This window comes from Lutjanus erythropterus, chromosome 17 (assembly GCF_056507025.1).
Source record: "Lutjanus erythropterus isolate fLutEry1 chromosome 17, fLutEry1.hap2, whole genome shotgun sequence".
Taxonomy (NCBI): Eukaryota; Metazoa; Chordata; class Actinopteri; order Lutjaniformes; family Lutjanidae; genus Lutjanus; species Lutjanus erythropterus.
This window is the reverse complement of record NC_139333.1, coordinates 8,091,990-8,236,168: the sequence shown is the minus strand read 5'-3', so window position 1 is coordinate 8,236,168 and position 144,179 is coordinate 8,091,990. Positions and strand designations below refer to the sequence as shown.

The window sequence follows — 144,179 nt, the reverse complement described above, 5'->3', positions numbered from 1 at the left end:
TGGACATTCTCACTCCTTATATTACGTCAAACTAAGTCCTTGAAACCTAACAACAAAGTTAAATTTAATCAAGAACACAATAACACCAAATCAATTTGGTTGCATCCGGAGTAGTCATAATCAAAGTACGGTCTGCAGCCTTGGAATAAAGAGTACAGCCTTAGGTGGAATGCACTGCATTGTGCGAAGGTCTGGCTTTATTGGGAAAATGCGTCAGAGTTGTGAGGAAGTCCCAGCAGAGAAGCAAAACTGGGACAGAACAAAAATTTCCCTTTAAGATGAATAACGTGGCCCTATGGGAGTACGCACATATTGAAGATATTAAGGAAACACTCTGTACAGCACAGTTGGAGCAGTGGACATATAATGTACAAGATGTCCTCTCTGGGACAGAGGGAGCTTATGTCAGCGGTTATGGTAAGAATCAACGTAATGTTTAGATTAGATTTAAGGTTCACGGTTAACCGCACGCTGCTGATGTCGAAGGTTAATAATTAGGGACTGGCATATCTCATGGGAGCTTTCATGGGACATACCGGGGTGTTTTTGTGTGTGCCAATGATTTATTTCTACAGGAGGTACATTACATGAAGTAGAACAGTACAAACGCATGACCGGACAAAAAATAGACATATGGAAAGTACGATGAGTGAACAGGTCAGGTGGAGCTCTTCCTGTTTGCCAAGTTGTTGTTTGTTCCTTCAGACGCAGGATAACAGAGTGTGATGTAGTCGAGGGACTCTCTGTTTGGATTGCTCTCCTTCCGTTTTTCTGATTGCTTTACAGCAGAGGAGGAAAGAGACATGATTGGAGAGTGTTGCCAAACCTGTTCCAGACAGGAGCATCTGCACATCACAACAATATTAAAAGTCTGGTTTTACAACCTGCTGGGTGTTTTTTTTTTTTTTTAGGGGACTTCATGTACATGTACTAGTTCCCTCTTGATAATTTACACTCCTGTTAACTAAATGAGTTATGGTATTAGTACTAGTACAAGAAGTCCTCATGTTACAATTTGAACATTTTGTAGGTAATATCTTATCATGGCATAACTCTCCTCACCTCTTTAAAGTGGCCATGTAGTTTTGTTATGTACTACTCTACACATGATGGTACACTAATAAGATATAAGCTGTACTTTGCATCAAACTGCACATAAACTAGAAATAATGTTCTTTATTAGAGACTGTTAGACCCTAATTAGACTTTAATGGGGGTAATTAGGGACACGTTACAACAAAACTGTACTGTAAACTAAAATGTGCTATTTCCCACTGTTCAACCCTTATTAGACTTTATTAGAAGATAATTAGGGACACATTACAACAGAACTGAACTGTAAACTATAGTGAAGTCACATACCTGCTACTTGCCCATTTAAAGAAAAAAAATATATTGTACAGTTTGCTATGTTTTATTATCATACTGTAAAATAAAGGGCGACCGATCATTATTTTGACCTGAAAATGGTTGCTATACATGCTCGCCTCTCTGTGTTGTATGTGTGCACGTGCACATGGGTCCACTTGTGTTTCTGCATGAGAAATATCCCAGATGCATGCTGGTATGTGATATTTGAGTCAGTAGTTTGCATGTTTTTGCCAGTGTAAGTGCGTGAGTGATTCATCCGCAGGCAGCAGGTTGTCAGTCTGTTGGTCTGGCTTATTGTCGTGTGTCTTTCTGTGTCTGTCTGTGCATCAGTCATCGAGCCATCCATCTGTGTGCCTGAAGGAACAGGACGCTGCGATTTGCTGAGCTGGTGTTATGGGTGGAAGTCAAACACAGAAAAAAAACACACACCTACCCTCGATTACAGCACAGTACAGCACTGATAAGCTTATTTTATGGTATCTGGTGTTGTTTCCCTTATGTCTCTCCATCAGTCCATTGTATTTACTGAATATACAGTTATTTTAATGGTTTCAAAGGCATTTTTCAATTCTCATTTTTCACCCATGTTTGAAACTAAAACCAACCTAAAATGGGCCATGTCAAGTGTATGATAAGCTCTGACCGAGGTTGAACCAGCTCTGCAGGATCACTGTCGAGCACGTGGAGGGTAAGATCTGAGGGATGAATGTTGAAACTGTCATCAGGAAGACAGCTGAATGTCTCGGTATATGGGTATATAAACATAGGTATATGGGTATATAAGCATGTCACTTTCATGTAGCCTGCAGAAACACACATGGTAACTCTTTTTTGCTCTTAGAGTTCAGAAAGGTTACTTAATGTTGCTAACTGCCCACATATTTTACTGCAGTGCACAAATTAAACCCTTGAGCATTACGTTGAATCACTTAATAGAAGTGTGTGGCGGTGCCTGCCCTTGGCCTGTATTTTCTTATTTTCACATTCTTCTGCTGCGTTCAGGATGCTTGACCAACCAGCGTAGAGGTTGCTGTTGTTGTTCTTTAGCTGCTGAATTCCCCACTATGATCTCCAGCTAATCACAAACTATGTCTCTGCAAAATACACATTTGCAAACACGTCACAAAGATAGTTAATTGCTGAGGATGTCAAACACCAATGTTTTGGGTTGGGAAAGCGTCCTTACCTGACACATCAGATGGTTTGTTACACAGAACCATCTGGGAAGGCATCAGTAGAAAATGTTTGGAAAAGGGCAGGCACTTTGAAAAAATACTTGGCAGATGATTGGGTGAACCATCTGTCTGTCACTTCTAGCATGAGCTAACTTCAACCAGTCAGATCGACATTTCCATCCACTTCTTGCTGTCGTCACACTTACAGCCACACCCACTGCTCCCAGTGGTCCCTCCTAGTACACTGGTTGGCTGCACCACTTCTGGTACTAACAAAAACGGACAGCTTGAAGCGAGGCAAGATGGAGTCCACGCAAGATAAAAAGCATCCCAAGCACATAAAAATAATGAGAAATACAGTCAAAGGACAGGATCTCTGCAGATACAGCCACCACCACACACTTCCTGTGTGTCATAAGTGATTGTTATTTTTAGGAAAATATTGCATATTATGCCTTTAATCTCTATGATAACTGCTATTTTTCATCAGTGTTCAGCAGTCATAGAGGGTCTCTGCACTGACAGCAGCCTTAGTAGAATTTAGAGTAGCTGCAAGTCATTTTGTGTTGTGATGTATGATTTGCTCTGTTTCCATGGGAAATCACTTCTTCTGATCTCTCAGTGTTTACACCTGTTGACCCGGGCCTGATAGGGCATTCTGAGAAATGTTAGCAGCCATGTAGTAAATTAGATATAGATGTGGCAGATTAAAGGGAAGTGGGTCAAGCAAGAAGAGGAAGTTCAGTCCTTGAATGCAGATGGACCTAACAATATAGAGGTGGATTTTATTTAGAAATAAATATAACGGTTCAATAAAAATATAGCCAATTTCTCATCGTCTGTCTCACTCTGCAGCTGCTTCATAAGGAAGGCAAAGAGTTTGCTTTATTTCTGTGAAAATCTGCTGTTAAAAAACATTAACACATGTCAGGCTTACAAGGGGTAGGACGTCATTTTCTTTTCACAGGAAGACAATGAAATTGGCATTAATCTCTGTGTGGAATAAGCCATTAATTAAGTACAGATCTGAAGTTTTTTTTCTTTCCCTTCTGAAGAACAGAACACATAATCACTAATTGAGGATTCTGTTCAGCTGATGGTCCCTGCAAATGTATTTTACTTCCAAGTAAGGCTTGATGGTTTCTGCAGAAAGGAGAAAAACGAAGAGCACAGGGAAAAAAGATTATGTGAGCGAGGGATTGAGTTGAATCCTGTGGTAACAGAATATTTTAAACAATGTTCATTTGTAATTTTACTTAACACACACTGACAATTAAAAAAGAGAGAAAAAAAACATGTTGTCTGTAGCTATATCAGTCGGGCGTAAAATAGACCGTGATTAATTTCCTATGTGTTTGGTCAGTATGGCAAGAACAGCACGGCTTCTGTGTGTGTGTTGGTTTATGCCTGCCTTCATGTGTGTGTGTGTGCATGTTGGAAGTGGAAAAGAAAGACCAGTAAATTTCCACCAGACCACTACATCACTTTGCCATCTATTTTCACAGAGGACCAGATATGTCTGTTGATGTGTTGATGGCTGTAGAGGTAACATCTCTTTATAGAGCTGCTTCATTTCCAGGCACAGGACTGAGCTGGAAAATTTTCACATTAGGCTGCTCACGTCACACACACACACACACACACACACACACAGGAGGCTTGTGTTCATTTCATCCCACCCTATTGTTAATTAGGTTTCGGTATCTGAAGGTCCTCTGTGTGGTAACATGCTAACCTTATTAGATCTGACACATAATCACCAAGTGCATACACACACTTAGTGCTGAGTACTGTCCCTATGTGTTGCTCAAAATAAAGACCATGTTTTCCTTGAAACCCTCAACTTTTCCCGTCACCCACCGAACCGCAGCAGTGTTCCTCCGTGGTGTCTCTTTCAAACGCAGAGGAAACATACAAGCTTTTAAAAATAGCACACAGGCTGCTGACTGGAAAAAAAAAAAAACATTGGGCAGCCTCCTCCTGGTAATGGTGAGCAGAAAATGGGAGAACATTAGTGTTAAAGCTGCAATATGTAAGATTTCTGCATGAAAATGTCTAAAAATGATACAACCCCAATTCCAACACTCATTATATACAAAGTATACACTCATTCTGAATAGGTGATAGCATCATGATTGGGTATGAAAGGAGCATCCTCGAAGTCTGCATCTACAAATCCAAAGCCATTTATTAATATCCAATAATTCTGCAGAGTTCTCTAGGCCTGAGCTCATCTGAGATGGACTGATGCAAAGAGGAAGCATGTGCTTAAGTCTGATGAGTTGACATTTCAGATTGGTTTTGGAAATCATGGACATGTTGTCCTCCGGTCTAAAGAGGAAAAGGACCAATCCAGATTGCTACCAGCGCAAAGTTCAACAGCCAGCATCTGTGATGGTCTGGGGGTGTGTTAGTGCCCATGACATCATGGGTAACTTGCACATATGGGAAAGCCCAGCTGATGCTGAAAGGCCCATAAAGGTTTTGGAACAACATATGCTGCCATCAAGAAAATGCAGAAACACACACGTCTTTTTCAGAGATCCCCTACTTATATTGTTGTCTGACAACAGCGTGGCTTTGTATTTTGATAATGACAGGGAATTACGTGTGTGTATTTCTTGTGAACTATGTGTAAGTAAATCATGTAAGGGTTCTTGTTTTGTATCATACAAACAGTATTACTGCTGTGAGTTATCTTGTTTGGAAAGCTTTAAACTACTGTCACAGATTCACCCTAACATAATGATTTCTTTCAACCACTTTGTGATCCTCATATTGGGCCCAAAGTTAGATTCAAATTTGTTCGAGTGTGCTGCTATAAATATTTCACTTTTCTGGACACACGATTTGATTATTGAGCTGTCAGGTTGAAGCATTCCTATCCTAAGTTGCACGTTGTGTGACTCAACGGGGCGTGAATTTTTAATATCAGTGTTGTTTTCCGAGAGCGAGGTTCGAGGTGGAAAAGTTTTCCATCCAGTACAAGAAGATAAATAATGCAGCGGGCTTGGAGGGCAAGGAGGCTCAGACTGTATCGGCGCAGAGGATGACGCATACGAAACAGTGCGTGTTTGTATCTTTGTGTGCATATGTGTGGCCTGACAAGAGAATGGGAAAAGAAAGATGGCTGTATGCCGGCGCACTGCACAGACTTGACTCACAAAGTGCCTCTCCAGTGTGTGCCGAGTCTAGTTTGTGTGCGTGAAAGCAAGCGAGGGAGGGAGAGCTCCCACCACAAATCTTGAGTCATCCGCCTCTGAAGTGAGAAAAAAGTCCTAAAATTAGAAAGAAATCACAAATTTTAAAAAAACCATAATGTTACAAAAATATCTAGAAGGATGAATCATGTCTGGTGTCAGCATCTCATCCAAGCGGGTGCTGAAGAGGTAGATTTCATAGGGATGTCCTGTGGATTTTAAATCTCAGGAGGGGGTGAAGTGAGACCAAAATAACAGCTTGTTCTAACAGTTGGCTCTGAAGGTTTGTGCAGCTTCAGTCTGATAGTTGCGTCTCATTATCGTCTGCTGCTCTAGAGGTCCAATATCCACTGTGGACTCATTAAAAGTGGTGAATATCACAATTTTTTTTTTTTATTTTAGTTAGCTTTAGTGTTATGTGACACTATTTTTGCCAGTTATGATGGCTATAACTGCTGACCCATTTTAACCCTCCTGTGTATCTGTATTTCTTTGTTTTTTTCAAGTCTTTATTAAGAGAACAGTTGAGAACATCTCACTTATTGTACAGAAATACTCTTGCAGTAACAGTCACTTTAACATTTCAAACAACTATTTAAAATTCTGAAAGGAGGTGTGCATAATAACAAATATGTGCATCAGCATGTCGCGAGGTTGGGAGACAGTCTAGTAAGTAAGGACCAGTGTGTCTATCTAGTGGTGAGCTTGCAGATTGCAAACACCTCAGTCTCACCCTCCCCTTCCTAGTATGAAGGACAGAGGTGTTCAAAGTGGGAGGCTCTGTGAATGGAAAGAAGTTTTTTACAGTAATAAACATATTACATTAGTCACAATAGTATTCCTGTTTTATCTTATTTATTTTTAATCTTCCTTTTTTCCTGCATTTTCCCTTGCACTGCTGCTTTTTCTAATGCCTTTGTGACGGCAAAAGCGCCTCAATGGAGTTTCTTCAAATTTGGAACAAATGTCCACTTGGAGCCATGGGTGAACTGAATAGATTTTGAGTGAGCTCACAAAACATATTTTTATCCATAAATCAGAAATTCAGACGCTAATTATGCCAGCATTTCACACAAATGTCAAATATGTTAAAATAGTGAAGTAATCACATCTGAAGGGAGTCCCACAGTCTCAGACTGTGGAGGACTCGCACCCTCTGAAGATATAAATGGCTCATTCTGGCTTCTCTAAGGTAGCAAAACCACAATGGTTCTCATTTTCAGGTGATTAAACACTAGTGAAAACATAGTTATTAATATTGTGTTCCATTTCTGTCATATTCTGACAATAGATCCCTGTAAATCTTACATAGTGGACCTTTAAAACAAAAAAAAAAGGCTAGCGGTTAGATATCCTTTTCCTTAGATAGTAGAGAAAAGAGAGGAGAAGTAACACAAAAGAGGCTGCGACAAAGGATCTATTAGTTTGTCAACTGCATAAAATTTTGCTGTGACTGTCGCACAAAGAAAACTGAAAACCCTAGCTGTTTGTGTATATTTCTGTATGTTTATTGTGAGTGTGCGCATGAGAGAGAGAGAGCGATGAGCATCCTCGGTTCTGACTATATTTATGGTGCCAGGAAACTTCACACATTGACGTCTTTGCTCAACAGATTGAGGCTGCTCCACAGAGAACGGCTCACAGTGTGACGCCGCACATTGATGCCAAGTTGTCACTCACAAATGCGTGAAACATGCGCGCGTATGTGTGTGCATGTGTGTGTGCATGCCACTCCTCAGAGTCAGTATGTTAATCCTTACATGGCATTCCCTCCATTCCCCTGGTACTTTGTTGTTTTTAGACATTGACGCTGTGTGTCGTCATCAGGCAGTGGGAAACCTGCTTTTTTCCTCGAGCCACAGCAAACACTACAGTATGTGTATGTAAGGATTACGAATGTAGTTTATGAATAAATGCCAACTATTTAAAACACCCATCCCCTAATGTAATATTATTTAATCTGATCAACTCCCAGACTAACTTATTACATTTGCTTCACATGTAGAAGCCAGTTTGAGCCAGTTGCTCCACAATGAAATCATCTTTCATGAGGTGTTTGCATTTATCTTATTAATCTTATGCGTGGTGTTAGCGTGACATGACAGCAAACATGACAAACATGCGTGTCTCATTCCACATCTCCGTCACGTCTCCCTTGCAGACTAAATGTCCACTCCTGTTCTTCAGAATCAGCAGCTACAATACTGTTAAGTTATTTTGTGTTTTACAAGCTTATTGACCACACAGTTACAGCTTATTTATGATCAAGGTGGTAGCAGATGCTTTGTGGGTGTACTTACCATGTTTTAATGACTGCACTGCAGTGCTTTCTTATTTTCTGTGTAGAGTACAAGTGCTGATCCAGCGATTTAGCCTTGCACGTGCATTAGGTTGGTAGATTTACAATATACATGACAAAAGATTGAAGCAGCACAGACTGAGATATCTTAATATTTAGTCCCTAGAATGGATCAGGCTCCTGGATCCGTTTCCCATAATGCAAACGATATCTCTTTTATCAGGCCCTCCCTGCCTTGTAAATAGCCACAGCTTTCCAATCCCACATCTCAGTTTCTGTTATAAATTTGAAATCTCAAGCCTAATATAAGATTTAAAAATTATTAATTAATATTAATTCCATGTAATTTTCAGTAAAGGCATCATTACCGGCAGCCGCATCCAAGTCTGAACCAATGCATTCAAATCCAGCATCTTGGTCTGATCCAGTCTTGTTCCCAATTGATTTGTCACCGCCTCTCAGTGACTCATACAGACATGCATGGTACCCATTAGCCGCTGCATCAGACTGTTCAAGTGACTTCAATGTAAACAAATACACAGTGTACAGTGTAAGACACATCTGACCGTTTGTTTTTAAACCTAACTGAACTAAACTGCAACCATTTCACAGCACTGAAAATGCGTTTCTCACAGCGTCTGCCGAAGTGATAAATCGTCACAATGCGGTGAGTTGGGATGTGAAGGTGTTGCTTGGTCAGTGGCCCTGTAAGCTTAGGTTAGTCTACATTACATACGTACATGTAATGTTACATAACTCACGTACATAAGTTATATAATGTCTGAAAAACAAGTCGATTTCAACTTTTGGTTTCACACAAACATCAGTCTCCCTGGTGAAAGTCTCTTGTCATGGACTTTCTCAGACTTTATACTACCGTACGTCACCTGACTTAGACGACACATGAAGACATAACGCCAGACTGGTGTCTCCAGAGGTGATGCTACAGGGACACCTATAGCGTCATAGTCTGAAGCGGACACTGTCCAAGCTGCCATATTTGACAAATTGAGAGTGAGGATGGGCTGGTCGGAGCAGAATTCAGGAGTTAGCATTAGAATCTTTCTTGCAAAATGAGACATTCTCTGCAAGGAAAAAGGACATCATTGGTCTTTTGTTCAAATGCCTAAAACAATCTATTTGTTAATGTTTATCTGACAAGGACCTCTGATGACACTGTAAATTAATCATGTCAAAAGATGCAAGTAAGAGAGCCAACAGTCAATACTAGTCTCATTTCGCTATAGCAGTGATGCCTGAAAATGCTGATATAAATGTTTGAAATATTTTTTGAACGCACTGACCAACTGCTCATTTTCTCATTTAGGCGTGATGAATACGTTTTTGAATTCAGCGTGTAGCACTTACGTAAAGGGTTGTCCAGAAACAAAGACAACAGAGAGGCCATTAAGTGGTCCACGTGGCTTGTGGGCTAAAACCAATCATACACTCATACACGCTTGCATCTCTCGAATGTCAACCCACGTGTGCGCTGAGGTTGGGCGGGTCAGTCCATTTACTCCTACCTAATGACGATAGAGACACGTGCACGCACACATGCACTCAAATCCCTGGTCAAAACATTCCATTCATTCTTTGTGTTGCTAATGCAGGTACATACTGTGCTATAGAGACTGTTTCATATTCCTGTAAACACTGCCTCGGCTTGGTGCTTTTCTGGGCTTATATGGAACATTATAGTGGAGTTACATTTATGGGTATTCATTATCATAACTGGCTCTTTTTCAAGGGTTACAGCAGCTGTTAAAGGATTCTTCCAAATTACATTCCCAGTACATTTTTTTTTTCACTTACCACTTGCAGCAGAAACCGTTGGTTTCATGTGCTCAGATTTTGATATATATGTCTATTTGTACTTACGCAGTTATGTTTATGAGCTCACAGCATTGAAAATTATAGAGATTCTTTCCATAAATAATGCCTCTGTTTCTCTGGATACTTTTTATTAGCTCTATAAGCCCGGCGGGGATCATGCATTTGCTTGCGTGTGTGATCGTGTGCATGAGTCACCAATGGACCTGGGGCTTGTCTGCACCTAATCTCACCGCCGGACTGATCACCCTAATTTGTTTCGTGCACATTCATGACAGTATGCTGAAGGACTTCTGTGAGTCACAATTTTTGAAAATCCTTGAAAAAAACTTTTTTTATGCCTCCACACCGGAGACAGCCGTGGTCACAGGCATCATGTTTTTTGGAATATCCCATTCTTGTTGAACATGATATCTCAAAAATACATTGTTGAAATATCTTCAAACCTGACACAAATGACCTGCTTGGTGATATGCCAGTAATGTTTGGAGGGAATTTCTTTAAATTTGTTCCAAACGTCCATTTGGGCTCAAGGATGAACTGCTCGGATTTTGGTGATGTCACTGTGACCTCAAACACGTTGTTGGCCCTTACTCTTGGCCCTATTCTTTTTGTGCTGCTCGGAGGAGGCCTGCGCTCTACTGAGTGCACTCTTCTCTTAAATTTCAACTGATTTATTTGTAAGTTGGGTGAACTGATCCATTAAAGCTCCATTAATTGATATTTTTTTATATCAACAATGGATCAAAGGACTATGTATTATGTGAAAACGGGTGCTAATATAGAAAAACCTGCATAGAATTATCACTCCTCTGTGTTCTTCCCCTCAGCTGTATGGAACTTTATAGCGTCTTTTAGCCCAGTGTTTTTATTTTACTGCTGACATTTGATGTCTTCCCCTCTCTTAACCTATAGGTGCTTTATATGTAGCAATGTCATCATGTAGAAACCTCTGTCTGGTCACAAGGGAAAACATTTTTAGAAGCTACTATTTTGACAGTTAAACATACATACATTGACCAAAGTTTGAATGTTCAGATTTAGATACATAAAACACTAAACACACAAATCACTACACTACACAGAATGATATTAACCTAAAAAAAAGCAAAAACACAAAATAATGGATCTGTATATGGGTTGTTACGCTGCCACCAAGTGGCCAAAAACAGCAACTGATGCAGCTTTAATTGTGCTTGTTAAACTCTAATGAGGAAGAAACAAGACAAAATAGAGAAAAAGATATAATAAATGTTTTTTGTATATTTGTAGTTGACTGAAATAATATCACCAACATTTAAAAATAACTTTTTACACAGCACTTACCAAAACCAGCATTCTAAATTGCTTTACAAAAAAGTAAAGAGAAAGGGTGATCTGCAAAACATTAAAGAATATACTAGAATAAGGCCAAAAAGAGGAAATCAAGTCACAAAAACAAAATCAGATGAGCAAAAGTATCTCAATACCAGGAATACCCGATACAAATACAGAAAAGATTATATAAAACCTAAGTAAACAAAGCATGACAATCTCATCTTGCCAACTGGGTTGAACTAAGGACGACATCAAGAGATTCTGTTTTTGAAAGAACAAGCAGACAAAAATCAGGAGTCTGTTTGCCTCTGATAAACAGTGAGCCAACATCATGTGAAAGATCATCATCCAAATAGTAAAATGAAAAGAAATTTATTTTGACTGAAATTTGATTCCATCCTAAATACATAAACAAAATGCATGTGATTTTTCATTTTGTTTAATCCGTGTTTATCAGACATGTATTATGGCCTAGTAGTTTGTGAACAGGTCCTTCATTGTCTGATACTTCAGCAGCAGACACATTATAAAACCAATGTTTGTCTTATCCGGGGTGCTTCGGCCATGATGTCATCATGATGTGCGATTTTGTCGTCCCGTGTTGCCGTCTGTGCTGACGTAAAGTCGCTCCTCTCAAGCGAAACAGAGTCAACAGGAGCTGCAGTGAAGTGGATGGCTCAGTCGAGGAAACTGTAGCGTCATTCAGTCTGACATTTCAGTCACTCACCTCGACACTCAGCTAACAGCAATTTTCTCAAGTGTCATTAAGTTATTGTAGACGACTGGCTGTTTTTTCCATCTCTTGTGGGGGACAACTTAATATAAAGTAATGTGAAGTGTTTTAAACCCCTTTTGTGTGGCAGATGTATCAGTTTTATTAGACGTGGTGCACTTAAAACTAGAATTACTGCCTTGAGATCATATGCCTCCACATGTCATTCAAGCTGTTGCTTACATCCATGTCTGTCCAGACTCATACATACTTGTTAGGAAGATTTTTTGCAGAATTGAAGTTATCACTATGCTGACATTCAAGTGAATCACTTCCAGAGGAAACCATGTCATCCTCACATACAGAGGACGTATGGACAGACGTATGGACAGACGGACAGATGATAGCCAAAAATATTTAAGCTTTCAAAGAGTAGCTTGACAACTTTAGATGCCCCATTTTGTGGAGTTAGATGGGAAGCTTGTGAACACTCTTTGCACAGGACATATGGTTAAAACATGGGTTTTTTAAATAAAGAAAGTGAATGAACAAAAGCTTATGAAAAATCAGTCAGGTCAAAACCAGGATCCAGAAAAACAGAAGAATCCACAAAAGGCAAAAAGAAAACGAGGATGACACACAAGGGACAACAAAGAAGTGACAAAGAAACAGAGAACACACAGGGACTAAATAGACAAAGAACCAATCAGACACAGGTGGACAGGCAGGTGAAACCAATGGCAATCAAAAAGAGCGGGAAAAGGACAAAGACAGGAAGTAAAGACAAGACACATGAGGAAGAACCAGGACTACAAAATAAGACAGGAAATAACCAACAAAAATCCCAAACCATGACACTACCTAAAATGTATAATGTGAAACTAAAAAGACGTAGTAACCAACATTTACATTCCTGTTTCCATTTTTCTCCTCTGCTCTCTGTCTGTGAGAGCTACAGAGAGCGATGCACACACATACATCCCACTGACACATATTAGAAATGGACGACATAAGAGCTCCCTTAAAGTGAAGCCAAAGCATCTGGAGTGCCCCCTGGTGGCTGGCTGCAGTATAGGTCATAATTCCTGCCTAGGATAGGGCGAGAACCAAACTAAAACATTATTTTAGGCAGTTTTAATGTGTTTACTAACATTCAACAACAAACAAGAACAAATCCATTACAGACGCTGCAAAAACTGTAAATAAATCCGAATGCAACATAGTTTAAGATCATTCATTGGAATTCTGTGGTCAGAAAAGAAATTAGTTAGTAGGATCAAAAGAAGATGTTGGGACACTATCCTTGTAATAGACTAATTTCATGCAAGACCATTGCAAATTAACTGCTAGAATGAATTGATCACATGTGGAGCGAATTTCCACCAAAATGTCACATGAGCTGATCAAACGCATTCTAGGAATTCACGCTGTATGGCAGCTGCTGGGGAATGTTTAATATCAGTGCATTTCCATCATTTTCCCTCCTGCCCTGCTTTGGATGAGGAACACACACCTGTCGTTCACACATACATGAATGAAGATTTGAGCCTGGAGACAATAATTATAGTGGCTGTCAGGGCCATAAAACGGCAAAGGTCACTGCAATAATACATCTGTCTGTATGGAAGCATCAGTATGTGTTGCTGCAAGTAATTTCACCGCAGTTAATCAATGTCCTATGCATGATAAAACTTAATAGAATAAAGCAAAGATAAGTTAATCTGTAAGAGAAGCATTGATTTCTAAGAAAATCAGTTTGGCACAGTGCAGTTCAGGGAACCAGTTTCTCTTTTCCTGTAAACCTGTACCGCTCAGGGGTTTTAATTTTCATTTTTATTCTCTATCTCTATTTTTCTCTATAAAAAGTGGAATATATTTGAAAAAATAGATCTTTCAAAGCATGAGATTAATATTTGGAGAGATTGTTAGAGGTCCCAAGCAAAGACAGCAAAAGAGCAGCCATGATGCATTCAGTGACAAAACATTACTGTGGAACCACAATCAGAATCAACGTGTGCTGTACGGCAGGACAGAACATCAGAGAACATGAGAGAGAGCGGGGAAAATTGATTTAACGCACAATACAGTGACATCACATACAGATCACACACAGCCTGTGTGATAACTGTTTTTTTTTTTGTATTTTATATTGTCTTATGTTTTGTTTCGTCATTTACATCTTGTTATGTCTTTTTTGATTGTTGCATCTTTTATGCTTTTTTCATTCTGTTAAGTAATTTTCATCTTGTTACATCTTCTATGTTTTTATCTTGAGACGTCTGAAAACATTGCAGTAAAACTAGTAACAGATAAGATTGGAGCCAAATGTAAATATATTTATATTAAAATGTGGGGAATAAAAGTAAAATGTTGCCTGAAAAAAACAATCTACCTAAGTAAAGTTACAAAGTGTTTGTCTTTACTTACTTCCCACCTCTGATACATGGTGTGTATAATTATCACGCCTATATAATAACGACAGAAACAACCAGGGTAATTATTACTGAACATATAGCTGCTATTCACATATCAAACAGAAATATCATGCACAGCAGACATCACATTACACTGCTACCCAGTATTCTCATCCCTCACGTGTACTGATAACACCTATGTGGGCAAACATCATCATCATATAGTTATCATGTATATGTCATGATGTAAGTAACACGTCCAGCAAATATACTGCCGTTACCTATCCCACTTCTGTCACTCACAATAAAAAAGAAGAAACATCATCTGTCCTGCTTACCACCAGCATCAGACATTTGTCACAGTGATAACAACATGATTTACACTGCAGGCCATCTGTCACGAGGCTTGACTATAAAATATAGCCATTCGATATATCATTTTAAAATACCTCCTTTCTGTTGTTCAGTTTAAAAAATGTTCATAATTGGCTATTTTAGTTATTTCCCCCAACCAAAATGAAATGGGATGATGTTTCTTGTTTTCCTGTGCCTGAGAACAATCCTGCAGCCTGCTAGTTTCAGACTGCTTAAAATACTAAAATGATTTCCATAAAGAAATATAGTGCCTATTAACTAAATCATGCCTGGACTGGTGCTGCCAGTTGATTCAGTTGAGATCATCTGTTTGTAATCAAGGTGTGGCGAGTGGACTGCAGCTCTGTCTCCTGGATATTACATTTATATATGACTAACTTGCAACAGCAAATACATGTTGAGACAAATGTCTTCTTGCAATACCCTTTCCAGTTTAAGTGTCTAACTGATGACATGTTTCACAAGATTAATTTGTTTTGTATTGGGTCACATGCACTATATGTGACAGGCTTGTGACAGTACTTTTTATGCAGCACTCCTCCCAAATCCGAACACAAGGGGTGCTTTTCATTACGCTGAATTGCGCCTCCTTGTCTCCTCTCTTCTCCATCAACCTGAAAGTTGTTTTCCCTCTGCCATAATGAAGGATCCTCCAGTCGCCTAAATGCACCTGGAGAAGAGGAGTGAGTGAGGGCTGAGGAGAGAGGAGGCTTCTGGAGGAGCTCAGAGCAAGGACACAACGGTGTAGCCTACGCTGAAGTCTTCTTTCAAGAGGAGTGATGTTGATTGGACAGTTTTGGCAATTATCATCCTGCATCATCAGGGAACACGTAGGGAAATCAAAGTCCAGTGACTGACAGACGTTTCTGCAGCACTTAAATCATTCTGATGTGAATGCTGTTTATGGTGTCTGCCTACAGTGAAGGTCATTATCAACTGTCCTTGTTGTACTGTGAGCTGCACTTGGGTTTGAACCATACAAGACCATTTACATGCACAGGCTCTCTGCATCTCTGACTGTCTGGCTAACAGCGCAGCTCTCGGTGTGATAATGTTTGGGCTGTCGGTCGATCACTGAAGTCAGACTGATAAGTATCTCAGCAGCTGCTGGATGAATTGCCACACTTGGTACAGATATCCGTGGCGCTCAGAAGTTGCCAGGGGTTTTCTCTGCCGTCATGAGCGGGTCACTGATACGACAACAACTTTGCCAACTTCATCAAATGTGCCAGCCCACTGTATGGCAAAGAGAAGAGTTTCCTGTTCAATAAATTTTATATATTGAGTATAAATAAGGTCATAAAAAAAACTGATGGAAAGAAATGGGTGCATTTGCAATTGTTATTCATGTACACATTAAAAAAAATCTGATTTAACTTTAAATTTTTCAGTTGACTGAATTTGAAAGATCAAGTTGATGTAATTTTGTAATGATTCAAAACAAATGACCCTTTCAAATCTAATGAAATATAACAATATTAATTTACTTGTGCTTGAAAAAACATGTTCTGTAATATCAGCATATTAAGTTGAACCAACAACTTGTTCACACTGGGAAACACTACAAACAAATTTGATTTTCTTTTACATTTTCTCAGTTGAAACATTGTCTTCAAACTATAAAAATCAAGGGTCGTAGGAAGAGTTTTATCCCTGAAGCAGTGCATGCTGGGAAGTCTGCTTATGTGCCAATCATGTCTCTTAAGAAAACTGAATTCAATGAGTTGATTGAACTCTGCACAGTACATTCATTCAATTCATCAGTTCAAGTCAAAACACTTCAAGTTAAGTGAACTTGTGTTCATAGGTTCTATAAAATAAATACTAGAAAATTTAAGTTTAATCAACTTGAACAAATAAAACATGAAGTTAATGAGAAAAGATTAGTTGATTTCACTAAATTATTTTTTTACAGTCCAGTATAATGCCATAATATGTTACATACAGGTCTATTTCTAGTGAAGACCTAATTCTTCAGGACAGAAATACTCTAACCACAGAAATGGAAATGTTATTGAGACAGGTGTAAATCTGGTGTCTCACTGCTCCAGTTTACCAAAAAGAATGAGGGGGAAATCCAAGTGTTCTGATGCACAATGCAGATAAAAAAAATAATAAATCCACACAGACTCAAGGCGATAATTGCTGCCTAAGTTAAATGGCCTACTGACATGAAGAGGTTGACGCAAATGCAATGAATTATCTTAAGCCTTTATTTGTAGATCTACTAAATTTAGATGTATAGATTTCAAGAAATGTGTGATCTCTTTGACATTAAATAGTCTCTTGTGTTTATCAGCTAAAACCATGTGATTCCGGGCTGTAAACGTGTCCAAAGGGGATGAAAATGTTTTACAGGCACCATAGATCAGCTTGATAACAACTTTCCTGTCTCTGCTGTCTATGGTCTTGCTACAAGTCTGCTGCAGCCTCTTCCCGCCAACTTGCTGACATTTAAGGGAACTCTCATATGTAATGTATTATCGATGTCTCACTGGCACGCAGCCTTGAATCAGCTCTGTCAGACTGCGGAGTCAGTTCTGGCTCAGAAACAAAAACAAATGAATTATGGTCCTCATAGTTTTCAGCTATAGAGAGAGCATATAAAGCAGAGGGAAAATGATGCACACTGTAAAATGTAGTGGTCAGTTCAGTACACTCAGGGGTTTTGCTGCAGCCTTACTTGGTATCACCAATAGCTACGGTGGCTAATGTTAGCAAACAGTAGCTAACAGTCGTCAACATAATGGTAGCTAATATTAACAAATATAAGGCAACATAGCTATCAACTGCAACCACAATATTAGCTAACATTGCACAGATAAACATTTCAGTGGTCATCTTGAAAAATACAGGAAAATTCAGTTGTATGGTTTCTGTTTGGGACAAAAGGTTGGTCTCATTTCATCTTGTGAGGGGCTCATTTCATGGGTAAAAATCTAGTCTCAATGAAAAATCCAAAACGCAAGTCACCTTGAAAAACAACCGTTGCTCCTGCTGACAGCGACCCTGATGAAAACCGGAGTAGCTTGGAATGAGCTGATCATTTTATGTTGCCTTGTAAAATAAAGGCATTTTATTTTTGCACAAACCCTACACTGTGCCTTGGATTCTTTTTGAAGGAGAATTGTATATTGTTTTTTTAATTGAGACTAGGAGTCCTTCGCATGATGGAATGAGCAAAGTACACACGAAGTATCAATAGAGTACCAGAACATGAGCACCAAATAGACCCTGCACCACTTCCACGCCATTGTCAAATTACACTACATAGCCTCTTTTGAAAGTGTGAGTAACAGAAAAAGAGAATGACAAAAGTATAGTAGCTGTTTTTTAACAATCTCTCCAATAATTGGCAACCAAATATTAAGTTAACTTTTAAAATGTTGCAAAAATGAACATGGGAATTGGGCACTTTTCCAGTCACTGGTTTGGAGCTAGTAGTAGAAGAAGAAGAAACAAAATCAGAGTGAAATGGAAACAACCTCAAGTGAGTGTAAAATATATATACCAAAATTCAGGCACATTTTTCAATACTTTTTTGTTAAAAAAAGGTTTGGTAATAGGATTTTGTTGGATACCTATGGGTAAGTATCGGTGTGTTGTACCTCAGCATGGAAATGGAGGTGGATTTTTGGAGGTTGTGTGTTTTTTGTTCAGTTCAGCCTCTCTCTGAACTGTGCACTCAGTCTCTTCCTTTTTCCCCCTCTCCTCTCTGTACATCTATACGTTCACAGAGTAAAGTATATCAGATCAGAGCACAATCCGGTGTGACTTGCGGTGTTTATTCCTCGAAGAAACTCTCTCTCTCAGCTGTTTGTAGGCGAGCAGTGACTGCTGTTTTCTTCCAACTGTTCTCCTCTTTTGGTCTTACACACAAACACACACACACACACACACACACACATAGGTCTCACATATATCCAATCACTCTCCTTGTGGGCACGATTATGATGCTGCAAACTAATCTTTCTACGCCAACATACGCTCTCACAAAGGACTCCAGGCTGTACAATAACACCTGTCACGTTTGCTTTTGTTGCCGCCTCTGCACCCACTCACCTGCTGCACAGAGAGATGCAACTGTTCATGCTGCAGAGTATGAAAGAACATCCAAAGCTGCAAATGCAATTGCATGACTGGTTCATTTGGTGTCTGCATGCAGCTTTCATTTTTTTAAATAAAACCAGAAATAAATGACATGTTGTCTATATATGCAGCTGCGAAAGGTTTATGAACTGGGAGGGTAAAAGATGAATCATTACCCCTCATCTCGCTTCATGTTTACATAGTGTCTGTGAATACAAATACTCTGTGTGTGTTTAATATGATGTGAGTGGTAATATAATTGATTATTGCCGCATGGTATACATAGAAAAAAGCATGCAGCTGTGAGTGAGAGAGTGAGTAGTGCAGCTGTGAGGAGCTGAACACTGTGGGAAGGTCACAGCAGAGACGGAGGATGTTGGGAGGGAGCATTCTGTGCTGAATGTGCTGGGATACACAGATAAAGACTGTGACCTTTAATCATCAATGTAAAGCCATCCATACACACACACACACACACACACACACACACACACACACACACACACACACACACACACACACACACGCATATAGGTACAAATGCACACACAGTTCTGACTTCAGGGCCAGCAGCTCTTCACTTCACCATGCATCAAAACACTTAAATCACAAATGTTTGATTTATTTAAGATATCGGGACTTTTCATTAAGGTATTTATATAAAATCATGCACATGAACACATGAAACAGAGACTATATGAAATTAATTGTGGTGGGAATGACGGCTGAAACAAATGTTTGACTTTTTATCTTCTCGGGGGTATTAATGTTTACTTTGGACTGTCCCCTCGACTTAGAAAAATTTGCAACATCCTCCACACTAATATCCCAACTCAACCCTGATTTCAGGCTTAATACGTTGATGAAAAAAAAAAAAAAAAAGAAACCTCAGATTGAACCCCAGGAAGATTAGCTGGCGTCATGTGCACTAGCTAATGGGGATCCTTTTTAAATATTTAAATAAATAAATAAATTGCACATTAGCAATTGAATTAGCTATTGCTAAAATTGTGGAAAACATAACAAATGGTGCATTAATGATGATAATAATGGTGCATTATGTTTACCAAGCATAAAGCTACTAAATGAGCAGCTAATACCACTGACATTGCAACTTTTTATCATATGTTTAACCCGCTGCACCTCATAAGTGCTGCCAAGTGTCATCAATAGGTGCAATAATGCTGATATAATATAATATTAGGCTCCAAATTACACATAAGCCTCATTTTACCTGAGACATAGTGGGTGGGTGGGGGGGGGCGGGGGGGGGGGGGGGGGTCTCTAAAGTCGACTTTGGCCGTTTGCCAGCATGTACCATCAAATTGATGTTGATAAAACATGATAAATGCCTTCCAGAGGGGCCCAAAGTACAAGTCAGCATGATAAAATGCCCTCTATGTTGCCCTTCCAGTGGATAAAATGTCATAAAGTGCCAGGGCCTGGCCCAGTATCCAGAGTGTGCAACACAGAGAGCTATACTACAGTTTGAGTGTAGATGAACAGATAGGTGACAGGCATCAGTTGAGGAAGGTTTAGTCTCCACGTTTTTTTAAATGACCATCACACACATGGCAGTCATTTGAGGCCACATTTTCATTTACAAAATTAGTGAGAAAAGTTCAAAGAAAACTGTGAAATGAATCTTTTTCCTCTCATCTTGAGCATAGCAGAAGAAATGAGGCGCTGGCTTTTGTTGCAGAATGACGCAGTGACACAATTTTCAGGCTGATTAGTACTACTCTTCAAAGAAAGTCATGTGAATATCTCCCATAACCTCACAATAGTAACAACAGCAGATATCAAGCACAGTGAAGCTAATAGTTAAGATGAACTCTTGTTTATTTGAACCAGTTACCGCGGGACATGACAGAGCCATCGTGCATCAGAGTGTGAAAGCTCTTGGATTATGCTGATGATTTACATGGGTTAAAACTGCCAGCGCGGTGTGAAATATGCCGCTCCATGTGTGATGGCTCTGTATCTGACAGGCGTTAAGCGGCGCTGACAACGGGACAGGTGTGACTGAAGCAGCCAGTCTGCCCTTCTGTCAGCCAACTGTTCACCAGTTCAACATAGAAACACAAAATTCATAAGAAATGTGCTCTTCTGCACTTTTAACATGTCTTTAAATGTCTTTATTATAACCAGCTCTCACTAGAAACGGTGTCAAAGTGCAGTCCCTCCAGGATTTTTTGGGATTGTTGTGGCCTAAATTGCCTAATGTCATGGCAGCTGTTCTAAAAAACAGTGATGCATGTGCAAGTGAAAATGTATTCATTAATTTATTGTATAATTCATTAATAATCAAAGACAACTTGTTACAAGGAGAAAAACACACACTGTTTTGAGTGTTATAATACAATGCAGTAATTCTTACAAAATATGCTTTATTTGAAAAAGAAGAAGTTGCACCAGGATGTTCTACATTGTAGCAAAGTCTTTTGGTTCTCAAAACTCCAAACACAAAATTATTAATTATTAGGAAACTACGATGATTGGAGAGAATTGCAACTTAAATACACTTGTGTTTTCTATATATACTCCAACAACACTAGCCAATATATCATATCAACTAATTAACCACAAAACTCTCAAATATCTATATGGGCAGAGGCCCCTAAAATCCAGTATCATTCGGCCTGAAAGGGAAAATTTGGTACTTTAAATGCGGATGTCAGTGTTGATGGTAAATGTAGGCAATCAAAGCAGTAAATTCCTGCATCCAGTGATGCAGTTGGTGTTGAAGAACTACATTTCCACATTGATTTCTAGCCTCTGCCTCTGGGTAGCCAGGTCATGCTATGTGACTTTTTTGGTCAACTTATGCTAAGAAAGTAATAGCTATAGGCTGGGATATGGGTGTCACAAGCTTACCCACAATGCATCCTGGTACATGAAACCATTGCTGCACGGCTCTGTGAGCTGGAAAACTCAGTTTTCCTGATCAATATAGCACGCACTGAGGAAATTATTGACATTACATTCATCATAGGCACTGATTGGACATCTACATACAAAGAGCAGAATTAGAATCAGGTATTACAGCTTCATACAGTGTATAAAGTGATGCCTTTTCTTTGTCCATGATCCACTGTGCATATTGCTTCCTGATGATGAACAGGCATTTTGTAATGTATGATCAGAGTGGAAAGGAAGAATGGTTTGTTTCTGCTGACGTCAGTCTGTTTTGATCATAACATGGTGAATGTCATCACATGCGCGTCTGTCCTGCTGATCGATGAGTAAAACTGAATGAACTGAAGTAACCTGGTAACTGTCAGCTTTCTGTCATAGCTCGCTTTCTTAAATGTCACACAAACAAAACATTTGGTTTCCCTGAGACTGTGTGCAAAACAAACCCAAAGTGTCATTTAGAGTGAAACTGAAATGTGTGAGTGTAAATAAGGTATTTTCCACGGCTGATCATTGGATTGACTTTAAGCTGAAACACTCAGTAAGACAACAGCTGTGTGTCCTCGCCTCAGAGTGTGTCCTTTAGCTGTACTCAGTGGACACCAGCCGGGAACTGTGTGACTTTGATGCAGGTTCATGAAAGCTTTCCACAGAATTTATGATCAACTCTTTGAGCTTTTGGTACAAAGGACAAATATGACAGCAGACCAGAAAGGTTCAGCTCAGGGCTGATCCTGCAGCGATTCATACAAACCCACAACAAAAACCCTCTTTAGGATGCAGAACCTAAAGTTGAAGATCTTGCTTTCCAGTTGAATAACTAAAGGAGGAGTTCTTAAAGAGTACAGGCCTCTTGTAGTGGACTGGTTTCACCCTCAACGTGATTTACAGATGTTTCTTAATGAGTAGTTCCAAAGAAATTCTTTGAACTGTACACACAACAATGGTGGATGGCGTCATAGTGTATGAAGCGTTTGATTAAATCATCCACCACATGCCACATGTTGGTCATGTTAATACTAAACCAATAAACGATGAGCACTTCTGTCAACCTAAGCTATCTAAGGTCAAACACAAACACACCCAAAATGCACAAACTTGTGCCCACATCATCACATACCCACTCATCTATTCAAACACACATGATGTACAGCTGTTACACAACAGCAGTGATGTCTCTGAGGAGTTTCACTCCAAACCGAGGGGGTAAAACTCACCCAAATCACCACACAATTCTGGTTAGTCTACTGGACAAAAAGTGCCCACTCTCAGAGACAGTCGTCCCACAACACAGTTTATCAGTCAAAACAACCACGTCATCACCACACAGATAACCAAACCACCAAACAAGGTCGAATGAATGCCAAAGAAAAGGGTCAATCAGTACAAAAAAATCAAGACCAAGTTGGCTTTACCATCTTTGATGCTGCTTATCCTTGTCTCCTAGATATTAAATTTGTATATCACTAAATTGTCTTCATCATTATGTTATGATGAGATGTAATTCCCACATAATTTATGCTCAAGCGAGCACGAAGTGTTTTGCACATTTTGGTGGACAACAATATTGTAATGTTATTATTTTCTCATTATTAGAAGTCAGCATTAAGTTTCCCTCAAATCGCATTTGCTGTTGCAAGTTAGTTGTATAAGCTTAATTTCTAAGACACATGGCTGAGCTGCTGTAGTTTACAACAAGCTCATACAGTCGAGGCTATATGACAAAATATAACAGGAGACAGTATAGTTTATCAAGCCATATACGTAGCTGCCATACGGGCTCACCATAGGTGTACAGATGTATTGTCTTATGTACAGTTGATTTTCTGGTGTTGCTGGTTTCACTTGAACAGGCACGACACCTGTGTCCTTTTTAGGTTTTATTGAAAAATGTGTTGCTTCTTTCTTCAAAATCTCCGGTTGTTAAAGGACAGTTATTGTGTGATTGTTAACATACATTCCCTAGAATTTTGTTATGACCAACAATAATCAGCAGACACAAAAAAAGTTGAAGTTTATGTTAGAATCAGCATGAATATTATTATACAGTACAGTTAATAGAGGGAACCCCACTATTTGCTGAACAACAATCTCTTCTTTTGGATGAGACTGTTAAGAATAATATTGCATATCTGACATTGTCATCATAAATATTAAGTACATAAATCATTTTGAGAGATACTTTCAGTCCTCATAAAGTTTATCTGACAAAATACTTTATGAATAATATTATGTCTTTTAAAAATATGGTAGAATATTATTTTTTATTTATTTGTATCATTCACCTAAGCTCCTGACTGTGAGTTATTTTACTGGTATCGGGTTGCTACTGCTACTGGTATCGTGGTTATTCATTAAGAAAATGATACAAAGCAAACAAAGCATCTAAGCTTGATCATACATGTCAAGTGAGCTTTAATAAACCTCCACACCCTTCAGCAAGTGTGAGTACTGGGACACACCTGAAGAAAGAAAAACATGAGAGTGTACACAGGCTGAGCTTACGATGAAGTAAAACTCTCTGTTTTGACAAGCTGTTCAATCATCATTGATGTTGTTTGAGGACATTAAAGGTACCACGTACCATCCACACGCGCGTGCAGGAGCTCACAGGTGACAGAAACAGTCCCGCCACCTGTTCTTGCTTTTCCACAGATTGACACTTAGTGACTTCAAAGTGGAAGGAAGCATAGCAATGAGGAAGAGGACTGCAAGCTAGCACATATAGATGTAAACAATTTAGAGTTAATATAGAAAATTTTGTTTCGTAAATGTTTCATGACAGAGGAAATACATTCAACGCATTTGTTTGACCTCAAGGATGAATATAATGTGTTTTAGTGAGAAATTCTAAATGTAAACATAAGTAGTTTGTTTACATAAAAATTTCACAGGGTACCTTTAATATTCCCCTGATACCAGAATTGACAAGAGAACCCAAGATCCCATAAACCAAGTGAAATCTCACTGTGCATTGTTTTTATTGGGACTAATACTTTCAAAAATGACTTTTCTTTACTCAGTGCCAAATCTACACTTTTACAAAACTTCATGTTTTGCATCTTTGTATCTCACATTATATTTAATCTAATCTGTGCATCCTGTTTCCTCTCAAAATAAAGAGGATGAGACACAACTATAGTAACAAACAGGACATTTCATGAAATATAGAGAATGTATTGCCCTTGGCCATGCAGTGGGAAAGTAATAAAACAGCATGTTGATGTTAATAAAAATCGATTTACTCAGAACAGCAACGTTATTTTCTGCCTTTTTACTGCATATGTGAGAATCCAGGGTGCGTATGTTTCCCTGCAGCCCGTCTCATTCAAAAGGTCACCACACAGGAGCTCCTCATCTCTGCTGACGCAGAGTCTCTTGATCCACGTCGAACGATTAGACGCTTACTACTGATATTTCTTTGTTCTGCCCTTGAGAACAGAGGGAGACTTGCTTGTAAAACAGAGCAGTGCTGTGACGGAATGATTTACACAGATATGTTTGCATCAGACGCTGTCACATGCCGTGCTCTTTTCTCTCTCACACACTCTCAACTGCGTAGAAACATGTTTCAAGTTGCAGCACACACACACTTGCTAAATGACGGCACTTGAAGCCACCACTTGAACTACTTTCAGTTCATAAAGGCTGAAACCTTGATGACAATTCTGTGTTGTCCTTGTGCATGTAGTATTGGAAATATTAGTGTAGCGGTTTCATTTTCACAACAAGAAATAACGTACTTTCTCTTCTCTGCTTTATCTTATATGAAACAAACAGGACTGAACTCTGGAGGAAATGTCAAAGGATGTTACAGTATTTCAGCCACCGTTTCAGTCTGGCTTATTTAATTTTTATTGGAAAAGAAGCGGTTATTTGTATGTTATTTTAGATAGCAATATTTGGTATGAAACACAGACTCTAATAAAATGAAACTGCCTGCCAGGGACAAAAATATTCATGTGACTACAACTATGTGTCCTAGCTCAATACACAATTAAAAAAGGGCAAAACAGGAGTTAGCTTAAAATTTTAATTTTATGTTGATTCTTGCAGTGCCTGTGGACAAAAGTGGTATTTGCACTGTCTCGTGTTGTGAAGATCTTGATCTGACATACACTTCCATTTATTCTGGAAGTTAGATTTATTTTCAATAGTACTTTTTTCACAGCTGTTTGCAGGATGCATAGAAATGAGGTGATGTATGTATTTGTCACTATGTTAGATTAATGACTGTAATATGACGATGATGAAAAAAGTAAAGTTAGTAGTGTTCATAAGCCTAGGTTACATTTTCCTGACGGTTTCAGATGCTTGGTAAAAGCAATTTTGTTGCGAGTTATCAATGTTTTCTAGTAATGTTACAATATATTTTACAAGAAATGACAGAACCTACTGAAAGAATATCCAAAGATGTTCCAGTATGTCTGTAGCATTTTTAGGAAAAATAAGCAGTTCGTTAGCAACAGCATGAGGTGCACTTGTTAGCAATGTTGTATATGTTGTGTTAGCTAGTTACCTAACAAGGACAAATAGTAAAACAGAACATCCATGTGAATAAATCTACCCACTCCAGCTCACTATACAGATGAAAGAAAGGTCCAAAATAGGGGCTTAAAACTGTCATTTTAAATAACGAAATAAAGTAAACTTTGTTTCAGTAGCCTACTGTTCATACACCTAGGTTACATGTAAGCCTAGAACCAACAATCACTTGCTCGATTATTGTAATTTTGGTGAGAAAGCTAAAGTTAACAACATTTCCTGGTAATGTTCTGTCTTCTTTGACAAATGACAAAACCTGCTTTTGGTAGAATACCCAAGATGTTCCAATAATCTCAGTCAATGCTTTAGCTCGGCTGGGCATAAGAAAAGTGACCAGTTCATTAGCCAGAGCACAAAGTACACTTGTTAGCGATACCTTCTGTCTTGCATTGGCTAGTTGTATTCAGTTTGGAACATAAGCTCAATATAAGCACTTAACAGTGACAAATAGTAAACTAACATCCATGTGAATAAAACTACCCGCTTCAGCTCACTACACAAATAGGCTTAGCTTACTCTAAATTTTTAGCTAGCAGGATTTAGCTTTCCAGCAACTTTATTAGTGCCAGCACACCTAAATCTTTATACTAACAGGTGAAGACATAAACTGTGACACTCAGGGAAAAATGTACACAATATATAGTCAGAAATAATAAGATGGTTTTGTGTATTTATATGAACAAGAACACAAGGTGGACTTGTCAGCGCTGGCTTCTGCATTGATTTTGCTAGTAATACTCGGTATGGAACATAAAGTCATGTAAGATAAAACTAACTAGCCGGAACAAATAGTTAAAAGGAACATCCATATTAATAAAACTAATTGCTCCAGCTCAGAAAAAAGGCTGGCATTAACTTAGTTTACCGTAACTTTAGGCTAGCAGCATTGACACATTGACAAATTGTAACATCAGGGGGAACAAAATGAACACAATAAACAGTCAGAAATAATAAGTTGGTTTTGTGATAATTATATGAAGAACAGATAACTGTAAATATGACAGGTTTACACTGAACCAAGCTACTGGTGGATTATTAGGAAATAAAAACACAGGCGTCAAATGCAGCATGGTCTCAATGGCTTAAATTGCCTCGGGAGAAATTTGAAATTTCCAAAACAGCTCCATGTTTTTTCCAGTTGGAAATTCAGAATCAAAGACTGATGACAACCTGAAGAGAAAGGGTTTATATTGGTGTCTGAATGTAATAGAGAAGTGTCAATCATCTATTGTATTTGCTGAAATGATACCTGCCCCAAGCAAATTCCTGTTGAGCCTTACTCAGTACAACGGCAACTGTTGTCTGGCATTGACAAGATATAAAGATATAAAGATAACTGTTAAAACACTTCCAATACAACTTTTACTTATATAAGGGATATGGTGTCTGTTATCTGGTTGCCCGTAGCAGCCACAGCAACAATAAGTAGAGGAGTTTATAGCATATTTGACGTTGTCCTCTAATTCGAGGAGAGTGGCATTTAATCGTAATGACAGTCAAGAGTTGCTGTCGCTGTCAGCCGCCAAGGAGCGGATGCTGAAGAGGCGGCGTGTCAATATGAAGAAACACAAAGGTGTGACAGATGGAGGGAGGAATGAGAAGGAGAAACTCTCAGATGAAGCTGTGTAGGTGTCAGCTTGACCTACAGCAAACTCTTAGAGCTGCTTGCAATAACTTTACTTTCACTGTTTATGGATGTCTCTATTAAATAGATAAAAGCTAATTGGAGTCAAGCAACGGGTACATACTGTACAAATACCTTGATTTATACACAAATGTGCAATGCTAGAACAATTCATGGTCTGTACCTTCATTTTTTTTGCAGATGGAAACATAACATCAGTTGTAGGATATCCTGTCACTGCCTGTAAAAGTACCCACGTGTAGATGTTTACTGAGGGAGGAATACCAAACTAAGAGTTACTGATTAATCACACATGATCATTTAGTTATTGACAACTACACTGGAATATTACAGAAGAAATGGATAACAAACAGAGTTATACAAACAGTGTGCATAGGCTGTGGCTCTGTATATTTTATTTCAATGTTTAAAAAGTTGGATTTAAACTATGTAATATATGATATATCATTTCATTTAAGATCTCATTTTGCTTCAACTCACCTTGACTCTGAAGAAAGATGAAAGAAAGATACTTAAAAAAGTAAAGACTTTATAAATGGTAAAAGTAATGTATTTAAAATTTTACAAAAACAAAAGTACAAAAGAACTATCAGCAAAGTGTAGTTAAAGAACTTAAAGTAGTGTGGAACTTGTCTCACAGGCACCAAATTTAAAAAATATGGCAGAAAATAGAGATATTTAACTGGTGGAGACAGGCTTAAAAATATAATATGTAACATGTAAGCATTAACATGACTAAAAATACTAGTTACTATATGTTGTGTACTTTCATTATGTTTCCAAAAATGTTCAAATGCAGAGAAATGCATAATTTAATCAAGGTAACAGTGCATTTTCTGCTAGCCACTGCTAGCTAGCTGCTCTAACCTTCTGAAAAACACAGGAAATTATACATTTCTGCATTTATACATATATATATATATATGCAGAATAGTTATTTCAGATTACCTTTCTTTTTTTCTCCTGAAATTTTTGGAGTGGAGATATAAAGTGGTCTAAAGTGGCATAAAATTTTACACACAATTCTAAAAGTACCTGAAAATCAAAAGAATTAATGTAACAAGTTACTTTTCACTACTGGCTACAGATGAACAGTGGACAGTATGCATTTTCTTTTCTTGCAAGCATGTTTGATTTGCGTGGCTAAGTAACCCTTTTCATTTGTCTTCATTAACAGAGGTGTCATTGTGGACCCCTTTAGTAACGCTGTCTACTCAAAAACCTCGAAGTCTTTCATTTTGTTCATGCCAATAAGATTTGTTCAGTAGTAACTGCTTTGACCTTTCATCACTGAGTCATATGAAGTGAAGGCTAATTTTCATGCTGCATGGAATCACGTGCTGCACTAGCTTGAGCACAACTGACAATTACTACTCTGACACACACACACACACACACACACACACACACACACACACACACACACACACACACACACACACACACACACACACACACAGACAGACTTCCCTATGAAACCTGTCTGATTATAAACTTTGGACCTTCTTGTAAATTTGACGAGTGGTAAACATCAAGTTATTTCTATCTTTGTGGAAAAAACAACATCAACATTAAGAAAACATAATTGGCATAATCTGCATTAAATGCAGCACATGAAGTTGTTTCTTTTGTTGTAAAAACATTGTGATGCTGAAAGGAGGCTTGTGCGCTGGGATGCACACCTCTACTCTCTCTCCATTTGACCCTCTGACTTTGTCATTAATGTCTGCCTTCACCATCGTAGGTGAAAACATGAGATTTAAATACTCAGAAAAAGAAAAAGTGGGCATCGTCCTGACCATGATTTACTTATAAAATCGCAGGGCACCACAGAGTTTAGAGTGGTGCTGACCTAAAAAAACAGGAACAAATAAACCGCCAAATGGATAGTTACAGACATTCAGCTGACAAAACAGCCCTAGATCCGGAGACTGTAATGCCAGGAGTGAACTCATATACTCTCAGATGTCCACTTGTGATTGAATCACCAAGGTGATTCAAGGCTTAATTAATATCAGGTCTGAGCAGGGCCTCAGTGCTTTGGACTCATCTGAACTTTGGAAATCCCATGAATGTAATTAATTGAGTACCAGTATTCAGGGAGGACATGGTGTGCATCCGAAAAGTTGCATAAGGGCATCGTATTAAGAGTCAATAAAATAGCAGATAAATACACAGCAGATCCTTGTTTCGTCGTTGCCTGCTTTTTTTTCCAGCTTGGACAAACACCAAACGCAGTAACCTCAGAGATTAATTCAATGCTAATATCCTGTTTTCACCAAATGAACAAAGAGTTGCAAAATGCAATATTCTAACTACTTACCACTCTCAAGAAATACATGTATTTGGCGAGGTTGTTGAGCAGTTACCTCCTGTTAAGCCTGGAGGTCCATTGTACAGATGTCTTTCCATTCAAGGTGTAAAACAGCCCATGATTAGATGTTCTGAACTCATCAGTATGACTCTGTGTTCAAAGGAACATGGTGAAAAAATGTTGTGATTAGTGTTAAGTGATGGATGTGCACCAAAATCATCTACAGGAGAACATCAGCTCTGGTTTATCATACATACACTTTGGCGTATTGTACTAAATGAACTGTATTTAATAGTATATAATTTAGAGAATAATGTGCAGCAATTAAGTACAAGCTTCCTTTTGCATTTCTATGGGAAGCTGATGGGTAATGGCAGACTGTGCAGCTGAACCATTGTGCAGCAGAACGTGATGAAGACTTGCAAGAATCATACACTAATACAAAAAAGTGCTCACAAGATATTGTTGAAAAAATAAAAACCCTATGAACCTCATTTTCTGAAATAAACTGCAACAATGCACCATATTCACACGGCAGCTGGTGGGGTGTTGTACACCTACTGCTGTGTTCAAGGCGCTGTATCAGATAAACACAGGGAATATGACAAGTCTTTATAAATTCACTACGTGCTGATTCATCAACTGAAAAGACAGTGGATAGTAAATATCTGGAGGGACATTTGGCCATATTTCAAGATGAGACAACATATTTTATATCCTACTAGCTACCATTTAACAACAGCTAATGTTAGCATTCAACCACTTCCTAGCTACATTACCATTTGACAGTGCTACAAAATGCAAAAGGAGTTAGAATCAACCAGTTAGTGTTAGATGAGGCCGTGTTCGGTCCGGCTCTGATCGTATTGACTGGGAGACTGCTGAGCTCTGTTCTGTTGACCGCTAACAGCAGCTAAGTTAGCAGAAACTCTGATGCACAGTTGAAGCTGAGCAGCCAGAAAACATCGGGGCAAAACCAGAAAACATTTTCTCCATTAGATATGACCCAGGTTCCTCAAAATCAGTGAACAGAGTCATTATGTTGTGTTTTTGTACAGTATAGGAACCAGCCCATTGTATGCTCCATGTGGCTAATGTTAGGTAGCCGCTGAAGCAGTCCACTGTAAAATGCCTTATGCATAATCTGCTATCATAGATACCACTTTACCCAAAGTGAATGAATTCTAACCAACCAGACTGTAAGCACAGTATTTTGGGGAAACATAACAAGATTTGAGGTGGTGAGTATCTTGGAAGACACAACACGAGGTATTATACTGCTGCTAGTAAGCTAACTAATGAATCTGCTTTGGTGCTGAAAGTTGAAGACTGAGTGACAGGTGGATGTCATAATCTTATTGGCTGAAATTGGTTGGTTCTAGCTAATATAAGCACAAGTCATATTTTGTTTTACAGGAAGAAAAAAGGTTCCATTTTGATAGAAAATCACAAAGCATTTGGATTTTCTGTATTATTTCCACATATAATGTTAAATAGGTGCACATCATGATTGGGGATTTGATCTAAAAGGGTTAAAAAGGCATTTTTCATTTCATCTCCACTTTAATTGCTACTTGAGTCCATTCCCCATCCCTGTGTTATACCACACTCTCAGTGCAGATTAAACATAACAGAGGAGCAGCCAGGAATGGCATGTGTGCTTCACTTCTTCGCCAGGAAAAAAAAAAGCGGCCCAGATTGAAAAACATACAGTCAAAGAGTTCATTTTTAAATGTTTTCTCAAAAAAACATGTTCCAGTCTGTGACAGCGCACTCATTCTGTTAAGCAAGGCCTACATGGATTTATTTTCCATTCACACAAGCTGTTTATATGTCGTCACTTTCATCATTTTGTCAAAGCAGCACTCTTTGAGATTGTGGAATAAAGCTCCAATGTCGACCTGGAGATCTACAAAAGCAGCCAGCTTTGACACAGTGATGAACCACAGCGGCGTGTGGGACAGTCGGCGCATGAACCACAACAGAACAAGCCAATTAAGTCCTTCAGACCCTTGAGTCATCTCCCACTCACGGTGCATCGAATCCATCACCAGACTGAATCCTGATGGTCGGTTTACATGGTCATAAGAAGCCTGCTATATTGTTTCTGTTTGAGTGATGTGCGTCAGTGGATCAGATCAGCCTCCACACACACACATACACTCCCAAACTCACATCAGAGGGACCTTTGATGAAAGCACACTATGTCACCGGTAATTGAATCTTCACTCCTGTGTCTTGTCTGCTCGGATCTAAAGCCTTTGGAGGAGCAGATTATCGTCACACGCAAGACACACAAATCATTTGCTCCTCATAAAAAGCTCCTTGTCACACAAGTCCCTGCACCTCTGCACCTCTGCTGCTCCGAGAACAAAGTGACATGGAAATCCTGCAGGAGCAGCAATGAGTGGAGAGCTTCTGCAGGAACAAGTGTAATTCTGGAAACAGAAGACGTTCTAAAAACAAAAAGACAAAGGTGCCTTGAAACCAGTCTTTTTCTACAGCAGCTATATTGATATGAAATACTAGGGTAAACACAGGTGCCCCATTCCATTTAGTAGAGCAGAGCCTTTCCAATGAGCCAACATGCACAATAGCAACAACCTGACTCTGTTTGACCTGAATGGAATGGAACCTTAAAGTTCCCCTGAAGTCAAAATCCATATTTAAGTGTTTTTCTAACATATATTGATCTATACATCACCTATAAGCCAGTATCTTTCCACTGATGTCCTCCAGAAATTCAGCTTAAACTCTATACAATCATGGAGTTTCCTCATGGACAGATAACAACAGTTTTAGCAGCTTGTTGATATGATAATAAATTATCTTTATCCTTGATCATTAGCTAGCTAGCTACACCTAGCAGCTCGTGTTAACAAAATGCTAGCAAGCATAGCAAGGGTCAATTAATTACTTTTAATTCATGTGAATGAATTAATGATAAGTTACAGTAGCAGTGGCAGCTAACCCTGCAGTTTAGAACTCAGTGTTAGCAGCATGCTAGCATCTGTGTCTTGGCAAATGTTGAGTTCATTCTATCATATTAAAATTGTTAGATATTTTTAAAAGATCACAATTATTTTTTTTTTTTTTTCATTATCTCGAAAGAACAAAACTGGTTTGTTGTAATACCAGGTAGATTTTTCTTGTGATCTCACAAAAGAAAAAGGCAAATTTCTCGAGACAACAAGGGAATTTCAAGAGAAAATGTCTTGTTTTCTTTAGATCTTGAGAACTACTATGGAGAACAATGGTCTGGGTCATTTGATAACACCTGTTTTCAGTCCATAGGATCATTGGCATGGCTGTCAGGGAGGATTCAGGACTGAGCAGTTAGTCAAGACATAAATTTCTAGTTTTACTTGCTGCACTTACGTCACCCAGCGTCATCACAGCATTGCATTCTGGCATGCCACTCCTGATCCCTGATAAACAGTATAACTAATAAGGGGAAACGACTTCCTGTTTTCTTGTGATAACAAAATGATTATCACATGATCTCAGGGTAAAACCCCCTTTTTTTTGTTTGGTCAAGATAATGAAATAATTACCTAGTCTCGAGATAAAGGACTTAAAAGTGGAATGGAAGCATGGCCTTTCTGTTCTTGTCTTCTTAATACTCATTTTTCAAACAGCTGTGATGCTATATTGGATGTTGTTTCAGCGGCTGCTTGCTAACTGCTATCAGGCATCTGTGTGAAGTGTAGTCCAAGGTAGTGCAAGCAACAGTCAAAGTTATTCTAAAGACACACTTGGCTTCACTGTAGTTTTGCTCTGATTTGGTTTGGATTCAAAACTTTGTGTTGTGTGTGTGTTTTTGTGTATGTGTGTTTTGACATCCATTAATGTCCTCCTCCACTTTAGCTTAGATCTCCTTCACTGTGATGTGCGAGCTTCACTACGCAGTATGCAGAATGATGTATGTGCAAAATTTGACACTAGATGGCGGTTTTCACATTCATCTGCTGAAGGGGGGGAGTTACTGAGTTCAACACGTGTGCATATGTACATGATTTTGTGACATCACAACTAGTTTGGACAGCCAATCATTGTCCAACATGCAACTTTAGTGAGTGTTAGCCTTCGGTGCATGTACACACAGTATAGACTTAGTAGTGAGGCACATGACATGTGGCGCCCAGCAGCACTTTTGAAAGGGAAGATATTTACAGATTCATAGATTCTGGATTTTTCTATGAGGGAGAAGAAGAAGCTAGATTCAATTTAATAAATTATAACTAGATAGTTGAACTTTTTTGAGAAGAAACCATATTAGAAACAGTTTGTACTCATATGTTAAAACCTTTCAGACTTCATTAAATTACTTATTGCATGTCAGGCATCTATAGCATACAGATGTCTAGAAACAGCAGTCACGTCAGTTAATGTCATTAGATGTGACTTATGCTGTGAGAAGACCCTTTGTGTGACCACGTGAGGATGTTAAATGACCTAACAGCGAACATGGTGTCCTTAAATTACACTGAATGGCATTTTGATTCTCTACTCTGATCGCACTGCAACCAAAGTGGCATCTACGTGTCAGCAGCAGCAAAATCTTAAATTTAGGTGACAGACATTGTCTTGAGCCTGGACTGAGAGAGACAAATAGGCTGGAGTCATCAGTGTCACACAGACAGAGGATGGACAGACAGCACGTCTGCACCAAAATTAGATTTATGAGCAATTTTCATGTGCGTGTGCATATATGTTGGTGTGTGTGTGCTTTTGTACCACTGTGTGTCTTCCTGTGTTAAGCTTTCTCTCTGTGTGAGTGGGGGGAGACAAAACAATGGAAAAACTCAGTATGTACTTCTGCTTTTCCATTGTGCATGTCCAAACATTTTGCAGTGCATGTTGTACATATTAAGATTTTTACTTTACTTTTAACACTTCACTGTCTCAGAGATACAAACTTTGCAGTTTATGTGGTGAGTGTATTTAGGACCCAAATGCAGCACTCTGGAAATCTGTGACGGTTTGTAATGATCTTTATTAAAAAACAGGCAAAATGGAACTTGGCCAGTTCGTTCTACGGGCTCAGAGCCCAAACACAGTCTCTGGGTTTAAGGCTCGGGGAATGGGTTGAGCCAAACCTGGAAGCGGGACCGAGGGTGAAGACGTGAACCATCGGACCCGAACAGTTCATTTGCTGGCAGAAATGACTGAAGGCTAGGTCGATGAGGCAAGGAGACCAGAACCAGAAGAGCAGGCCGATGATGCAGCAGAGCAGACTAGGGATGAGCAGCAGGGAAGTCAGGACCAGGTGAGCAGACAGAAACCAGAGACACTGAGGCAGAAGTCGTGGTCAGGGACAGCAGGCTGGTGAGTTAACCAGAAGACAGGTGATGCAAGCAGGTCAGAGGCAAGCAGGGTCGGCAACAGGAGACCAGGCAGGTAAGGAGTGGTGGAAAGTCTCGCACATGTGCTGAAGAACAATCTGGCATGGAGTGAACGTCCTGGAGAGCCTTATATACTGGGCTGACTGGGGATGAGCTGCAGCTGAGCTTGCAGGTGAGTGGAGTTGGGCTGATGAGGTGGCAGGTAGAGTGGAAAATCACTGAGGCTGAAGGAAAGGAGGGAAACTGGGAGAATGGAGCTGTGACAGTTTATCTAGCTTTCCTGCAGTCTCTGCTAAACTAGCAGTCTGTCTTTCGGGTTGTATGCGCCTCCGCCAACCAATCAAATTGCTGCTTACAACCATTTCGGTCCAGATTTATATAATATACAGAGTGAAGAATTTGAAGGAATTTAATAAAAAGTATGAAGTATATTTTTGGCAAAATGTAAGCTTCCAGTTCTTTTGCAGAATGTTATGATGTCACAGTGTAGTTGACCTCTGACCTTTTGGTCATAAAATGTCATCATTTTAGTGATGGCCACAAACATGTTTTGTGAGGTCACAGTGACCTTGACATTTGAAATTGTAATCAGTTCATTCTTGAGTCCAAGTGGACATTTGAAGAAATTCCACGGAGGCATTCCTGTTCACAAGAATGGGATAGTTATACAGACGAGCTGAAAGGCATAAAAAATATGTCCAAAATAAAACTGTATGGAAGCTTAAAACAGCTATAATTTTATTTTATCCCTGTAGCTCAAGTTCACGATTGAATTATTTCATGATCGACTAATGTTTTGAGATATGCAGCAGGACAGTTATCTAGGAAATAATTAAGAAGTTTGCTCTGTCTTTGGAGAGCACATGATATTTGTTCCATTATCTGGAGATAAGAGGATACCTCTCATGTCCATGAATTGTGTAATACATATAGACCAAAATATGTGCACACTTTGATGTTAATTTTTAACTGTAGGAGACTTCCTGTGGCTCAGTTACATCCTAACCAATATGTCAACTTGATCATGTGGTTCTGTGTCCGGAGGAGGATGTGGGTGGCTGGTGCTGAAAGGCAACCAACCAATCAGTGACCAAGTTTGGTGAACACAAACAAACGCACACATACATCCACGATACAGGCTCACGTGCATTAAAGTGTAGGTTAAACCTAGTTAGGATGTAACTGGATGCATACACATACATAATCTGATTGCATGCATTCACTTGTGTGCACATGACACAACAGGGTTGCACCGACTCCTGCAAGACACTCTTCTTGTTTGTAATGTAACCAGTGAGTTAATATTTGATAGTGACAAAATCACTGCTTTGGACGTGCAGTCTGGAGCATCTCTGACATGCTGAGCATCACAAGTTTGATGCAAAGTCATAAAACTCATTAAACAGACAAAAGCGTGGCTAGATCTGGGCATTTATAATCCCACGCTTATGGATAAGAATTTTCTGAAAATTAATAGAATCTCAACATACCCCTTTAATGCAATGCAATTAAATATTTGAAACTCTTCTCAGTAGAATACATTATGACTGAACAGCACCACAAGATGCTGTTGCAACACTGCCAGACAAGAACAGAGATGTTGAACTGGGAGTGGATTCATTTACGTCACATACATTTCAAACTTCCATCACATTGATAATGTAAAAAATGTTATTTAGGTTACATACAAATCTTAGTACCATTAACATAGGCTGATTTATTTTAACCATGCTTAACATACTTAATTACATCTTTCCAAAACCTAAAGAAGTATTTTTGGTGCCTAAACTTAACCACATAAACATGTTTTACGTGTTTATACTATTGACGATGAAGGTCACCTGACTATTGTTACCGTGACGACAAAGGTCACGGATTTTGTCCTTTCCTGTGTATCCAAAAACTCATAAAATGCGCTCAACTAAACAGCATTACAAATACACAAAAAACTTAAAATGCATAGACACGACACGTGAATTTCCTCAAAAGTGTCACGTTGTACACACCCACCCATCACCCTCACCTCTACATCCGTAACTTTTGCTTCACTATAGCGGGCACATTCTTTCTGCATGGCTACTGAACGATGGCATAATTTTTCATTACGGATGCAATTCCAATGAAACTGCAAAATGACCATAAAGTTGAATCAGCTACAGTAGATGGAGCTAATAAACTGATAGCTGAGTGTAGCAACAGTATTCTGTTATGTCACTGTGTGTCTGTCCTATCAGTTTGATGTCAGCATGTTTGAGTCTGCTGTAACATAAATACATTACGGATTAGATATAGAGACTGAGCCACTCATCATCCCTGTATCAGTAAGAAGTGACAGTTTACTGCAGCAACAATCCATCCACTTAGCTCTGATTTATGTAATAAAGATAAAATAAAGGCGTCTCTTTCACCTGCTACAAAATTTTCAAATGTCTGAAGAACAGTGTTTCCATTTTTTACTGAGATGCCGATGCCAACTCAGTCTCTTGCGTAGTTCATTCATAGCTAGTTGTTACGTAAGCTCATATCACAGAGAGCTCAAAGGTTAGCTGACATTCTGGATTCATTTTTATTTAATTATAACTCAGTGACAAATTGAGGTTGTATAGTTTTCCAATTGACCAGTCTGTCATTAGATGATTTAATTTGAGGGGGTTGCAAATGATAACAAGGAAGATGAGTTCTCATCTGAGAGGAAAATGTTGGATAGTGAGGTCAGTATCCATACAGCAGCAGTGTTTATGTAATCTGAGCGGTAATATCACACCCTGCAAGCCTAGAATATCAAATAACAGTGTCAGATAAAAGTAAAGGTGAAATCAGACTGGGATTGAGTGTCTAGCAGTTTCTTAGAGATTGAGAGACGTGAAATTTTCATAATTAAATGAAGGCTCCTTAGAAAATAAAGTTAATTAAGGTTTAAGGTTTTTAACTGTTTTATTCTATTGGATTATCCACAGCAGTGAGATCTTTATCCAGTGCTGAGAAACATTTCCAGGAATCATCACTAAAACAAATCTTTTTCTTTGACAAGGAGCTGGTGTTTTAATTTCTTGGTAAAGTTTTCTCATTACTGTTTCTAATTGGCCAAATGTGATGCCTTGTCCAGGTAATTAGGGCCGTCCAAATGGAGTTTGACAGCAGGAAAAGCTTCAAGGATAGAAAACGTCAGGTAAGGGAAATGCCAGAAATACAAAAAAGCATAGTGCAATAAGTTTTTATGGTAAATGAAAAAGTTGCAATACCCAAAAATAATAATGCAATGTCTTTCTTTAATGTAGAAAGGCAACACAAATCGCATCATGCTTATAGCTTACTTGTACTTATTTATCTTATCACGTCCTCTTAGATATATTTGCATAAAAACAGTTTATTTTAAGGAGCAATACGTAACAATTGTGCATCTTAAGTCCAAAAAGGGAGTTGGAGCCACAGACTGTATATTAACTAGGTTAAAATCCTCTTTAATGTACAGTCTATGGTTGAAGTGAATTGTTTCCCTGTGCCCCCTCCTACCCAGACTCCAGGAAGCTCAGGCAGGCTGCAGGAACCCTGAAGGAGTGCAAGACGCATGCAGCATTGTAATTTGGCGAGCCCTTCGCTCAGTTGATCAGCTGTTTCTAACTGTCAGTGTAAAGCTAAGCCTGTTATCCTGAAAATGAAAGTCCACTGCTCTGAAAATACACACTGTGGAGTTTGAGTTCAGTGACTGACTGCCAGACTCTATTAAGATACTGCTCAATTTAATGTTAGAAACATCTACGTCTTTCAGAGGATTATTAATGATTTCTTACAACTCCTAAACAGAGACTTACTCATTTGGTGAACTTTCTGCATTACTTTAGAAATTGCGTAGAAATTACTTTGGAAATTACATATCATCAATAACAAACATATCATGATCATTTTATGGTTTATTACAGTAAATATATGGCGTAGTTTTTGAAACTGTTCCGCGTCTGTAAAGCATTTAGTGTCTTTTAGCTTAGTGTTTTGGTTTTACGGTCCACAACTTTACTGTTGTGGTTCAGTTTCCAGCTGCAGCTGGCAGTTCTTCAGTTTACAAAGTTCTGATAAACCAACTGTACACAACCTGCGCAGAACCAAAAAGCACGGACACAGTTAGCAACTAGCTGGTGAACCCAGTGTAGCAAGCAGCTGCTAAAGGAGCCAGATATTTTTCTCAGTAGTTGGTTAAGATGAAGAATGGAGCTGAGAGATCAGAGAATATTTGACTTACATTCACCAGGTAGCTGGAAACACGACTCTAAATGAACGCTAATGTATCCCTTGATAGTCTAATGTAGGTTTCAATAGTAATGACAAAATAACAGAGCGTTGTGCAGATTGCTGATAGCTGTCAGATATTGCTCTCCACAGACTTCCGGGCCGCGGTGCGGTGTCTCGCCTCTGCTTCTCCTAAGAATAACTGTGACAACACCACTGCGTACATGAGACCCCGTCAGCTCTCAGACTAACTTCCTGGTGCTCCCTAACACTCCTTAAGGTCAGTTACGACATTGCATTGCATAAGCCAGCTCCTACAGACGTCCACTGTGTTATTAGTCACCAATACAGCAATTACATCTCCGTCCTCTCGCTCTGTGCATCTTGAATGATGTGTGTCAGGATGATCATTGTCAGCTGATTAAAGGGTAACTAGATTGGAATATTTTTCAAAGAAGCGGCGGTGGCCTTAGTTTGAGCAGTGAAAATCCTTTCATTTCCTGGTGTACACACACAGCTTGTATGTGGGCCTTTTTTTCCCCTTTATTTTATTTTTTTTTAACAGAAGTGTGTGTTTGTGTAAAGGATGCCACTGTAATCTTGTTTTCAACATACAGAGCAACGAAAGCAAACACTTCAAGAATAAACCCGATGACTCATGCTTGCAAGATTGACCTTTTATTCCCATGCTTCCCTTTTCCCGGTGCAGGATTTCTTGGATCACTTTTGTTTTTCTATACATAATCTTTTGCGAAAGCATTGCTTGATTTTTTTTTCTGTTATGAAATTTCATCTAAAAAAAAATTGTTCCTTTCCTTTCATGTCCTTGTCCTCTACTTGCAAATGTCCTCAAGTGCTCCAAAAAAAAAAAAAAAAAAAAAAACCTACAACCATGTTTCTCCTCTGTCCTTATTTCTTAATAATCCCCTTTGTTGCTTGACCTTTCTTGGATTACATAATTTGTTTTGCATTAGTCACAATAAATTATTTTTCCACTGCATATTTTTAGTTTGTTGAAGTGAAAGTGGTCAACAAATTTGAGCTCAAACAGAAGAATCAGAGATAATCGTCTTTCTTTATTTCCCGCAATCTTCTCTGTCAGAACTCACTACCTACATTACCCACAATACAACACCTACAGTTTGATCCATTGACACGTGAAGATTGACAAAATTATAGCTCCCGCATTCACGGATGAGCTCCTCTCGTGACTGAATGAAACGGCCATATGCACGGGGACTCGATATCGCCTTATTATTGTGAAGACTCTGTCTCCAAATGACGTCACCAGTGCAAGATGTGAGTTCACGGTTATGAGTTTACTTTACTTTGTAATGCATGCAGCTGAGAGTTTGTCAGGGCGTCTGTCATCAACGTTGAACATATTTCAATTGAAATATTTTCAGATAATGAAAAAATCCTGCACTGAAGCTCATCCTCTCCTCGTTCCGCTGCTGTGCTGCTTGGTACACTCTGTTTTACCATATGAGATGTCGATGTTGATAATGAAAAGCGCCACACGCTCTGACTGGTTCACAAACACTGGCTGTGTGTTAACCTGCTACATCATGATCCTATTAAATATATTTCTGTATTTTATTTGAGTATCAGGCTAAAAGTGCTGTTGTTGTTCCTCAGATATGAGATCAACATGCAAGTTTCATAATGAGGAAAACAAATGTTGCCTTTCAGCTAATTCATATGGAGGAGTGAAACTGCCAAAATCTAAAATAAAATACTTGAAAAATAATTGACTCGGCACTGTAAAAAAAAAAAGAAATTAATCATAGGAATTTAGTGGAATCGACTTAGAAATTCTAGTATTTATTTACAGAACACTTCAGAATTATATATATTAATAATAATGATCATATAGACACAACTTGAAGTCTGATGAGTTGAATGAATGCACTGTACAGAGTTCAATCAACTCATTAAATTATGTTTCCAAAGAAACACGATCAGCATATTTGTAGACTTCCCATTGTTTGAGTTGAAAGTTTCCTGACCAATTTTTTGTATTTTGAAGAGAACATATATAATGTAAACTTCCTGTGTATCTCTAATGCACTATAAGATAAGTCACGGTTGCTTGTTTTCACAATAATGAAAACACTGCAAACAATGATGAAGGTTAGTATTGAATTCAGTCAAAATGACTTAACTTGTCTTTTCAAATTCAGTCAACTTAAAATTTCAAGGTAAACTAGACACTAACTTTTTAAAGTTAAAACTACTGAATTAAACTAAACTAAATGAATTAATATGCTATTATATACACCAAAGATATATATACAAAAAAAAATGTATTTCAAAAATTGTTGACTAAACTCGTTGAAATAAAAGTGACATTTTCAAGCACCTAAAGAATTACTGTGAAAAAATTTTAAGGAACACTTTTTTGGGGTTTCTAAAACACAGATTCTAGATTAACCAAAGAAGAAAAGTAAATTCTCAACAAAAGATTTAAAAAAATTTGCCTTGAAATTACTGAGTTTACTCAACTTCAAACAAAAAAAAAAAAAACTGACTGAAAAAAATTTAGATAAATTGTTAAAATAAAATACAGAAATAAATAAGTTTGGGCAAACAGTTTGGGGGGGGGGGGGATGCATAGGGAAAATAGTACACAAATAAATACGTTTAAAAATAAATAAGGAAAGAAAAGAAATGTGGGAATTAACACAAAGGTAAATAAATACAGAAGCAAATTAAAACTCAAACATCAATTTATCACACATTTAGAAATGAATTAATGCCCACATTTATTTAAAGATTCATTTATTTATTGAGTATTCTTTTATTTACTTTTGGTTTTGGCAGTTTTGGTTCTAAACAGAGACAATGACGCATATTAATAAACATCATTGTGTCTTTTTGATTATGCAACAGGGAGTAAAGCATATGGTGTTGCTGATTAGTAGGAGGGCAGTGTCACACTACACAGCTGTACGTCCCTGAGTGAAAGACACACACACACACACACACACACACAAGCAGGATGTTCTTTCTGTGTGTGTGTGTGTGTGTGTGTGTCGCAGGATACAGTACGTAAGATTATTGCTGATAGCGAGGACCCGGCACGTCACACAGAGAGAGACAGAAGGAAAGAGTACTGGACACTGTGTTTCTGGTTCAGTCTCAGGGGATAAAAAAAAAGCCGGTGCAAACAACGTAGAATTAAAACAATGTTTGCAACAAACTGTTGGCTTTGTTTGGAGCTGCAGGGTGTAATAATTCTCCAGTGTACTGAGTGGGTTTTTTGGTTGGGGGGCTGTACAGCCTGTAATTAAAATGCATGAGTGGATTCAAGGAAGATGATTATAGGCTAATTTTGGTGTTAAATTGGTATAATCTGCCAATTCATGCTACAAACATCCAACTGGGTGATGTAACAGCTCATCACATGCTTTTATTAAAAATGTTAAATGTGGGCATGTGTATGAATATTCAAACACATCCCCAATTTGTGGTTAAGTTTTATGCTCAAGGGCACGTCACTGTGATGGAAAGGTCCCCTTTGTTCATTAACGCTCAGGACTTGGGTAATTTCACTAAATGTGGAGTCACAGATCTGATTTTTAACTTAACTCATCTCATGATGGTTTCATATCTGATTTCCTTTCCAGTGTAAGCAACCATGAAAACCCTGCTTCCTCAGATAAATGAAGCCGTTTTTTGCTATTTGATGAACGTCATCTCTGTTTGGATCCAGGAGACACAAACAGATCTGCACTTGTGAATTCTGCAGCCTGAATGTTCCCTCTTTCCTTTCTTTAACCATGATATTCTGCAGTAGGGGAGACTGGGGAGTATTGTAACACTGCATTAGTTGTAACAGTGTCAATTTTACCCATTAAAAAAGTGCTGCAGTGATGTCATCAATATTGTATACTCTCTTTAACTTGCTCACAGGAGAAGTGAAGTGTCACTTTGAGCAACGTTGTAGATTTTATGACCAAAAAACTGATTTTCAGGTATGAACAATTATTTTTTGCCAATTGTGTTCATTGCGTTGTGTATACAGGGATTTGACTTACTTAACCTTTAATTTGATGCTTTACATTCATGCTACATTCTAGCCCACATGCTAAAACGGTTAGCTATGCAGTAGCTCATTTAAAAGTTCATTAAAATGATGAGAATTTCTGCATTGAGCACTTTGCAAACTTGAGGTCAAAAGAAGCGTGGGTCAGGTGTGTATATTGTCAGTTCTGGACCCACAAAGCCCACAGCCCGGGGAAGGCCATCGCTTTCCGCACACACACAATTTAAATCGCTTTATTCAAAATTCTTCTATTTATTCTTCTCTAAAGTTCTTTCATAAATTGGACAGTGTGGATCGTAATTCTGAAAATTACCTCTCACTGTTACATCTATCCCCAGCTAGTGTTACATCTGACCATAGTAGCGGGGTAGGTTGTAACAAGAGAAGTCTTTCTATTTGACATGAACTCACATAATCTGTGATGGTGCAGTGGGCGTCCAGGTGAGTTTTATCTGGGCTCTGTGTAGCAAAGTCTGAGAGATTTACACAAACAGCCTGATGCTCAAACAAAAAGTGTTGCTACCATCCCCAGTCTCCCCTATAGCTGCACAATAGAGTTAATTGCTTCAGTTTTGCAGCATCAAATAAGTTTGTGGACAGAATAAAGACATTTATGAAAGCTGGTAAATGTTTATTATTTTGCAGCAGCCACCATTATTCCCATTTTCATGAGAATAATCATTCAAAATGATTATGTATGATTATGAAATGATATGATTATGATAATGGTTCTTATGAAATGTTTGGATCTATCAGGTGATGAAGAGAAGGAATAAGTTCAACCTGATGAAACCAGAAATATGGTTCATCTTTAAGACATTATTTGAACATGCTTCTATTTACATTGAAAAATATTATGGTGAACTTAACTTGCGCAAAATAAATTGAACTAGATCAAGATATATTTTTTAAGTTGAGTGCACTTATATTTCTTTGAGTCATGACTTAATTTTTTTCAGTGTGTTTATCACTTCAGCTCAGTTATTTTTGAGTAGAATTTACTCTTTAATTTATGTTCAGTATACTAAAATGAATTATGTACATTCAGATCAGTTTAATTTTAGCTATTATTAGTGCCTTAATTTTCAACAAATGTGTTATTAAGACAACTAAAGCAAACCAAATATTCATCCATGGTCCAAGGCCAGATGTCTGCAGATTTTAAGTACAGTAAAACTGACTTGTTTTAAACAGGGGCAGTACATTTTAAAATTAATTTTGGAAAGATAAGTAGGATTTAATAACACAATATAATCTATGAAATATAACGTGACAGTTATGAGGAGTTAGAATCATTGTGTCAGTGTAAAAGATGCTTTAAATGTGAGAAGTTGTTCTTTGTGATGTTTGTTCAGCTGTGCTTCAGTGTGTGCTTTGGTTGAGGAGGCAAACAACGGTCTGCTTATTGTTGTTTACATATGTACACGTGTATGTATGAGAAGATATTCAATAAACATGTTTTCAAAAGAGAAGAAACGAGAAATATGCAAAATAAGTTTGTTTGTTCTTTTTTATTACATTTTTAGATTTTGACTTCTTTGCAAAAATGACAGTGACAATAAATATACATTCACAATAAAAAAGAATACTTCAGATCGCAACAAAACATTCAAGTGTACTGAGCCGTTATAAAATCTGAGAATATGTAAACAACATTTTTTTTCCCTCTTGAGAGTCTCTTTTCTCTCCCTCTCCTCTCCTGTAAAAGGCATGACGTCAACAAAACACATTTTTACGCGTCGATGCGCGAGTCACGTCACACAGCGGACTCGTTGACTGACAGAACAAGCGAACATTCTCTCATGTCTGGTGGGTGAGTGTTTTTTTTGGCAGTTTTAGCGGACTCGTGTGTCCGGTCAGTGTCCTTGGAGACGGCACTTGCGCCAAAGCGCGCGGGGGCTGCGGCCCCGGCGTCTCCACGCCTCCTCGTGTCAGTCTGAGCGCAGTCAGCCGGCCGCACGGGTCGCCTCAAGCTGACGCACCAGGATCGTCTCCTTTTTTTAAAAAAAAAGATTTGTCTTGAGCGTGTGAGCCTCACAGTCCGTTTAACTGATCACACATCTCTCTTTGTCCTTTCCCTGCCCGCCTCCTATCGCCTTCTCCTTGATGTACATGAGGTCGCTGTGCACGCTGGGTCTCCGTGCGCACGGAGTCACCACGCCGTACGCCTCCCCAATGTCTTTCATCTTCTTGTTCTTCAGAGACTTCCTGTGCAGCATGTCGCAGTACTGCACGGACACTTTGCGGTGCAGGTCGGGACTCATCTCGTGAGGTAGTTTGGCCAGAGTGAACAGAGTCTGAAACATCTTATCCACGTTCTCGTTGCGCTTGGCGGAGATCTCGAAGTAGGCGCACTTCTCGTCCCCAGCCACAAGCTGCTCGATCTCCTCCTGCTGCACCTCCCGGTAGAACTCCCGGTCGCCCTTGTTCCCGCAGATCACCAGAGGAACGTCGATGTTCTCCTTGATCTTGTTCTTCAGGCACGACTTGGTCTCGAAGATTTGGCGCTTGAGCCGCTGCACCTCGTGGAAGGAGTCCCGGTTGTCCAAACTGAAGACGAGGATGAACACGTCACCTGGAGAAGGAAAGAAAGAGAGGATGGTTTAGTTAACTTGGTTTTCTTTCAGTGCATGCAAAATGTAAAATATGCAACATGTATTTTCCCCCTAATTTAAACGTGCGCTTTTGCACCCTGCAGCCATGCATCAGAGCGCACGGTGCGCACAGAAATCTCGTATTTGCAGCACACAAAATGCACTTTCACAGGATTCTAATTCTCTATATCTCTTAATAAAAAGATAAAAACACATGTGGATATTTACCTGTCAGTATGGACAGTCTCCTCATGGCGGGGAATGGGTGGTTCCCTGATGTATCCAGTATGTCCAGCTGGTAAACGTCTCCCTTGATGCTGTACAGTTTCCTGTGAAAGTCCTCGATGGTCGGTGTGTACTGCTCGTCAAATCTCCCGTTCAGGAAACGCGACACGATGGCCGTTTTCCCAACTTTGGTGGATCCCAAAATCACCATCCTGTAGCAGTTCTTGGCAGGGATGTCAAAATCGCTCTCGGATGGCGACATTTTCTTAATCATGGTTATAACGCCGGTTTAAAGTGTGTGCGTAAAATGCGGTTGAGCAGCCTGTTGTTAGTAAAGGCTGTGAAAAGGCTGTGATTTGCTCAGCTGTGCGATTCTGTCTGAACTCCGGGGCTTGAGTCGCGTATTTAAGCGCGCGGCGGACCCCTCCTCCCCCCGACGTCACAGCTCAGTGAGCAGGACCTGCGAGCTCCATTGAGGACAGGGAAGAAGGGAGAAGCGGAGCAGACTCTCAGTGGTGCGTCAGTCTGTCATTTCTGATCGGAGACGGTGACAAAACAGACGCTCAGAAAAATAGTACACGACATAACATCATTTAGGAGATGGGACAGGGGGAATGGCGCCGTGCGTAACAGCAAAATCACAACTTTGGCAGAGCAAGTTAATGACTGACACTCCATCCGGTATTTAACCCGGTTTGTGCACTGTGATGAAAATCAAGATGAACTCTGGACCTATTCTCAAAATGTGAAACCTGTGCAGCGGATGTGACTTCTTGTACACCGAGCAAATATGTGACCAGACTGTTTCACTCCTCATCCTGAGTCATTTAGAGGCCTGCAAACTGTGCTAATTTTTATTTTAACTCACAACAACCAGCACTGAACTCTGATTTCAGTTTATTCTCGTGCTTGCAAAAAGAAAAAAATAAGCAAAATAATATTAAATGCATATTTATATAAAACAGAGGTGGATAAATAAATGTTGCTTGATACTGAAGTGCAAAGGTGCATTCATTAATGTATTCATTCATATCTTTAGTTGCTGCCACTGCTGCTTATTCACCAGGCGGAGGATTGACATGCTGCAGTTACCAAATTGACCAAAAGGGGGCACTCAGGGTACAGTTTGACCCTGATGACAGGCATCACTTACCTGTGACAACTCATAGCGGATAAGCTGTGTGTTTGTGTGTGTGAGCATACAAAGCAGTCTCCATCTGTTTCTTTTGTCAGCTACCTTCAAGAGATTTTTTTTAAAATCATGGCTGCCAAATGCAAAAACTTTAGTCATTAAGTCATTCAGTGATGAACAACAAAAAGCCTTTCCTTAATTTTTCCCCCCAATAATACGTCATATAATTGAATGGAGCTTCTGTAAACTGCTGCTGGGTTGAACTGGAGGCACCAGGACACTAAATTCAAAGTTGTTTATTCAAAAAATGACTTTTTATGCTTTAATGTGGTTCATTCAGTCAGTCATGAAATACTGAAAACGTGAGAACTCTGATGCAGTCTGGTAAGTTACGATGTAACCTAAAGCAATGCATATGATATGATTCTATTACATTCATCCAACTTGTGCATCCCTCTTAAGAAATAGTTTACCCCTAAATCAAAAATACATATTTTTCGTCCTACCTATAGAGCTGTTTATCCATCGAGATTGTTTTGGTTTGAGTTACAAAATTTTGGAGACATCAGCTGTTTGCCTTGTCTCCAATATTCTGGAACTAGATGGAACTCAGTTTGTGGTGCTACTCATGGATGATAAGCGCAGGCTTGTGACAGTGCAGGATGTAAACATCAATGGTGTCCTCAGCTGAGCTGTAACTGCCGGCTCAGGGGCCATCCACCCCCCACCCCACAACATGTGGTGCAGTGGTTAGCACTGTCCAATCACAGCAAGAAGGTTCTGAGTTGAATCCTCCAGCTGGCTGGGGGGCTGGGGAGTGAGTAGCTGGGGTCTGCCCCATGGCCTTTCTGTGCAGTTTATATGTATCTCTCCCACAGTCCAAAGACATGCAGCATAATAGGTTAATTGATAACTCTAAATTGCCTGGAGGTGTGAATGTGAGCTTGAGTGGTTGTTTTTGTGTCAAGTGTCAGCCCTGAGATGAACTGGCAGCTTGTTCTGGGTGTACCCCGCCTCTCGCCCAGTGTCAGCTGGGATAGCACGGGTAACTAATGTATATAAAATACATTGAAACTGCTTTTACTTTTTTTGTTAAGTATGCTGAAAACATGTTATTGATGAAACCAGAAAAGAAAATTTTCAGAAAAATTGCACTTTGTTGCTGTATTTGTACGCTGAAGTGCCAAAGTTCAAGCTGACGTCCTCAAATGTCTTGTTTTGTCCACAACTCAGAGTTACTCAGTCAGAGAGTAAACTTTTTTCAAGAATAACTCGAAATGATTTTTTTATTGGAGGCCATGATAATAAGTTGACAACTGTGTGTGCACTGTGCATGGTAATATATCATTATTTATTTTAAAATTGGAATCCTGCTAATAATCCCCGTTTTGAGAAAATGCACGTGTAATCTGATTACATCTTTTTTTTTTAAATCTGTAATTGTATCAGGATTGCATAATCCCGTCATAAGTAATCCATTAACTCCCCAAACCTGGTGCAGAAATGTTACATATTATAGCTTTAACTACAAAAGCTAAATAGCTTAAATAATAATTACTCAGCTTCCATACAGAAGCTTCGACTTGAGCACAGTTTTATTCTTGCAAAGATTCCAAATTGAGCCTCAAATAACTTCACACTGTTGAGTCACTATTTGTGAGTCTATCTGTAACTAAACTACGATTACTAAACGATCAAACAGAAACCAGCTTCCCATTTCTTTTCCCACCAAAGAAACCCTTCTCCCCCTTTCTAAGTGTGACTGCCCCCTGAGCCTGTAAACTCTGGGATAATCAGTAAGTGTATTGTCCATGTCAGTGTTGCGTCAGGTTAACCAGCTACAGAGTGTGCGTCACAGTGAGTGCACGACGCTGCTTGGCCTCTGTTAACTTCAGTATATATTTTTCTTGAGGCATCCAGTTTAGATAAACAAGATCTTAGCAGGGCACTGAAGGAAAAACTCTGACCCTCTGTGTCCCATGACCCGGCCACCTGTGTGAAATATGTTGTTCTTATGAGTCATGAACTAGTGTCTTTCAAGTGTCTCGGGGCAGATGCAGAGGAATAATGCGTTCTTGTGTGTGCGTGGGAATAGGTACTTTCACCCAATGTAACACCCCTTTAGAGAGACAGAGAGAAGGCATGCACAGTTCATAAAGGTGTCATAACATAATATGATAATAATAATAAATAAATGAATCATTGATGTCTAGACAGGGAAACAATCCGAATAGTTGCCCCACGGCAATCATTCAGCTTGCCCTCCTTCCTTCCGTCTCCGCAACATAAAAAAATATATATATTAAAGCACTGCAAGTCTATTTTTTTCCTACGTGTGAGCAGCAGTAATGAGGAAGAGGTGTCGTGTGAAAACAGTGGTCATGTTTGGCTGTCTGATAGATAATGACGCTGTGTGGAAGGAGCGATGCACTGTAGTACAGCCGTGGAACGAGAAATGCAGAGGAGAGTGGAAAAACAAATGGTGCCGACAGTGAGCAAATACGACTTCTGCCAGGCAGCTCATAAAAGGCAGAGTGAGAGATGCAGATCAGGCGTCGACGTGCAGTTTGTGAATCAGCCTGAAAAACTGGCATGAAATACTGAGGGGAAAAAAAAAATCACTTCAGTTTACACCTGCTTTTTAGGTACCTCGTGTAATCAGGGGGAGCAAAATGCTTCGAATCCACATCAAATCCACCTGCAGTGTTCATTCGAATGTGTTAAAGGTGTCCGCCTCCACAGGTGCTCACAGTCACATCTGGACGCATTAGCACAAATTACTGGTTTAATGTGGCTCCAGTTCACATATACTTGAGTGATATCACATGTGAGGGAGTGCTGTTGGACACATCATGGCTGTGACTTGGTCATAGGCACGAGGCACCAAAGATAATCACGACGGTGCTTACCACCTTAGTTGTTCCAATGGGCTGAAGAACCTGCCTCAAGCCTGTTTTCAGCTTGGACTTCTCGAGCGACTTAACGTCCAAGACGCCATGAAAAGGTGGGTCTTCCTTTGTTCGTGGTCTGAAAACAAACGAACCAACCACAGGATTTTAGGATAGCAGGTATGTTAGTTTATTTGAATTAAGACGCTACACTACAAAAACAGCCATTTGTTTGTTCTGAAACTGTTCAAGGAACAATCTTAAAATTTGCAAGCCGATTGCTTCAGTTTTACTAAACGGGGGCGTCCTAACCTGCTCCGTGCATCAGCCATTAGGTTGCACAACATTTCACTTGCTTGAAAAATTGCTCTATTTCTGCAAAGTTTCATGCACATCCAACCTTTTTTATCTGGTTGAAATCAATGTGACATCATTGACGTTTCCGTTTCTCCTCATCAGAGCAGGTGAAAGGGAAGACGAGAGACTAATTAACAAGGTGGAGAAGAAGCAACACCTTTTATATGATCCACAGCAGCCCTTTTATGGAAATATCTTCAAAAAGGACGGGGTTTAAAAGGAAAAAAGGGAACTTCTAGGAGTGACAAGAAACTTAACGCTTGCATCGTTGCTAGTTAGGAAACAGTCTTACTCGCTATCACCTGCAGCAAGCAGTTGGCCTAGAATTAATCCTTGTCATGACAACAGTAAACTTGCTTCATAACTTTTGATTTTGGGTGCAAAACTTTCACCAAAATATCTGAGAATGCTTGCGAAAGTGGGATAATCAACGAGTAGGTAGGCGTTATGTGGAGGCGAAGAACCACCTGTTTGTCTCCGCTAAGTGACTTCAAACCGTTGAACGCACATCTACATAATATTCCACTGGTTTTAATGTTGTTGATGTTGTTTGTGTCTGTGAGACAGCCTCACAATCTCTCTGAAGCACATAGGAACTGAATTACTACAGATATACATATCAAAAACCAGTATGCTTCATTAAAATGACAGTCTGGTTTTAATTTTGTCTTTTATCCTCCTGCTCTAAATTACAGTGTTTGAATAATTGTGCAGGTCTTGAGGTCAGTAGGGCTTGTAAGATACAAGTTTGGCACTGGGCCCGTCAGTACAACCTGGTAATGAGACCAGATGTCTGGAAAATGAGGACAATATGTCTCTACTGCTGCGAGGTTCAGTTTTCTATCACAGCAGCCTAAAGACAACAGTTTCAGCCACAACATGTGAAATTCTACTCCAATCATATTAGAAGAAGCTCGCTTAAGTTTATAACAGATCCTCTGACAGCGGGACTGTGGAACTGCTCAGACAGCAGACGGCCAACCAAAATTTCTGACACGCCAGAAAACAATCTGATTGTCTGAAAGCCAGACTGTTGACTGTTCAGCTGATTAATCAGGCGTTTGCATGACAACCAGTCTGGAAGAATTCATCCCATTTCTATGATTAGTTGGGGTGTGTAGTGCAATAATTATTATCTCCACAAGGTGTAAAGAGTGGATTACACAATCGCTTGCTTGTGTGCAGGCTTGGAGCTTTTCCACAACTGATCTCACATGCTACTGGACCCATCAGCTTGTTTTTTTGTGTGCACATTCATGACGTTGACCACAGAAAACTCTTTTGATATGGTTCCATGCTGGAGACAGCCGTGGCCACAGGCATTATGTTTCCAGGTCATCCCAGTCTCGTGAACAAAAAGAATGTCTGCAAACTCAAAATGAACTGAACATATTTTGGTGATCAAAGATCAAAGTTCACTTGGGACGGATTTTCTCCAAATTTGGTGCAAATGTCAACTTGGATTCAAAGATGAACTGTTAAGATTTTGGTGGTTAAATATCACCGTGATCTAACAAAATATGCTTTTGGCCATAACTCAAGAATTGAAACAAATGTCCAATAGGCTCCTAGCTGTGCTGCATTGTAACTACTTCCATATAACTAGCTACATGTAATTAAATTACAAAATAAATGTCATTGTAATTGGTTACAGTAGAATTAAATTACAGTTACTAATCAAAATGTTGGTGATTAAAAAGAGGTTACATCCAAATAATTTTTTCAAGGTTGCCTGGAACTCCATCTCTGTCCCTCTGGACCACGACATGATGAAAAAAAATAACAATCTGGACAGATTTTTTAACTTTTTAACAAATTATTTTTTCTAGTTGTTTTAACTTAATCAATTGAATACAATGCAAATAAACCCACAACCCGATTTTGCTAAATGTATTTTATGTATGTCCAGAAAAGAATAGCTTGTCAACAATATTTGCACTGATCTAGTTATTAAAAGGGACTAACAGGTAACAATGTTGACACAATGCAGATAAAAAATTTATGTCAATGTTATGCTGAAAAGAGGCGTTTGAAAAAAAAAAAAAAAAAAGACTGCTGTTGTGCAAAATACATAAAAAAATACACCATAAACTACTCAGCTTCAGGGCACCAATATGAAAATCGGTGGGATGGTGTCAAGTGTTTCTGCCTTTGGCTGTTTGCTTGTGTGTAGTGCTGTGAGTACTCTGTGGACTTAACATACAAATACTCAAATGTTACTTCAGTTACAATTAAACCACTGTTAAACAGACACTGAAGGGGATGAAAAGACTGTTTATAGACAGAAATGTAAGAACAGTTGAGTCTTTTGCCTCAGCATTTTCCCTACACTGATACAGCTGGTTACCTGACCTGAATTCTTGCATTTATATAACAAACAGCAGCTTAATTATTCCTGATAGAAAAGTGCGGCATGATTTCAGGGAGCACTTTGAATAATGTGGAATTTTCGAACTCGGCAACTTATGTACGCTGCAGCTGGCGTTTTTGTACTGCTACACAAAGGCAGGCATTGTTTGACACAGATTTTGGAGCATCCATGTGGCAAAAACCCCAAAAGAAAGCCAGGTGGCTGAAATTATTCAGGTAAGATAGCTTTTATTTTCTTCTTCAGGCAGTTACAAGGACAAATGGGATGTAATGAAGCCGGTATCCCTGAGAGTACAGGTAGACGTGCATCATTGATTTTCATGAGGCGGACTTCTAAAATTGACTGCAGAGGACGAGGGATAAAATGTAATAAAAGCAGTTGTTTCATGGTGACTCTGACCTACTTTTGAGCATAAAAGAAGTGTATTCATACGTTTCCTGACATAACATGTGCAAGTGCAGAGATGGAGAAAATTCGAAGCATTTATCACACAGAAAATGCTTGCTTCTCTCTTTTTAAAGTTTTGAAGGATTTGCGAGCAACGTTTTGGAATAAAGTGAGCCAGCGCAAACACTTTTTCAGGGTTCTGAACAAGTCACTGTCACAGAGAGAAGGGCACGGGAGATTTTAAGTCCTCCTACAGTACTTTAAGTGATTCAAATGAAAAACCTGGTACTCCGAAACCAAACCAGAGTGCATTCGGTACATATGTTGCCCGAAGATGCAAACCTGCCAGCGCCCGTTTTTCATCAGCTTCTCTCATATTTCATGGCCCTCCTGTTTCATTGTTTCTCTTTGGGAACTCCTGAAATTTACAGGGCCTTCCAACTTTATTATGAATAATCATCGTAAATAGACCTGTAAGTTCTGCGTTTATCTGACACAGGCCCAGTTCAGGGTGCAAAAGGATGCATTGCACTTTCAGTTTAATATTTTGCACCCTCATTAGCACCATCATTGAAATTTGAATTTGGGATTTGGGGTTGTCGATTTCTAGTTGAAAACTGGTAAGTATTTGGTCTGAATGTGCAAAAACAACTTTTCACCCTCTTTTCAACAGGCTAAAATGCAGTCACAACATCAGCATGCCACAAATTTGTTTAATCATTTGTTCAACTGTTGGTTGACAGTGTAATGATACCGAGTGATGTGAAGACGTTTCACTAGTAGGAAATTATACTGAAATATTTAATAATGTAAATTACTAAAATTCAAAGCTTGGGACAGAGTCTCTCTCAACAGAATGTTGTGTTTTCACTATACATGTTAAGAAACCTGAAAACACAACCTGCTTAATGGTCTGTTTTACTCTAAACAGGAACATAATTTACAAAATGAATATCACACTGTATCGAAGAAGACTTGAAAGAAGGAATTGAGACCATAAACTAATTAGGAAACTGTTTACTGAGGTAATAAGTCAAATGAGAAGTAGGGTCATTTTCTCATAAGTTTACATACAATCAGACTTCTTCTTGCAACCAGTGGAGTCGGCCCCTGCTGGCCATTAGAAAGAATGCGGTTTTAAGACACTGACACAGTCTATTGATCCATACATAATGTACAGACGTTGGAGTGATACCAATCTTCTCATCTAACTTTTGCAAAGAAGCAAATTCACATATTTCTCCAAAAGTCAAGCCATTCTGCTAATTCAACTAACCCAAAGATATAACAAACTACCCTAAAAAACTGTGTACCATATAGCTTTACTAGATGCAGCAAAGGTTTTTCACCATCTTGGACAGCTTTGGAAGGATGACCCAAATATTATATTCAAGCATTTGTGAAATTATTACTCCATTTCTCTTCTGCATCTATTGTAACTCACTGACACAGTATCTCTACAATTATTGCAACAACGACCGAGGAAAGGATGTCCTCTACTACCACTGAGTCGGGCCGTATCAGTTATTACAGTTATTTTTTTTATTCTTAACTGTCTGCACCCCAAGACCCCGTGTTGTCCTAGTTAAAAAAGAAAAAAGAAAAAAGAAATAACTCGGTGAACAATCGTATTTGGCCTCACACGACCTCAAGTTGTACTTTACCTCGACTGAAAAGCGTTCAGACTCATCTCTTTTATGTTTATCTCTCATATATCATTGTAGGCTGCATTCAAGGGCATACTCATGACATAAGATTCATCAGATATTCTCAGCTGATGCTGTAGACCCAGCTGTTAAATAGCTCTATTCAGCCATTCATCTCTGAAATCACTCAGGTAGTCAAAGAGTGTTTCGGGCTGTCTGTGTTGCTCTTGTTTCTGACGCCAGTAAGTGCTCTCTGCAGGAAAAAAAAGAGACACCATTCACTGGAATCACTGCTCTTCTTGCTCACTCAGGCTTCATTTGACATGATCAGTGCAGAAGAAGCAAAGTCTCACACTCAGACAGAAAATCCAAACAGGATACAAGTAGACTTTCAAAGTGCTGTATTGCAGTATTTGTCTGCAACAAATTGTGTACATTCATTGTCTTTATTACTCTCTTTATACGATTTTCTTATTTTCCATTTTTTCTTATTATGCTATATGTCAAATATACTGACCTGAGCTTTATGACAAAAGTACTTCTATAAGTATGAAAGAAATCTGACACCACAAACCTTCAGACAATGGAGGGAAATTATAAACACACTAAAAGCTGTTAGAAAATAACAAGATTTAGAATTTAGAAATAATTAAAAATTGCCATGTTGTGGCTTAAAATTCATTTTGTCCATAAATTCTCCCTGAGAGATTTAAATGTCTCAGTGACTCTGTGGTTAAATAAAACTTAATTTCTACAGTACACCACCACGAGCCAAGTGCCATTTAGTCCCATTATTTTGGAGAGAAGGCAGGCACTGGCCAAAATTATCTAGATGGAGAAACAGCACTACAGGTCAGAGACAAAATGTGGAGCAAACTGGTTCAAAGGAGGGAGAGTATAGTGGAAGCACTGGGATTTCAGGTGTGACTCTGTGGCAAATGGCTTACATGGCTAACAGGTCAGGTTTAATGAAGTAAAACAAACAAAACAACACAGGAGACGCAGGATGACAGGCACGGGAAACAAACGAGCTGACAAAGAAACAGCGAAAACACAGGGACTAAATAGACAGAAACAAATTACAAACAGGTGGACAGACAGGTGAAACCAATGACAATCAAAAAGAGTGGGAAAAGAACAAAGACAGGAAGTCACGACAAGACACATGAGGGAGGACCAGGACTACCAAAATAAAACATGAAATAACCAACCAAAACCAAAACCATGGCACTTAGGGCCCCTGGAAGGGCCAGGTCCGGCTCTGAGGAGATGCATCATAAAACTCAACTGGTCTGTCCCTTAACAAGGAACATGGTTATTTTCCCCAGTCCATCACAAAAATAAGGCCATTTTAACAGTCAAACCTCCTCAAGTGTAAGTTTAAAGTGAATACAGGATCACTTTTTAAATTGGAGTTTAAAGTTTGTAACATATTTTTAATTTCCCCGTTGGTATTCTGCATTCTGGTGATGGTTGTTCTAACATGGCTTACCTGTGTATTCCACTGCTGCCTGCTATTTGCACTGTATGGTCCTCTGTATTTTTCTCTCATTTTATCCAGCTCCTCTCGCATATGGTACAGTCACATTAGCCCTCTGATCGACAGAACTGACCTTGCCACATTTCCGATGTGGGTAATAAAGAAATATTGACTGTACATGTTGTGTAAGACTGCAGGTCAGGTCTTCTCCACTGACAAACACGGTGTAACACTAAAATGAGGAGAGGGGAAAGAGAGGTAAATTAGAAATATTTGCAGCATTACATAGTTTGTCCACCAGAGAGTAGTGACAAGTTTTTACCTGTAACTAACGCTGAAAGACAAGCTAGCTAACTGTCTTATCTAGTGTGACTTGATGCACACTGAAAAACTACAATGAATGTGAAGCCAAAATTAAAGGTAAAGTAGATCAGCTTTCTTGTGTACACAGATGAGCAGTTGTCTTTACATATTGTAGTCACTACTTAATTACAAACAAATCAAATGTGCTATTTATCACAGGAGCTACATTAACAGTGCCTGCTGCAATCATAAAGATGAGCAGCACTTTGCTAATTTCCCACAACGTCTGCCCATAAGAGGCAGATATGCAAAAAGACTGCCTTAAGTGCATCCATTAGCAGTCCTGATTCCTGCAGACACAAAGACAGAATGGTGCTGTGAACCCTGAGTCACTCTTTATTACATAAAAAATATCCCATTAACACAGAGTACATGGCCAGGCAGTGTGCAGTGCTCAGTTTGGAATGGTTTGCATAGGTACATTATAAAGGTTCACAAGGTTCTCACATAACATCAAAGAAGGTGGATAACACTGAATAACTGTATTACAAGAAATCTGTTGTTACAGTGAATGACAGTGTCTGCTTTGAAGGACACTATGAAGATGTCACACACACCGGCTGATCCAGGATTAGGGCTGTGTATTGAGTAATCAGTAATTTATTCAAGGTCAGATTTTTATCGGCCATGGTGGTTGCTTAAAAGTGAAAAAACACCACTTTACGATGTTATCAGACTACATCTTTTGTTACTGTTTTAATGTGATACCTAGTGTCAGAAATAACATATTGCACGCTTGAGAGCTGTGGTCATCTTCCTACAGTTGAAAATATTAACAGCCATAAGCAGTTACCTCTTGTTGTCAGGACAGCTACCAAGTAGTTGGTGATTTACATGTATGCTATGCTAGCTTTTGGGTACTGAGCACAAAAAACAGTTGGACTCCACTGTAGTTGTTTAGCAATGAAGAATGGATTGTCTGACTTTTGCTGCCCACTGACGATTCATAACTACATATTTCTTTGGTAACAATAATAAGGGTTACCTTGAAACAACGTTGAGACGCATTTTTAAGTTTGGCTAATTCCATCAGCATCGGAGCAGGGAGGCTGCGCTGAGGACAACGTTAGCATTAGCAGGTGCAGCCGTTTTGCTGAAGCAGTCCAGCACGCTGCAATTCTTCAGATTTATAGAGTGTTGTGTTTGTAAGTGTTTCATGAAGTTCCTGGTGTGACCCCCTTTACACGCAACTACGTTTTTTTTTTTTTTTACATGCATTGCATTTAGCTTCACGTCTATTTTAGCTGCACGTTTTTTCATTTTCTGACACCAGCAGCGTAGTCATTATTATGGAATTGTCGAAAGTGAGAGCTACATTAGACTGGATAGGTGTTACATTTATATAAATACTGACAGCAGCACAGTTTGTCCAGTAGCTTATCAATATTTTAATACCGACCAATCATGAAACTACCAATTTAGTACCAGCTCTCGATACTCATCCCTATCCTGGCTGATGTCACTTTACACAATTACATCATCAAATCTAATACAGTATTTTCACTGAATACAGTTATCATGTAGGTTGTTTTTATAAGAACTGACCCTTCCTAAGTTCTGTATCCTTTCTCTCTGTGCTCCAATGACAACTGAGCAAGCTTGGTTCCTCAGTCAACTTTCTCCTTTCCTGTTATCTGTACTTAGATATGCTTTGTACTTGGCTCGTCCATATTGGAAAGAAAATTCCATTTTGAAGATGGTTAAAAGATGTTGCTGAAGGACCTGAAAAGGCTATATCTACATCTTAAATTACCTAAAATTAGCAAAATAGTAGCTAACTAGCCAGCTAATATACATAAATCATTAGCCAGCTAGTTAGCTAGTGTTTTGCTAACATTAACTAGCCAGTGTTTGCCTAACATTAGCCTACTTAAAATGTGGCCCTATATGCTGCTTTTATAGGAAAAGGAGAAAGCTGGCCAAAGGTGCCAAGTCTGCTCAACTGTTATTGAGAGTACAGAGCAATTAAAGGGGTGGAGCTTGGGAAGGGTCAACTTACTAACATGTATAAATGAATGAATGAATTTGGTCCATTTTAAGTCAAGTATAACAGTGATTGCAGGTCGAAGTGTTGTCAAAGCAATGCATCTGGAACGGATCACAAATACTGCAAAGAATAGACAGGAATGTTCTCAAGATCACAGAAGCCATTAACATCACCATGTCATCAGTATAATAGGACTTTTTCACAGTAGACAAACACAGGTGTGATGTTTAACATCAGTGCAGCTAGCTTCACCATTCAGGTATGTCAGTTGCAGGGTGCTGGTACTGTACTGGCATTAGGTACATCTGGGCTTTTACTGCTACGACACAACCAAATGTTTCCTTTAAAACTGGAACTGGAAACCCACATTTTACTTTTTAATGCTGCAAAAAGTGAACTGTAAAAAAAAAGTTAAATCATATGACATTCATGAACTACATACTTTTTGGATTTCTGTTTTTTCTTGTCTTCTGCTGAGATTGAAGCGGTTAAAAAGTTCAGCCAAAAGTGTTGGTGAGTCCAACTGAAAGTTTGCTCTTTAGAAGAAAAGTCTTTAGCTTTTATTTAGCTCTGCATCTTTGACTGTACCCTGTGTTTAAATTATTGTCTGGTTACAGCACCTGACATAAATTTTAAAGCTAGGCTTTGTGTGTAGTATCTCAGTTCCGGTGGATGCGTTTTCTATTTTCTGTTGCACATCGTCTGTGTGAATTAGGCTGTTGGTAGCGTTGCGTGTGTTTTTACTCTACATATAGTAGAAATCTAACCTTGTTGGAAACATTTTTGAAGTACAGTACAAAACTCAACAAAATATGTAACATATGTCTAGCCATTTTAGACATTTTAATGCAGATATGTTACATATTATAGCTTTAACTCACATGAGAGTGGTGTCAATCTTCTCATGTAATTCTGAATAAGAAAGTGAATACGCATGTTTCTCAGAACATCAAAATTACTTTGACTTGGAATCCTTAGCCTAATTAAGTACCATGTTGTCCAAAATGATTAGAAATCTTTAGAAAGCTTTATGTAGGTTCCACATTCATCAGAGGAGTTTGCAGTGTGACTGTAGCCTTTGAAACCACTCTGGAGGTTGATTAATGATTGTGGCTGTTGGCCAGTCTGTCTGTCCTCGTGACCGGATGGGAATCCTCAGCCAAACCAGGAGCAGGAAGCGTCTGGGAGGGAGATGATTATTCATGCTTGCGGCGCTGACTCCGCTCCTGATAGATCAGTTCGGTGAATGGTCTGTAAATACAGCAGAACAAACATATAATGGGACAATAAATCAGAGACTAGAACACCGTACCACTCTGTGCCAGGACCACGCGCGTATGTGTATTGAACCGTGAGGGACCTTGAATGTACAGTAAATGTGTGAATGATAGAAAGATGCCTTGTGCCTGCACATGTTGCTCCACTCTGTTGCACATGGATGCACACACAGTTTTGCACTGCTGACCCCCATATCAAACCAACAGCTGCACCAGAAAACAGCAGCTCTATTCCTCGTGCGTAATTGAGGGAATTTAGAGAATAACAACCCTAATAGGTGAGAGAAAACACTTTTGCCAGCAGCCTGAGAACAAGCCAGGGATTAGAGCTATTGTTGAGTTGTCAGGGGGCACACGATTCTGTGGCACTTGTTAACATCAAACTTCTGGATCACTAAACACATTTGAAAAGTGTGTTTGAGATTGAATGGTGCAGGCTTGACTTTGATATTTTGTGGGAATAAAAGTTCTGTGAAGCTTGTAGTATACTGATCAGAATGTTACAAGCAGATTTTAGGGCCAAAAAGGGGGAAGATATTTTGTGTAAATGATTCCACATGCACCCAAATTACTTTTAAAAGTAGTTGAATTACTCAAATTACTGCAGCTGGTGAGCTAACAGCTAACATGCTAGCCAGGGACATGACAGCAGTACCACAATAGCCTGACATGAAAAACTTGCTGTAAATGAGATTTAGAATTAAGCAGAGCTCTGTTGCACAATTAAAAACTAACCTTGGTTAGTAAATCCAAGTTCAGTGATGTACATGGAAATTAAATACAATTTAATCGTTATGGAGACGCTTGCTTACCCAAATTAAAATATATAAATAATTTAAAAAAATAAGTCTGAGTGCTTTTGAGACCTATTAAGAACAAAAAAGGAGAGAAACTGAAATCTTCTGGCTGCTTTGTATTCCTTAACAAAACATTGTATTTCTTGCTAGCTAAAAAGTTAACATCAATTGTTTGCTAACTAGCTAAAAAAGTACAACAAAAAAATATATGTAATTGTTTGCTATGCAGCAATAAAGTTTGTTAGTCTAGTTAGCCTACTAATGATAGGTCAACAGAGAAGCTCTAACATCTCCTCTGAAAAAAACTTGTTTGCTGAATTATCAACGCTATCATCAAAAAAACGCTACGATGCAGCAAATCTAGAAATAAATAACCAGCAGTAAAATCGAAATGAATATTGAATTAGAAAACCTGGTCAGGGGATTCACAAGTGAAAGCCAGATACTTATGTTTGCTCCAGCCCTGTCACCTCAGTACAGAACTGACAGAAATCTGGATGATATGAGAAAGAAAGGTTCTCATGTTCCACACAGACACAGTCCAGATGTTCAGTTGAATTAAATATAATCAAATGATTTGGCTATGAATAGATGAATCTTCACAAGATCACTAGAGGAAGTCAGACCGGATTAAAAGTCATTATTTGGCGTCAGCTTTCACCGCTGCGTGTCACTGTGAGAGGCGCTGTCTGGACTCACTGAACTCACTATTTCCACTCAGCGTGGTTCCTGCATCTATCCCACCAGTGCCTTTACCCATTCAATTCACTGTGTGAGGTAATATCCACCGGGACCCCTCGCTATCCTCACACAGTTTAACTAAATGAGATCATTCAGAGTCTTTGCCAGAAGCGAAAGATAAATATAACACATGGATCTATTCCCAGTCACAGTGTGTGGCAAAATATGGCACCTGTCTTTCACCCAATTCACAGTTTTGGGCTAAATGACTCAATTGTGGATCTGCGCTGCCGGAAATTGCCGCAGTGACATGTACACCTGCGCTGTCTTTCACAGCATGTGTTAATGTGTGACATTTTCAAAAAAAGCATCCTTCCGACACGACCAAGGCTCACCTCGTGTTCCCTCTTAATGTCTAACGGGACTTTTCATTTCACCCATGATCGAGGCCAAGACTGAAAAGACTGAAAGACTCAACCAGACAGAGGTGGCTGACTTTGTTCCTCCCAACACTGGGTGACTTATGTAGCAGCAGGAATATAGTTGAGAGGATGTGAATAAAACAACTAAAATAACCTTCAAAGGAAATTGACAAAGACGGTTCGTCAGATGTAATTTGATTATTTGTATTTGGATTGCTCAGCACTAATTTTGCTTCTGATTGTGTGTTATGGTGACTGCGTGTGTGTGCACTAAGGTTTTTGTGTGTGATAAATGTAGGTCAGTGACCTTTAGTCAGTCTGCCATTTACCACCATTTGTCTTACTGCTAAGCTGTACAATCCAGGTAAAACATTGGTTTCTTATTGTAGGGTCCACGCTGTAGTAAATTAAATTAGTGAACACTTTGTTCGAAGGGGTGTGCATAACACTGTCATCACAATGTTATAACTGTGTCCTGACATCTGTCTGAATATGAAGGAGTCTTCATGAATGTCTGAAATGTCAGTGTCATTCAGTCAATTATGTAATTTTTAATGCAAAGTTGACATTTTTTGAGATGTCTTTATCATGACAACTTGACATTAACCAAAATAAAAAATATATTTGTTATGACAACTTGACATGAACCAAGAAAAATGTTTATTACAACTTGACATTAACTATGACAGAATGTCTTTATTACAACTTTACACTGCCCACAACAAAATTTCTTTAGAACTTGACATGATCAAGAAACTCTTTAGCTTTATGTTATAACATTACATTACAATGTCATATGTGGTTGGTTTTGACACTGGCTGTTATGAGGCCATGTCAACTTGTCATGACATGAACTAAAGTCAACTTTGCATAAAAAATTATAAATGACCAAAAGACACTTAACGACGACAGTCACAATCATTCATAAAGACTCCTTCACGTGACTCATGACTGGTCTCATGACATTGTTATGACAGTGTAATGAAAGTGTTATGAGCTTCCCTTCAGATAAAGTCCTACCGTAAGTTGTGGCAAAGTATGATGTGTTTAAGTACAACCACATGTTGTTGTGCACAAGTTGTTATGCTGCTGTGTGTCAGGATGTGCCCACATATGTAATGCAAATGACAGCTGCACAGTTAATACATGTACAGACAAACACTTATACACCTGTTCTAATGATGACAGGGTATCACACACACACACGCGCATACAAACACACACAAAAGGCTTAATGAGCAAGTGCACACAGCAGCTGCCTCCATGCAGAGCTCTGCCTCATTTGTGACTAGCTTATGCAGTCACAGCATGTCTGTGTACTTCTGTGTGTACGTGGGTTTGTGTATTCCTGCACAGGTGTCTGCGCAGACAGATATCCAGAAGTAGGTCGCTCATAACTGTTTTTTAGGTCTCATCTCGTAATTTCCGTGGACGAGCAGGAGGAGGAGGACGCGGGGGAGAGAGGGCTGACCAACAAGGCTTTTAATGTGTGAAAATGAGAAGAAAAGATACGTGCACCTCTCAGCTTTTGGCAGAAATAACGAATGCTGCGCTCAATAAATGGAGATGAAAACACAAGAGAGAGGAGGAGGAGGAGGGGTGGGAGTAGAGTGGTATGTCAATTTCCTACCCAGGTGGCCTGTGCATAATCAGGGTTGTAATGAGCCCGTTAGTCTGAAAAACTCAAGTCAACTTGTGGTTGAGTGACGTGTCCCCATTTACCTGTGTCGATGAGATGCATGTCAGCTGTGTAGGCAACAGCAGAAGAATTAGTGGATGAGCTTTCACTTTACCAAGGCTGCAGCTAGTGATCATTTTAGTATTTTACCAAGTGATTAATCAGGTAAGTGAGTAATCAAAGTAAAAAAAAAAAAGTTGGTACAGGAGCAACAAAAGTTTGGGGAAAGTTGTGGAATCTCATAAAACACCTTTTAATAATATTCCACATGTAAACAGGTTAACTGTTAAAAGCCTGTCCCAACATCAAATTCAGAATGAAGATAGCTCTCAGATATTAAAAAGCCAAGACTAAATGGATCCAAGAGGCATTGTAGATATAGAGCACGTGTTGCATGTATGTCTCTCGCATAATCGTTTCTCCTCCTGAGTGTAATTATGTCAGGAAGCAGTCTATTGAAGTGGCGTCTTCAGGGTCAGACCCAGTCATAATGGCAGCTGAATTTACACAGAAATCACGCCGCTGTTCTCTCTCTGTCTCACTTCAGTGCATATGATCAGTCCATCCAAGTGTTTGTGATTTTGGATAGTTGATAGCTAACTAGCTGCTATTGCTAACTGAGTTGTAACTCACTGGAAAAGTTTGCTGTTATTCTTGTTCTGGAGTTTTTGGCAGTTAACAAAACAGCATCAAGTGCAGAGCCACCACCCTCTTATGATTCAGGAGAAAGCTGGGAAAACCAAAATGGATGTAATAAGATTTGTGATCTGGCCAACAGAGATGTACAGTATATGGGGCTTTTCTATTGGCCCTTTTGGCTCAGAGTCAAACTATGCCACACTGATGTGAATTTCCATTACCAGTTATAACGCACCGAGCTGTGTCGAGTCACGCCTGAGATGGACCACCTCTGGAGTGGAGCCAGAGCATGCCCAGCACACCTCCAAATGGGTTGTGGTGACCCTCAATGATGTGTTGCAAGACTTGTGTGCAGGAGAACAGAGAGAGAGATGTTTTTAAAAGTGTCTGTGTGTTCAGCTCTCAGTCCTTCTGAAGCTTCTAACTGAATCTCTGTGGTGTGAAGTTTACTTCTTTCCTGTTGCTGTTTGTTCTTTCAGGTGAATAGGAGTTGTGTTAGGTTACTACAGATGAAAATATGACATTTCCTGATTTCACCACTTAAAAATAAAAGCTTTAAATAACAAAATAATCAGGGACTTTTATTGTGAAGAATTGAGGGGAAATTAAGTGAAATTATTTTTCATCAATCATTTTATTGACAAATTTGAACAAGACCTGAGACAAAGAAGACTCACCCCTCAAATCTTATCGCCACCTTGTAAGCCACAGCTACAATGGCAGTCAGGAAAAGACCGACAGGACTGGCACCGCTGAAGACAGAGAGGGAGAGAAAAAGAGTGAGATGAATGGGTTAGGTTATATACTGTGTGTGGACAGCTGAGCAGAGTGATTGGCCATGTGCCTCAAACAGGACAAAGACAGCAGAACTGGACAATTGATTAAAAATCAAAAATCTTCGTGTCCATCCTAGAGATTTCCACCATGCTTTCAAAATGTACAAATAAAAAAATAAAGAAGTGGATGTTTTTCCAACATCTGGACTGAAGCAAATAATTAGCTGCCTGAATGCCAGGAGAGAACAAAGGGAAGTAAAACTGGATTTTCAGAGTTAATGTAAAACAGTAAAGTCAAGTATTTTTTAAGGAAATTAATCATTTTAAAAAGACCAATTTCAGAAAAAGACCAGCATTTGGAAAATGTTTTACCCTGTAGGTCATCCTCGTGAGGGAAAATAAACACACACAACACACTGACCTACATACACCTGACCGTAAAGTGGCATAGTGACACAGATTTATTTTAGCAAGGAAAATAAAGGGTGCAATCGGTAAAAACTAAAAAACCCAGGAGTACTAAAAGCCCTCTCAGGTGGAGCAGCAGTGTGACTAACAAAAAGCTATTATCTGAAATCACTGCAGACATATACCCAGTGTTCAGTATATACCTGTGACCTGCACTGCTGTGTAAATATCCCGCAGAAATGGTTTGATTTCCTGCCAAACTACCTACTGAAGCTTACCCTTGAGAACCATGCCATTAATGCAAAAAAAAAAAAAAAAAAAAAAAAAAAAAAAAAAAAAAAGGAAGCATAATCACAGTAATCACCCCACTGTGGGGCCAGCTAACGTTGACTTGCTTATGAGGCTTATAAAACCGTCCACAATGACCCACATAAGCAGTAAGTAAGTAATGGAGGTCTAGTTAAATTCAGTGCTTTTCTTGGCCTTTTTAAGGACAGTTAGAAAAAATAAAGGCAAAGAAGACTGTATTGAATTATTTCTACATTACAGATGTTTCGACATAGATCCTCCACACTTTTATGGCATAGTTTGTATCATTTGATGGGGGCTGTATGAGGTACTTACTGATAGTCAGTGTATCAGCTACAGTAGATGTGGGTCAGCACACCCCCACTTTGGAGAAGCAGAGAGGAGTACCAACACAGAAGCTAAGCAATACCTGCTGTGGACGTGTATTTTAGCCATTTTCAGAGGTAAAATGACTGATTTTGCCTATGGAGTTTGGTTGGGTTGGGGAAACCGATATTTGGCTTTTAAAATAGCTGTCTTGCAGCAATGTAAAGCAGTGAAAATATTCCAAATATATGCACTTAAACTTTTAGGTGCACTTAAACTTTTTTAAGAGGCTAAATATCTTTTGTTGCTGACACTGTCCACAGCAGTTCATTGCTTAGCTTCTGTGCTTTTACTCCTCTCTGCTTCTCCGAACCAGAGGTGTGCCAACTGGCATTCAATGTAGCTAATGCAATAAACAACTCCAATCTCCCCAAACTGGTTGGAAGCACAATTAATAGTCCAAACTTGGGGCACAAACTATTCATCATACATATCATCTGCAAGGTTTTGTAGAAAAACACAATAATTAATGGACTGGGAGGTAATTCCAGGCTGACTTTTTTGCAATAACTGCGATCATCTTTAGCTTAACTTAAAATCATGCTAACTTTATGCGTGCAGTAGAAATGCAGTGCCAATATCTTGCTTTTCTAAACCAGGTCAAGGCATGTGAAGCATGGTCTGGCACTACCTGCGGTTTCCCAAAGTGACTATTTTCAATTTATTTAACTGCCTTTGACCTTTTTGAAGATCACAGAAAATGGGACTGCAGCATGGGCACAAACCAAGCCAGCAGCCGCAGGAATATTTTCAGGGATTTTGTATTTGGACAGTCTTTATGCATCCGTTGGTTCAGCGACATCTCACGAACACCTCAAAGGAATTCAGCACATATAAAATACGAGTCTGGACATCGGGACAAATATGACCAGTCTGCAAACACATACAACCATCAAGCACTAATTCTAGTTTTATTTCACCCTTGTAAGACACTTACATAGCTACATGTTCCCCTTTAATAGCACTTCTGTGTGTTACAGCACTATAAGTTGTAGTGCTGGATTCATCACTTTACACTGTATAAAAAACACTTATATGTTTAACCTAAAAAAGTCCTTGTTGACTTTTGACTGAGTTTGAAAAGACAAGTTGAGTTGCACTTTAGAAAACAGATTCAATAAGCTTAAGATATTAAATTGAAGCAACAACTGTTTAGTCACACCGACAAACATAACAAACTTAACTTTTAAGTTTTCATCATATATGTTTTCTTCACACTATAAAAAGGGGAGTCCCAGGAGAATTTTACCTCTCACACAGTGCATGCTGGGAAGCCTGCTAACATGCTAATCATGTTTCTTAGAGACCTAATTTAATGAGTTGATTGAACTCTGTGCAGTACATTCATTCAACTCATCATTTCAAGTCAGAAGACTTCAAGTTAGAATAACTCATGTTTCTAAGTTCTTTAGGGTTATGAAAAAAAATAAATTAATTTGGACAAATAAAACTTGTATATTTACATCAAGTTAAAGAGAAAACAGTTGATTTCACAGAATTTCTGTAGGATTTCTTACAGCGTAGGGATTGTCCCTCCTACACATCCATCTCTCAACTCAACACAACATCTGAGTGTCACATCCCTTTAAGACCATATTGTTGTGTTCATTGATGGCAGAATGATGGGAACACACTTGTCATGTCTTTATGCAGTTCTCTCGTGACTTTAGTTTTCTGTGTCAGTTCTGTAACAGCTGTGATTACATTCGATTCACGGCTTTCATCGACTCTCAATTTGACACACAACCCTAGCTTCATGGATTGTGACACACAAATCTGACACAAATGAGTCAGTGGACCTTGTGCGGTAATATCCATTTACCCCTGACCCATATTAGAAACTGGTAGACCATCTGCTGACTTAATGGTGCCTAACTGGAAAGTATCACAACGCTACCCTGAACTAGAACCAAGGGCTAGGTTTCTTGTTTCTTCTTCAGGTTCTCAGAGACTATGGGAAAACAAGTGGAGAATTTTTACTATAATTCATAACACAAATCTTAGTGTATGTTAGCCCTTTGTTTTCTTCTTCATGCCGTGGATTAGGGAGACTTTTTGACATTTCACTGTTACATGATTTGTTATATGATATGATAAACAAGCTCATATGATCCACAGATAGAACAGCTGTCAGTCTGGTGCGAGTTAATTAGCATCTGAATAAATTATACTGATATTAGAACAGCATTATTATTTTCCATCTGTGCATCAGTTTGGCTCGCACATGTCTATATGTCTATAAAAATTTGGACGAGGACACTGAGCAGACGGGGCTGAAAAAAAAAACAATATTCATTAAGTGTCATTAAGTCAACTGTGTCACTTTTAATGCAAACGTGTCATTCTTTGAGATGTATTTGTTATGACAACTTGGCATTAACCATGACATGTCATGATCTTTATCAAACTTAAAACAACCGTTTCGCTTTATGTTTTAACATTACATCAAACTGTCATAAGTAGTTGGTTTTGACATTAGCTGTTATGAGACCATTATAAGTGTGTCATGAATATTTTCCTTGACTTTAAGTAACGTGGTACATTCTAAACTTGTCATAAAGATGTTATTGAGTTTTATTACACTGTTAAATGTTTTTGTAATGGTGTTATGAATAGTTTCCTGGACTTCAAGTAAAGTGGTACCATTTGCACTTGTCATAAAGATGTCATTAAACATTATAAGGACAGTCTGACAACAGAATACACTACCTAAGTGATTTAACTTACAGAGTTATGATGGACAGATAGCAGTTAGCTAGTTTACTTGTTGCTAAAGCAGGCTAACCGCTGTCTGTTGTTATGTGTAGCTGGTGTTAGCTAGTTATTAGTTGTGAAGCTAGTCGCCTAATTTGCTGACTCACTGCCAACAACACACATAGCAGCACTGGGGGAGGCAGTAATAATGTACCTTTTGAGGAAGAGGCAAAAATAGAGGCAGTGTTGTTTACAGTAGTGGTCTGTGTGGCCATGAAAAACATTGTGACCATGACATGTGAACTTTGTTGTCATGTTGTGTGGTTGTGTCTCACTTGAACTATCAAATGCACCGTGTCTCCAATCACCGGTGGTACTGCTGCATTTTGTCCATATCCATAAACTTTCAGAAAGTGGACAGAAATACTGATGAAATTAACTCAGTGTACAGACTGAAGCCTCTGTCCTGTTCACTCCTAAATTTTCACAGCAGTTTTATTTTCCACATAGTCCATCTTTTGTGTTTTGTGGTTCATCTGAAACATTGTGTTAGCAGTTTAAGTGGGCTTAGTAATTACATACTGACACATCGGTAGCCAGCTGGTGATGAGTACTGTTTGCTGTTTTCACAGAGTGTTGTACTGAAAGGCACGAAGGGATCAGGATGTTTGTGGAACTGCAACATACTGGCAAAGGCATGCAGTATGGAGATAAAACTTGGTGGCCATAGGAGGGCCCTACATTAAATATTTGGTTGCCACAGGGTAACTTTCTGTGGCCACAGGCTGCCGATTTAGACAACAGTATAGTGTAGAACGATAATTTGATGTCAATAGGCTTCCAAAAAAGTCAATGAAAGATAATACGCAACTTTAGACCAGTCCAAATTGAATAATCCAAAAATGACTGCATTGTTTGGAGAAATTAACTCAGGTGCCTCAACCAGAAACAGATTTCACTGACCCATTTTAGCGTCAGGTGTTTACTACCTTTTACTATGAGGCACACGACTCACGCTCTTCTCATTATCATCTTCTCTCATTATCTGAGTGAAGGAGGACCTCCGAAACTGGGTTAGTCACATGTATTCAAAATCAGACTCCTTACACCTCCCACATAAACACTCAAGCAGCAGACTATTACATCTGCATTAAGTGCTGATTGTGCTGTAATTCCCTTTTGCCTGTGTCCTTACAAAAAAGACTCAGATGATACTTGAACTGCCCTCTGAAAAAAGCAGTGCAGTCACTAAAGAGCCAGCACCACACACACACAAACTAAGTGGGAACAGAGGGACTGAGTTTGAACCCGTTGTTGTGTGTCAGTCCGTGGGAGAATAAGAGCTAGCAAACTGTGACCTAGTTTTGAGAAAATAAGAGAAATAGATCTAAACTAGGACCCTGAGATCAAAGAAAGACTTCCTCATACACAACATGTACACCAGACAGGTTCATCTTCCACCTTTTCTCATTTCAACACATCATCCAATCCTGCTTAGAATCCTTTAGAGACCCCCACTGCTGCACAGTCTGCCCTTTGGTGTATTGAATGAAAACTGACTGAAAAACTGTATGAAAACAGAGAATATTATTATGTAGAAAACGTAGATCCACACAAGGAATAGTACTGAGGGAAATACCAGTATGATGGAAACCTGTACTTTGTACTTTTTTGAGTATTATATTTAGCTATATACTGATATACCTTTTTTCTTTTTTCATTCTGAGTACTTTTTCATATTTAAATGGTAAATGTCTGCATTTGTCCAAAGCACTTTAATATTTCACTCTCATTCACCAATCATACACGCTCGTACACCAATTACAGTGAGCTCCCGTGCAAGATGCTGGCCTGACCATCGGGAGCAAATCGAGGTTCAGTGTCTTGCAAGGACGCTTCAGCTCAAGGATCCACAAAGATTACACAGTCACTCGGACTGAAGGGCAAACAATAGCACACACTGCAGGGGTTCCCAAGCATTTTCAGCTATAACCTATTTTGGGTCTCTACCGTAAGTTACATGGATACTTCCATGCAGTTTCTGGTGGATGGAAGTCCAATAATGACTCTTTGTTTTGATCTCCACCAACCCAGCAGCTAAATGCTCCACTATGTTAACCAGGTAGCCGCTAACTTTGTCTGTCTGCAATTCAGTGCTGGGAAGGTAGCGTACAGTGGGTTTATCAAACCTGCAAACAAGGTTGGCAAGAGTCTTGAGAGTGAAACAAAACAGTTATGTCAACGGGTGTAAAACCAAAACAATGAGTTAAAAGGTGCTAAAATGCTTGTTCTCTGTGGGTTTGTCACCATGAGTTATCCCTTCATATACACATAATCATGAGATCCATTGAAAATGTAAATATTAATTATAGCAGCTTCAGAGGTATGAAGTACGTTCACTTCTGGGCAAGGAAATTTGCTGTATAACTGCCTTCAAATTGCCAAAGATGCATATTAGTCTTTATCTTGCAAATTGTAGCCATGGTAGTCTTTAAGGCATCACCTTCTCCATGATAATGAATGTATTGGCTTAAAATAGCACAATGCTAAGAGCTTATATATATATATTAAAAACTCACAGAAAAAAGTCCTTCTCTTTGCTGTAGTTCCCCAAGAGCTTTGTGGAGGTATGAAATGGAAAAATATAGTTAAAGGACAAGTGGCTAGACAATCAAGCACAACTACAAGTATGAAACAAACATGGAGAAATACATTATTAAACTAAATCAAAACGGAGAAAGAATGTCCATGACCCTGGCAAACATAATAATCAAGAGGAAGAACCACCTCATCTGAAGGAGACCATGAGACCAGTGCTTGAACTTGGAAAAAATAAGTACTTGTGTTGGTGTGTGTATCAGTCACTATAAGCAAATAATTGTTCACATAGATAAGGACATATCCTGTGCCATTTGAAATAAATATAAACTGCCGACTGAAACTGTTCAAAAGATTTTGTGTCATTATCAACTGGAAGTGCTAGTCACCATCCACAGTATGATACCAGTGATTTCTGTTAAAGTGACATTACCAGTTGGAAACAGTGTTAACCTTTGTAATTAAAAGGCCCACCCAAAATTAAAATCCTGGCACCGTGACTCGTCTGCAGCTTTTTACTGCGTGCTTCGGTGGGAGGGCTGGAACAGGTGTGTTTGGGTCTAGTTGTTGTGACGTTAACGGGGCAGCAGATCTGGCAAGCGCTGTGGTTGGGGCTGGGAGAGATGCTCTCATTTTGGTTAGCACCGGCCGCAGAGCTACCCGTGCTTCCCGCCTCACTATGCATGGTTCATTTAAAAAACGCCGATATTTTTGCTTGGCGGGACAAACAGTCGGGGAACCTCCGGTTACAATTTTTGTTTATTTGTTGCTCTTTTTACCGTACTGGTCGGAAACTCTCTCTCCTCCGCTCTCTGAGTGTGGGTGGGTGTGTCTGTACTGGTGCATGGGTGTATGCTGTGAGGGAGGAGCGAGTCATTTATAGAAATGGACGAAAGTGAGCAGTGCCACCGGTAATTGTGGGAGCGGTGGAGCGGTGCGACAACTACAGGACACAACGAAGTAATGGCTACACAGACCACCATTGGCTATAACACTTTTTTCACATGTCATGGTCACATTTTTTGCCGCTTTCTTAAGAGGAACATTATTACAACTTCCTCCAGTATCACCATGTTTGTTGTCAGAAACCTTTGACTGTTCTTCTTTTCACTCTGAGCTGTGCCTCTAGTGGATGAATTGCTTCACAACCAGGCCAAGGCAGAGGATGCTGGCAATAACGGTTACATCGCTTGAACTGGACGTTACGTACGTAAGATCATAAGAGAGCATAAATAAACCTTTAGAGCGCTGCTTGAGAGGGATGTGATGTAAATTAATGACCTTTCACTGCCGGCTGTGAGGCCACAGTGGTTAATAAGTGTTGGTAAATAACATTGTGAGCACACTGTTAACTCAGCGGGTGCTCACAAGATCTCTTGACAAGCATGATGGTCTCATCACCGTGTTCGGATTGTTTACCTTGACAATAAATACGAAGCTCATGGAGTTAACCCTCTCAACTACAGAAACAGAAATAATCCGTCAGGGACTACATTGGTACTTATATGCATACATACATACATTGTATACTTGTTGTGATGACGAGTATCCTCAAATGTTTCATATTCCTAAAATCTATACAACCTACACTAAAAGGTTATGTAGATCAATAAACCATAATAACTGATAAAAAATATATATATTTAAAGCTATACCATGCAACAGTTCTATGTTAAAATCAAAACACAAGACTTATGTTAGTTTTCTGATGTGTAGTTACGAGATCCAAAATGCAGAGAAATCTGTAATTGTATTCAAGATAATGGTGCTTTTCCTTCTAGCTGTTGCTAGCTGGCTGCTAGTCGTCGTAACATCCAGGAAAACACATGATATAACAGTTTTGTCAAACATATCCATGACCATGAGCGTGAGCTCTACCTAAGTCATGTCAGATAGATTTTCATCAGCTATGATGGTTGTTAAACAGTAGTAAGTACAACTCCCATGATCCCAAGCTACATCATGATGTTGTCAAACCTTTCCTTTTGTCATTGTTTGAGAGGAACACCTTGTGGCAAAAATTACATGCAGTGCATTTGAGTTATAAGTCATAAATTTAAAAAATACAAAAATTGAACATGTTTTTTTCATCAAATTCCACTAAATAAAAGCACAACACGCACTGAAAGGAATTATAAATGTAGGAAAATTAACAAAATATTTTGGAACACTCCACAAGTTATTTGTACATTTTTTAAGTTTTTTTTAGATATGCTCAATTTTATGAACAGAGTGTAAAAGTGCAGTTAGTTAGTAAATAGCAGATAATTTCATCTGCAGTACAAATAGAAATATTTCCCCATGGCCTATTATTGGTATTTTGGTTTATTGTGATTTCCTAGATTAATTCCTACAGTGGTGGTTGGGTGGAAGAGACGGAAACCACACTGAGATGCTGCCAGGTAAAAGATCTGAACACTTGACGTCACAAGACGTTCACAAAAAAGCAGAAAAATCTAGGTGACCATCCACTTACGCACTTCCCAGCCTCATTAGAGGATAATATTAAGATCATGTGTCATGTTTAGCAAGACACATCAGCTGGGGATACAAGTTTGTATAATTTACTCAAACAGGTAATTGGAATAACCTTTGAACAAATGAGGCCCATGGGGAGGAGTTTTTTTTTTTTTTACTCTGTGGTCTAATGTATAGCTGGGAGATGACAGCGGCTTCCAATGTATTATGAAAACACTAAAGGTTTAATTATTCATGAGAGGTAGAATTCAGGGCAGCTACAGCAGGATCCTGTCAGTGAGTTTTAATGACAGAGAAATCTACATTAAAGGATCCATTTGATTGAACAGCACTTAAAAGTGCTGCAATTATCCTACAACTGAGAATAAATGCAGAGTGAAGCCGCACAGTTAGAAGGTTAGAGCAGGAAATGTGAAGGTGGTGGAGAAAGATAATTAGACATAAGATAAGATACTAAGGCAGAGGGGAATGTGAGGTGTCAGTTCTGATTTGATTCCTGGAAAAAGGAATTTTAAACCATGTTAGAACTACAAGAGGTCACTCAGTAGAGTGCATTTCCCTGCCAGGCAACAGATGATGAAGCACCTACTGCAATGCAGCCAGAACTGCCACATGTAACCACTGAGCTTTGAAAAGTTCTGCCAGCATTTACACCTTATTTTTTATTAGTTTTCTTTCTTTCTTTTTTTTTTAAATCCATATCTGATACTACAGTATATGGACTAAATTAGTGTATTAAAGGTTTATTACAGTCATACTTCCTGGGAATGTATCACTTATGTCCTGGAAAAAAATAGAACTTCTCGCCAAAACTGTGAATAATTAGTCATAAGATGATCTTCGTTCTAATTTTCTGATGTTATTCTTTCAAATATATTACATTATGTGGTAATATAATTCAACAAAACAACAATTCCTTTTATAAGTACATAAAATCTCAATGTAAACCATACAGAGTCATCTTTTCAGTTTAAATTTTTATATGAGTAGTTATGTGGTGACAGTTATGTGGTAGAGAATGACCATTTTATAGATAGTTACTACATGTGATGGCAGTGAAGGAAAATCACAAGCATGCAACTGTTTTGCATGTTGCTTGATTATTATTTCATGAAGAGGAGCATAGTTTTTTAAAAGTTTAGCTGTAACATTATCTGCACACAGACCTCCACCTGTCGCATGCTGCTCTGATTTGGAGCTGGAAGAATGCCCGTCTGATTGAGCCATCTGTTGAAGCACCTGCATTCTGCTTTATTCACACTTATTCAAAAGATATTTTGCCAGACAAGTTAACGGTAAACTGCTATTTTATAACTGAACAAAACAAGTAAGTGGAGCAGCTGAAAAGTTGAACCAGTTCTATGATTGTAATAACAACATTTAAAGGTTAGCCTTTCTATATGGTGTGTGGTAGCACTAATAAGACTTGAAGAAGGTGTCTTTGTTTCAGTAAACAAGGGATACTGCAGTGGTTTTCTCCTAAAAAAAGGAGTAGCTTTTGGTGAGAACTCAACAACAACTGCAACGAGCTATGGACTGGATTTTAAATAGACTGAAATCCTATTTGACATACAATCAACATGGTTGATGGGAGTTATTTCCTCCCTTTCTCACCAGACTTGAGGAAGCTCAGGCAGGCTGCATGAATACTGCAGGAATGCAAGAGGAGTGCAACATTGTAAACTGACTGTAATAAGTGATGATGTATCCTACTGTGTTTCTCTAAGTTACAGACCAGAACTGAAACTGAAAGTACTTCAACTTTGCATGTTTCCTTAACGTCTTATGACATATCATGGTCATTTCATGATTTAATAGAATGAATATATTATAGATTTCTCCGTTAACTTTTTATCACTTTTAGAACTTTTCTAGCTTTTTATGTGTTTTGTTTTTTGTAACTTAATTGTGAATTAGCAAAAATTGAGCTGGTGAACGTGGTTAGCATTATACCTGGTAGCAAACATGCCAGTCCATGCATTGTCCTTTACAGTGACGACTAGAAGAATACAATCAAGCTAAATTTTAAAAAGCACATTCTGGAAAAATAATGTGCACAGGCAAAAGAAGACCATTGAAAGTATATATACATGCTAAGTGTAATAACAAATAAATCTAATGTAACAGAAGAAAACAATAAAAACTGGTCAAATATGCAAGATAAATGGAATATTTATGACCTCTGTTTTCAATGATGTTAATGTTGGGGCACATCAGATGCAGGATCAGCAGCTGGGACCACAAAAATGAAAGCTGCGTCAACAACTTTAACTGCTGAGGTCTGTGCTACATGACCTCAGGGGTCTGTCGGGTCTGACAGGTACATGACGTGAAGCTCTGTGGGGATTCGTAGACAGACAGCCATTTCTAAAATGACTTCTAAAATGTACCACAGTAACAGCAAAGATCAACTTGTGTTATGTAACTACCTTCTCTGTCTTATTACAAAACACGGCTATGCTCTGCTGTGTAGCAAATATAGTCATGAATATATGCTTTGTCCACGAAGCTACAGTATGTCCTGAGATACATGTCACTGCTGAACTCTCTCTGCTGTCCTCTGGGTATACACACTGTAGTGTCAGCCGCAGCTGAACAGCAGCAGGGTAGGTTAGAGTGGTGAGAGGAGCGACGTGATTTCACCCAAAGCTGTTAGTGACCTTTGGAAAGTCAGAGCATCATTGTTCTGTCTTGCCCAAAGATACCGCTCCATCCCACACGCACAGCACATGATAATGGTCCGTGATGTTACTTCATCAACATTGCTAATAATTCCGCCAATGAGAATTAGAAGTGTATGTGTGTGTCTAACTGTGCCACCGTGGAATGAACTGGGGGGGTATTTCAAAGCGTGAAATAAAGAGCCAAAATAAAGTCCACATGGCAACCAGTTGAAATAAAAAGCCTATTTACACATTTGCAACACTGCTGCTTGAAGTTATAATAGTAAGCCCAGCTTTAATACTATTTATGGGGGTTTATTCAGTGTACTGTTTTTGGATTCTGTGATTGTTTCTACTGATCAGCCACAACATTAAAACCACCTGCCTGATAGTGTAATATTGGGCAGGTCCTCCTTGTGCCGCCAAAACAGCTCTGACCAATTGAGTAATGAACCAAACAGGACTTCTGAATGTGTCCTGTGGTATCTGGCAGCAGGACGTTCGGAACAGATCCTTTAAATCCTCTAAATTGTGGCATGGGACTTCCATGGATCAGACTTGTTGTTTCAGCAAATCCCACAGATGCTTGATCAGACTGAGATTTGGGAATGTGAAGGCCAAGTCAACACATTGCCAACACCAGGCCACCTTCTTTCATCGCTCCATGGTCCAATTCTGATGCTCTTGCGCCCACTGTGGGCACTTTTGGTAATGGACAGGCTCAGCATGAGCACTACATACACAGGAAGCAGTATATATTCTGTCACAGCTAACATTAACTTTAATTCAGTGTCAAACCGAAGCCCACACTGTGCATTTACAATGCTCATTTACTGCCAGACTGACAACTTCACTGCACACCTTTTCCTCCACTCAGCACGCATTCTCCATCACTCTCTGCCACCACAGACAGCAATTAGTGTGCCAGTTGCCTTCTTTCACGCTCGCTAATGACAAATTGCGACTCTGACCAGTCAGCAGTCTGCAGTGCTTGTTAGCTAATCTTTGTCATTGGGACTATATCCAAAATAATCCCAAACAGAAGCAGCTTTCTTTATTTTTCAGTAGTTAGTCCTATGGCTATATCTCCCAGACACCATGTTTCTTAGCTCAGCTGCACTGCAGCGCATAGACTGACCCCTGGTGGTGTGCTGCGCACTACAATATAGCATCTTACTGTCCGTTTAATGGAAAGAGCAGCGTTTAAAAATCATACTAACGGGATTTCTTAATACCCTGGTATCTTGTAATGTTGGATCTGACCATACAGACTAGGTTTCACTTTCCAGCTGCATCAATGAGCCCATGACCCTGTCAGCATGTCACCGGTTGTCCTTCCTTGGACCACTTTACTAACCACTGACCTGCCACTTTGGAGATGCTCTGACCCAGTTATCCAGCCATCACAATTTGCCCTTTGTCAGATGCGCTCAGATCATTACCCTTTCCCGTTTTTCTGCTCCAAACACATCAACTTGAAGAACTTTGCACTTTCTGCCTGATATATATCACCCCAATAGAAGCATATCAGCTGCTCAAACACCTGCTGTGTACACAAGTCTTCAGTCATGCTAACCGTTTTGTGGGGCTGAGGTAGGCGCAGCGGTGCATTGAGCTAAATGCAAACATCACCATGCCGACATACTCGCAAAGACAATGCTAACAAGTGGATATTTAGCAGGTATCATGTTTACCACTGTCACCATGTTATTGTAGGTCGTTAGCATGCTAACACTTGCTAATTTGCAACACGCAACGCAGCTGAGCTGAGTCAATTTTTCACAGTATTTGGTCATCAACCAAAGTATACGGCAAATTAGAGATAAAAAAATATTAAAAAATATCTGATCACCAAATTACAATTCATGCTTAGGAAAAAGTTGAAAGCCTGTACTATATTTAATAGTGATCCATCTAATACTTGTTGAGTCATTTCACTCTAAACTTTCAAAAGCAAATGCGATATGCACCCTGCAGATAACAGAACAGACTGTTGAAAAAGAGGGACTACATTAGGACTACTGCTCCTGTTTGGTACTACAGTCCTTTTTCTGGTCAGAGCTCCACCCCCCCAAAAAAAACATGATATGTAACCACAAAAAAGAATAGCATCATGTAGCAATTTTAGCCCCGCCATCTTACCTATTTAGTAACAAAAGTCCAGCTCGTGACCATGTATTAGTCTGAGTACATCTGCTAATGTGCGCCAGCAAATCTCTAGTGCAGGTCACACAGAGAGGCGAGTAAGTGGCCTAATGTGTGGGAGAGATTGTCTGGCACAGTGAGGGGGCTTGTGGGAGTGGAGGTGACATGTGTGTCTGTGTGTGGAGAATTCTTCCCCCCCCCCCCCCCCCCGATGTTCCTCCCTTGCAGCTGCATGGAGTGTGTTCTTTGTGTGTGTTTGAGGATGTGACAGAGGTCCCTAAGAATCACTTAAGTACTGTTAGTCACAGTGAAGAAAGTCCTTGAGGATTTTGTCGGTTTTACATCACAGTTAACAGCATATTCCTAAGAAAACTATAAGGGTACCTGGAGAGTGCAGACCTCCGCCAAGGCCAAATGCTTCCTTTGCCTGTGCTACACCCATCCACTATGTTTCAAGAAAATCAACCCAGTAGTTTTTTTGTAAAAACAGCGCTGTAAATATAACTATCTTGGTGGAGACCACTAGTGGCACTGTAGAGCAATGGTTTTATAAGGAACTACCTGTACAGTTCGAATTGCTTGTTCAATCAGAATGCACAAAAAAATCCACATGCACTGCACAAGCATGAATGCAAAATGTTACACATTTCTGAGAGCGGAGGATGGTACTGCTAATTGACAATAGCTGTGCTGTTACGGTAGCAATGCGGTATTGAAAGGAGAAGAAGAATGCAAGCTGCTGTACATCTTTCAACAAACCTTGACCTGGAAAAAAACACTTTAAAGAACCATCTTAAGCAAAGTCAGCTTGCTCACCCTTTCCTTTCCATGGTCTATGCCAGCAGATGGAGAGCACTCAGCTGTCTTAAATATTAAAACTATCTATTATTTGGAGCCCTTTTAAAACTTAAAAAGGTCTATTTCCAAGGTTGCAAGTTTGAATTATGACCTTTTAAATTGGGTTAGGGTTAGACTTGCTGCTTATTTACACATCCAGCAGATGCGGAGCAACATTATCATAATTTGGTCTTAAGTTTGTGTCCACCTGGCATTTATTATATTATATCATATTCACATAATTTTAGCTCTGTATTTGGTCTCCACCAACTCTTGAGAGAAATATCTCTTTAGCTCAGGCATGTCCAAACTATTCCATGAACCACCATGTGGCTGCAGGTTTTCATTCCTACCAACACGGAGCACAGCAGGCTACACTCAACTCAATCAACTGATTTCAGTCTTTAAACAGCTGATTAGTTGAGTCAGCTGTGCTGTTGGTTGGTTGGAGCAAAAACTTGCAGCCGCTTGGCCCTTGGTGGAACAGTTTGGACATGCCTGCTTTAGCTGCTAAATGCTCCACTATGTTCACCATCTAGCTGTTGACTTTGTTTGGTTGTCATTTGTTGCTGGGCAAGTAGTCTCTGGTGGGTTTTTGATCAATTATAACAGAGAGTGACCCAAAGCAATGAGCTGAAAGTCTTCATAAAGCTCTGGATAGCAACTGCAGAGTTGGGTTATAACTGTGGGATCATGATTACAAACAACCCCTTTCACATACAAGCAGCGCTTGAAATTGTCCCGATGTGCCGGCGCACAATAAATATATTGCTTGGGGCTCAAAGATACAGCATCTGGGTCAATGCTGGGACAGAAGAGAAAATTAAATACAAAAAAACGTCTGAGCAAATTTCAAAAATTTGTATCAACTTTTTGAAAAATACAGTGTTACATTTTGTCGCATCTTTTTGCTATTTTTCAGCTCAGAGAAGGTGTATCCATCAAGTTATATTTTCCCACATGTTGCACCCTTGGTAAGCGGAGTGAGGGGTGTAACATTTGGCTCTGTGTGTAAACACATGTTAATATGCTGTGTAATTTACGTGCAAATTAAGATGCACCATATTGGTAACTATCAATACATATCTTTTCTTACATACAATATAATACTTGATGTATAGAAGTTTCTAAATAATAACTGCACTGTTAAAATTTAGATAATTGTATACAACCTGTAAACCAAGGTTTACTGCAGCAATTGCAGTAATTTCAGAATGTAAAAAGAACTTCGGCTCCTCCATGACAACTTCTGCTGACCTTGGAGGACTTTTTAATTCAGCCAAAAAGATGTGAGTAAGTGTATCTTGAGCTAGAATTGTTTTGGTAAAATTAAAAAAAGCCGTAGGTTGGAAATGCAATCAAAAAGCCATTAAGGTTTTGCAGATACACATGATGCATTAATTCATTAATCTAAAAGCACCAAAAATACAAATACGGATGTTTTTCATCTTCAGGCACCACAGACGTCTAATTGATTTGGACTTGAGTGAAGCAGTAGACACACACATACACAAAGACATTAGCACGTTTGTGCCAGTGCACATGGGGTTGGAACAAGTCTATTTGCAGAGTTTTATAGTGTTTCTTTAAATCCTGAGGGCAACAACAGAGACAAAAGGATGAAGATCAGGTTGAGGCAGAGGCTGCCTGCTACTGTACAGAAGGGAGAAAAAGATGGAAGAAACTGGAGGGACACAGGTGAGAGAGAAACAGAGAGAGGTGGCAGTGAAATGAGGCAATCAATGTTTTGACCACACAAAGCCTGCAAGACAGCAGATGAAGGGCTGAGAGTGAATTAAATACAAAGCAGAAATTAAACTGGGCAAAATTAGTCGCAACAAAGAGACTACAGAGGCACTGTGATTAGGAGTGGAGTCCACATGTCTTTTGTGTGAGCACGAATGGAGGGCTAATAGCTTTTATCGGGGACTGGTTTCTCAGGCCTGGAACACTTGCCTAGCAACTACACACGGCGCGCTCCGAGAGATGTGGTTACAGTTGTCATAGAGACGAGGCACACGTTTAAGTTTTCACCTCCCCACCTTTGGAAAGAGGGACGTGATTTGCAACTTGGAGAAAACAACATCTTTCATTGCAGGTAACAGCTTATTATCTCTGCCTCTACTGCATGCCCTCACTTTACTTAGAATCACTTGACGCACATCAGCACTTTGCCGGCCACGTTGTGAGTCATTTTATGTTACAAAATATTTCCAGCAATGTTCAAATGCATTTAAGTTGAGGTTAAGTTAAGGCTGATTTGTGTTTTAAATTGCAAATGTTTTTTTGTTAGTTTTTTATGATGTGTCTGTTCTGAAAATTGTGGTTTATATTGTTGGTAACTGACATTTTTGTGGCGGATGATTGAGTTACAAATGGATTATAAATGGATTATATCACCATGATTGAGGTGTCTTGAGGCCAGCTGTGTTTTGCATATGCGATTGCAAATATAGCCCTTACACTGAACATCGTAAAAGGATTAAAAACGCTAAAAAACCTCCTTTTATCTTTCTGTTACTTAACAGAAAATCACATTAAATCAAATGCCAGTACAGTCAGTGAGTGTAAGATTAAAGAGGTTTAGGTTCGTACATCAGATCGTACCAGCAGAATCATAAACCGATTCTACCCTGCTCCTGAAAGTGACCTCTCCTCCTTTCCAGTCACACACACACACACACACACACACACACACACACACACACACACACACACACACACACACACACACACACACACACACACTTACATGAGTGCCAGGCCGAGGTAGTTGGCAGTGCTGCCCCAGTACATCGGGTTCTCTATGATGTTGAAGGGAAAGCCTGTCACCTTCTCATCCATCAGGATGCCAAAGTAATCACCTGGGAAACCAACACAGACACATTAGATAGTGGTTTAAAGCTGGAACATGTTGAGATGAGACAACTCTGGCTCTATTTGACACAAACGCTGCATTTCATGACTGATGTCTGTCCATTTTTATATACACCTGCTTTTCTTGTTGGGTTATGCAAGGGTCTGGAGACGTGCCCAGCATGCGCTAAGCGATTAGCAGGGGGGTGTAACGCTAATGGTTTGGATCCAAGCGCCAGTTCATCAACCGGTTCAGGTGGACAGGGATCCCGAGCCAAACCTGGCGGACTCTTTCACACCGTTGCCATGGATTCCGCTGTGTCATAAACCTTGATGTGTTGTTTCAAACTCGGACCAGACAGATCTCGGTCCTCTTGTCATGCTACAATCATTTTTGACATGTTTATAACAAAGAGCAGACCCTGAAGTTGGCCTGATGATGGGAACATGACTTTGGCTCGACACAGCCTTGTTACCGCTACACCGTCTGCCTGCTCCACCGTCACCTGGCTGTTACTGATGTCAACAGTATGACCACATGAGTATGACCTCATGTGAAAACTCCGTACCCAAAGTTTGATTACTGTGCCGACACTTCTGGCAATAAATGAATCACAGAATATCAAACTGAGATGTGAATTCTTCTCACTGTTTGTGTGAGGTAATGTAAATGATGATGATATTACGTAGCCTATATTTGCCCCATTTTTCAAAAGATTACAGAAAGGTTTTAGGACATATTTGCAGAAACAGTGTCTGAGACTCTGGGTGAGTGTGGCTCATGGCAGTGGTTGACAAACATTTTGAGAGCGTGTTGCTAGGAGACCCACTGTCAATTTATGTAGTGTGCTACAGGCTGGAAAAACATCACAACAGGATTATATTAAAGGTCCAGTCTGTAAGATTTACGGGGATTTATTGGCAGATATTGAGTTGTTTTCATTAGTGTATTATCACCTCATATATATGAATTGTTGTGTTTCTTACCTTAGAATGAGCTGTTCATGTCTACAGTAGCTGAGAATGGACACTGACCCTCTAAGGGGAGGGTGAGGCAAGGTGTTTGCAATCTCATGACTTTATGTCACTAAATCCCACACATTGCCTTTTCCCCCCACAGACTGTTGTTCTAAAAAAAAAATCAAACAAAATCATGTATTTGAATTTTGTATCATGAATATTTTAAGGATTTTCTTTGAAACCCAGAGTCTAGAAAGAGGTTGTAATGAATAGCATCATCCCAAATTTCAGAGCAGGAGGCAGGAAAACCTTTCTGCAGCAAACAATTTTCATTCAGCTGGTATCCAATCCCTATAAATTAAATTAAATAAGCTCAAGCTTTCAGCCTTTAGTGATTTCAGCTCTTTGCCTCTTTGCAACTTTGAATACTTGGAAGGTCCTTCCTGCTCTTCACCTTGTATTCCATTTGGAAAGTGAAAGCTAGCAAGCTAGGTTCAGTGGAATCCACTTGGACAGTGGACGTCAGACAGCTTGGCTTGCTAACGTCAGCGCTGTTTCCCACTAGGCTTTACTTTTCGTTCATGTCATTTGACCACCTGCTAAGTGCCGCTGTCAAGCTCCTGCACACGCAGCATTCTATCTGACTGAGGCAGAAGTTCATGGACGAGTTAATATTAAAAGTTACATTTAGTCATGTGTGCCAACTTCCTGTCTCACTCTCCAACCCAGAGGTTATTAATAGCACAACTAGCAGAAAATGCACCATTACCTTGAATTAATTATGTGAACTTTGTTGGAAATATCTGGGATAATATAAGTACACAACTCAACAAGACGTATAATACATCTAGTGTTTTTATCCATTTTATGCAGCAAGGCATAAAACAAGATTACCCTTATATACGATTTACAAATGGTTTTAATTAGGTCATTAATTAATTAGTAAACAGTTTATTAATCATTAATAAGCTGTTACAACACATTGGATAAAAAGGGTACAGTGATCTGTTGCTTGCGAAATTGTGAGCTCAGATGTTAAGCTTCAGGTATCATTGCTTAGTTATAAATATATAAATGTAATAACTCATTAATAAGATTAATCAGCTGTAAACAGTAATAGGACCTTGCCAAATAGTGAGCCACATCAAAATATGAAAATGTTGTTGTAACTTGTTTTTGACTGTTTATTAATGATTCATGTAAAGTGTTCACAAGCTAATTAATAACCTATTATAAACTATTTATGTATTCAGTCTTAGTATAAAGCGGTATCCTGAAAAGTTACATATTAAAGGTGGGTGGTCTAGTTAGCATTCTCTTGTTCATGACTCTAGTTGTGTTAATGGCCAGACTGGACCGGACTGTCTCACAGCAACAAGTAATCATGTGACCTCAGTCAACTAAACCTTGTGATTTGAATCACGACAGAGTACAGTAACATGAGTGTTCAAATCACACATAGTGCTGCACTCAGGAACTGTGAACAAGGTCAGCTCCCAAGCTGGTTCAGTCTCTGTGTCAGTATTTGGTGGCTCCTTCAAACTTCACTACTTTTTTCTTTTAATGTGATATTTTTTCCTTCTCAAGGATTGTGAGCTACTATTGGTAATTTTTGGTAAAAAATGTTAATCCCAGCTCCTCATGACATCACACCGTCTGACATGACAGAGGATGACATTTTTGCCCCCTAATGTTTATCCCAAGTCAGCGTCCATGGTAGTTGAAGTAATTTTAGCATGTTTCTTCAGTATTGGAGGTTTGTGATGAACAACAGTTGGCGTTAAGCGTGTGCGAGGCTACTCGTGCAGTAGCAGGCTTTAGCCAATAAAACACAGGCGGCAGATTAACTACCGTAGGACGCAGCTCATGGTAATCTGAGCACTTACTGTTGTTTGCTATGTAATAAGTTCCCCAGGTACTGTGCACACACAGACACACACTAACATTCAAATGTTTCCTCCCTCCTCCACCCACTCACCCACCCACACACACACACACACACACACACGCATACACACACACACACACGCACACACACACACACACACACACACACGCGCGCGCACGCACGCACAAGCACACGCACACACACGCAGGCTTCCAGTAGGTAAAGCTGACCTGTTGAATTACACATGTGGTGCTGCTGGCCCTGTTTTCTGTCAAAGAGAGGCTGTTAATGCCCAAGTTATATAACAATTTTCATTATGTATGATCATTTAAACACCACAAGTAGGGCAGGATAAAAAAGATTATATAAACAAATGTTTTTGGTTTTGAATGGAAAACCAGCTGTAATTGGCCTCCGCAACAATATGCTAACCTCGTTTTTGACCTCAAAGTGAAGACCGGTAACTAAGTCAGATTTAAAACCTGAACGTAACGTTTCTTTGTGTCTCCCTGCGTCACTACGGTTATGAAAATGGCCAACCTGGATTTGGAGAACGGCAGTGATAGCGCTGAGGTAGCCTTGAGGTCAGAGAAGTGGGTCTGTGATCCCTAGGTTAGGAGTTTGGATCCTGGGCCAGCTGGCCGATACGTTAACACCCTGCGCGTAATTTGATTGTGTTGCGATCTTTGTTTCTGCCCCTGTGTCATCAGTATGAATCATCAGGTCACACTGACTCAAGGGGCTTAATATAGAGCAAATAAGACATCAAATTACAACACGCACCCACAGGCGATATCCTCTAGTATGTGTGTGCATATGTCTGTGGGTGCCCAGGGTAGGAGGAACTGGAAAGGAAACATAATCATGATGAGGTGTAAAAAAAATCCCCACGTACGCATAAACAAGCTCATCCAGAGTAATATAAAATCACTTCAAGGTAAAATAAGTAAACAAATATGGAATAATAAATAATTCCATAATTCCGATTACCATGTTTGGAACAGCTAATGAGAAAAGTCTTGCAGGATCAGTTTTAGGGAGTGACAGTATGTCCATCCAATATTTTGGAGAACTTACACTTTATTTTGTGCTTAACTGTTTCTAAAATGATACACAGAATGTATTTTAAAGCTGGAATGCAGGACTCATACATATAAATCAATATTCATCACATCCAAGCCCTTCCCAAACAAGTTCACACACTGTTTGTTAAGCCTGTTGCTGCCAGGTAAATCCCTCTGTACTTAGTTTTTATATGCTGTCTGTGGTGACATTTCCACACTGGTTCAGTGGTAGTGATGCATTTAATGTCAGCCGGCAATGACTGGTTTGCTAGAATAAGGGCGATCTGACAAATGCAGCGAAGGAGTGGACCACAGCATCTAGACTGGTCCAAGAAAAGCTTCTGAAGCTCCAGATACAAAAGAAACTCATTCAGAGGAAGGATCACAGTCAAAAAAAAAAAAAAGGAAAGCGATGGCAAGGACAAACACTTTTCTGAGGTGGTAAGAAAAGGCTACATGGAATTCAGCAAACATTCATTATATTATTTACATGTGTGCCTGTCCTACTTTATACTTTCCCCTCAAAATATATTCATTAAAGAAGGTCTACTGTCGGACCAGTTCCACACAAGCAGTCGTGTCACATTCAGACAGGAAGTGTTATGACCGCAGTGCTTTCTTCTTTTATAGCTCTTTACAAGCATTTGTATCTGCTTGTAGATTTGTGGTTTTACATGTTCTGCCTTTTAGCTAGAATAAAAAAGTTAATATAAAATCTGTCATTGTAGGTTTAGATGTTCTAAATAAATTCTTATTAGAGCCTGACGGATACCATCAGCCTGATGTTGGTCTATCACAGCTATTTTGGTCTTTATTGTTATCTGCATATGCATGTTATGACAACACGGGAGAACCAGTTCAAAAAAGGTTTAATGAAGTAAAACAAATGAAACAAAGGCTTACACAAACACAGGAGGGGAACATCCAGGGTCCAAAGAACAAAAGAATCCATGAGAGGGAAAAACTCAAAAAATAGTCCAGAGGAACAAGTAACACGGTCTAAACACAGGAGGGTAACACAAGAGACACAGGATGACCGGCATGGGAAACAAACAAACTGACAAAGAAACAGAGAAAACACAGGGACTGAATAGACAGAACCAAATTAGAAACAGGTGGACAGACAGGTGAAACCAATGACAATCAAAAAGAGCGGGAAAAAAACAGGAAGTAAAGACAAGACACATGAGGGAGGACCAGGACTACCAAAATAAAACAGGAAATGACCAACAAAGCCAAAACCACGACAATGTGTCCGATATGTGCCTATATGAAAACAGAGCGTAATACAGGTTGCTTTACAGTCAGCATATTATATCCCTTTTTTTAGTTGTGTTGGACTATTTTAATAGTTATAGTTTCTAAAATATCCTGCCTCTATTACACATCTCTGTCACAACTGTGTTAGGGATCATTGCAAAAGATGTGTGCTTATGAATATATATTCTGTATTTTGTATATTATATTATATATTGTCCAATATATCAATTTCAGAATTTTTTAAAACCCTAATATCAGTATTGGCTTTGACCACAAAGTTCAATAGTGGTTGGGCCATAATCCTTATTTCCCCTTCACATACCCAGGTTTGACTATGAAACTTGCAACAAGGAGTTTTTAAGTGGTTATGAAACTTTATGACTAATGCCTTTAAATGACATAAATTACTTTACACAGCAATTTGGTGTAAAATCCCAGTGAGAGACTTCATTCTCATTAATCACTGGACAGCAACAACTCTCACCACAGTTTTCTGCACTACTGTGACCTGTTTACTGCCCGCGGTCTGTGTCCCATGTGAAACTTGTCTGTTGGCTGATCCTGGCTGCTTCTCATCAGTCGCACTGTTATCTTTGAAGAAGAAAAACTTTGCTCACCGAGGGCACTAAATTATGGACAAAGATGGTGCAGGATTGAGACACAACATCCAGATCTTGGAGATGACTCACGAAAAATGACTGACCTAGAAACCATAAACCAGATCTTGCCAAATGGTCATAATGGTGTTGTCAGACTCGCGTTTTTCTGAATCGATGCCCAGATGCATTCGAGGGCACAACAAATGAAAACAAACATGTTTGTGACGGAAGCAGATGCGAAGACATCTACGTGTCCCCAGCTGAGGACACGAAAGTGTTTGCATGCATAGAAATGAGCAAGGCTGTTCACATGTCTTTCCACATGTAAGTGCGCTTAAAATGTCCTTATTAGGACACAGCATGTGTGTGCATTTCTTCTCCCATTTCCCCAAGTCACTATGATCCCTGATTTGGTGTGTTGTTTACTGTATGTATGTTATGTGTTAAATAGCAATAAACATAAATACATGTTAAATAGTTCCTGGTCACTCAAGTTAAAAAAGGTGAAATACAGTTCAGCAATAAGTGTAATCTATTAAAAAAAAACAAATTTGATCATTATTAATAAGAGGAAATTAATAATAATTAATAATTTCATCTATCTTCTCTCACATAATTTTATGAACAAAGGCAAAATTATATTGAGTCCCTCCCCCCTCCCACTTCACACCAATGAGAACAACACTGAGAACCAAAGGAAATCTCTTCAATGAAGTAACCATAAGTGTTCTAACTTTGGTCCAAACTACAAATCCCTATTCCCAAAACATTGTGGCATTGTGTGAAATGTAAATTAAACCATAAAATAATGATTTCCAAATCATTTCTGACTTACATTCATTTGAAGATAGTACAAAGACAAGATATTTAATGTTCAAACTGATTAACTTTGTTGTTTTTTTGTAAATACACACTCATTCTGCATATGATGCCTCCAACATGTTGCAAAACAGTTGGGACAGGATCTTCTTGATGAATCTTTTGATGATATTATGGATTGTAGATGGTGAAATCCCTAACTTCCTTTCAGTTTTGTCCCATGCAGTTTTTCAGAAAGTGCTGAAGATGACCAGATCCATACTTGTGAAAGACTGAGCCTTTTGAGGACACCACTTTCACACCCAATCATGATACTGTCACCTGTCACGAAGTAACTTGATTACCTGTGGAATGTTCCAAACAGGTTCCCAGTCTTCTGCTGCACCGCCCCAACTTTTTAAAAACGTTAATTCAGACTGAGTGTATATTTCCAAAAAACAATAAAGTTTATCATTTTAAATATCTTGTTTTCGAACTGTATTCAGTTGAATAAAAGTTGAAAAGTATTTGCAAATCATTGCATTCTCTTTTCATTTTCATTGTACGGTGTGCAGAAACTTTTGTGGAACTGAGGTTTGCGCCTATGAAGCTGATTTAGAAAATAAGTTTTCAGGGTCTTCAAAAAAGTACTTTGCTGATTTAGTATTAGGGGGACTTTGCAAAATCGAAGCAGGAGAGGACGAGATATTGCAACTTTAAACCCTGAGTGTGGGTCAAGCTTGTGTAACTGTTTGTGTGTTTGTTAACTTACCTAGGAAGGTTCCAGTGAATCCCAGAGCCAGGAAGCTGCTGACCACCAGCAGAGTGCCCAGCACCAGGAGAGCTACACCAGTGTAGAAGACAACTGTCCTGTCCATCACCTCCCACCTGGCCTGGGCCTTCATCGCCACCGTCATACTGCAGAAAAATAAATCATAACCACATTATTTAACCAATGGTACAGTACGGTACAGTACATGCTTTAATTTTGATCATTAGTGCAAATTGTAAGGACCTAAGGTGCAGAAGACCTTTATTGTGGAGAGAAAATAACTTAACAATACAAGGTGACAAAGAAAGAAAGACAAAAGAAACAGGGTAGTCAAGGTAAAAGCAAAAACTTAGTATTAAATTATACTGAATTCCAAATGAGGACAGTTTTGTTGACCTACTTTCATCAGTAATTCACTGCTGATGTAAGACACGCCGACATACATCACAAAAAGTGTCACGGTTGCGTTGTTGTTTTGCTGCACAATAAGCGCTAATGAATCAACCAGTATTGAAAGAGAATTGCATAAACGAGTTGGCAGAAACACTTTAGAGTCAAAGATTTGAAGGTAGCAGCACTTACGTGACTGGCAAAATGGAGCCTGACTTCAAACTGCAGGCTTCTTTTTCTCGACTGTAACATTTTTACTAAAGGACTGTACCCTGTGAACTATCTATGAACATGGACAAGAGTGAATCTGGACGTTCGTGATAATTGGTCTGAAAGGAAGAGTCATCTGGATTTATGTTGGACTTCGTATTATAAAAATTCCAGTTTTCCAATTCGAGGAATTTGAAATTCGTTTGCTGTTCTTCTTGGTCCAACTCTTCACATCTCTGCTATTGTGTTGTAGAAATGCAGAAAACTGTGCTTTTATTTTGCCACATTTCAACAAACCCCCAAGAGATCTCTTTTAAGTTGTTGTAGGTGCAGATATTGCTTTTTTTCACCCTCAAAACGCACTCTTTATTTTACAGTGTACTAGCCATATTGAGGATACAGAAAACTGAATTTTTACATCAGTTACCACTGTATTTTCCTATTTCTATATTAACTCTGAAGGTGTGAATGGAGGCGGGTGGAAAAGTGGCAACAGAAAAAAAAACTCCACAAAAATAGACACAAGTGTGAATGTGATTGACACAGCTGTACAGACGGTGTCAACTCAGGTTACAGAAATAACACCTCTACGGTTACATCAAGGTCACTTAATAGCATTACACAACACTGGGTTGCGTAATGAAATGAGACTTGTTCCTTCAAGCTACACACACATACAACATATAAATGGATAATTACATTCAGAGTAGAGTGGGATAAAATATAAAACAAAATTAAATAAAAACAAGTAGACAGTATATACAGTTATTGGGTAATTGCTGATAAAGAGTACCGATATGAGTACCGTTAAAGTTCTTACAATAACTTTAAAAACATGTTTTATTTTCATTAGATGGTCACTTTCTAAATGTAACAAATCACTGTTGCTGTTTCCCGCTACAAGTGTAACCATAGTTACTGTAGACATTATATTTTTGGGTTATTTGTAGTAAGTTACTGTACTGATTCTGTGTTCCTTATTAAGCTGTACAGTTTATTGTGTACATGATATATTTCAGTACAATAATTTCACAACATTATTATGGACTTGCAGAATTAAGTTTACTATTACAAATGATGTTGTATATGATGATTATTTCATTGTCATTTACAGCATTTTAACTAGTATTTTAATGACACATTTATGTGTCATATGTGTTTCAGCAAATTAAAAGAGATAAGTAAAGAACTTCATTGCCACTGCAGTTATACACACTATTTTGATAACTACTAGTTCTATTATATGAATGACAGGGAAAGCTTTGAATTACATAGTCACAGTGTGACATTTCTACAATGACTCCTTTTCAAACATAAAATGTCTTGTCTCTACACTCTCTGTGCCCCATAAAAGTGTCCCCCATCAAATCAAGCGTAGCAGGCTTGTCAATTTTAAATTTAAGAAGCTGTACAAACTTTTACTTTGTGAGTTAGCTAAACTAGAAAAGGAAACTGATAACTTTTACTTTGTGAGTGTGCACTGCAAAGTGGCACCATTTTATTATTATTATTAATACAGTTTTACTGTATTGATTATTGTCCTCATCAGATGGATTAGCAACATGCTAGAAAAGCACTAATAAACCCATTAGACTCCCTTCCAAATAATCCTGGCTCAAACCTAGCTAACTGCTGTAAACATAACCACAGCTTCTGTGTTGACTAATACAACAACTAGCTGTAGGCTAATGCTAATGCTAGCATGTGACCACGTTTGCAAAGACAATATGATAAATGGTAAACCATAAAAACGCAGATGATTACAGAGTTTAATGTTATCATGATAACCATTTTTTTAGTATGCTAACATTTGCTAATTCGCACTCGATGAAAAGTATAGCTATGTCAGACAGGAAGTAAATAAGTTGCGCAGGTATTTGATCATCAAAACCGAAGTACTGGGCCAACTGACCTTTTTGACCTGATGATCACAAAAGTTATCACATAAACCATTTCATGGCAAACAATTCGATAGTTATACCTAGAACCAAAAATATGAGCCCTATGGGGACTCTACAGGAACATTCAGGTGATCTAAAGTCATTTGGGTTGACCAAATCATGGAGAGCACGAATGTCTGTACAAGAGTTTGTGCCAATCCAACCAAATAGATGTTGAGATGTTGGATAGGTGGAAATCTTGACTTTCCTGGGGCGCTGGAGGAAGCACAAGGGGATCACTAAAGTCAGCACAGTTCTTCTTCTGGGGATAATGGATCCCAGTACAAGATTTCATTGTAAGTGTCCAATAGTTGTTGAAATACTTCTGTGGTGGACTGACCCACCAACAGACTGACATTACCATCCATTGAGGCACATGCTGGCATTTTTAAAAATTTACATCAGCAGGCCAGATACATCATGAGCTTATGATGAAGATAATATCCCCTCTGCCCAGACAGAATAGACAAGAACATGACGTCAAGACTGAATAATGACATGAAAATGAAATACAGTGGGAATAGACCCTTTGCGTCATTGAGCATGAGCTGGTAATGTAATGTTTGAAATTCAAATTCAAATCTACTATAAAACCACCAGTGATGGGCCATCAGAGCACAAAGACACAAATTTAATCAGGCTTTAACGTGTTGACAATGAGGTTAACTGACTCTAAGAGATCATCATGAAATGTATTTATATTTCATTGTATTAAAATACATCCAGGTCCACCAGAAGAGTAATCAATGATGACTTAGCTGTTAACTGTTTTGCACATTCCACCTTGATGTTATCTTTATTGGTACTAGACAGAGGAGTCCAATCATTCATTCATTCATTTTGTTCCTGAGGGTCAGAAAGACAATTTCACTCATTCACTGACTCATTCATAAGGTCCACCTTTGTTTTGTTTTGTACTGCAGAGCCGATGAACGCTGCAGTATTTCAGGCTGAAGTGTGACTCTTGCACCTGAGAAAGCACTGGAAAAAAAACAAACAGGACGCACAAAGCAAAGCATCAAAGTAACCTTGTAACCCACAAATGCCTTTATATAATTGCAGACATGATCAAGCATTTTGCTGCTGAAAACCAGCTGTCTCTTGTCTTGCCAACTCACCCACATCATCAACTGTGTATGTGTGTGTGTGTGTGTGTATGGGTACGAGCGCTTTTAACTTTCCCTGACGTCACACTCAACTGCTGTTTGTGCCGACTGATCGTTTGTGGGTCCTGTGTTGTCTAAGTGTGGTCATACACTGAAAGCATTTTCTGCTCTGCTGTGAGTTTATATCTGATATGGACAGAACAAGCTTCTCCTTCATTTTCTTTGTTACCAGGGTGACGAGTCTCCAACTGATGTATATATATGTGTGTATACAGTTGCATGGAAAAAATGATGGTGACGACACCAGCAGCCGTCTGGAAAGAATTTCATTTAGAAGAATTCATAGCAGCCACATGAAAAGTAGAGCTGCAACAATTAATCAATTATTAAATTAATCAGCAACCAAATAAAAGTGAAAAAACCCAGAGATATTCAATTAACAATGATATAAAAAGAAGAAATGCTGCAAATCCTCATTTAGGAAGGCCAAACCGGAGATTGCTTAAGGAATGACTCAAATGATTGAATGTCAAATTCTTTGGCAATTAAATTTCTGTCAATTGACTCATGCTGGTATTAATAGAACTGGGTAGAAGATAAATCCAGGGTTTATGTAACATATGGCTGCAAATAATAATTATTTTAATTATTGATTAATCTGCCGGTTATTAACAGATCAATCCTTCAGTCTATAAAATGTAAAAAATGATAAAAAAAAAAATACTCTAAATGTACTTATTTTGTCCAACCAACCATCCAAAACTCAAAGATACTTCATTTAAGAAGCTGAAACAAGCAAATATTTGACATTTTTGTATGAAAAACAACTCAAACAATTAATCAATTAATTAACTAATTTTCTTTCGATCAACTGACATTACCCTATTTTTGTACCATTGTTCTTTTTTTCAACATCTGAAAGACATTTATTTGACTTGTAAAACCACAATTAATGGGCAAAATATAAACTTACAAAAAATATAAGCGTGTTGTTGAGATGCAGTTTGCTTTGGTTCCGGTCCAGTTCAGAGTTGCTGATGATTAGGAGGTTTAACGCTCACCGAGTTTTACTCAGTTTACATATTTTATGTTTTTTCAGCTGTCTGGTAAGTGAGAGTTTATCCTCAGTGGGTAGCTCAGACATCTACGAGTCTCTGGAAACAAACATGTGACAAACGTGTGTGATTCATCCCTCACAACTCCGAGCCTAACCCTTCATGTGTCGTCTCTCAAATTGTTCTATTACTACAATCTGACTCTTATCATTCCCCTCTTCTGCTGTCCTCTAGTTCCTCACTACTCTGCCCTAATTGCTCAAAGTGGCCATTCACACAGATTCCTGGTCATAGGAATGAAGAAATGTGACAAGAGGGAGGGTCCGTAGCCCTTGTTGCTGGGAGACCAATGTAACCACTTTGATCTTTACATTGGTTTCAGTGTTTTCCACATTGCATGCAAGTATAGTCTGCAAGTCTGCAAGTAGCCTGAAACAAAAGTAACACAGCTCCATTTGTGGTCAGCTGTCTCTGCTGTGCTGCATCAGGCCAAAGATCTGTCCTCCCACTAAAACACAAAGATGGCAAAGCTTGTTCTCCAGCAGCACCGTGGCTCACGACACTGCCATAACACTACTTCCTTCAGCGGCCCATCTCCAGCTCTACACAGGCTTCCTCTTCTCTGACCAAATTTGGATTTTCTGGCTCCAGTCAATTTCAAGATGGCAGTGAAAGGTAATCTCACAGCCAGGCTTCTGAATGTCCTTTCAGATGCTAAATCCATGTTCTTTTTTATTCTTGCTTGAAAGACAAAGATATTTGTACAAGGGATATGTTGCATAACAGCTTAAAATGCTAAATATTTGCATTGGCATGAGTTAATATGCAAGACTGCAAGATCATTTACGTAAAAATTCTCCCTTTTAATCAAACATTGTAGCTCCCAATAAAAATAATTCCTCATTCTAATTGAGACCTCAGAGATTTGACTTATTCGCCAAAATGTTTTTAGTATGAGGCTATGAGCTAAACTTTCAGATCAAATATACTGGAGCAGTTAGGTGTTGAGAGAAACTGTTTTCGCAAGCTGTGTTAGATGTTTTGTACTTAAGATATTCTTTTGGATAATAGCTTAAGTCCTCAAAATGCAAACTGTGCAGTTGTCATCAACAGAGAACTTGCTGTAAACTTTAAGAAGGCAAAAACTCCCAGGCCAAGTTCTTGTTAACTTCTACAGAGGAGCAACAGGAAGCATCCTGACTAAAATATCACAAAATAGCACGGAATATCTAAAACCAATGTAGGGCTGGGTATCATTCAAAGATTTTCAATACCAGTACCGATACCTTGACTTCGATACTAGTTTCTTAACAATCCTTTTGATGAACTTTATAACTTTATAAAACCCATCTCAACAAAAAGAAAATTACTTCAAAGGAGGAAGCTGTTCAAATACTGGGGAGCAACAATGATACCTGGTTCTGTGCATAACGTCTTGCTTTTCCTGCCTGCCTCTATATACTTGTAACATTAAACAGCTGACTGCCAGCATTATTAGATCTTGGTACAAGCATGCTGCTTAAAGCATCACTGCTGCTGGTTAGATTTACTCCTTGAGTACCAAAATTTGTTACTGAATGACAAGATGTTTTTTGATACGCAATAGGATCAAAGCAATTCGGTCAGCGCCATGAAAGTATCAAAATTTGGTACTCAGCCTGAGGCCCAGGAGAGGAAGACTCTGCAACGGCTGATAAAAACTCCCCAGTCCAACACTGGTACCCATCTACTGAGCATCAGTGATAAGAAGGAGTTAAGGAGCCCGAAGGATACGAAAAGACAATACCCACAGTGTCTACTGATTTGGCCTGTGATGACTCCCACAGTGAAACATTGCAGATGGACGATGACATCGAAAATAATGAATGGTGATATAACTTAAATGCAATGACCAGAAGCAGCAGCTTCTTTATATTTTCTCTCCCACTTATCAAAAATGGAACTTCACCAAAAAACCCTTATGGCAATGCTTTGGGAACACAAAGGTGGTAGATGGTAGATGGTAGAGGGCTCAGTGGTCAGTGATCGACCCGTACACCCACCCCAGCCACAGCTAGTTCACCCTGCTGCTGTCTGGCAAAAGCTGCAGCCGTAACACCACACTACAGAGCAGCTTCTATTCCCTGGCTGTGAGACTTTTGAATTCATCCCACTCTCTCCATCAAAATTAATAGTTTTTTTATGCCAGAGACAGTCACTGCTGGGGGCATTGTGTGTTCAGGTTGTCTGTGTGTACCATTCTTGTGAACGCGATATCTCAAGAACGCCTGGTCGGAATTTCTTTAAACTTGGCACAAATGTTTATGTTGAGAAAAAAAAATATACTGATTCTATTTTGGTGGTCAGGGGTCAAAGTTCAAGATCACTGTGACCTCATGTTTGTCCCATTCTTGTGAATGCAGTATCTCATGTATGCTTTGAAGTAATCTGTTCAAATTTCGCACATATAACACAATTTCACATAAATAGCTAACAGGATAACATGATCACATGGTGACATTTTATATTCAAAAAGTCAAAGGTCAACTTCACCATGACATCATAATCTTCAGCTCTCTATCAGTCCTCTGTACTCCTCTGTAAAAAACAGTCTCTAAGTGAAGACAGCATGTTTCTCACTGGAAATTATTCACTGGAATCACATGTCAATATAGTGTTAACTTTCATTTAGCTAAAAATACACTTCATATCTTTCATTAAAGTCCTTCAAAATCTGTAGTATGAACAGACAAGTAATGACTGCAACTTGACTGGTTTGCAGAGACACAACTATAAATCTAGTTTATGATTTGCTCTGTGCTTATTGTGCTTATTTTATTTTACAACCTTATGCTGTAAAATGATCATTAAATAACCCTTGAACTTTTTATTATTATTATGTTAGCTCCCATTATGCTCTTTATTTTGCATGTTATAGCTCTGTAAATCGAGTTACAGTGCCCCACAGCCTCTGAACGTCACAAGACCTCAAAAATTTAGCATTTGCATCATTGAAAGAGTTCCTAACATTGCGAATTATAATTCAGCCCACACAGGTCCACGGGTGGATGCAGTTTTGTGTGCTTGCTGCGCATGAAGACACCTGTGGGCTGCAGTCTGAATGCTGTGTTCCGTACAAAAATGACTCCCAAATCAAAAACTAGGTTTGGGGTTAATAAGAGAAAACTGGGTTACGGGGTCTGTGCTGTGAGTCTTATGGCGTTCTCCCTTTGTCAAAGGAAGCAGGAAGTGTAATGTGATGCGGTGTGTTGTTCTGCCACGTCAAACACAAAGAGCGACCGCTGAGCTGTCTGTTAAGTAAGCTGACCTAGCAAGGCACACTGCTGGGATTTGGATTGGAAAAGAGATGGGAAAGGGGGACTTAGGGGGAAGGGGGTTAGTGTGTATGAAGGACTGACCGCCAGATGTACTGTTACGCCTGATGACGAGTCACGGCTGATGTAGTGCACTCCCTAGCGTCTAGAAATAAGACACATGCTTCTTACAGAAGATAGCAAAGTGTTCAATGCTGTCATTTCACTTCCATTCTGTTTTATGGTATAGGATAAAATATTTTTTCAATCTTATATCTGAGTATGTTAAGAAAAGAATGGAAATAAAGCCTCACTCCTGTCAAGGCAATAGATCTGCCCTCTTTGAACCTTTCAGAATAAAACACGTTAAGTCTGATCACAAAGAAAGACAAGAGGATGAGGAGGAGGAGGAGGAGGAGGAAGTATTTGAAGGTCAGAGAAGGAAGGTTCAGTGTTGGAGTCAGACAAAGTCCCTCTCACAATGAACCACTACAGCAGAGCTCAGAAAAGCTGGTGGTATCACGCAACCACACTTTGATTCTGAACTTGTTTCTTCAATGTGATGAGTTGTCACGACACCTGAATTTTTATATTTAATATTTATTCAGGTTAGTCCCATTGAATCAGAATCTCATTTGCAAGAGAGACCTGAATGTACACACCATTTAAAAACATAAAAAAACAAATTTAAAACATTCCTGGACAATTAATCTAGAGACAATTGCAATCAATTAAATGTAGAGCAGAGTGATCAAATAAAAAATCTAAGGATTTAAGTGTAGAGGAGGCAGCATGTCTATAAATGACATTGGACCCAGTGTGGAACCTTATCACTGACAACAAGAGTGGCAGCAGTAATGGTGCTGTGTCCCGCTCTGAAGACAGACTGATGCGGGTTAAGGACTGAGGGCACGGTGAGAAATTCCTTAAATTGTTTGTTTGACAGAGATTCTAGAATTTTAGCCAAACAACAAAGTAAACTTTGATGCAATAAAAAACTTTTCTTTTTTCAAATTCAACAACCTGCATACAGTGCTGGAACAGAAAATGTCACTTTCCATAGCTTTGACATTTTTGATACTTTTATTAATGGATATTGTATCAATTTTGATTGGTGTAATGGCACATTTATTCGTCCTGAATCATTTAAGCAAAGGATGTTCGGGTCAAAATGCTTTAGCTCCACTACAATGTGCCTTTAAGTGTGCTGTTGTACTGCTCTGTATAAACATGCTGGTTCATGATTGAACGTTACTGACATTTTTAAATTATTTTTATTTATGTTAGTATTTAAGTGCAGATTCCATTAATTGGTCAATTATTTTTCTCGATTAATTAATAGTTGTTTGCCTATAACATGTAAAACATTCTCAAATGTCTTGTTTTTCCCAAATTATTCAGTTTACTGTCAGACAGGATTAAAGAAACCAGAAAATATTTACATTTATGCAGCTGAAATCAGAGAATTTTTTAATTTGCCTTAAAAAATGACTCAAACTGATTAATTGATGATAGTTAGCAATTAATTTAATAATGGATTAATTGTTGCAGCTCTAATGTTTGCATAAATGACAAAGATGTTCTCTGCTTTTCCAAAAAAAAAATCCTGATCTAATGCAGACGAACCGAACCATGACCCTAAAACTTGGAGATTTTGAATTTTTCTTCTTAAGCCTTAACTCCATAAAAAGTTGACATTTTCGGAAAAGTGTTTTTCACTGGACAGCAATGATTTGCTCCCATTCATTCCTGCGTATACTTGGTGAAGTCTGGGAGGATATTAATGTTACAAACGGAACAAAAAAACTGAATGTGTCCTGAAGATGGGTCCTTCAGCCTCCTCTTGTCATTCTGTCTCCAGGTCACTCATGGAAAAAGTAGCACTACTTCTACTTGAGTAGAAAACTTCATCTTTACACTTTTATACTTTATTTCTGTTCCCATTCAATGGTTAAAAAATGTGTCAAAGTTTAGAATGTGATTCATTTCTGCTCGCAGCCGTGACATGTAGGCAGGCTTCACATTTCTGGCACAATTGCATGTCTAAACAGTCAAGATGTATTGTGTTAGCCATGGTCAATACCCCCCTAGACACAAACACATAAACACACACACATAATAATAACATCCTTCTGGAATTTCAAATCAATACAATAGCAAAATACAGCATAAATCTTGACCTACATTCTCCACCATGTTCAACAAACATACCATCACCTCAATTACAATGCACAGGTGTATTTCTTTGAATTACACCGGAAAGACACGAAATAAAACTCGTGCAGGATTTACAAGATGTTACTTTTGATTCTCCAAACCTTTCCCCCAAGTTACATGTTCCACATTTTCCAATCACCTCAGAACGAACCTTTACTAAAAATGTCACATTTGGTCACAGGATCGCCCCTGAAGCACAAGCAGAATGGCAGTCGTGACTGACAGCCACTTTCCAGAGCCCTGAGCACCAATCCTGAATCAGACTGGATAAACTGTTATTTTATATGCATACAGCTTTAATTGTGAACATTCCCTCAGGACAGAGAAGGACTTAACAGAGTCAAAGAGCTCCTGCAGACAAAATCCTCCTACAGTATGCATGTTCACTAACCTTTTCCATCAGGGCTGTTCAGTACCTTTATTTGGTTCAAGACAGGAGGGTTGGAAGTTTGTTGCCTATATCTTAACACATACTGTGCTTTTGAACAGATGTTAGTCTGCAATATTTAAATACTACCAAAAATGGTTAACAATACGACAACATTAATATAGCAATGTATGCTAAATAGTATCACAGACTATGTAATCAAAGATTCTTGATTTTCTTGGCCCTGAGGAGGTGTATCATTCAGGGAACTTAGATAAATTTAGCTTCTGTATTGTTCCCCTCACAGTGGAATCACTACGGTCACGCCGAGAGGCACCACAGCAAGTTGAAAAAGTCGAACCAGTGGCAAAGACCTGTGTGTGTTCATGAGAGCAGCAGCTGCCCTCCTTGTCCTTGCTGCTGCCGCTGACCTTGGCTGTTCACATATAAAGCAACTGGAGGTGAAAACTCTCACAATGACAACACTGCATATTGATGTTTAGCAAGTGTAATGTTTATCTTATCACTTTGGTTAGCATGTTAGCGTGCTAAAATCTGCTACACAGTAAACACAACACAGAGCCGATGCTGATGGGAATGTCATTGATTTTGCAGGTGGGCTATTTGGTCATAAACCAATTTATCAGATTGAAATTTATGCTAAATGAAAAGTGATTACAATTCATCCTGAGTTGTGCATGAATGTTCATGGCAATCCATCCTATAGTTGTTGGGATATTTCAGTTAGATATTCCCATCAGCCTTATCGGTACTTTATGTTTAGTGGCACTTATGCTAAACTATGACGGTGAACATGGCAAACATCACAGGCCTACCTGCTAACCATCAGTATGTTAGCATTGTTACTGTGTAAAGGTTAGTATGCTTCTGTTAGCATTTAGCTCATGGGACCACTGTGCAAAAATAAATACAGCCTAACAGAGCCACTAGCATAACTTAGACTAGTGTTTCTCAAGGTCGCAAGATCATCTCTATGGGACGTTGCAACCCTGCGATCACAAACTTTGGGCTGCACATGACAGACTTACACATACGGGTGTGAGAACGACAAAATTTGCATCACATTGACCCTCGAAGCCACTTGCAACCCTGACTTGCCTTTTAGTCTTGTGCTATAGCAAATGCTTGCATTTAGGAAGAAACTATTTTCTATGAAATGAACATCAGGTTTCAGAACATCACAATTTCCCACTGCAGATTAAAAGGATCAGGTATGCAGACACTCTACTCCTATTCTAAACTACAACATGGAGGGGAGAAGGTTTCTCTTTATATTTGTTGGCCTGTTTCCAAACATTGAATCCAAAATTCTAAATATGGCTTTTAATATATTCTTTTATATATACATATATATATATATATATATATATACATATATATATATACATATATATATATATATATATATATATATATATATATATATATATATATATATATATATATATATATATATATATTTCCTGCTCAGAGAGAGTGTTAATGTAACATCACACTTAATACTTCTGAATGTGTAAATCCCAATCCTCCCATCTCATTAGGCTTCCTGTGAATAGCAAGTGTGCCAATTAAACACACAGAGTTAATGGACTTGTTAAACTCCCTGGAGATTTTTTTAAGCTTTATTATTGAGCATAATCAGTGGAGAGCATCACTGCTGTGTACTTAATGGATAAAAATACACACCATAGATCCTCTGCGTGTCTGTTAAACTGCCTATAAATCGGTGCTGGAGCTATAAAAAGACACAGCCGTCAGTCAGCTAATCAGCACGCCATTGTATGGGTAAGTCAATTAGACCGTCAAACAAGCAGCGCAACAATGAAGCTGTAAAGTAATTAGTCTGCTGCTCAATCAGTCTGTCTGTTAGTTGGGACTGGAATCGGCAATGAGGTTTTTCCAGAGGACCATTTTTATTGAGACGAAACTACATGAGTTTCCACTGCAACTTCACTGCAGGGGACAACCCTGCTGACCCGTCCTACTGTGGTCCTGCTTGACAGCGGGGTCAACTGCAGACAAACTATGATAGCCTCCTTTCTCAACCAAAAATGTCTCTTTTGTCAAATGGAATAGTGCTGCTGCGTTTATCTGTCAGTACTTGTGTAGTTTGTAAGCGATATCTGTCTCACTGTTGACCTGTAGATTTATTGTAGCTGTACTAGAGTTGTTATAATGGGAATTTACTGTTTTTTAGGCCTGTAACAATTAGTGGGTTACTCAAATAGTCCATGAGTGGGTTGTAGGTGGATGTCAGCAAAAGGATGGATAAGGTATTTTAAAGGACCAGTGCAGGATTTAGTGGCATCTATCGGTGAGCTTGCAGAATGCTAGTCTTGCATAGACTGGAAAAAGGTCCTGCTCCACACATGATCATTCTGCTATTGTGGAAAAAAATGCTCTGGATTGCTTGTATTTCTCTAAGCTAATCATAATTGACTTGGGCAGTGCTAAACTCAGGATGCGGTGACAGTGTTGCAGCAAAATTGAGTTGAGGGCGGTCACTTGTTTTGGTGGAACATTTGCACATGGGGAGGCAAACCCGAGCATTAAAACGTCTAATCATGGCAAAAGAAAAGGTAATAGCTACTAGCTTATGTACATTCACATTGTTAGCAACCCAGGAGCTAATTTGTCATTTTCAGCATGTAGATTACTAGTTTTTAGGTGGTCACAGTTTCGCAAGGACTTCGAAAACACAAATACTGGATGCTGCTATGCAATCTGAAACAAGCGACCAATGTCAGACTGATACCCACAATATACATCCTGTGAGTCAGACCGCAAACACCTTGCTTCACCCTCCCCTTCCAAACGTGTAGGAAAACTTAGAGGGGGATCCTTGACACAAAGTCCTCTCAGATTTAGGGTCCTCAGTCTGATGTGCATCTCTTGTGGGTTTCCATGACATAAAAAAATCTGGAAACCTCTGGATTAGATTAGGTTAATCAATTCAGTTATTTTTCAAACAAAAATGTGAGGATACGCTCCTTGTCTTTGCCATTTATGATAGTAAAGAGTCTCTGGGTTTTGGGCTACTGGATCTGTGATGAACATTTTTATGTATTCATTCATTTATTTTACATTTTACAGACTAAGGAATTAATCGACTATTCACGACAATAGCTGATAGATTAATCAATAATGAAAATAATCATTAGTTGCAGCCCTACTGGTGATGCAAAATTAATTTTCTGCTACTGCTTCACATTAAAAATGTTCTACCAGCAAACAACTGGGAGGCTTTTATTGTGAAAATGCTACATGAAATGTCATTATTTATCACCTAGTTTAGCAATGCTTTGTTAGTGATGCTGTAGAGTTGCAAAGTGGGAGGGTTTCCCCCATAAACTACATCATTAATGTCATTTAAACTCACAATATGTGAGTTTAAATGACATTTGACACACAAAAAAAGTGTGATGAAGTAGCGTGGAGTCATGAGAGTTGTTGTCTTCAGTGTTAAACAACCATCATTGTGGGAGAGGTTGTGTATTAAAGTTTATTCACATTACGTTAAGTAACGTGTTCAAACTTCCTCGCTCTCCGGCATATCCAGTAAATCCTGTGTTTCCTTGGATATAATAGCAACTAGTGGCTTATATAACAATTTGTTCAGTTTATGTTCTGACCACCATGCATTTGTTACTTGATTAATTTAAATAAATCACCACTGAATCAGTAATATGCGTCTATTTGATATTTTACATTAGGTACAATTCTTTTATTTCAGTAAAATATATTTTTCATAACAGTTCATGTAACAAATGCCCTTCCAGCCAGGTGTCTGTCACTTTCCATCATTCCCTTTTCTAAATCTAGGAACCAGATATTTTTCACAGCTGTTCATCTTTTGTACTGATGATTTAACTGGGAAAGTTTCATGCCCATCAAAACTGTAGAAGAGCGCCAACTGTGAGTCACGTAACATTGTGTATGAAAAAAAATGAACGGGACCTTTACCTCCAGAAGCAGGTAGGCAAAATCTGTACCACCCAGAATGAGCTGTTGGATAAAGAGCTGCAGAAGAAAGGCTCTTACAGTTGTTGCGCAACCAAACACATCTCCATCACAACATGGAGGTAAACAACGCCTTTACCTTGCCACGCTGTCCTGTGGAAAACCATTTGCACCATGCCAGCATGGATGGAACGGCCGCTGTTCACAACTCAGTGCAATTATCCATCTTTGTTGACGGTGTTGTGCACCATGTAAGAAAATTTAGACGGCTGTCTGAAAAACTGAGATGACGTTTGTACTTTCACTTGCATCACTCCTGCAATTGTCTCACGCCCGAGGAGCTTTTCTGCAAACGATTAATGAGGCAGAAAGTGAATTTTGAAAGCTGTATCGTCAGCATGTGAAGAAGTAATTGTTAGTCCTCAGGCAACCACATGTGGAAAAACAATCATTTTGCGCCGTGGGGCAGTCAAGACGTTACATATTGCTCCCTTTCAAATGATAAACCAAGTTTATTTTATTTTGTCAGGGTTAAACAGCTTTCAGAAATAAAGAGGCTAAATTTAAACGCTTATACTATTGACTACTGCATTTTTTCCCCACAGGAATGGGATGCTTGAACCGGCTTCCTGAGCAAGCATGGCAATCTCCATCAAATTAAGCAAAGCAGCAGTAGCTCTTTGTCAGACTTTATTTTAATTAGCAGCTAATCAAACAGCCACTGTGCAGCAGAGGACAGAGTGACCATCCAGCTACCTTTCTAATCACTTACTTTAACAAGGAGGCTCGTCCAGAATAACTGCCGTCAACTGCAGATCATTATTATGCATCATACATAACAACAGAGTGTCAATTTAGCAGTGTTAAGGTATTATTCATCTGCCTGTATCACTGGTTGCTGGGTATCCATTTGAAAATAATTGTGTTTATTACCTGTAATGTGTGCTCAATGACACAGGCAGAGAAAGAGATGTTCTTTTACACATCACACAGAATTCTATAGCACAGATATGAATGTGTGTCAGCCATACGTGTCAAATACCGAAAAGAAAATATTGGATGAATACCGTAATGACTCACTCTGGACACGCTGTTAAATGAAATGGTATCAGTACAGTTTCAAAAGGCAGCAACAGTCTGCTGCCTCCTAATCATCAGTGGCTTATTTTGTAAACTTAAGTTGTGAATATGTGCATAAAGGCAACACTTTTTTTTGCTCATACTTTACATGAGTTGAAGGAAAAGATGCAGGACTTCTTCTGTACTCACAAAAGGGTTATTCCTCTCAAATCTTTCTTAATAAATTTTGTAGGATGTGAATCATCACCTGCAAACCACACATTTCGCCACAATTCAATCAATCTTCTTTTTCTTTTTGTTATACTTTTTGTTGGACCCTCACTACCTGGTATTTGCACATGTATTTCAAACTCCAGACTGTCAGTTTATATAACACTCAGAAGACATTATACAACAGGCTGTGTCGTACACCCCATGACTACTGGAAAATGACCTTCATGTGTAAAATCAAAAGAGCTCTTTTGAAAGGTAGAAGCATGTGCTTTTGAATTTGCCAGCAAACAAGCAATATGACAAAAAGCAGTCTCTATTTTCCAAGCAATTATTGTAATTTCTCTGTCATTACAGTGCAGCAGTACAACTAAAGGCATGTCAAACACCTTGCAGGTTATTTCAAAGAGTGACTTTCATATGAATAAGGGTGAACAATTGGACACTGGAGCCATTATTCACTTCATTCACATCTTCTGCTCCTCGCACCTCTGAGTAAATGAATTGTTAGGTACTATTTTTAGTTTTTCATGTCGCACTGCCTGTTGATAAACATTCTCCTCAGAAGCACAAGAGAAAACTGGCAAGACAAATTATCGCTTCGCAGCAGCTTGTTCCAAAAGCGTTGTTGCCCGGCAACAGACATCACAGACATCCTTTGAGAGAGGAAAAGAAAAATCTTCTCGCACTGGCATACTGTATATGTGTGGCTTTGTTGAGAGTGCTTTTTCATCATTTTGATCCATAGTGGGAGGTGTGGGAGCGTGTGCTTCCACTGGGTACTGTATGATGGCAGGCGTGGGGTGACACTGGCACATACTGAACCGTAGGCAGAGATTAGGAGGGGAGAAGGATACAGAGGTGGAAGAAAAAGAGGAGGAAAAAGACAAAAAGAAGAATGACAACTGAGAAACGGTGAAAGGGAAGAAGAGCGAGTCTTGCATGCTGGAAACTGAACAGAGTGAACAAAGGCTGCTCAGCTGGATGTAGAATTAGCGCCAGCAAGAAAGTAGAAACAAAACTGGGTAATTGAGATACAAGTTATATAAGACAGTCCATTCTGCATTTTCCTGTTGAGTCAGTGGGTTGGAGTGGGCAGGAAATCAAACAGGAGGGGGAAAGAGCTAATAAAACTAAGGTCTTCTCACTTCTTGGTCACCGCATAGGGCTCATCCCTGTGTTCCCAGGGGCTTATGTCTTGATACAAACTAACATTGTAATAAAGAAAGAACTCATTGAATGATGGGAGATAAATATTGTCTGAATGGTAAAAATCCATTCAGCCACTGTGGATGTATCAATGCCTTAAGTCAAGAAAACTATCTTCCCTGCAAATCTGGGGGGTACAGGTTCAGAGGAGTATACATCAGTAGAGGTGGGGCCGATTCTATCCAGTATTTAGGGTCTGATATCAACGTGTCATCTATCACATCGGACTAACGCCACTGGTTTACATTCCAATTCAAATTCCACAAGCCCTTTTCTATTCTATTTGTAAACGCTATGCTAAGCAGCATGAATCTAGATAATTAGCGCCTTTCCCATTTGCTCTATCTTAGCATATAAAAAACACATTCCAGATTCCTGCCTGAAAATAAAGCTGGAGTAAGAAATGTACTGGCCAAGTCATGTGCCAGCAAACTTAAACTCTCAGCGATGCCTCATGGGAAATGAGGGCCGTCTCTCAGTGCTATCTGCAGGACATGTGAATGTCACACACCGCGATCTAACAGTGCCCCGTGATGGTTGAAGGATGCTGTTAGACAGATTAGATTGCACAAACTACACAAGCTTTCCAGATGTGGAAAATTCTGACTGGATGTTCATCAGCATCAACTGACTCAGAACTTTTCACAACTAAACTGAGGTTTAGTTTCAGCCTCATGTAATCTTGAGGAAAAAAGAGCGCCATATTGATAAAAGTATTGGCAGATATCCAAATTTAGGTTTCGGAACTGAAACAGAACTGAAAAAAATGGACTGTGCATATCGCACATCAGTAGGCTGTAAGCTGTAGGTGGGTGATTTCAAAATAGTGATCAAAGGAAACATAGACTGAACATGTGACCTGCAGAAAAACACTGCTGAGAACATTAAACCCTTTGAAAGGTCTACTTAATGCGTCATACTATGAGGTTATTCAACTAGGGAACATAGGACCCTGGGAGCATAGATATGCTCCTAACACAGACAGAAAAAGGAAAGAAATGCAGATAAAATATGTTTATTCTATTTAGGTAATAAAAATATTAGCGATGGGAACAAAAATGGAAGACAAGAGACCCATGTTTTATGTTTGTACATCATACCATGATGCATGGTCTGGAGCAATAAAATAAAATTGAAACTGAAACTGAAGAAACAGGGCAATGGCAAGTGACCTCACAACTGTAATGTATTACTACTGATTAAAAAGTAATTACAGTTATAATGTGTAAAATTTCCACATCGAAATGTCTAAAAATGCAAGTTAAATATTTTGTCGAGTTGTGTATTTATATCATCCCCACATTTAGGTCCAGAAAAATATGTAAATATGTATGGAACTACCAGCCATCCTCCCTCCTCAGCCAGGAGAACTCCTGCTCCCACTGAACTCTGTACTCCCTCCTGACCTCCTTGCTGCCGCTTGCTCGCTAGTTGCCAAGGGCTGATTACTTGTTTGTCCTTCATCTTCCACTGCATCAGTCCCTCTTTTTTCACCTCTTTTATCAACACCATCATCGTTATTGGGCTTTCTGAAGAAACTTCAGACACTCAGCTGCTGTGACATTTGAAACCAATGAGGTCATGCATCAAGAGAGACAATAGCTAATTAATATGCTCACTCGCCACCAAGTGGTCAGGGGCGTGAATTGCAATCTGTCAAAATGACAGATGACCTTCAGATTTTTCCGTCACCGTTTTAAAAAAACAGTCAATGACGGAAAATATTCGGTTAACACGAGCCCTGGTTTAAACTGAACACAAAGCTAATTTTGGATGCTGGACAACTGCATACAAGGGCAATGGAAAGACGCAAATTTGCTCTCAGCAGAGTAAAGTGAAACTCTGATCTGGCAGCTTTGTAAATGTGGGACACAGTGTTACAGTCCCTGGTAATACTGACCTGGGTTGTGTGTAGTGTATGTTGTTCTTGCTAGCTAGCTACAGTTGAGCAGAAAAAGAGCAAAGTATTGTGCTTCACCTGTGGCTGCGGTACACGTTGAGCAGAATGATGACAAAGCCCAGACAGTAACAGCCCAGGTAGGGGCTGCCAAAGAGACGGGTGAGTCTCCGTGTGCGATGCTCCCATCTCGCCACCTGACGAAAGACAAAGAGACAAAGTCAAAATTATGGGTTATTAGTCTCCGTAATATGTGAGGAACAATCCAGAAAGCTATAACTGGAAGCAGAATATTTATGTCAGTTAATGGATGGACTGATTAACACACAATTGGCTACCAACCTAAAATGACAAATGATGGCAAAGTTTGTAACGCTGGTTTAGTTACTTCAAAGATAAATCTGCATTCACTTATGAATTTTTAATTTCAGTCCACTATTCACTCTCTTTTAGCTCTGGTTTGGTCTCCACCAACTCGTGATGAAAATCTATGACTCTTTATTAATCTAGCACAGCTATATCAGCGTTGACCGCTTTCACGTAGACATAGTCATTTGATCTACTTTTAATACACATTTATTTTTAATCACAGTGGCTTTTAAGTCTTTTGTTAATGTTGACATTACTTTGTTGTCACTGCTACTATTTCTGACACAGGGGAAAAGAGCCAGTGTGCTATTTTTTTCTGCTTTTGTTAAATTACCTGACTCCAAAAGAAGGTTGTTTTGATGCTATGACTAAAGGTGCCCAACATATAAATTTGAATTTTCGGCCCCAACACGGTTGAGGATTTTTCAAATGTTCTTTTGTTTCACACAATGAGGGATGAGTGTGTATGATTCAGGGATTCATTTTTATTTCTTTCCTACTATTTGAAAATGTCAGAAACAATGTATTCAAACATTTCACAAAATCTCAACAGTAATAACTTCAACATTATCAAAGCACTCTGCCTTCTTGTCACTGAAGCCTGTAATCACCTCCACCATCCATCGCTTCAGCTTTTAGGGCAACGTCAGTGTTTAATGAAGTGGCTGGTGAATGGATGTCTTCATCATTTTAAGCATCGATGTTGGCCTGATTAGCAAAGAGAGTGAAAACAGGGGCAGGGAAACAGGATGAGATGCTTCCTCATTGAAATACTAACAGTCAGAACCCACAAGTGATAACTCAGAATCCATTCAGGAGTTTACAAACTAAAAGATTCAGTCTATTCTGGTAGATGCAAAAGCTGACTGGCTGTAGAGATCATTGAATGAATCACAGACTCTGTGTTCAGAAAATAAACATATCTGAAAGTAAGACTGAATTTATTTATCTATTTTGTTATATGAACAAAACACGTTTGAGTTAGGGCGGTGATATATCAGTTAATTTGTTGTATTCAAGTAGGAATTAATTTGCGATACAGCAGAACATATCGTCATTCGTGTTTTCAGTGTTTCCGTTGGTACATGCTGAGGGGTAGTTACTCTGCTTCAGTCAGACACTGAAGTGTGTAGATTCGCTCAGATCACTGTATGATACTGTAAGGCTGTGTCTTGCATTTGCTGCCACAAAAAAGAAATAAAAAGTCCCCGTTTATGTAATGTTACTACACTGTCATCCTGTTCTTTTCACAGCAGAACTGCTCCGTGAAAATGTAACGTAGCTTGTCAAGGACTTTTATATATTTTGTTTAATTTAAAACCTCCACGGACCAAAAAAATAATCAGAACTGACCTTGTTTGCAGTCTCAGGCATCCTGTCAACAGTTTTACAGAGGTCTCTTTTATAATAGTGGCCCGTGGGCTGAAATGCTTTTTTAGGGCCGGTGGGGAATTTTTCGCTGCAATACCGAAAGAGGCCACTGGGAAAAATTGGCAGCAAGGCTACGTGGCAACGCCCTGTGAAGTTCTATTATAAATAGGACATTATTTTTCACTGGGCTGTAATCTGTTTATTTCACAAAAATTTCTGTATTTAGTTGATACCGCAAAAGGGCATGGTCTAAATTCTTCAGAAGCCTTATTTACTGTGTTAAATTGTTTTGAAGTGCCATTTATACTTCACATACTTCCTTCTAAATTTAACTTCCCACAAAATATACAAAACTAGAAGAGCATGTCTGGCTGAAACAGAAGATGGTGAAATATCAGAGACAACAGATGGTGAAGCGTAATAAGGAAACAACAAATGAATCCAAACTTTTCAGTTTTAAACATTGTTAATTTAATTAAAAAAAAAACAAAATCCCAAACAAACAAAGAAAACTGGGATTTATTTACCTGGTATTGTGCCTAATTTTAGTGGATCATGTAACATAACAGGTATGGAATTAATCTGTGTGTGCTCCAGTTTAGGATGAAACCAAATTATTCTATCGATGTTTGTTTTTGAGCCACAACAAAGGACAAAATGTGGCCTACAAAAGACTTGGTAAGCCTAGGTTTTAGCCTAGCCAATTGCCAGAAATGTGTTCTGATATGTTGCAATGCATTTAGTGTAATACCAAACACAGATCAACAAATAGGTTTTTCAAGATTTTCCAAAAATATGAATCACTGTAACCATGACAGGCCCTTGAGCATCCAGTTGTAAAAATAATTAGATTAATGGATCCAGTAGTGTGAGAGATTATCTGCGGACAGGTATACACACGGACACACAAGTAAACACATGATCCCTTCCAGGCTTACATATGAGTAGTTGAAATAGAACAGAGGGAAATGAGAAACAATGGCAATATATAAGACAGCTGTATTCTGTGTGTTATTAAAAAGTTGGAGGTTGAAATGATAGAAATAAAAAAAAAGCTCTTAGAGCAGCTAATTTGGTCAATGTTTCTTTTTTTAAAGGAGGCTGTGTCCAGATGAAAATAAAGTTGTGTTAAACATCTGAAAAAAAGAAAATTGTAAAGCTTCTCACAAAAAATCCAAAAAGGCTCACTTGGTGTTTTGCATGTACTTTTGAGACGGCCCCTAACTTTTCCATTTTAGTTTCAAGAAACCCATGGTGCCGGGCCTTAACACTGGATCTTAAGGTAAAAATAACACCTGCTGTCCTGCACTGCACAACAAATATGGTCATACTGTACCTGATAAACAGTTACTGAGGATGAAGTTGCACCATGCATATCCCACATGCACAGACAGCGAAAGATGTTATCTAAGCGGTCATGTGGTGAACCCGTCTGTCTGTGGCATTACTGACTTTAAGGGCTGCTGGTGGACCGACTGACCGTGGGCTGAGGAAGTGCGTAGATTAGTATAAAACACAGCAAAAAAAAAGCGACACAAATGTTACCATGGAAACACCTTTTCAATGCTCAGGAGAGGAAATATAAGAAATATAGAAGGAAAATGAATGAAGGTGGGAGGAAATAAACTTAATACGGTGAGAAATAAAAGAAACTAAGGGCTTTAGCGACTGTAGTACTACACCAACTGACAATGCATTCTTACTGGGATTTGTGCTCTTTGGGAAAGGCTGAGCATATTCAGCCTTTTTTCAAATTTTGTGTTTGACTATTTGTCATCAGCACTAAGCAGCCTGTAGCAGTGATTAGGGGTTAAGCTTCATGCATAACATCTATATTTTCCTTCTCCATGTTCCTCTGCGCCACAGATCCGCTGTCTTTTCACAGCAGCTGCCAGCAGCTTCTTTCATTATGTTATGTTATTATTCTCTCTATCTCTACGCCAGAAGAAGAGAAGACTGCTATGTAATTAAGGCCCGACAAATTTAAGCACTTCTGTGACTCAGACTAAGGTTACGTCGAAATGTTGATTTCATTACAGTCTGCTCTGTGGGACACTAGGACACAGGGAGCCAAAGAGAAACAGAACAATAACAACAACGTGGAGGGAATAATAGTCAGAATTAACCTTGCTGGTAACAGGTTTGTGAATGCAGAGATGAAAAGTTGACGAAATGTATTTTAATGTTGGTATGTCACATTTTAAATGTGGCACATAATATAACAGAACACATCATTGTTATCTGCTCCGTTAACTTTCTGTTGGTGCGATTTCTCCTACAATCTAGACTAACCAGATACAGAGCTAACATTAGCAACTGTTATTTAGTGGCTAACACTGAATTTATCTGTCTGCTGACACCTTTTTCCAAACTAGTCTATGAAGATACTAACATATGGTCACCGCTATTTTAAGATTTTCTTGCTGCTTTTTCTCCTAAATCTAATATTATAGTCTATCAAGACACCGAGCTAACATTAGCCACTGTCATTTGGTCAGCTAACAGTAAATTTAACTTTCTGCTAATATTTTTTCTTCATTTAGTCTAACAAAATACTGAACTAATATTTGGTCGGCTACACTAACTTGACTTTTTCTTAGTGCTTTTTCTCCTGAATCTTGGCTATTGCAGTTTATTGACAAATTGAGCTAACATTAGCTACTGCTATTTTGCCAGCTAAAAGAGAATTTAACTTTCTGCTGACATTTTTTCTTTGTTTAGTCTATCAAAATATCAAGCTAACATTAACTTAACTTTAGTCTAAGCCATTCTAGTTTATTACAATAGTAGCTAACATTGGCTACTGTTATTTTGGTCAGCTAACGGTAAATGTATCTTCATATTAGTACACTCTCTCCTCAAACTAGTCTTTAGTTGGCAGGCTACATAATAGCATCAGTTTGTTGACAGAAAACTGGTCACACTTAAGTGTGTCTGACGCAGAATTACTGCTGGTGTGTTGAACAGTTGTATTGTTGTAAAGGGCTCAGAGGATCTTTGTTAGGCTTATAATTCAGTTTTTGTTGGAAGGTTTTCAGCCATAGTTAGTAGAGATGGATCAACCACAATTTTCCTGGCTGATTCATCTGCAGGTCGATTGGTGCATCCCTAATAGTGCTGTATTGAACTGTGTTACACTGAAAGAAGATATTTCATAAGAGTCTGTCCATATTTAAAGATGGTCGTCAAAGGTAAGACAATTTGGAAGAGACAATTTAATCAAACACAAGGTCAATTCTTAGATTCTACACAGAATTAGGATAAAAAAAAACAGACTAGAAGAAAACAAAACAGAGCATGGGCATAAATAATAAATAACAGGCCTATGTGACAGCTTCACACAGGGAGTTACTAACAAGTGGTCATTAACTTACTAATGAGGTGTTACTGCACAAGATTACAGAAATTTGTACTTTCAGACATCTGTTCTGTGTGTAATTTCATGTTTTTAGGTCTATTTTAGAAACATCTTTCTAATTAAATGTTATTTAATCACAACTGAATGGGAGCCTCAGTGAATGAGTTAGTACCTTAAGCTTCACTTTGTGCACCTGAGTACATAATCTCTTTCAGGCACATTTCCAAGTATATCAAACATTTTAAAAGAAATAAATCATGAAATAAATCATAAAGACATGGAAGCAAAGCTGAAGAAATCAGTAATTCCAAAAAAGAAGAGATATATAATGTCACCACTGAAGTGTCCTCAGGAAAACTGCTGCTGAGGCTCCAACTGAAGATAAAAGATTGTGAAAGTATGAAGGTAAAATAGAGAAGGGTTAGACGGCGATTCGGTGAGTACACGCTACTCATGTAAGAAGTAAGAGGAAATTGCTTGCAATATAAAACGTATTATTGTACACCAATGACACTTCTGTTTGAATCCAACACAGGTGGCTCAGGTGGCTGTCCATGTGAAGGAGAACTCTGACACTGAGTATTGTGTAATCACACATTGTGTTCTTCCCTAAGATCCAGTGGCATAAGGTTAACTTAAATGAGGATGGCTAGGAAATTGTGGGGTGACTCCAACATAAGTAACCAATTGAAAGGCAATGTACAGATAATGCAGTGAATGTGATGCTTTGGTGAGGAGCAGAAGACATGAAAACACTAGGAGTGGAGGGCTGGTTTGTACTTAGCGTTTGGTACCGAACGTGGTACCTCTAAGGATACTGACCAAATTATGCCTGTACTACTGAGTACCAATTCATGTTAAGTCAATCAGTGCAAAATTTCAGTACCTGGAAGCACTTCCGGGCGTGAGCGTAACTTATAGCATAGTAAGAAACAGAGAGAGCCAAGTTACCCTGTAGCTTGTTGGAGTCAGGACAAATGGTCAGTGGAAAGTGGCCCAAAGTGTGCTTATACTTTTCAAAACATGACACAGACAACACTTGCTGCAATATTTGTAATGCAAAATGCATAGCTGGCGAGGTCAACGTGTCTAACATAAAAAGCGCTGTGAGAGCACAGTGTTTGACAGCCTCAGAAAAGTACCTCGGCACCTAAAAAACTAGCCTAATCTGGCGCAAGGCATTATTTTAATTAACCCATTCTTCATGTTTGTGCTCTCTCGCTGATACGTCTTAAAATATAAATTCATTAGTTCTAATTCACTTTTGGTGGTTGATGTGGCATTGTGATGGACATCGGTTTAACGATAATTTGTAATTAACTTTGTCTTAACTTTGTAAACTGCAAAAACACATTTGCACTTACTGTTTTCACTGGCAATTATTTAATTTTTTCATCAAACCTCATCTCCTACAAGAGGTTTATTTCACTGTATACTTATGATTAATCTGAAACCCAAGAACACATCTTATTACCCTGTGGGAAGCATCTAAGCACACTCCACCATTCCCATTACAGGACCACTCAGGCCTGTATCCTCTAGTTCGAAGCTGTGATGGGACTGCAGGCTGCCAAACAATCGTCTAACCTGATTTACAACCCTCCACTGGGAGATGGAGTACGCTAAAAATACTTAAGTGTTCTGCAGACAGACTACTGATGCTGTTATCAAATCACCAATCAAGCCATGGAAATAACAGAAGGCAGGGATCAGGAGAATGCAGAGAGACTGGCGCCAAGTTGGCAGAACTAGCAGCTCTCCAAGACAAATTCAATCAAGGCTTAGGTAACAGGCTCCTCCTGTGTCCCCATCAGCCCACTTAAATCTGAGATGGAGGTACTTGAATGGGCTTGAATTCAGGACATCAGGAAGACATCTGAGAGGGAGGGACTCTTGACGTCTGATGTTCCCCAATGGGAGAACGCCTAAGCAGCAAAAACGGGAAAATATAGCTAAAAGCACCCTTCATCTCATCCTCATCTAATCACACCATCATACACAAGGCAAGAATACACACATTGACAATAGACCCTAATGTACAACTTATGTAATACTGCAGCGTGAACGTCGATCTTTGGACTATCTTGGGTTTTGGTAATTCTAAACTCCTCCAGGGAGAAAGTCTCCAGCCTGGACCGTGATTCTATCAGCCTGATCAACAGGTGGTGGTTGATTCATTTTATCAATGTACAGCTGTATTTAATGGAGGACACCCTGCACACAGGCACCAATACACACACACACACGCGCGCAGTCGGGTGCATTAATGCGAGGACGTGTGCTGTCCTGGGGGTAACAAGGAGAAAGAGAACAAGAACATAGACGGATCACATGCACACCTGAGACACCCTGATTAAATCCTGCTTGATTCAGAAAACACTGATTGAATATTTAAATATCCAGGGATTTATGGACATTTTGTCAACCGCAGTACAGAAAAGACTGGGAGCACATGCTCTTTCAACAAAACAATTTTATATGAACGTATTAAAATTCAGGGGCAGGACAATTGAATTTTTTGCAACACTAGCTGGTCGTTGATAAGTCCATATCTTTGTTCCAGACACTCATTATATATATTAGACAGATGATTGTAAAAAAGGGCAGGACAGTATGTTATGACAGCTGCTGGCCAGATAGCTGTTAATTTTGATATTCAGAAAATTTGTGACTGAGATTCAACATTATTTGCTGTGATATTCACGGTACCAAATGGATTTATCCTGGAATTTTTATGACCTTTCTTGTGAAGACATTTCTTGTGAAATTAAATAAGAATGTAATCGGCACACTGAAAAGACACTGTGCTCCTTTTAATTGATGTTTCTCGGAAGATGAATCCTTGCTATTTTTCGACATTTAATGAGGTTCATATCAGGACTCTCTCTTCAAATCACGACAACTTTGCACTTTAGATTTCTCATTAAGTAACCAGCAAATTTCCATGAAACGTGTCAGTCGCCTTCATAATTCTAAAGGTCCCCCCCCCGGTTGATCCTTGACCCCATGATATTTCATCTATTGCCACTCTAAGGTGAACTCATCAGCCACAGTACAGTGAAGGCTCAGTTGCATTGCTCAACAGCACTTTAACAAGGGATGACTACCCTTGAATGACTAGTGTAAACAATGAAACTGTTTAATCCTGCCCTCAAGACATCTTTTGCATGTTGGTTAAAAACTTATGAGAATATGACCTCTGTTATGGCTGCACCCATATACCCTACATATATATATATATATATATATATCACCCTGATTATGTCAACTACGATGAATCAGCTGAAATGCATACTAGCTGCAAAATCGCAAATACATACATTAATACAATCAGGAAGGAAGGTGGCAATCATGACTAAACATAATGTCAGTAACAGAATATTACCTCATCCATGATCATGATTTCAGCCTGAGCCTTGTCAGATACATTTTCTTTTCTTTGTTTAAAAGTGAAGAAAACAGCTCCCATCAGCTCAGGCTTCCTCATGAGTCATCAAACTCTGTCTGTTGTTATTAATGTGTCTTAATGTAAGAGAGATCCGGAGCTGCACAATTTACATATTATATGTTTAATATATAGCTTTAAAAGTATAATCTGCAACATTTTCCTAAAACAAAACAATGCACATACATAACCCCTTTCAATTATCACTTACTGAATGACTAGAAATGTGTGGTTGTGTCTGTATCTGCAGAAACCCTGCCTTTTGCCTGTACTCCTTTATTTTAACTTTAACATCCACTAGCCACAGTTGGCCATGTTGCAAAACAATGTGCAGGGCTGACTTATGGCATTATTAGATTTTTCTGTGATTTTTGAACTCGTAGTAAACCAAACAGTCAATTCAAGATCTGAAATATTGTGTTCAATGAGCAACCTTTTTTTTTTCTTTCTTTTTTTTTTTTTTTTTTGTGATACCCAATCTGAAGAAAAGAACATTTTTGTAAAGGTTTCCAATGTGAATCACACACGCACACACAAACTTTAGTACCAGTACATCTGAGTCAGATCACTCTTGCAATCAGTGTAACTGAATCCAATAAACAAATAAAAGCCATATTTTTTCAGCAATTCTAGTAAATAATTGTGGCCACTGAGAATTTACAATAAATTATTGTTTTGTTCTTGATCTTTTTTTTTTTTACGGGCAGTAAGAAAACAATCAACCACGGACACAATCTTTTGTGTTTCATTTCTTTGTGCTCTTGTTACTTCAAAACAAAGAAATGTCTCAAAAAATCTTGTTCACCAGAAGAATTGAAAATAAAATATTAAATATTAAGTAAGACTTTTGAAATTTTGTATCTTTGTCTCAAAAATCTTTTCTGCCTTTACCGTTCTATGAAATGTTGAATTCTCGAGGTTAAATTTGAGGCCGCTTTACAAATAAAAAATCATTAATAGATTCCGCTACCTGTGAGCTTCAACTTGAACTTAAGGATGATAAAACAGCAGATCGATTTGTGGAATATGAATGTGAACAAAAAACAGCAATCAGGACATGACCTCTGATGCCCACAAATATGATTCATACACACACAAACACACAAGCTTTAGCCTACGCCGTGTGGGTATGTCTGAGGTCAGATCACCCAAGCAATCAGGGTAATTGAGTCCAATGAATAAAAACATGAAAACAATGAACTGAATCTTTAATTCTTCACTGAAGTCATGAATATCTATGTGAATATCTCTTAGCTGAGTGAACCAAATACATGTGTACAATACAGCATTGGATTAATGACTTAGATCAGTCATACTGATTCTGTTTTCTTCAGTGTCACAGTCATCTGAGGTCAAGCTGTGTCATAATAAGTAGTTTTTTTGATCACAGGACAAAAAGACAAAAACAAACAAGACAAAAAGCATTAATATACTTTAACAAGTATGACTGCTATGCTGACAAGGTCAAAAGGGGAAAATTCTTTCTCACTCACAGTTTTAAAGCTCTGGTTTTGTCCTTAAGAGGAAGAATTTATCTTATAGCTGAACTCTGCGTATCAGCCTAAGATAATAAAGTCTTCTTGTTATTGATCACACTGGTATCACTATAAATTATGGCATACAGGATGCTGCTGGGAAGTAACGGGGTCTCTTTTTGGTGCTAATAAAATACATGGTGTCGGATCAATACACAGAATCTCGCCAGCTGCTCCTCCTCAACTTTAAGCGATTTACGCTGGAGATTACCCGATTGCTGAACAGATTTATATGTTGCTAGCGGCTTGTCAGACACGTCTGCATCACCTTTGGGTTATTTATGGCATGGAGTCTAGCCCCCCCCCCCCCACTCTTGTGTCTGACAGACCCTCCACCACAGAAACCACCAGGAAAGTGTAAAAGGTCAGGCTAATGCGGCTAACATTAGCCATGCTACAAGAGAAGCTATCGCTAAGTGCAAACAAGAAAAAACTCTGAAAATATTCAGCGCAGTATATGTAGTAGGGGTCCCTGCTCTGTCGCTCTGTCAGCTAGGGGGTCCCTCGTCTGAAAAATCTTCAAGACTCCTGATTTATGAAGTTTCCTCATGGAGTTGTTGTCAGTGGTCAGCTACTTTAGCTGCTAACTGTTAGCTAGTTAGCCCCATGCAGCTCTGCCCGGGTAGGGAGCTCAAGTACATGGGAAGTGCACGGCTAACTAGCAGTGGTAGTTAGCTACGTTAGCAACAAGTAAAGATACCTGTCCATCAGAGTTGAGCAGCATCAGGACATCAGACCACAAAGAAATTGCATCAAATTATCAAAAAGTGTAAGTGGAAGTGTTGCATTTAGAACAGTCTGAAACCAGAGCATTTTTCTCACAGAGATTACTTCCACATATGTTTACCTCATTACTTTAATACACACATGAACATACAAAATTGTAACATTATATATGCCAGAAAATAAGGAAAAGTATAGCAGAACTTGAACAGACTTCAGCAACTGGGTGCCATAATAAATTATGTTTTCACATGCATTTTAAATGTGTACCCAAAAAATTAAACATTAGTTCCAGTGTAATTTCAATGTAATAATCTAAACGTTTTGAAACAGAAAAGCAAATCAAAACTAAAAGGTACTAGAAGCGTGTTTGAGAAACTGTAACAACCAACTGCCCAGCCTTTGCTTTCTTTGGATCAACAAGCAGCAGGCAGCTTCAGCTGCATGAGACCACCAGCCACCTGCGGCAGCCAACATGGACGGCATAAGCTGATGAGCACTGTGTTCCCATAGATGTAGGTCACTGGGCAGCACAGACCTGATGAATGACACCAACTCCATATGCAAGGGAGAAGATCAGATGACGCTAAATATGCTGTTTGCTCTACCGGCCTCATCGCCACATACGGGCAGGTGGATAATGCATTCGCCGGATGGCATCTATTTGTTTAACTGCAGCTGACCTCTGCTTTGAGGGCACAGTGAGAGAGGAGATTTTGGTTGTACAACTACTAACAAAAAGTAGAATAACAGGGGTGCTGAGTAGACGTGTCCAAGACAAGGTCCTACAATTTTCCTCAATAATTTGCTGCAAACTTATTCTCGTTGTTACCCAGTCGTTTCAGTTAAGTTCAGTTTCTTCTGCAAAACACTAGCAGCCTTCAGCTGTTATTTAAAAGAGGAATATTTTCAGTTTTAGAAAGTCTGGAGTCCTTTCACAACTTATTTGGGACATAAATGTTAGCAAATGGTAGCAGCATGGCTCTGTAGTCTGGTGTGGAGACAGTACGTGCATTATTTTCAGTGTACAGTCCTGTTTTTAATTTATTCATTTTTCTTTTTTCTTAATTTACTATCATTGGCTTACATCTCGCAAAATCTGTGACTGACTGTAAACCTGTCAGTGTTAATTTAAAAATAAAATCCTGCACCCCCAGCATTTTCGCTGCAGAAAAAAATGCAGTTGTTGACTAGAAATGCATGTTTTTGTTTATTTCTGAGCAAAGTCAAAGACCTGTTGTTTCAAAAATGAAAATTAATTTTGATTTATCAGTGGAAACTGTGTGTGCAGTGCTGAACTGTAGAGCTTGACAGTAACTAAGAGGAGAAGAGCTCAGCCAACTGATTTGGGTCATGATATTGTTGCACACTGGAATAACAAAAATGTTGTCACTTGAAGTCTAAAGCTACAACTGGCTCTTGACGTACATGCCCACGCACACACAGAGCAAAAGCAGCATCCAGTCAAACTCCTGACATCTTAATGCTCAGCCAATAATCATCCTAGATATAACTGCCATTAAGTTTGTGCTCTAAGACAAAGACTTTATGCTCTCATGTACGCAACACTTGTGCGTCAGACCATAAAAATAATCTGACTGAATGAGGTCTGCTTTAATTTCATTCTGCCAGAAGCTGTCATGACAACACGTAAAACTGACACGTTTCAGTGCAAGAAAAATCTGCAATAAATAGGGCATACCTTCATTTATTTCCATATACTTTAATAAGGTCAGAAATGTTGACTCTCTGAACAGTTATTTACTGAATACTGTAAACCATTTTTGTTGCTTTCACACTGCTGTTATTCTCAAGATTCTTACTGTATAATGTGTACAGTATGTTACAGTAGATTTTGTACTGTGGTATAAAATACAGAAACTACTGGATAATTGTTGGTATTAAGTTGTTGTGGTTGGTATAAACAATATAGATAGTACACCAGTATAAATTTTCTTTATGGCATCAATTTTGACTATATTGTTATTAGGGGTGGGGGAAATTTCCGATTCTTAGATGCATCGCGATTCGGACGTGGACGAATCTGAATCGATTCACAAACGTCCAAATTTCGATTATTTAAATCTGTTAATTAAAGTGATACAGAAGCTTCTAAATAATGTGGAACTAAGAAGCGCGGTACGCGTCATCGCCGGGACACTTTGGGACGCGCACCTGGAGCGACACGCGCACAGCGGAAAACAAACATGGCCGACCGGCAGCCACCTCGCCATGAGGTCCTAACAGCTCCTTCTAATTTAAAAGCAGCCGTGTGGAAACACTTCGGCTTCTACAACGTCGACGGCGGAAGCGAACTGGACAAGAGCCACGTTATATGTAAGTTGTGTCGAGCTAAAATAAAATACTTTGGCAACACAACAAACATGAGAAGCCGTAACTCGATTCCACCCGACGGAGGAGTCGGGGAGACGGCAGGCTGCTGTTGCTGCGGCTACTAGTGGCTACTGTTGGTACTTTCCAGTTTGCACATATTTCCAATAGTTTAATAAAATATAATCGAAATGAATTCTTATTACAAATGCGCTGTTTTTAAAAATTGCAAGTGACGAATGCTTATTCAGTGAGACAAAAAGAAATGTGTTTGTGAAAAAGTGCATCAATATACATAAAGATGCATCAATAATCGTTTTATAATCGAATCGTAGCCCCTGAATCGTAATCGTAATCGAATCGGCAGGTGCCCAAAGATTCCCACCCCTAATTGTTATACTGTAGAGGCCTCACTTTGCTTGACTAAAACAGAAAACGATAATCCACAAATTATGTTAGCCAACAATGTTTACAAGGAGTGGTAATACTTAATATACTTAAGAAAAGAGTTTGTATTTTTTTATTTATTATACCACTTTTGCACATTAAATGCTCTTAAAATACTTCTATGATGTACATGAAATATGCTGTAGGAATACAGTCAAGAGCACAGTATTAAGTTTTTTACAAAAACATTTTACAGTATGTGATTTTCTGGACTTTCACACAAGAAATCTAAGAGTAGTCAGTTTTCTTTTGCTTTGAAATTAAGTCCTTCGAGTAAGAGCCAAGAAGTTCTATGACAATGACTTCATATCACTAAAGAAACTGGCTTTCTGAACATGACTTGTATTTCAAGTAGGTGGAGAGGTGACAGACCAATGAAGAATCTGACACATCCTATGAGTAACTCATCACACCGCGTCTCACTCTTACTCTCACGTGTCCTCTTATATTTTTCCCATTTACTCTCTACTTTAAAAAATATTGATGTCATATATACTGTACTATAAATTTCTCATCTATTCAACTATTCATTCAGGGTCATTTTTTCCCCCTATCCCTGTCTTTCTTTAGTCTTGATGCAATTTTCATTTTTCTGGCTTTGTCCTCTGAGTGTCTCTATTTTTTAAATTGATAGATTTTTTTTTCCCCCTCCTTTTCTGCTCAGTATAAGGAGCCGCATGAGGATCCTGTGCCTCATTTTCCACGTTTTGCATTTAATCTCTCCTTATTTCCCGAGCGTTTCGAGTTTGTCAATCACCAGAGATACGCTGGAGGTCACGTTGACATCACGTTGCACGTTCCTCTTTGTTCGCTTGTTATACTCCCTTCGGCGTTGGAGTGTTTTTTATTTCATCTTCTCTTTCCTCTCCTCTGTAATTTCTCAAGGCACTCCTGATGAAATGAAACACCTTATCCTTTCCCCCCCCTTTTTTTTTCTCTGCCTCGCTGAAGTCCCTCCTTTTGCCCGTCTAAATGCTGATGACTCATTCAGAAGTTATTATTCTGCCCAAAGCTGAATCAGCACCCTTCAGGCACCAGATAAGACCCCTGAGAGAGGGAGCACAACATGGGAGACGTCATGTATGCACACTTGCCAGCATCTAATCTGCCAACTCTTCACGTGCAATGTCATGGTGTAGTTTTTTTGAGTTTGTTTCTGTAATTGCAAACGCTTGGCTATTGTCTCAGCTGTGATTAGGACTTGAGAGCAGAGTGAGACAGATCAACTAAACACAGGCCTAAGATCTGTGGGGGGAGCATCTTACGTATCCCAGAAACTCATGACGCTCCTCCAATCAAATAAACTTGATATTAATTTAGTTGTACTTGAAAAACATCTAGAAGGCAACCTGAGAGAATGGATGTAACCCCTTTCTAAACACCAACAATTTGATAAGAAACAATTACATTTATTTTGTAATTTAGTTACATGTAACTGGTTACATTTAAGTAATTACTTTCCAGCACTGCTAGTGTGAAAGTTTGTCACAATTAGCATATTAATTCTTGACTAATTGCCAAACAGGTGTTTTGTGAGGTCACACTGAACTTTTATCACCAAACATTAATCAGTTCCTCCTTTAGTCCAGGTGGATGTTAGTATCAACTTTGGTGGAAATCCCCCTCAGCTGTTCCAGCGACATCACGTTCACAAGAGTGGGATGGACATGAGGTCACGGTGACCTTGACCTTTGACCTCTGACCACCAAAATCTAATAAGTTCATCCTTGAGTCCAAGTGGTCATTTGTGCCTCAAGGCATAACCCTTTCACAACAATCTGATGACCTGAAAACATACTCCCTCTGGCCAAGCCTGTTGCAGGCGTGGAACCCCCCCAAAACAGTGTTTTGTTTTGTTTTGTTTTTTTTAGGTTTTTTTCAAACTTTGTGAATGACAGAGGTCGTTCAGCATACAGTCATGACTGTGCACAAAAAAAGCAGTCCAGATTTCAAATACACAGGCATTCAGTTTGAAGCAGAGGTACTGAGAGCTGAACATAAGGAGACTTTTAAAAATGTCTTTCTCTCTGCTCTCCTGCATGCATATCAGCTCAACATCACAACACTCGCTTGTTCTAGGGGTGGAAAAGGAGGCTTGCCAGGGGTTCGCCGCAGTCGGTGAGACGTCACCGCAGCCTGCTTGGAGGCAAATCGGGCTCATTCTTTTGGCCCCGCTCCAGAGTAGGTCGATCTCAGGCCTGGCTCGGTGCGATAAAAGTGGTAATGGAAATGCAAATCAGCACGACACGATTTGACTTAGCACGGCCAAATACACCAGTGGATTAGCCCCATGTGTGTTTGCATGTCAGTACTGACAGCACTCACCAAAGAAGTCGATTCTTTCCTTTACATCTCTCCTCCCTTTACTCTCACGACGTGACTTTCAAACACGTGGACAGAGAGACTGATTATCTTACTGTAAACATCACAGTCGACTTGTCTGTGGTGCACACAGGTTTACAAGCAAATGTGAAGATACATACACTCTTTCATACCAAAAGTTAAAAAAAAAAAACCGCTGAGCTCTCACCTGGCCAGTCTGAGATTTCTTTGTTGGTTGCTGCTGCAGAGTAGCTGAGATACAGGAGAGAAAATAAATCCACTTCTTACTCCCAAAAGTTGAAAACATACACTCTGAGCTCCCCTCCTGCCAACAAAGGATCACTTCATTTACAATATTCTGAAAGGTCATTTTGAAATTGCTTCCCAGCCCTACTGTAACAAATTTGCCTACCTCGGCTTTAACCTGAATAAATAAAATGTATATTAATGAGAAAGGATTAGTTAATGCCACTAAATTCCTGTATGATTTCTTGTAACATGTTCAGTTTTTTGATGCAATTTATTTGTCAATAATTAGGTCAGTTTGGTCAAGTTTGCAGTCATCCTGCTACTAGAAGTAGCAGAAGTTGTGGTTTCAGCCAATTATCCATTACTTTTAGTTAACAATTGTGACTATTTATTACTGTTATCTAAAGCTTTATGTAATTTCAACATGATTCCAGCTGAGAACTTAGCTTCAGGCAATGACATAAAACAAGAAAGAACAGGCTGACCACTTTCTATCGAGCTCCTCAGTGTCAGCATGACATCTATCTCATGTAGCCCAAGACCCAATCTAATCTCATTTATGTAAGGGGCAGATCTGAGTTTGAAAGAGTTTAGATATTGTCAGAGTCACCTCTTGCCTTACAGAGAGAGGAGAAAATTTTATCTAAATGAGGCAAAATCCTAAACAACAGTATAAATGTCATCTGAGCAAAGATAGTTTTCATTTTCCTTACCACATCTGTCACCGTTACCTCTCCGATCACTGAGCACAGGAGAGCTGTGCATTCCTGTTGCCCAAGCAACTGATTCACAAGGGCCTGAATGATGAGAGACGCAAATGAAATGAAATGAAATAAAAACGCTCAAAATATCTGTGCCACTAACATTTCCTCTCTGAGTGCTTTTAGTTTACATCAATCAGAAAATGAAGACGTCAGTAGAGTGCAGTAAGACTGAAAGAGGAAAATGCATCTAATTCTGTCATTTTCCTGCATAATTATGGCTTAAAAACATATCAGTTCATACTTTGTGAATGATGTTTTTTCCAGAATAGAAAGGTAAAAATACTGGCCTCCAGCTAGAAACTAGAGCTGCAATACTGATTGACTGACAAAGGTTAAAGGTACCCTGATGATTTTTTTTGTCAACAAACTCTTGTTTACCTTTACCATTTCAATGTTTTTTTTGGGGGGGGGGGGCCTGCATTGTTAACTAGAGCCCGACCAATATGAGATTTTTGAGACTGATACCAATATTGATTTTAGATTACCAATATGGTGACCAATATAGTGAGTTTTTTTTAAAAATACACAACTAAATAAAGATCAGAACTGTTCAGTATCAGTCAATTGCTGAATCTTTGAATACTATCAGTCAAATAAGGGCAGATTGTAGAACAAGAAGCAGCTTCTCAGGCTTTACAGCTGCCAGGGAGCTCTTCATCCTCATAAATGCTACCCATTGTTCTGAATCTAAATCGCCCCAAGCGTTGTTTTCTGCATTACATGTGGCGTATGACTGCCACCAGTAGATCAGTAACCATTGATGGCAATGTGCATTGCATCAGCCTGTGTGTCTGTGCATCAGGTCATTAGTGGTCAAAAATTCAACAAGTTACCTTAGTGTGAAAAGAAATACCTCACTCCTACTTGTAGCTAATAAAATGGTCCTAACACGGAATGAATAATTCTTTATTTACCATACACGTGTGATAGTAATGAATGGATCATCCACCCACCACCAACCACAATGAATAATTTTCTCTGATTTAAAGACCCATATCTGCATGGTCATTTCACCACCTCTACCAGTCCCTGTAGGCTATATTATTATTATTATTATTATAATTATTTTAAATTATTATAAATTTTCCAGGTAATTTCTTTATTGTGTGTTGTGTGATTACAGAGGCTGCTTTCAGTCAGTTTAAATGCTTAAGTGCTCGAATAATGTCAATGCAGCGATTATCATGGGACATTGAAGCAGCAGAAATTAAAAACTAAATTAAATTAACTAAATATGGAAGGGCAGAAGGGGACTATCTAGAGGAAACAAAGTTACATTTTTAGCTTTATTTACGCCTATTTACGCATAGCTGAAGAGTAGACAGGAAAGGAGGATGAAGAGAGGGGGGATGACACGCAGCAAAGGGCTGCAGGTGGGAATTGAACCAGTGACCGCTGCAGAGGACCGACAGCCCCCATACATGGGGCGGATGCTCTACCTAAACAACACTCTATCTAAACAGCCACCTCAAATGCACACATCTTTCCTAAAGTGGATACAGACAACTTGTCTATTCTACATATATTGTGTAATCAGCCTTTACTTCATAATGATAAGTGAGAGTGGTCTATTTCCACTATGTTGCTTCACTCTTTTTCACCCCTGCAATCCACTGCTATTAATCAGAGAGCTTCTCAGAATACAGACTTAGGTTTATGTAACCATCTCGTTATTCATGGTGAAAGTCAAAGATAATCATTGAGATAAAGACTACAAATACATCGCTTAAAAAAGCAAAACAAAAAATATGGTCCCTGATAAACTCATCACAAGGTTGTCATGCAGAATGGACTAAAAAAACTGAAACTACAAAAAACGTGTTTATGAATCTTTCTCCAGATCCAGAAAACAACAAATAGCAATGGCAATATGACTCACCACAGAGTGAAGTAACTGGAAAAGGATACTGTGCATAAATATAAAGATCCAGATATGCTTGGGCCATTTGTAAAAGAGTAGAGAAAACACATTAAAGTTAGCAGAACAAAGTGAGAAGAGGAAAAAGTGCAAGAAAGCACAAAAGAAACAGAAAACTACTTCCACCTGCTTCCTGCTAGTCCTGGCAACACCTTCAGTGATACGTAGGGTGTGTGTCATTTGTAATTTTTTTATACTGATGCAGGTATGATATCTGAATGTGGTACCAATATCAATCTGATATTTTGGTACCTGAACAAAATAATACAAACCAAAGCATCAGTGCTTAATTTTGTCCCAACACAAGCAGCAGTACAAACACTGATCGACATTTTTCACCATTTTCCAACATTTTATAGGCCAAAACAACTAATCAATCAATCATGAAAATGATCTCTACAAGAACGACTTGAAAAAGCACACAGATGTACTGTATGTCCTTGCGCTCTACATGTTTGAACCCATTTGTCAAGTAACAAAATTATTACAGGATTAATTACTTGAATAATCACGAAAATGATTAATTGTACAGATTAACTATCGGTGAAAATAATTGTCAGTTGCAGCCCCATTTGCATTCCATAAATACTAACAAAACAATCAGTTTTAACACAGTTTGTGACTTTTTCACCCAATTTATACCAGGTATTAAAATGGGATCTATATGGATACATTATCTAGATAGTAAACAATTGCATTTACACCTGGATTTGTTAATGTGTTCTCATTATCCTCACTGAGATCAGATCTCTGTCCTCCAGAGCAAAACCTGCACCTGAGTAAACTGAGGTGGCAGAAAACACACACATCCAAGTTTGAGTAGAGAAAATAGTGCTAGACAGAATTGCACATCTCAAAAATAAAGATAGAGTCTACACATGGGATAATGCTCCCATGGTCAATTATTAATAACCTCCATGTGGTGTCTCGGGCATTGAAGAAGGGTTTGTGCCCAAAACATCACATGTATCTTAATAGAAGTCCACACTCCCTTTAAAAAAATCACCTGGGGATCATTGGGCAGTGGCATTAGGGGAGATGGAGCCCCAGTCGTACAGGAAAAAAGAGAAAATTACCACTGTGTGATTCACTAACCCTCCCTGTGACAAACTGAATGGAGAAACAGCAGGGGAGAAGACAGGAAAAACTGGTGCAGAGGTGAAGTGAGAAAAACGAAGGAAATGAAGAGGAGGCGCACGGAGAAGGTGACAGGACAACTGTTACGAATACACAATGCAACATTTGTATGAGTTGATATTAACGTATCTATCAACGTGGGTGCCGTGTTCTGGCTGAAGGAGCGCCCATCAGGGCTGCATGAGACCGCCTGTTCCGTCCCACTCCGGCTCATGTGGTGGGAAATCTTTTTGGCACACAGGAAGTGGGACTGTTTTCTGTAATTCTACTGTAATGAGCAGTTCATATTCAGATAGAACTTGAGGTAAATTTAGTGGTTGCAAATACGCAAGTCGGTGTCTTTAGGCCACCAACAGCCACTGGACGAGGTCCCACTGATATCTGCTGTGTCAACATGCAGGTGATACTGTGTTTGACTCTGGTTCACCATCAGGAGGTGAAGGGATACAGATCAGTGACGACTGAATAAGTCCTTTTAAGTTACTGCTGATGCAAACTTAACATTTCCTATTGCTGCAGCTTCACACTAAAAATATTTAACTGGCGAAACGAGATGTGACTTTTATTTTGAAGCAGTCACAGGAAATACAGTGTCTTTGTCAATAAGTTTAGCTTCTCTTATTCATCAAAAGTGTGTCTACAAAATGAGACAATGTTCGTTTTCAGCATTAGTTGACAGTGGATCACTGTGGAGATATGTGTGGGGGTTATGGAATAGTCAGGAGCAGCCACAGTGAGCTGTTAGATGAAGGGCTGCAGGAGACAGACTGTAGACTGACTTCTCAGCAAGGTAACCAGCTCCTTGCACTGTGTCAAATCAGATCACGTTTGATGGAAAAAGTCAATTATTGCCTGACTTCTTTCATAAAATCACAATGCTACCACCAGAATTCTGTGACCTGTAGTACTAACAACAGGTATTAAGTGCGCAATAACAGTGCAACTGCATAATCGTGTCAAAACCGGTTAAAGCTGATTAATATTTTCTGCAGTCAGGACAGAATTTTTACAGATTTTAACTATCTACTTACGGATTTCCCATGTTCTTCCCCATGGGGTCTGGCTAATGAAAATGACACTCACTTTATGAGAAAGTGAAAATATTAAACAACTAAAAGAGTGCACTCAGTGGAGTGCAGATTCACGGCAGGCACCAGATGGTGAAGCACCTACTGCAATGCCTAAAAGTCATGATGCATAAAAGTCATTTGAAAAAAAAAGGGTTTTCAAGATTTTTTGAGAATTTCAAATCACAGAGGTCCTTCAGTATACTGTCATGAACGCACATGAAAAATATTAGGCTGATCTGTCCAGTAGTATTTGATATTAGCTCTGGACAAGATGCAGGTCCGTTAATCACGCATGCAATCATGCTCACACACTTAAATGATCCCCTTCCTGCTTACGCCTGGCGGGGATTATAATAGGCTAATCAGGTCTAAATAGTTGTTTTATTATTTGAAGGTCCAGTACCCACAGGGTCTGCTTAGAAAGATTCTGGCTCTTGGACAAATGTAATTGTTGACCCCTGCTGTAGAGACTGCAGGCACAGAAGTTGGACTGTTTGAACAGAAGTATAAATATGAATAGATCTGATGGAACACACATACACACACACACACACAAACACAATGATAAATAAAAAACAGGAAATCAGCTTGCTGCACAACCCATCATCACCACAGTGGTTAGTGGGAGGAAATGACATCATCAGCACCTGAGAGCACCCCCTAGATCAGTGCAGAGATGTAATTAGCATCAGCAGGCGTGGCAGTCTGAGCCTATTGAGAGCACTGCTCTGTGCCTGTGTGACAAAGTGTGTGTGCACCCTCCGGGGGCTTTCAGAGAAACCTCTCGTCTGTGGATGAGTCACTATATAGGCCACCGACACACACAAAGACAGACGCATAGCTCGTATTGTGCAGGTGTCACTGAGGTCACTTCAGTTTGCAGAAATTCTAACACTTCCAAGGATGATGGTTCCTTCTACCTACACAACAATAAGGTTGGTGTGTCACAGCTTCACTGTGGCACACTGACCTCCTGACCATTTTGAGTCTAGATTTTCTTCTTCCGATTCTATTTTCAGGCTGCAGCAGCGTCCACGTGCCATTGATTGAAGCCAAATCAATAAAGCAAAGGTAAATAATCAGCCTCCTGAACACAAATGAATGAAGACTTCAACAAGTTTTCTGATAAATCACACCATTTTATATTTTCCTATGGCATAACACAAGTCAGCAGGCCTTTTGTCTGTGTGTCTGTGTGTGTGATCATTGTACAGCACTCATGTGTGTGTGAAAAGATAAAAGGTTAAGCGGTGGTAGTTGGGGGCTGGTACGTCCTGATCTGTGCCCACACACATCACAAATTCAAGGAACAGGCCTTGCTGTGTCTGTGTTCCAGTGAGAACACTGTGTTCAGCATGTGTGTTTAAAGCACGTTCATATGATATTAAGCAGAAAGAGACGTTGTCGTTGGTGCAAGCTGAGTCGCGAGATGTTTTTTGAGAGGTCAAACCACTACTTCCACTGACTTCAGACTCCAGCAAGATGTACAACCACGTCGTTATAGAAGGTGAGTTCAAGTGAACTATTATCCAAAAGTCTCCAATAGCAAAGAAATGTCTTTATCCAAGTATTTGTAGTAATAAAGACTCGGATCCCCGGGGATCCAAGAGAAAATCTTTGTTTTAAGCACTTTATTAAATTCCCACCACTTTGACCCTGAACTATGCTCCTTGTGGACGAGAACCATTCATTCATTCATTTTCTGTAACCGCTTATTCCGTAAGGGTCGCGGGCTGCTGGAGCCTGTCCCAGCTGACATTGGGTGAGAGGCGGGGTTCACCCTGGACAAGTCGCCAGTTCATCGCAGGCCTGACACATAGACAGACAACCACTCACACTCACATTCACACCTACGGGCAATTTAGAGTCACCAGTTAACCTAGCATGCATGTCTTTGGACTGTGGGAGGAAGCCGGAGAACCTGACAGAACCCACGCAGACACGGGGAGAACATGCAAACTCCCCACAGAAAGGCCCTGCCCCAGCAAGCCGGGGGATCGAACTCAGGACCTTCTTGCTGTGAGGCGGCAGTGCTAACCACTGCACCACCGTGCCACCCGGACGAGAACCAGAAAGAAGTAATTTTTGTTTAGAATGTACAAAACCATCCTGGGACACCATTTGACCCCATATAAAAGCTGCGTCTTAACAGAGCTGCATGCATGTTGTACCAAAAGTTAATTGCTGGGTCAGACTGCTTGGTCGCTTCAGTTCAGACTTGTGTCTGGTCACAACGTCTGCAGCTTCCACGCTCATATCAACCATCTTTCATTGCAAGTACAAGACTTTAGTGCACTTCACACGACCACATGCAACTGTTTAAAAAGGAAATTAAGCTTCCACCTCACTCGCCGGTCCTAGAGAAGATTAGGAAAGGGAGGGGAGTGTGGGTGAAAAACGTGACTGAAAACATTAGAGAGCACCAGACACTGATCAGCGAGACAGAAATACATGTCACTTCCTCATTCATAAAGCCATAGACAGCCTTGAGGAAGTCTGAATTTTTGAAAACAGAAACTTTCTAGTTAAAGTACTGTCCTCGTGAGACACAACTCAGTGTCAAAAATTCTCAAGCACATAGGACACACTGTCACATTCAAAAGTCTTGATTTGCCTTGATTGAAAGGCATTATTTTTCAGAGTGATTGATAGTTTTGTCTAAGATGTCAAAAAATAAAAAAGTGATATACACCAACTGCACTTCTAAAGAAGAACTCATAAAACTGCATGATTTTTTTTCTATATCAACAATAGGCCAAATAACTATACATAATGTGAAAGGTAACAGGTGATCTTTTGATTCAAGTTTATACTTTCTGTGCTCATCAACCTCACCACTAAAATGTAAACCTTCAGCGCAGGAAGGTACCAGCACAGGACATGCTGCACACAGAGTCCTGTGAAGCAAGGCAACAGTGTGACCTGCACCAAATGAATGAAATGTACTTTACCACCACCTTTCATCAAAATGTCGTCACCACAAATGAACATGTTCTTTGGACCAGGTGTATGTAGACAAAAACACAAGCTAGCACCCTAATGAAATATGCGTCTTCTCAAAATCTCATCAGTAGTTGTTTCGGGACATGTGACGGACATGTGATTGGAAATTGCTGAGATAGAAGGCAGTCTGTTTTAAGCATAAAGACATCCATCACACATGTGTGCCTGATTCCTTTTCCATAAAATCAAATGAAACACCACCCGCAACACTCCCACACCTTTCAGAAATACTGCATTGTAGCTTAAACAGATGAGATGAAAAGATCTTTTATAACCTCAGTAAGTTCCATCAGTCCTAATGGTGCTTGCCTGAATAACACCCATTACAGCCACTTACAGCTTATCTTCCAAAAGCAACATGCACAAAAAGGGTGATTTGGGATCATGTGCAGGGCCAAGAGCAGCTCAGCAGCGTTTACTTTAATGCAAATAATTGGCTGCTGCTTTGTAAGGAGATGAAACTCTTGGAATATAAAAGGTTTACTGGTAGAACCCTTTTGGTGTTTTCTTGTTAGCTCTCTTAGAAGGTGGAAAGGTTCTGGATAGAACTTGCAGAAAGAGTTCTGGGTGATGCCACAGAGGGTTCTAGGTATAACCCTTTATGTTGGGTTTTCAGTAAATCCCTCTGTAAGGGTTACAGCAGAAACCAACTGCAGGGACAAGCTGAAGAACCCTACACAGTTCTGGTTAGCACCTTTATTTCCAAGACTGTAGTTCACATCACAAAGAAGTGAAAGGAGAGTGATGGAACACACAGAATTGTTATATTGTAGTTTATCTGTTTAACCTTTTGTGAAATTGTTATTTTTGTTAATGTATTCGCTATTTTTTTTTTATCTCATTAGTGTTTAAAGACTGAATTTGTACACTCTATGTAAGAGCAAATACAGTATAATCAATGATGCGCTTTGATGATTTCCGACAGCCAAGTGACACATAAAGAACGTGGGTAAGGAACACAGGTAAAGAGGATTTTTTCTTGTGTAACTGCTTTATCTTAATTGCAGCATTATGCAAAGCTCCAACCTTAATTAGACTGAAGTGTTGGTATGAATCACTCAGTAAACTCCATCAGCGAGGAAGATGTAACTTGACGTGTATGACGTGTGCATAGCACTTTGTGTTTGAAGCATCTCTGATTAAAAACACAAGAGAACATTTTATTTCCATGTCTTTGTGATGAAGATTCTCCAGGACTGACTGTTTTACAGTGCGTTACAATTAACACGTCTGAAGCATATTCATAGCTTTATACTGAGCTGCACTATTATGTAATGTATAGTGTACTAGATATCAACCATAATCAGTCTTGATTTGCAAAGGATGATCGTAAACAATTAAGATAAAATAAATCAACGCCTGAAATTCCCGCAGACATCTTGTCTGTGACAGACAGAAGGGAAGTTTTATCAGCCTCAGGGACGTTTGCCTTGATTTGACAAAGGAAGATCAGCAGTCAATGACAGCCTTTCTGTGAACAGTTTCACAGGTTTCAAAGATATAGCAGGTAACACTCAGCACTTGTTGTGCTGTTTACTACAAGCCTATTCTGCATACAAATAGCATGACTTCAGACTTCAAAATTCTGTGCAGTGTGAACTAAAGCTGCAGTGATTAGTCAATTAATCAATTAGTTGATTGAAAGAAAATGAGTTGCCAACTACGCTGATAATCAGTTAATCGTTTCAGACAGTTTTCGAGCAAAACTGTCAAATATTTGCTGGTTCCAGCTTCTTAAATGTGAGGAATTTCTGTTTTTATTTGTCATATATGACAGTAATCAAAAAGTCGTTGGACTGTTGTTTGAGCAAAAGAAGCGATTTGAAGACATCATTTTAGGCTCTGGGAAATTGTGATCACATTTTTTGTCATTTTATGGACTAAACAATTAATCACTTAATCATGAAAATAATCTGAAGATTAATTGACAAAAAGTCAAAAGTCCAATTTTGCATGCAGGCAATACGCCAATCCTTCACACTGTTAACTGATTTGGTATCAAGAGCAAGAAAGTCTGCATATGGAGGAGGTGTGGTGGATAAATGGGTCAAAGATACACAGGACTTTCACCCTGGAGGCTGGGGTTCATGTCCCATGTGAGTCAACGTAATTTAAAGTTACATAACGTCATGTGACTTACTTCACTTATGCAAGCTGCATAATGTAACATACCTTTTTCAAAAACATGATCTTTTCCTGAACTTAACCAAGTAAATTTGTAGCCTAAACCTAACCAAACTGCATCCAATTTATGCTAACCATGTGTGTATTTTTGCTGCCATGACAACAAAGGTAACCTGACCATGGGTGACACTGAAGGTCACCTGACTATGGATCTGTTCTCCAGTGAAGTTAATGGTAAGGACTGGCATGCCACCTGCCATGAATTGTGATACTGTGGTATACCCTGAAGAAACCGTTTCCAGTGAAGAGTGAGCACAACTTTGTGGGTAGTTGAGGAATCTGGTGACGCACACTACAATACTTTACGTCCTTAGATGCGTCATATTCTAGCCACTTAATCTCCTGCTTTCATTCCCAACTTTTCATTGTTTTCATTGTTTTGTTTTAGTCTGCCTTTTGTGTTTCTGGTTCTTCTGTAAGGAGCTGCTTGAGTAGGCTTAGTAAACTCACACTTGAGTCACCCTCATATATTAGTAGCCTGCCAAGTAGCCTACTGCTCGCTGTTGAACTTAAAGGTGCAAAAGAATCTGTATGTTTCTCTACGTGTAATGTTTGTTTGCCGAAGCCCTGCAGTTAAGGGATAAAACTCGGTGGCCACGGTGGACAACTTACACGAAACACTTGCCATGATCAATGTCAAACCCTGGGCTATACACAATTATTCAGTAGCTACAGCATCTACATTACGATCTACAGTATTTCTTACCACATTCCAGAAAAGAGGGTTGAAAATGATGGCGATCACAGCGATGCAAAAGCTGGAGTCATGAAAGTTGATGTGTTTTAGGAGTTCTTCCATCAGCGTCAAGTCCATCTGAAAGAAACAACCATGTGAAAAGTGAAAAACATGAAATCTATATCTCTATCTATGTAGATGTTGAAAGAAGCTTTGGTCACACTTTGTTTTACAGCACACTAATAACAACATAAAGAAAACGCACTTTGTATCAAATTAGACAAATAGTAGAAATAATACGTTCTTTATCAGACAGTAGTCTTACCCTAATTTAAACGCAATGGTATTAGAGCCTTTGCTAACCCCTTATTAGACTTCTTTAGAGGGTAATTAGTGACACATTACAACAGAATTGGAACATTCTGTTGTGTCCCAGTTTACCCTCTAATAAAATCTAATAAGGGTCTAACAGTGGGAAATAACACACTTTGGTTTACAGTACAGCCCTGTTATAATTACCCCCTACTAAAGTAAAACAGATCTAACAAAGAACATTTTAGTTCTAATTTTGGTCTAATTTGATACAAAGTATGGCTTGTTGTGTCTGAGTGTACCACTGGGCACATGGTGTCTATTATGGTTGCGTTTCTTTAATGTCTAATAAAGAACATATTATTCCTTGTATTTGTCTGATTTGATTTGAAAGTACAGCTTGTTACTTCCCATTAGTGTACTGTTAAATGAAGTGTGACCAAAGCACAAGATGTACTTCACATTGGTATAAAAAAAACATTTGTTCTAATTTGCCCGCATTGACTAAATGTCAGCATTGACAAATCACTGCATAATATATCATCTGCTGTATCTGATCACAGTAAGAGGGTTTAATACAATATTTTAATTGTCGCCTGTTGACGCTGGAGATGAAGAGCAACAAAGACGGTCTTTCAGCCCAATGCCCTCAGTTTGCTTTTGGACACTTGTTTTAAATCATAGCGTTGGGGCCACAAGGGTTACAGTATTTTCTATGGCATTTTACAGTGTGATTAGCCATATCTCCACTTGCATAAAAAGCTGTTGGACTTGTTGTTTCTGAGTCCATTATATTAGACTCTGATTACATTAAAGAGATCATGTCAAACTAATATGTCAGGATTCATCCTCTCAGGATCACAAATACCATTATATTGATATACAATAATTTCATGGCGACCAGCAAGTTGTGATCTCACCAGATCTCTGTATCCTGCTGCTCATCTCTGCTCGAGGCTGCATTACATTCGATTGTGATCATTATCATATTTACTGAAGTGCTTGACTTGCGGTGACATCGATTTATTTCATCACTGGAGTAATATGCAGTTTAGATGATCACATTTCTGCATCAGTGAGAGCATGTGCATCAAGGAAAATGACGAATGATGACGAAAAGTTACATTATAATATCAGTGGTGCAGAAATAACTTAACATGGGGCTGATGAAGAAACATTAAGAAAATCAATTATAAGTGACAACTTCTAACAGAAACATGCCCCACCTTTTGATAATCCTGATATATCATTCTTGAAAAACACTAAACGGGACACTGCTGTCTTAGTGTCTCTGCCGTCTTGACAGAGCACTCCTGGATGCTAGGCTTGGGCTGCTGGATGAATATATCACCTATCGACGATGGACTGAATCCATCATCAGTCGTCTTTGGCCAATTTTTGCGGCAATATTTGTCATTTAACTTTGTTATTGTAATGGTTTGCAGAGTGACAGCACAGCACTCTCACCCAGCAGCACAGTGTACACCCACTCAGCCAGACCATGGGTGCACTGAGCTGGGTGAGGAGTGAGAGATCATAAAGACAGACAGAAGAGAAGCTATTTAACCACGTAGCCGGCTTATCCATGGTAGAAGCACAAAGAGCAAGGAAAGAGGACCTAATCAACAAAATCTGAGCTACTAAACATAATCAGGTGGGCAAAATGCTCCACTGTTGAAATGTTTCTGAAACGCTGCTGGTGGGAACTATGGCGCAGACGTGCCATACTTGGTGGAGTCCAGTGTCTGTTGAAACTATTCTTCAGTTAGTCTACACTTTAGATTATTGCAGGCAAGTGCCTCTAACTGCAGCTTGTTCTGAGGAAGCAGCCATCTTTGAGGCACTGCTACAGAGCGGCTGTTCACCTGTTCATTCGAAATGCATTACTACTGATCATGCCGCATGTTAAATTCAACACTGCACCTCCTTGGGTCTCAAGTAAAACACCTGCCAAGTTGGAAATAAGTCATTTGAATGGTTCTCAGGATTGGCAAGTTGCATACATACATACAGACAGACAGACAGACAGAGATTCTTTGCTTTATAGTTAGATACAAGCTAAATTGTTCAAGTGTTAATAGACTATAAACAGTGATTAAATGTACTGCACTGGTGGCAGTGATAATTACTGTGATAAAATGTAAATATTTCAAGAGATGTTTTTACTGCATTGCACAAAATGATGGTCCTTCATGTGCAGAGATTGGCAGGGTATTTGATGACTCGACCCTGACTTCAATCGTGAGATTTCTGACTCACATTCAATTTTCAACTCCATCTTGAAACTAAAACACCGCTTTCATTGAACTTTGAAGACACACACGATCAACTACGTAGTATACGGTCAGAGGTGCAGGTGAGTGACTACTTTTAAAGACACGTCTGCTGCATCTCCGCATCAACTGGCTGAATAAACTCTTTAAAATAGTGATTTACTGCAATCGTGCGTGTCAATTACAGGCCACCCTCTGACCTGTTTCTGTCGTTTACTGTGGAGGGATGGTGATTTCAGATCTGTTTTTCTCATCTGTTTCTACTGATAAAGGCTGATACACACAACAGGTCAGGGTTACCCTGTACAGTTTAATGAGTGCTCTGACCCTGAGTGAGTAGCTCACAAGTAATTGAGTGAAACAGGGACGTTTGAATTAATATATGTAAACTGCTGCAGGCCAGGACTGGTGGCTGTCAATATTCAGCTTTTTGTTACTGTCAAACATCACATCGACAGACTTACTGTTTAAATAAATGAGAATCCATTCATTTATTCACTATCTATGGGGTCACGGGAGGCTGGCGCCGAGCCCAGCGGACACTGGGTAAAGGATACACCCAGGACAGGTCGCCAGTTTATCACAGGACCGACACGCTCACAGTCACACTTACGGGTAGAGTCACCAGTTAACCTGACCTGCATGACTCTGGAGTGTGGGAGGAAGACAGAGCACCTAGAAAGAACCCACATAGACATGGGGAGAACGTGCAAACCAAACACAGAGAGGCCCCAGCCACAAGAAGGCCACCATGTATAATACCATTAAAAATGTCATACATACATACTCAAAAAAAATACAAACAGCAGTTACTATACATTTTTATACACATCAATTAGCTGTCCATTGGACTTTTTTTTCTTGACATAGAATATCAGCAAATTGCAGCATGCACTCCTTCAGAAATACATACCTTACATACAATTAATTTTTGTTAATGTAATCAATAGAAGGAGTTATTTAAATTGATGGGAAACAACTGAAAAAAAAAGGGCAATATATCATATTTTCGGCATCTAAATAAATACATCTTGGGGCAAAGAGGAAAATACAAAAAAGTGTTACTTTGGTCCCCAGCTCCACCCTAGTGTCTTTTGTTTTTTCAACTTAAATGTTTGCAGTATATAAAATCAATGGTACCTTGTACTTTGTAAATTGTATATACAACCCTATATACTATTTGGGTTGTAAAAATATATTTTATAACTTAATTTTATATAACAATTGAAAAGTCAGGTTTGAGTTGCAGTCTGTTTTACTTAAAGGTTCATTTAGTGTAGTCATCATTTTGTGTTGACTGGGTCTGCAGAAAACGTGCTTTTATTTTGAAAAGGCGCCTGTACCGGATGTTTTTCGGCTGTCATGAGCTCAGCGATGAAGCAGAGCCGTTCAGTCGGTCAAAGCGGGACTTTCGCCGCCTGTCTGAGCCGTTTTGCGACTCATGTGACAGTTAGACACGCAGAACAGCCTCGTGCTGAACAGTTTTGTATTTTACCTTCGAATAATCGACGTTGTTGAGTCCCCCGCAGCAGTCCAGCAGCTCTGAATGACTGTTTCCAGCAGGATTGTCGCTCCGAGCAGCGGCGGAGTCGCTGTCCTTCATACACACCGAGCGAACACTGGCAGACCACCAGCACTTATCTGTGTGGTGGGGGGGAGATAACAAAAATTGCACAATATTGAGTGCAAGGTTCTTATTTTTCAGTGAAAGAAAGGTGCAGTTGCTGTGGAGAGCTACACATGTCCTGATAACCTCTAACCCTTCTCAGGGCATTCTGGGAAATGTCGTTCATAGTTCACTTTTTTTTTTTTTTTTTTTTTTTTTTACTGGATAGGAGCAAATCATCGGTATCTCACACAAGCAGTGTTCATGCTAAGAGAAGACATGAAATCTTTAACTTTTGGACCTGCAGATACACATGATAACCTCTAGGACTGTTTTTTCTTCCTGCATTAGTTTTCTACTTTTCAGTAAATGAAAGATCTGTTGCTCTACAGCGACACCTGCTGGCTGGCTGGCCTGCTGTTTTTTTTTTTTGTTGTTTGTTTTTTCTTAGAGCTTTGTAGAGGACACAATTCCCAGCATTGCCTCCTTAAATTATATTTAAGATAAAATTCCTTTCAGTTGTCAAATTTATTGGCATAAAATCAAAACTAAAGGCTCGATTGGTGATGTAGTGTTATTTAATGTAAATTAAAGGATAATATTCCCACTAAAATTAAAAATCACAGGACCTCTTATCATTCCAGAGTTGACTGACAGGTCGTTTAATGAAAAGAACACTCACTCCCTGTATTATTACAGGGACTACAGATGAACTGTGAGTTGTTGTTTTTTTTTAATTTTCATCTACGACCAGTTGAAAAAAAAAACACTTGCAGCTTATTTGTTTGAACTATAAGTCAACTCATTTAATGAAAGAGGCTATATCTGGTTGGCTGACAAGAAAAAAAGATATACAGTTAAGTCAAACAAAAACATCTCCACTCCCTTCCTTATCTACATCTATTATTACACTGTAAAAGAAAAAAAAAGTATATTTCAGTAGTAGCTTAAGTAATGTTTTGAATGAGTTTCCTTCAGCTTTCTGCTTCAGTGATAGCAGTCTACTTTTGTGGATTATAACTTGAAACTACACCCTCAACCTGCTATTTTCCATATTATATTTTGGCAATCAAATTATGTATTATGTCAGATATAGAGTAAAATGGTCAACCTGAATTATTACATTATGTTTTTAATGTTTTTCTAAGATCACTGAACCAAACCAGCTATCATTAAATCAGGCTAACATTAGCAATATATTAATTATATTTAAAAAACTGAAAGGTTACTATAAAAATCTACTTTTCCTGACACCCAGCTAGTAGATTGTCAAGGAGCAGTGTTTTACTTTTGTGTAAAGCAAATAATGTATGTGTAAACTTAGTCTTTTTTTTTAATTTAAGTTGTATTAATGCAAATATTTGATTTGAAGCATTAGATTATTGAGTATATCTGACTTAAAGCGAAAACTTGTCAACTTGATTTGAACAGCGTGGGAATCATTTTTTTAGTTGGTCCAAAATTTCTCTTTTTTCAGTGTATAGTTTCTATTCCTCTCCCTCCTTTTCTCTTCTCTTCTTTCTCCTCTTCTTTTGCCTTTCCTCTCACTTATCTTTTATTATTTCTCATTTTCTCCTCCAGTCTATTTATTCTTCTCTTCTACTTATTCCTTTATCTTTTCTTCTCTTCTTCTCCCTCATTTTTTTCTTCTTTTCTATTATTTTCTCCTCCTTTCTCTCCTCCCCTTAGCCCTCCGTTTCGTATTTCCTCTTCTCTCCCGTTCTCCTTTTTTGTCCTTCTTTTCCTTGTTTTTCTTTCTTCTCTCTCTTTTTTTCTTACTGGTTCTCAATTTTCTATTTATTTCCTCTCATTACCTTTACTCAATGTCCTGTTTTTTTCCTCTGTTTTTCTCCCCTTGTTTCTCTTTTTTTCTATTTCTGCTCAACTCCTCCCCTCCTTTTATTGTGACATCTTCATCCTTTCGTCTCCGCTACATCATTCCGGCTGTTTTCCTCTCCTTCACTTTGTACCGTCCTTTCCTTCCATTCTCCTTTCCTTTCACTCCTCTTTTTCCTCTCCTCTCCTCCTCTCTCATCCTCCACCCCCTGTGGTTTGTTTGGAGTCTATCAGTTAAGTAGAAGACGCCCCATGTGGAGGGAGAAATGGAGCGGGCACGTAAAGCCTCGCAGCTTCCTGACTGAGTATAGTGTCCGTTCATCAGCCGGCGAGGTGTCGCAGCCGAGAACTTTATCATGTAAAATAAAACAGGCATGACATTCAGCCAGCAGGTGAAGATTATAGCTGTAATTGAGACTCTCTCCTCTGCCGTCTTCCATTCTTTCTTGCTTCCTTCAGCTGTTTTCTTCTTCCTCACTTTCCCCTGCTGCTTAAAGGGGAAATCTATAATATATTTACTGTAATAAATTATAAAATAACCTTAATATGTCATCAGAGACTAAGCTTCTGCCACACCAGATTCAAACTACATGGGGAATATACAGCCAAACAGAAAAAAAAACATTTAATCCAAGCAACAAAAAGTTTTATCCTTTGTGTAATCCATTTTCTTTCCCATGAAAAGCTCACTTGAGTCAGTCAAAGTCTGCATATTGTTCTGTGGAGAGAATGGGTTTTTTTTAAGCTATCATTGTGTTCAGAGTCTTTGTGTTGGCAGAGGCTGCTCTCTCAGGCTATTCTGACACTATTCATTCTCATATCTATCCTCATATAAGTCAGGACACTGGTTTAAAACTTTGAGAGCAATAACATCAGTCAAGATGACATAACAGATATTGTGAAAATGTGAGAAAAATAGGAAGACATAATTATGACATAACAGAGTCAGACAAGGGAGGTTAGAGATAAGACTGCACTGGAGGTATGATGATGAGAATAAATACCTTTTAAGTGGCAATAATCAGTACTTTAATATTAACAATGGCAGTTATCAGCTAGCTGGTCAACATTGTGGAGCATTTAGCAGTTAAACAGAGATATTTCCCTCATGAGTGGGTGGAGACCAAACACAGAGCTGAAGGAGGGCGACTTACATTTGTAGTTATGTTTCCAAATGAACAAAATTTGCCCTATCGACTGAAATCAAAGCTGATGATGCAGACAACTTTTGGTCATATTATTCTACATTTTTATTACAATTTATTGTTATTTTACTGTAACTGAATCGATCCTCTAATTCAGCTCTGTGCAGGAAAGTTACTTATTTTCCAAAATGTTAGAAGTAAAATAGTTACTGAAAAGGCAATAGAAGGTAGAAGCAGTGGGATTTGTCCAAGCTGTTCATAAACACATCAATATGATTGTTTGTTGTTGAGTCTCATAATACATTGCTTTCTTAAGAAAATGTTGCAATTATGTCTTAAACATGAGAAAGAAGAGGCAAATCATGCTCTCTATAGAAAATGTAGATTTTTTACCCCTGGTTGTCAGACAGAAAAATCTGAACAACAAGCACTTGGACACTTTTTCAGACAGTTTTCACCTACTTTGCTTTTGCACATATTAGGATGGTAAATAACGCCATTTGAGATATAGTCTGCTGTTCATTCCCGTCATTCACTGTGTTCCAGACAATAAAAGACTGGGCAATTTCTCACCTCTAATATCTACAGTGTGTTCTTCTATATTTCATTTGTTTGCAACTGCAGAGATGTTCTTCACTGACACTGTTTGGTGTCAGTAGCGTCATCTCTTCCCTCAATGTTTACATCCCTAGTGGACAAAATGACTACTGTACTCAATTTAGACGGCATGAATGGGATATGCAGGATGAGCAGAGACAGGAAAAAAGAGAAATTTATGAAAGAAATACCAGCATAAAGATGGTATGTTGTATGACAGTTGACAAAGGAGGTCACTGTTGATTACGCAGCAGCAGAAGCTGCTTGCATCACTCTGACTCTGTAAATGAGCACTGCCTGAAAAACTGAATTTTGATGCTGCTTTTTACAAAGAGA

General features: G+C 39.1%; 2 protein-coding genes across 2 annotated transcripts; both read right to left on the bottom strand.

Annotated features, from left to right (window-relative positions):
• Nucleotides 1-45,318: 45,318 nt before the first annotated feature.
• On the bottom strand, nucleotides 45,319-47,039 carry rasd1 (RAS, dexamethasone-induced 1). Its single transcript, XM_084740831.1, has 2 exons — nucleotides 46,645-47,039; nucleotides 45,319-46,397 (listed from the first exon to the last, which is right to left on the bottom strand). Exons 1-2 carry the CDS (start codon nucleotides 46,913-46,915, stop codon nucleotides 45,868-45,870), a joined length of 801 nt encoding a protein of 266 aa, XP_084596957.1. The 5' UTR covers nucleotides 46,916-47,039; the 3' UTR covers nucleotides 45,319-45,867.
• Nucleotides 47,040-59,819: 12,780 nt separating this feature from the next.
• Nucleotides 59,820-140,469, bottom strand: pemt (phosphatidylethanolamine N-methyltransferase). The gene is made up of 7 exons (XM_084741299.1): nucleotides 140,155-140,469; nucleotides 136,105-136,212; nucleotides 109,254-109,369; nucleotides 90,218-90,363; nucleotides 82,773-82,884; nucleotides 65,424-65,498; nucleotides 59,820-60,503 (listed from the first exon to the last, which is right to left on the bottom strand). The coding sequence occupies exons 1-7, from the start codon at nucleotides 140,260-140,262 to the stop codon at nucleotides 60,449-60,451; spliced, it is 720 nt and encodes a 239-aa protein (XP_084597425.1). The 5' UTR covers nucleotides 140,263-140,469; the 3' UTR covers nucleotides 59,820-60,448.
• Nucleotides 140,470-144,179: the final 3,710 nt, after the last annotated feature.

Bases quoted from the DNA above. Each gene is read 5' to 3' on its own strand.
- rasd1 (XM_084740831.1), bottom strand. From the start codon at position 46,915: ATGATTAAGAAAATGTCGCCATCCGAGAGCGATTTTGACATCCCTGCC. The intron at 46,398-46,644 runs GTAAATATCCAC...TTCCTTCTCCAG, and splicing joins GAGACTGTCCATACTGACAG to GTGACGTGTTCATCCTCGTC.
- pemt (XM_084741299.1), bottom strand. From the start codon at position 140,262: ATGAAGGACAGCGACTCCGCCGCTGCTCGGAGCGACAATCCTGCTGGA. The intron at 82,885-90,217 runs GTAAGTTAACAA...TTGGTTTCCCAG, and splicing joins ATTCACTGGAACCTTCCTAG to GTGATTACTTTGGCATCCTG. The intron at 60,504-65,423 runs GTGAGTCTTCTT...CTGTATTTACAG, and splicing joins GTGGCGATAAGATTTGAGGG to ACCATTCACCGAACTGATCT.